The 144,179-nt window shown below is 43.4% G+C and overlaps 1 protein-coding gene across 1 annotated transcript; it reads left to right on the top strand.

Moving 5' to 3' along the window:
- The first annotated feature begins 50,710 nt into the window (after nt 1–50,710).
- On the top strand, nt 50,711–127,271 carry LOC118794847 (protein shisa-6). Its single transcript, XM_036553131.1, has 7 exons — nt 50,711–51,537; nt 58,408–58,565; nt 72,146–72,241; nt 72,996–73,064; nt 120,371–120,427; nt 122,838–122,963; nt 126,355–127,271. Exons 1-7 carry the CDS (start codon nt 50,993–50,995, stop codon nt 126,912–126,914), a joined length of 1,611 nt encoding a protein of 536 aa, XP_036409024.1. The 5' UTR covers nt 50,711–50,992; the 3' UTR covers nt 126,915–127,271.
- Nucleotides 127,272–144,179: the final 16,908 nt, after the last annotated feature.

Below are 144,179 nucleotides of genomic sequence, written 5' to 3'. Positions count from 1 at the left end.
CAATAAATAAAATGATCCTCATATACATACAGCACAGAAAACATAAATAATACAGATATGCACATTAAATTATGATAGTCAGGCAAAACCATGATTTAATGATTTCACAGAGAAAAGGCCCTGTAGGTGCTCTTGAATTAAATTAAGTTCTGTTACCAATGTCAGGTTGCTTCATATAATTTCCAGGTGAGGAGTTATTTTCTTTAATGGAAGGACACTTGTTAGCAACCAGCCTTGCAGTTCAACACTCCAATCAATCAATCAATGAAGAAATCCATCAGTAAATATGTATTTTGGTATACCTTCACAAAAGGATTATGACAGGAGATACAGTATTTCTGCATGTATAGCAAAGAAATAACTGAGAAATAAAAAGAATAACAATTTCCACGGGCAAGACCACATAAAGAAATTCTAAACAGACCAAAGGATGCCATCAGTTTGAGAAAGAAGTTCATAAGGACATAAACGAAGAATAGTACTGATGAGGTGTAATAAATATGATACCACCAAACAGAACATTCACAAGAACTACGTAACGGCTTCATGAGAAATGCTTTTATGTTGATAAACACTATTGCTGACTAACACAGGCTGTCAAAGGGTGTGACTGACACCTAAATCAGAATGTCAGGATAAGGTTACCTGTGACATGGATGGCCACACTGCACACTTGTATTTCAATTGGCACAAGTTTAACACATACTACTGTGTTATGTCCTCTTACCTTTATTGCATGGTTACCCTATGCAGTAAAACTGTGCATAAGGCAAAAAACCCCTGCAACAAAACCAATAAGCCATTGCATGGAAACTAAACAAAACCACAGAAAGACAAGAAGATTATAATGACAGTGATGGTTCTGCAGTGTGGCATTGTGGGGGATAAGAGAAACTGTACAATTGATAAATCCAGGAAGGTGGAAAAGCCCTTTGAGCATGAACTTTCATACACTGCTCCGCCGCCCTCAAATCCTTGCTTAATCAGAGCCATAAAACATTTCTCATCCCAGCACGCCCAGAGAGCTTTCAGGGACAGTTAATCTGGCTGGACACTGTAATAAACGTGCCGGTCCAGTGTGCTGATCTCTCATTCTGGTGAGCCTGGGTTGGCCCAGGAGGAGAATTCCTCAGGAACCACCATTAATCCTCATAATTTAATTACATGGGGGTTAATTTAGCGGGAGAACCACCGTGACATATATCTTGCTGGGACTCACCTGTGGACTGGCAGAACTGGGAAATTGGTCCCTCTCATCCCTGCAAGACCAGTCAGCCATTTCAGCAACAGAGCAACAACTTTGCCCACTACCAAGTCACTCAGTATTGTCCCTTTGGAACTTAAATTAACCACTTTGAACCTTTGCTTAATGATGTGCTGTATCAAAATCCAGAAGTACATGCTGATGTGCTTTGGGCACTTATATTTTGTCTGTTTGGGCAACCATAATGACAAGGTGCTTTATCAACAAAAGGAGAATGAATTATTGATTACAAAGTTCTTTGTGGCTCTGTGCTTCAAAGTAGCCCACAATGTCAAGATGTGCAGCCAGGACCCTCACATTCCATAAACATTCATTGATTTGGGGTAAAAGAGGAATGAAATAGCAGTATTAGGAAAAGGGAATAAATGAAAAATCTCTACTCCAATATGTACCACATACACTGAGCATTATTTATACATTAGAATACAAGGGGTAGTCATAAAAATTACAGCTACTCAAAATGTAAAGTCCACTGAACTGCAGTGTGGACATGTACTGAATTGCAGAGAGTGGGCATGTGTCAATATGTATAAACATGGCTCGATGCTAACAGCTGTTAATGAAGCATTGAAACTCTGAAAATGCAGATCAAGGTGACTCAGGTGCACACTCGTGTCAGTATTATTCATTTTTAAATGAAAAAAAATGTTTGTTTTACTCATTGAGAGATAGTGACAGCTTGCCAACACAGTGCCATTTCTAGCACAGATGGCAGGGTTCTTCAGACAGAATTGTTGCTAGGACATTGTGCCTGCTGTCTGAGTGCAAGTGGTGGCAGCAAACATATGTTTTGTCCATTTTGCAAGTACATTGCACTGTTTTTTTTTCATTGCCTTTATCATTGACATTGTGTCATCAGTAATGGATATTCTGAAGCTTTCAAACAAACAGCAGGAACACAACTGTGATTTTTGTTTTATCAACATGACCTATTTGTTTACATGCAAGCAACGACCCAAAATTTGTTATTTGTTCAGAAGCAATTCCACTATGAAATCCTCTCCACCAGCTCAGTAATTTAATATGCCTTAACATCTACTGATAAATAAATAAAGTGGGTTTACTCAGTGGCATGGCAGCACATTCAAACAAAAAGCACAAAACACAACAGATATTATGAGTGTAGCGCTGAACTTCAGTTGTCCTCTAATTTCTGCCTACATTTCTTCCTTTTTGGTTAAATATTAATCTTTTTCTCTTTTTTCCCCAAAAAATGTCTCAGCAGCCAATCAGAATGATGTTTTTTCCCTCACAGGAAGGTTTAATGAAAGAGTCAGAAGCACTTTAATAAAGGTTCAGTAAAGCAGTCCAACAAATCCAAATCAGAATCCTCGGGAATAGTCCAAAAAAACATAAGCCAGGGTCAAAAACAGCATGGAGAGCAAAACAGGAATCCGTACAAACAATCCAAATCATAAGACAAAGAGCAGAGTCAAAAAGACAGGCAAACATGTCCAAAAACAGGAACAGAGTAAAGTAGACACGCCAATGAAACAGTTCAGCAGCACAAGTTCAATACCTCACAAAAAGGTGCCTGAAACTGCAGTCCTTAAATCCCCCAGTGGTGATTAGGTGAATTTGCTGCAGGTGTGGTTAAAACTGAATAAGAGTGCGGGCGTGGCTAAACAGGGAGCTGGCTGGAGGCAGGTCTGACAACAGCAGCTGACAGCAGCTGTGAAGGCAAACCAACACTTTTTAAAACAGAAAACCACTTCAAGGTTATATAGCTTTTGGGAACATAGAAACTGTTTGATGCAACCATTCAGCTTGTTAATAACTTTACTTTCCTTTTTGCACTTGTGTGTTTTTCACTTCTGTGTGTTTCTTGGTGTTTGCAATTAAAGGCATTCCAAAAGTCAAAATTGAACATGTTCACATTATACATAAGCACAAGCAATTACAATCTCACAACCATCCTTTACATTACTGGCATTTATCAGACACTCAACTTACATCAGTTAAGGTATTTTACAATGCTATCCATTTAAACTGGATATTTACTAAGGCAATTGTGGAGTAAGTACCTTGCCCATGGGTACAATAGCAGTGCCCCAGTGGGGAATCAAACCAACAAACTTTCGGTTACAGGTCCTGTTCCTTAACTAGTACGCTACACTGCCACCAACATTTGTAACATTCATAATGCCTCTGTGAACACCCAGATTCACACAGAGAGAAAAGAGAATAGAAAAAGAAAAGCAAAATAAAAAACCTGAAAAGGCAACAAAGATTTGTATTCCCATAAGGGGGCCTTTGTCTGAGTTTGAGTGTGTTGTCTCTTTAGGTTGTGGTTTTGACTTAGTGAAGGGGAGCGGGAAACTACTTAATTTATCCTTTGATTGCTATTTCACTTGTCCTACAGCTACAGTAAACATGCACCTGTCTGAATACTGTGACATTCATCTTGCTGTTCTCTGCACTTGGAATCATCATGCAGTTCCATGTCACAACATACACTATATACTATATACTGTATACTATATATTATATACTCCGTGTATAAGTGTATTTAACTGTACAGCTATTTATTCAGTGTGACAAATACTTAACAATCACATTCAATCACAGTTTTCCTAATCTGTATTCAGCAATGAAATCACTGCTTATAACATACACACTGCTTATAGCATCTATGGGAAAATAAGATTAAAATTCTTGACCATCCAATATAAAATGCCATTTCCAGGAAAACACTGTTATGTAAATTGGGGACCACCTGTATACATCAAAATACACTGCCTGGATTAGAAGATATATCTGTTATTGCCCCATTTACATGGTAAATGTAACTGAATGATAAGTATGTACTAACATATGTCTTCCATATATTTTGAATTTCAAAATTTGCCATCTATACAAATGAAGAGTTACATTCTTATAAGGGAATGATAATTTCTTATGGTCCATGGTGAAGGATTAGGAAAACGAAACAGCAAAAAATAGGCCTGGCTTCCCTCGACATCCCCACTGCTTTTATTATAGAACTGGTTCACCTCCCCAGATGCAATGTCAGAGAAAAAAAAAAAAAACAATTAACCTCTGAAGTACTGGGTGGCTTTCAGTGGAAGGCTTAGCACATCAAAACATTTTCAGATCATTTATTACCAGCATGACACATGCAACTATTATTGCAGAAAGTATTTGATAACACGTAATTTAACAATTTTGCAAATTTTATATATTCCAAGTTTATGTATGAAATGGAGAACAAGTGTCCATAATGGATATATTTGAATATGCACAGTATTCCTTGAAATATATAAACTGACAATAGGGACAGTGTGGCACAGGGGTAAGGAGCAAGGCTTGTAACCAAAAGGTTGCTGGTTTAACTTCCTGCTGGAGCACTGCTGCTCTACATTTGGTCAAGGTACTTAACCCACAATTGCCACTGCAAACATACAGGTGTATAAATGGATAACATGTAAATTTATAACTGATGTATGTCTGGATAAGAGCATCTGTGAAATGACAATAATGTAATGTAATATTCCTGTACATACTTTCATATTTGATATGTTAGGCATAGATTTTTTTTTTTATTTTTATGTGAGGCACAGTTTTTTTAATGAATTAATTTCAGTCACACCAGCAAACAAATGGCGAGCAGAGAGTAGAGCAGACGACCAATTCCAAGCATGATGATAACAATGACGAAGGTGAACGTAATGTGCTTGTCCTGGTTCTGCCAGATCGGGATGGGGTGGGACACATTAATCACACTGGTCCAAACAGGCAGCAGAAGAGTCCAAAATTAACATTTCACCCAATTTAGAAACACTGGAGCTATAGACAGGAACACTACTTCTCTAGGAATACCCTGGCCCATTTTTTCTCTCTCTATTCCTCTGTCCCCCTCTCTGTCTTCCTCCTCTCTTTTGTTATCCCTCTCTCTCTATTTCCCTCCCCCTCCCTCCCAAGGAGAACCTATCCCTTGGTTATATTTGGGTTATATTTGGGTTAGCTGACCTGCACTCTCACAAAACCTAAATCATGTTCTTTCAAATGCTGTATTGCAATTTGTGCTTTTGACACATTTTAAACTTTTTGCATAAAAAGCAGGTCTGTGGCCTAAGAGGGGTGTGATAATTATTCTTCTCATTAAGATCCTTTTTGTACCAGAAGCATGAGTTTCAGCAAGAGGAGTTCAGAGACGAGAGCCAGTTGTGCAGGTTGCATGCCTTCTCTTCCTTTTTCACTTGGCAGACGCAGTTCTTTTCCTCAACATTCATCATAATAGCAGGGGTGGGAAGCCTGGCCCTTCAGGACAGAGGGGGTCAGAGGTTTTGGACAGAGAAACTGGGGGCAGCAGCCCAATGCTCCGTCAGAGTGGGGACCTACTGAGGGAACAGAGAGAGAGGTGGGGCTGGGGTGGAGGGGGCAGGCATGTCACAGTTTATCACTCTTGAAGGGGTGCTGCCTTGATATCCAGTCCCTCACAGCCATCCTGAATAAACATGCCAGCTACAGAGTACAGGAGCCCACAAGTGGAGCCAGCATTGCTGCCTCATCAGTGGAAACCCTTGACTGTCACACAGGAGGGTTTTAGTACCAGGCCTCATCAGTCTCTCTCAGTGGAAATGTGAGGTTTAAATGTCAGCACAGAGAATGACTATACCAGAGGGTCACGGGGTCGAATTCCAGGTAGGATACTGCTGTTGTCTTAACTGAGCAAAGACTGTTCTGCTAAACAGCCAGTTACATAAATAGGTTACAAGATGCGAAAGGTGTAGGGCTGTAGAGATTCCATTTTGCCATGGATAGGAGCCTCTGATCCACAAATAAACCTCATTTTTGTGTGTCTGGAATCATATTCATTTTCATATAAAAGGGAAAGACTTATGCTCTTACTACACTTAACCCTTTCCATCACATAACTTCAATGTGGCTCTAATTGCAGTTGCACCACATGTACTTCCATTTAAAAAAAACTTACATATACCTATGTTGTAATAACATGTTTAACTACAGCCTAGTTACATTGTTTTAAAGTTTAACAGTTTAACAACAGTGGAATAGCACTGATAAATGTCTGCTTTATAAAATGTGACCTATGTGAAAGCTCTGAGCGGATTTATTTAGAGGTAAATTTTCTTATGAATAAAGACAATGATCCAGCAAAAAAATATTTTCATGAATTTTCATGTTTACTATCAAACTAATGAGCTCCCCAAGAGGACCATGCTCAGAACCATTTTGGCTTCAAGAATTACTGACACTCTTTACAAGAACAATAGGCTTGTAGCCTTTCTGGCTCAGAAGCCAAATAATGTGGCTTTGTGCAAATATGGGCTGAGGCAGACTGCATTGATTTAGCATTGATCTGAGGAGCCAGGCAGAGGCGGTATCCAACTGGAGTGAAAGAGCTCTGCACTGGAGTATCTCGAGACAGGCAGATAACGCTGTTAGGAGTGGAGATAACAGCGTTAGAGAGCAATAAAGCGGGATCCTGCACCACTGTTCTGTGTCTCCTCCTCTGAAACATCTGAGCTTGCTTGGAGTCGGCAATATGAGATGTGAGATCTCAAGGGCTGACGGTGATGCTCTCGGCCTCTTTCCCAGGACTGCTGTCAGTTAGGGATAATGGGATATTGAAAATGCCCACTTACAGACGTGCTGCATTGTGGGGGGATACAGTGAGGGTACATCGGCAGGTGCATGTGCAAGTGATGTGGCCGGATGAGATCAGGGCCCAGCTGCAGTCCAGCAGGGCTGCATTTCGGCGGGATTTCCAGGACTCTTTAAACCTCTGCCCCTCTCACAACTGGAGAGGAAAGCTGAGCTAGTTCAGTCAAGACAATGATTGATTGAAATGAGTAGTTAAGTGCAGTAAACCCACCCTCCACCTCCCCTCCCCTGAAAGTGCCACAGGCTAATTGCCCTCTGGCACCCAAGTGGGCTACAAAGCCTTCAGCTTGTATCCCATTCTGCAATTAGCTGATTGCTGCATGCCTGCACCTTTATTAATACACATCCCACAAAAAAAAAATATGGATGAGGTGAGACACTCCATTTCTGTGCGTTTCAGGGGCAGATTGCCCTCTGCTATGTTCGCTGTCTCCAAGAAATTCTTAATGAGTCTCAACATTGCACTGAAGCAGACCATTTATAATTCAGTCCTGCAGACAGCCTTAATTGCAAGGTTTGCAGGCAAAGCACTTGTGAGGAGTAAATATATTGCATTTTTTAATTTAGCATGCAGGAGCTGGGGTAATCCATCTATATTTGTTTTTCAGTAAAATTATTTATCTCTCATGCTTGTCTTGTCTCCGTAAAGTAATATACAACTCCCCACCTTCTATTTGCCTTTATTGTTATAAATACATCAACAGGCCCGTTGCATCTCTCATGTTCCACTACAGGCTGCCAGCGCTGCTTCAACATTCCAGACCTGGCTTTCAGCAATGACACCAGAATAGATACAAAGCCAGCATCACGAATGACCAGTGCATATGGTTTATTTATGTGATTATATATGCATATCATATACTGACAGATACGTAGAAAATGGAAGGGCAAGTGCAATGTCAATGTGCAAGAGCTGTCGTAATTTACAATTGCAAGAGATGACCAATTAACAGCAAACCCATGTGCATGAGTCAGTCCAGTTTTGGGAAGATTCAGTAACAGCAAGTGACACTCCTGGATGGGAATCCATTGGAGTGAGGTGGGTATTTTTCACAAAGGGTTGCTATACCTCCTCATGCTCCTGATGTCAAATCAAAATATACATTTCTGATGGAGGACAAAATCTGTGCTATTCATTTAAGTTACTAAAAAAATATAATACATTATGATTTGTGATTCACAAAAAAAAAAAAAAAAACATAAATCAGCCGTATGAAAGTTAATGGTTGGATTATCATTTCATTATGTTTTGTCTTGTTGGTGTCGTTTTGATAATGTTGTTTTGTGATGTACAAGCCTGTGCCTCTAAGCAGTGTAATAAATTGGTAAAACAACTGAAGTTAGTCTCCAGTGCACTTATTACCAAAGCATGGGAATTTGTGTGAGTGAACTGAAAAGGGGTTGCTTTCACTTCTCCCGTGGCATAGAGAGCCATGAAAAAAGCATTTGTTCCAGTTACCTTGCAGATTTCCCCCCAGCGTTTCAGAGTGGTGAACAGGCTCAGGGTGGCTTTAGAATTCATTTGGAATATTCTCACAGCCTTGTTCCTCGCTGCTGACTTTTTTGTCTCCCCAGTAGTTGAACTGTCACTGTGGAACTGTAATACTGTGGTGCCGTGGCTTGTGCTTTCATAAACATATGTGAGTTGTTTGAATTATCATCTTTTTTTCGTCCAGCAATGAATGTGTCTGTGTTTGGCATTTTGCCCATCTTTTCCGAGATTATGTAAAATGGGTAGATTTTTTTTTTGGTGAAGAAATTAACTGAATGAGGATGAATAGAGTGGGAGACAGAGATGTGGAGGAGGGGAGAGAGAAAATGAAGGACTCTAAGTGAGTGAAAGAGGAAGGACAGACTGTAGCATCTCACTACCTAGCCATCCGGGATGAGAACTGGGCAGAGCGTCACACCAGACGCACATGACAGCTGATGCCTTCGGCACAAGACTTAAACACCGAGGTAAGTGTGACACTCAACCCCTGCGTGTCGGAAGGGGAAGAGGTTGAGATCAGCTTTCATTCGCTGGAGGCTGACCTCTCTTTGCCTTTGACGTATGCGTGTCTGTGCATCCCAATCACAGCGAGAGTGCCTCAGGCTGTAAAGTAGCAGTAAGTGGAATGAAAGCAGCTCCACTGGAAATGCCCTGTGTCACTGTCAACATTGCACAGTGACTGCTTCCTATCAACAAATGCCTGCTGTCACTGCTGATGCCCAAGTGGCAGCACTGGCATCCATTCCTCTTCACTCCTACTAAGGGGACTGGTCTCCTTGATTGTGGTTATCATTATATTTTTAAGCACCTTTATTTGCTCCATTTATACAGCTGGATATTTACCAGGGTATTCAAGGTATATGTCTTGCTCAAGGGTACAATTGCAGTGCACCAAGGATATGAAACAGCAGCCTCCCCGAAATGACACCCTCTCCAAAATCCCTACCCCCTAGAGTCCAATTTGTTCATTCTTATATGGTCCTCGGTGAGAACCCAAAGAAGGTCCCTTTCTTCTTTGTTCTGTTCCGAGGCTCGTAAAGGAGGCAAGATTCAGACTTGGCTGCATGTTTCAGCATACCTTTAATCAAAGATTGTTGATGACTCTGAGGGACTATACCATTGTAGCGCCTCAAGCAACCATATGGTGTGTGTGTGTCCCAATCTAAGGAGGCAAGCTTCATTTCTGTGAGCCACATCTGGTGTGGAAAAAGATGGAGGATGCCATTTTAGTTGCCCATTGGCAGATTGATGACTCATGATCAAACCTTTTGGTCTTCTGGTTTCAAAAGGAAGTGGTGAAATTGAGACCATTAACATGTCTGTTCAAAACAAATGCCTCACTCCTCCTCACCACACAGCCCACAGACAGCCCCCACCCAGATAACTGAGAGGGAGCTTTGGTGTTGCTTCTTACAGCTGTGACCAAGTTCACAGTTGTATCAGAGCGGATTCTGGATTATGGATAACAGGTGTAGCTGTCAAACCACTCCTGAGGGAAATAAGGACATAATGTTAGGCCAGTCAGGCCAGCAGCGGTAGTTTGGGTGGGTCGAAAATGTCCTGAGCAGGAACCCAGGAGCACTTCTTTGGGCCACAATTTTCCCAGTCCACCAGATACTGGAGGACCCCACGGACCCGACGTGAGTCAAAAAGGTGGCAGACCGTGTAGGCTGGTTGACCCACGATGATGTGAGGAGGCAGGGACGATGTAGCAGCTGATGACAAGGGGCAGGAGACCACAGGTTTGAGACGGGAGACATGGAATGTGGAGTGAATTCGCATAGATTCGCATAGATTATGCAGGATCTTGAAGGGGCCAATGAAGTGAGGAGCCAGCTTGTGAAGGGACATCTTGAGTGGAGAGCCAGACCCTCTGTCCTGGATGGAAGGACGGTGCAGGCCTACGTCTGCTGCCGATGGGAGGCTCACTGGAGAGCTATCCCTGCCCTTCTTCAGGCCCTCCAACAGCACCTAATTAACCCCTCTGGGGATGGTAAGCCCTCTGGACTCTTGCTCTGGTAACAATGGGGGTTGATAACCAAACTGACATTCAAATGAGGACATACCCATGGAGGAGGACCACAGAGTGTTATGGGCACATTCAGCCTAGACTAGGTGTTTACTCCAGGGTGTAGGGTTGGATGACACCAGACACCTGAGAGTGGCCTCCAGCTCCTGGTTGACCTTCTCTGTCTGACCGTTGGACTGGGGTGGAACCCGGAGGAGAGGCTGACCGAAGGACCCGTAAGCCTGAAAAAAGCCTTCCAAAACTGAGAAGTGAACTGGGGACCGCAATCAGAGACAAGAACCTATGGAATGCTGCAAACACAACAGATTGCACAGCACCAGCTTGGCCGTTTCTCGCCCCGATGGGAGCTTGAGCAATGGTAAAAAGTGGCAAACTTTATAAAACCGATCTACTACCACCAAAATGGTCATGTTGCCTTGGCACAGTGGTAGACCAGTAATGAAATCCACGAAAATATGGGACCAGGGTCAGGAAGGAATGGGTACAGAGTAAAGAAGATCCTGGGGTCGCCAGAACCGCCTCTGTATGAGGGACCCCACTGGAATACCTGTGTCTTGACAACTTGAAGGACAAAAAGGCAACCCATGATGCCATTACATGGATCTGCCTCCCTCCATTGTACTTTCTCTAACAATGGCCTCAATTCCCCACCTCAACCACCATTCAGGAGCTTGGCAGGGTGGAACTTCTTCCTCATAAAGACTGTAGAGGTCATCAGGTTTCTAGTTCTTGGATCCTGGGTGAACAAAGTTAACTCTGAACAGACTAAAGTTAAATATGGTGAAGAAAAGGGCTCATCTTGCCTTGTGGGAGCTGAGTCATTTCACCTCCTAAACATAAGACGAACTCTTATTACTATCCAAACGAGGAAAGGATGTTTGACTCCCTCCAGCTAATAGCTCCATTCCTCCAATGCCAACTTAACAGCAAACAGGTCCCTATTGCCAATGTCATAGTTACGCTCAGTGGAAGACAGACAATGGAGAAAGAAGGTGGAAGGATGAAATTTGTAATCCCTACTCGATCTCTGGGACAATACATCCAAGGCATCAAGTTTGACAAAGGGGAGCTGAGGATCAGGAAACACTAAGATGGGAGGTGAAGAAAACCGCTGCTTAAGATCATTGAATGTCTTCTCCGTCTCAGGTGTCCAGATTAACCTTGTGGATGATTCCCTGATCAACACCGTTAGAAGAGCAGCAATGGAACTGAAATTCCAAATGAACTCATGGTAAAAGTTGGCATACCCCAGGGAGCACTGAACTTGTTTGACTGATAAGGGAACTCTCCAATCCTTCGCCACCTGGACCTTGCTGGGGTCCATCTGGACCTTGACCGTCGCGATGATGAACAAGTTATTGCTGAGTAGTTTTTGCAAGACTCGCCATATGTGTTGGACATGGTCAGCAACAGACTTTGAGAAAATGAGGATATCGTCTAAGTACACAAACATAAAGTGGCTTAGCATGTCTCAAAGGATGTCGTTGATCAGGGCCTGAAAGACAGCGGGTGCACTGATGAGACTGAAGGGCATGACCAAGTACTCATAGTGGTCAGTGGTTGTATTGAAGGCTGCCTTCCACTCAAAGTACTTTTAAAACTCAAAAACGCCAAGCTTTGTACACAGGAAAATACATGAAGCAGGGCATCGCAAGACTAAGCAGGGAACCAAGGAAAAGGCAAGGTTTATATAGGGTACCAAACACATGAAGAGACTAACTACACACAGGTGAAAAAGATTAACTAGATTAGGCAAGGCACAAACAGGAAGACAGACCCTCTGGTGGAAGTTTGGGGAAGCAGCAGGCAACAAGACCAGACAGACGAGGACGCCTGCTGGTTGTTGCAGGAAGCAGTCTAGGAAACCCTGACAATGTGTAATTCAGATCAACCATGAATGCTATGTTTAAACAAATTAAGTCAATTTTCTTTTATCAATTTGCACTGCTGTTGTGGACATGTTGCTCAAACTCTTTAAGACTACCTCAAACACTCTATGTGACCAGCTCTCCAAACTTCTCGGTCAACAATCAGACAATGCATCATAACAGTTTGACACTGCTGCCAAAGATAATGCATTGAACAAGCGAGATGGCACACTCTCTGTTCCTGTCTTCGCTAATGAATGCTCCATTCCTGTCTGTGCTAATGAGGCCATCCTCCATCTCAGTGCTCATGAATATTCATGAGTAGTCAAGCCTGGAATGTATTCTGAGTCCTGAATAATTGGCAGTTACAAAGATTCTGTGCATATCAGTAGTGATTTGAGTCAAAAACAAACAAGTAACAAGTCTTGCCGCTAATGAATATTCGTAAGCACCTGCCACTGCTCTTTATGCTTCAGCAATGCAGGGACAGAACTTTCAATGTCAAGCTCAGAAGGTGCTTCATCTCACTGCTAGCAAAGAGACTTGTTTCTTCCCATATCTGTGGTAGAACTAATGTGTTCCTTAGATGCCAAACACTAGTTCATAGAATGTGCTCTGGGTGTTATTGCATTGTGATCAGAAAGTGTTCACTCATTCTCATTTTCTGAGAAGACGTAATGCTAAAATGCAGATGCTATGGGCTCCTCCAAAATACATAATCTTTCTTCTCAGGCTCATTTTTAAAATGTCACCTTTCAGCTTCCCAATATAGCTGAGGTAAAGCTGTAGAAATCTCAAATAAATCTCTGAGATATCTAGCTTTTGCTGTACATATTCTCTGCCTGACACAAGTAGGACGATTTGTTTTTAATTCTAGATGCATACTGTCACACAGCAATGTGAAACAAAAGTTATTTTTATGCAAGAAATTTATACAGAAATTTATGTGAAAATTGCCGCCAGTAATTAATGATACCAAGTAATGAGCTCACACGAAAAACAAATTGTGTAGCCGTAAGTTAAATTTTTTTTAAAATTGGTTGTGTGCAGAATTCCAATTTCCCAGTGCAAGATATAAACTACTGCACCACTTTAATGATAATGTCTGATGTCTCCTTTCAGTGTTAGCATTTGGAGTCTCTACTCCCAATAGCATGTGTAGCCTCCACCCCGATAACATCTGTAGTCTACCCTTCCTTTATAGTCTCCTCTCTGATTGGGTTTGTGGTCTTCAGCAGTGGCTGAAGGCACCACACATAACTGTGTCTGTAGTCTTTCCAGAAATCTCCTGTTGTCTAATACTCTTGTTTCCTTTGTTGCTTGAACTGATTATTTTCACTTCCAGTTTGCAGGAGTCTCATGTGATCTCATGTGATGGCCTGTGGGAGTATTCTACCAGTGCCAGGATGATTCCTGGAGTCTGTGCTGTCCTCTGTTAGACTGTCTGCAGGTCATTTTCATATGTGACAATTCATCGTTGAAGTGTGTAAAACCCCTGTACTTATATGCTGTTGTGGTCTTCAATCTGTGTAACAGCCAAATACCTCTGATGTTCATTCAGTGATTATCTTTAATATAAAAGTGTGTGTGACAGCAGTAAATCCTGAAATCAGTTACAGTGTGGGAGGTCAAATAAAGTAAAAAAGGGTAGCTACATTGTCATAAATTGTAAATCCAGACTAAAGATTTAAACAAAGTTTGGTCAAAATGCTCTTGCTCAGAGGGCTAGGAATTGCATGCTCCCTCTGAGCAATTGATCTTTTTATTGAGACAGCCTGTTCCTTTATTTGGAAATAATAGTTTTGAGAATGACATTGAAAATATGTTTCTCTAGCAGTGCCTGATAACAAGGCCTAATCCATCAGTGTCATCAGACCCAAAACATTTAGTTCAGTGAGAGCCCCCACACTTCTCAGGGCTATTATAGGGCTCTTTGCTTTCCCTGCCTACTCTCTCCTGCTCCAGTTCACGGTATTTTCCTTCATCAGTGATTCATTACATATCAGGCAGTCATAGCTGCGTCTCTCATGGAAACCAGCTTTCACCCAGAGCTGCATCCATAGATAATTTTTGCAGCTCATCTGAGCAACTTTTAACAGCTGGTAGAATTTTACCTGAGCATCTGTGATTGGCTGGCAGAGCTTGTCAGAGTGTCTGGACTGGCTGTCACATTGGGCTTGTTTTTGTTTGGTTGTTGCTCAGTGCTACACATGTTCTGAGCTGATTCACTGACTTTTAAATACACTGGATGGCTCGTCCTATTAAAGGAGCCCACTGTTTTGTTTCACCACATACACCAAAGCAGCATTTAGCCAAGAAAGAAACATGTTGTTAGGAGGTCTCCCAATGGTGCACATCTTTCATTTCCTTCTATGTCAGGACTCAGCATCCTTTGTTGCTCCCAGCAGGAGTAACAATCCACACAAGATAGTATCAAAATTACTACCTGTCATATGCTGGTCTAGTTAGGTGTACTGTGTAAAAATACAATATACAAAATGCAAGTTACTCTTTTGAACCCGGGTTCCAATCTGTGGAATTAATAAGGGGCAGTTATCACAAATTGTCTCAAATTACGTGACATGTGGGTGACATACGAAGCGTGTGTATGAAGCCCCCTGGGCCGTTCCGCCGTGCTGGTTTTCAATTTCCCTGTACCCTGAAAACACATAGACTGTCATTCACTCTCAGATCTGCAATCAATAAAGATCTCACACGCTGCACGCACATCCAGCCAGGCCTGGCAGATCTGATGTGTTTTGAGTTATTGAGGTTGGTCTGAGTTGCGGTGTAGTGCTCTGCAAAGCGCACCTTAAGGGCTCCCAGCACTGTGTAAGATTATTCCAGGACCACAGCTATGCTCCATCGTGTTCCAATCTCCTGGATCAAAGCAACATGCACCTCTCTGAAGAAAAATACAAAAACAGACAGTCCAGCTGGATTAACGAATTAGGAGCAAAGAGTCTTCACCTCCCCCCCTGTATTTTAGACTATTAAATGGCTGTGTTTGGGGGGGGGGGGCTCTTTAATCACCAATTAAAATCTATCAATAGCTGATCTACTATTCTGAACTTGAACTTCTTCAATCAGCTGCATTTCAAACAGATTAATTGTCTAATTGTTTAAGTGTTTAATTGTTTTAAGTAATTGTTTGTCTTTACCAACTATTGGTTAAATAGCCCCACCTATCAAATTATCCAGTTCATTATAGATAGGAATGTGTCTGGAAAGCTAGAGCCTCAACTTTTTTGCCTGAGTAGTTTGCTTGTTGTTGTCTTCAGGCTGGGTTGATTAGTTGTGTTATATTTTTAATATAATATTTAGGGGCCAAGCACCAAAGGTGCTAGGCACCTATTGTAATTGTTAGAATTTTTCACTATTATTATTATTATTATCAGTATGATTGCAAAAAATTTATTCCACCAAATTTTGCCGCACTTCTCCCACAGTTTTCAAGATATCGACCCCAAACCAACCGTAACCCGTCCGGCCTGACCCCGATTGGTGTGCTTGTAAACAACTAAGCTGTACCCACACTCGTTCTCTGGTTTTTGTCATTTTTTCATCCCTTTTTTCCCATAGACTCCCATTCATTTTCAAAATCACCCCCCTCACACTTCATGGCCTTCCCACTTGGTCACTTTTCACCCCATAGCCACCATACCTCACATGCTGCCTCAGGACAATCACCCAACACTCATCCATGACCGTCTTGACCTGCACTGGTTTTTTGAAAAAATTTTCATCGGTTTTTTTATTCATTTATTCATCCCTCCATCCTGCCATTGACATCAATTCATTTTTCAAAGTCCTATCACGAGGTCGTGCTTAGGCCTTCAGTAAACGTACCTCATATACTGGCTCAGGTCATGCCATCTAACACTCCATCCATACTGAAATCCATACTGACCCTCACTCGTCTTTTACTTGTTTATTCATCCCTCCATCCTGCCATTGACATCAATTCATTTTTCAAAGTCTTACCACTCGGTCACCATTTGATCAATAGCCACAGGACCTGATATGCTGTTTTGGGTCATGTGACCCAACACTCACCAAAGGTGGGTGTGTCCCTAGCAACCTCATTGTTTACCCTAGCAACCGCTTAGCAACCGCTTAGCAATGCTGTGGAAACCACCCAACAACACCCTAGCAATGCCCCAGCGACCATATTGTTTACCTAGCAACCACCTACCAACACCCTAGCAACCACCTAGCAACCACTTAGCAACACCCTGACAACCACCCAGCAATGCCCTAGCAACCACCTCATATACCTGAGTAACCATCTAGCGATGCCCTAGCAACCACCGTATACACCTTAGCAACCACCTAGCAACAGCCTAGCAACCACCTAGCAACCACCGTATCAACCACTTAGCCACATCCAAGCGATTGTCTCATATATGTTTGCATGTTTTCGCTCCTGGGTCTTAATCATTCTCTGCATTTTCTTCAGGAAATTCACTTTTCTAGTTATTATTATACTTTCCCCCATGGGAGTCTATGGAGTGTAAGAGTGGGTGTCAATGTGTCTGTTCACCCTGTGATACACTGGTGTCTTGTTCAAAGGTTGTTCTGATTAGTTGTCTACCTGGTGGCCCTGTGGTGCTTGGCCCCTTCATTGCTGCTTGCAGCTATATTTCTCCCTTGTTTTTTATGTGAGGAGCATTGGCCAGCTTCTGAACAGTTAGTAGGCAAACATATCTTCAGCTCGGCTTAGCACATTGATTCTGCATTTATTCCATTATAAAAAAAAAAGCTGTTTCCGCAATATTGGTGTCCCATAATTCTTTTCTGCAACACACTTGCCAGTAAGCTGAGATTCTTATTGTGTATTCTCTTTGGCTAGATATAGAGAGAACATCTCAAAAGCTGTCCCAGCAGGAATTATTTATAAATGAGAAAGTCCACTCACTTTATACTTTCAGGCACTTTTTCATCTGGAGAAAATGCCTCTTAAATGATGAGGTCTTCATGCCTAATTGGGTTGATTTAATGACCTCCCTGAGCCAGCAGTTTTGATTAGTTCGAGTGGCAAGGAGTGACTGCAATGATGAATTCTGACAGGAGGGTGTCAGTGGCCAATCGGATGGTGAAGAGAAGGTGATGTTGGCAAAGCTGTCAGCTGTCAGGAACCCTTCTTCTCCTGTGTCACATGAATGACAGCTCCTCTGGAAAAGATCATTATCCCTCCTGCGACATCTTTGACTCAGGGAGATTCTTGCACCTTCCTAAGCTGTGAACGCCCACAGCAGTTCATACCTGACAAAGATGGATCAGTTCATGCATCCTTACAACCTCATTCATGCTGTTTTGATGTTGCATGCTTTACTTCCAGGTGGTGCACCCCAATTTAATCCTTGAGCCAGGTAAATGGGTCTAAACAACTTCAGTAAAAACTGCTATGGATATATTTTAATGGATATATTTTCCAAAATAAGGTCATTATTTGCCTTATCTATGGTCATATTCTGAGAAAATGTGAATTACAGTCTAAAACACTGATATCTCTAAACGTCTATAAAAGTGATTCACATTCGTACATATGAATGGTTGGATGTACAATGCTGTACACCTAGCTTGCAGTTACATTTGAAAATTGAGAGAGACCCCTGTGTTAGACCAGCAGGTGCTCTTTGCTTTGCTTTTTGTGCTGCATTGTCCACATCCTGCCATCTGCAGCTCATACAGGCACCACTAGCACTGTTATTTCAGAACGCTTGAGCAGGCCCTTTTCACAAACAGTGAGCACACAACAGGGTACACTGCACTAAACATAAGCAGAGAGCTGTCTTAAAATGTCCCCATCCCAGGGCAGCCTCTCTGTAGAGTTTGGGCTTACCTCTTTCAAAAGAAATTGATTGGCTGTTGGCAAGAGGCGTGGCCTGGGTAGAGCAAAGCAAAGTGAGATGAAAAAGGGAGGATGCCAGAAAAGCCTCAGGTCTTTGCCAAGTTCAGCACAGGGACCTGAAGAGTGCCCTTGCCAGTGCACCAACTGGAAGAGCCATCCTGTGGAAGGAGTCACAGTGCCTCACTCTAACTTCTTTAGCTTATCAAACTTCAACACTATAATAGCAACCAGATCATGGTCAGTTGATAAGACCTGGGAGAAAATGACTTTGTGAACCTCATCATAGATGGAGCAACTATGCGCTATTAATCATTCACCTGGATTATCCGGTCGGGATACATTGCCCTGCACAGGAAAGCATAGTGATAGGTTCTAAATTGGTCACTGACACTGCTTGCTGGCCCCACCCACTCTGGAGTTCCCGAAGCCTCAATAATCCATCACTAAAACGTATTCTGTCATTTTGGTTGAAGACTGAAAAATGCCAGTCTCATCTGAAACATTCCACTTTATATTTCTTCCTTCATCAGAGAGAAGATGAGAGGGGGCAAAGACAAGGGAAATGAAAAGCTAAAAGCAGGAAGCTGGAGAATCACTTTAACCACCTTACACATTAAATCAGTGTATTTGCACAACTACATGGGTAGGCTAGCACCAGAGAGAATTTGGGATACCATCTCACGCTTGAGCACAAGTGTTTTAATGTAAGAGACATGTTACTTTCATACTGAATACAATGTTAACTTGAGAAGCATCCTCTGTGGGAAATACAAGGTCAATGTTTGAACTAAACCCGGATGAAATTTTTCAGGTGGACAAATAAACAAGGACAGGGGTGTTTTACTTTGTTTTGAGGAGAGTCCTTCTTGAGTGCCAGTGCAGTGTCATCTGCCAGACCATCTTTCTTTTCTAATCTTATCAAGGCCGTAAAGGATTGGCATCATGTCCTCAGTTGCTCAGCTCGCCAGCAGACAATTAGATCTATTCATCACAATGAATTTGGAAGACCTCACATGAACACCACATAAATCACCTGGAGCTAGAAATAAGTAGACATTTTCACTTAAGGATATTATCAGACGATGGACAGGAATAGGCCTGAAAATTTACCCTGGAAAGAACAAACAATTCATGCTATTTATGCTTGTAAATATGAGCATCTGACCTCTGCTGGCACACAGCCAAGACCAGCAGCTATAGGAAGAACAAACAGTCACACCTTTTAATAAACCTAATAAAATTAGCAATTAATAAGCAGTTAAATAAAACCTTCATAGAATGTGCAGTACACCTTCAGGAGCATAAGGCTACTTCTCCATAACACATTCATGAGAGAATGTTGTGCTTTGTGACAGCTGACATAGTGCCCTCGTTTCAGCCCAGCATGATGCGTTAGCCTAAACAAACATTGTCCACTCCAGCTGCCACACCTGGCAATAGCTGGCTACCGCTGCTGTTTGGCAATGTTGATAATGACAAATGAACCATGGCAACCGCCTTCGGGGTGTTCTCTGCATGACTCTGTGGTGTGAGTGTTTTTTGTGTGGCATCGGAAATAGAAATACAAAATACAAATTTTTGGTAGAGATGCAAAAAACACAGAAGACAATATTGTCCACATACACACCACACAGAACATGATTTAAAAGAAAGGACCTTGTAAAAAAAAGCAACAATATGTAACTGCATGTCCAGTTAAAGAACCTGGTGCTAATTTACAAGCCTCATTTAAAACATTATATGCAATGGTAGAAAGCTACAAGCAACTCAACTTATTTCCATCAGGAATACTGTATGAACCTGTCATTTTATCTAATTTTATTGCATGTGCATGGTTGAAAAAGGAGGGAAATTACATCTGTCAGTGGTGCTGAGGGGCATTGTTTTGTTATTTCTTTGTTTATTTTAAGGTCATAATTAAAAACAAGCACATGTTGAGAATGAGATTATTTACTCTGGCTTTTTTTTCTCACACGGAGGCCTTGAGGCAGGGCCACAAAATGGTTTGATATCTGGCTGGCGTGTACCTCCCACATAATTCAATGCATCTCCACTGAGAATCTCTATCTTACAAGCTGTACTTCCTCCACAACAAAAAACAATCATAACAGAAGGGATTTTAAAGAGTATGATTTAGGAAGATTTGGCCCTCATGTTGTCATGCCCTCACCACACCCACAGCTCATTTATTCATTTAATTGTAGCTCGAAGTGACCAAACTGAGCTCAGACATGCCCACAAAAGTGCTTGTGACATGTTTGCGACTTGAATTTTAGAGTGATATGGTGCATGTTTTCAGAACTTTGATTGCATTATCTGCTATAATGCCATCACTGCTCACCTAATTTGCTGATAATGCTTTGCAATGAGGTAACAACATACTCATAATGGTGTAATATATGGGTTATGAACACCAACAGAAGTACATGTAGTATGAAGTGTGATATTATTATTATTATTATTATTATTATTATTATTATTATTAGTGTGGGCAGTGGTGGACAGTATCTGTAAGCATCTGTATCTCATAATATAATTACTTCAGTCTCTTAAATCTCAAAAATGACTGAAGCTACAAATGTGACATTTCATTTTGGCACTGGGGTGGGGGGTGGAGGTTGTGGTTATTGTTCAAACAGACCTGAGTGAGAGGGTGATGCCCGCTGACAACCACACTTTCAGTCAAATCGGTGCTATAAATCATACCTCCCACTGTAACTGACCAGAAAATGCATGTCATAATTAACTAGCAATCTACAATGTTGTTCTCAGGCCCCTCCTGGACAAACTGATTCTATCCTCTTGGTTTCGATAGATTTTTCCAAAGTTCCTCTGTCTTACCCATTAATTATTATTACTTCCCTCTTTACCTGTGTCCGGTCACAGTGCGTGATGTCATTCTGAAGTGGTGACATTTGCATTTAAATGGATATCAATTTGGAGAGGGTCTTTAGTGTGCATGACTCTTGCAACACAGCAAGGTAACTGGAGCCATGTGTGGCTCTGAATGACAATCTAAGGTGACCTGCCGTGACCTCAAACCTGGAGCAGAAGGGCAGATACTCTCTGTTGCTAAAGAGGAGAGAGATGGCGTTTTTGTGCTCGTTTACTTTAGTATCTCTCCTGTATTCATAGTGGCCTGCGTGCATCGACTTTTGCAGAAGTCTAGCCCAACACCTGGGTGGTAAGGCTCCTATCAATCGTATGGTGGGAGTGAATTGAAAGCGACAAGTGTAGGTTCTCTCAACAAACAAAATAATGAATGGTTCAGCCATCTGATGTAACTACAGTGTAAAAGGGGCCAATTACAGAAAGCCATGTCAGGAAGTTCTCTGACAAACTAATCTGAGGCTCTGGAATTATAATGCTACCTGTAGTTCTCGTGAGATTTCTTGTAACTTTGCCTTTGCCAAGTCTGACCACTCCAGTGTCATGCTTCTAGCAACTTTGCTAAGGGCATCTATCTCTCTTCATCATTCACACACATTGGCAGCTCCTACAAGACAACTGTGTGTGTGAGCATCCATTAAAGCACTCTTTAAATTCACAGCATCAGTCCATCACAGTATACAATGGCTGGGATCGACCAGCAGGCCTTTGTATCATTGAATTTGTGTGCCACTTATGAGGAAGCACTTTCCAGCTTCCCAAATCATCTTGAAATACTGAGCCACAGTGTAAGGAATGATATAGAGCTACAGGGATTAGTAACCAGTATATTTTGAAGCTGATCTTGTTAGGCTTACATGTGTTTGTTATTTTCAACAAGGTGTAGAACAGAATTAGTTTGATCTGCCTGGGATATCTTTTGTGTGGGGGCCTTTAGTGGGAGAGTAACCTCATTGCTAGTAGCACATGTTTACTGGAGCTGATAATGAAAATGCAGGAAACTGAAGCCTCACCTCACTGATAGTTTGTCTGCCTTCGGATGCCATGGTTGTGGGAACTGTGAATGCCCAGTTCACATTTCCCCAAAATAACCACATGCCACAATCTGTGCAACAGCGCCATTCCTGCTCCAAAAAGGCATTAACACTAAGGAAACTAAACACTGTCTATGTTACTGTGTCATTCTTGTCCCCCAACAATAAAGAGTTGCTTTGGCCAAGAGAGTAGACTTAGTGCCGCCTCGGGGCATCTACTGGCACTGCTTATGAATTACATGATGATACACTACAATTATACTTATGAACTACATATGGATATATGACATGTCTTACTGATTTTCCACCACACCCCCCCCCCCCCCCTTTGTGACTTATAAGTCATACTGACAGACTATCGCTGTTGTCTGTTGTCAGACTCCGTCTAGCCAGACAGCAAAACGCTGCCAGAGGGCCTTAGCAATCATCAAGGCGATGACTGCCGCTTAGAGGGAGGTCTAACAGCAGAGCAGAGCACAGTGTGGAAAACATCCCCTCCCTGTTTGACGGGGAGTGGGTAAAAGCCACTCTGTGCTCCTGTCCGTACACAACATCATTAGCAAGCTGAATCACAGAAATCATGGTCAGTAAAACATAACACACATAACACTCGGTCAGTTAGATATAAGAACATGAAACATAGGCAGTCAGCCCCTATCGACTCGCCAATGTGCTAAACAACAGTGGACTTTCTGCCACTTACACATGCCACCAGTAAATCGATTTGCCCAGCAATCATCATCCAGGACTCCTCCTCTATATTGTGGCCAGGAGCAAGCTCCATCACAGAATGCTGCCAGGGTACAGCCCCCGTGACCGGTGTTGTACAATTGCCATGTGGCCCCCCTCCACCTGGCTATCAGCTGCAGTTATGGCGACCAGCAACCTTGTCCTGTCCGCCACCTGGATCTCAACCGCCCTCCATTTGAGGTCCCTGTAACAACATCAGCTGGGCAAACCATGGCCATCAGTTTCACGCAACAAGGCTCGATGTGGGCTGACTTTATGTAATATTAATAATTTCATCAGTCAAAATTCGCCTGCTAAGCATGGTTACATGGTAATGGGACCAGCCACAGTACAATCAGCATCATAAATCAAGTGGACAATCTAAACCTGTATCAAATCAATCAAGTGCTGTATAAGCAACTTAATCAAGTGCATATTTTATCATCCAATCACATGAGGCGAACAAGTGGAATAATGTCTTCTCGACTGTGCTTGCCTGACGAGTTCATGCGGTGTTTGTGGAGTGGTCTGTCTGCTCCTACATCCAACTGGATAAAAATAAAAATTGGGGCTATAAACCTAGCTATTACATAAGGGTAGGTCTGATCATCTGCTCCTAAAGTTGAAACTTTTGTTGCCATTAGGGGACAGTGAGGGAATTTTCCACTTTTTTTCCTCCGTCGAAGCGTTGGCCAACGAGTTAGCTTGTTAGTAAACGCAGCTAATTCGGCACATATTCTAGCCGAGGAGAAGGTTTTTTTGTGGTTTTTCGCCCTCTCAGGAGCAAATCTTTAAATCTCTAGGTAGCATACTTTAGCTAGCTAGTTGGGTATGTAACCCATCTATAATGTACAGAGCCAAAAGTGTTGTAATTCTCCATTCCCCTAGATGGCGCTGCCTCTGGAGTTTTAGCAGAGTCATTTTATCGTGGCTAGCGAGATCAGATCAGTCTCCCTTTTCAGAGTGAAAATTGTGAGAAGCTGCTGCAAGGTAAAAGTTTTACATAGACAGAGAAGACGACTGCTTTAAATTTTAAAGAGTTGATTTTGGTTATTGTTATTAGTGAGTGATAATCGCCAGAAGCCTTTTTGTTGGTACATTATATTTTCTTTTTCCTTTTTTTCCTTCCCGACAAAGTTTGAGCGATTCTCCGGTGAGTGCAACTGAAGGAAAAACGCAATATATAATATATATATATATAATGCTAGATTCAATATGCAGTTGAGAGATAAGCCATTTTAATAAGCTTGCACTATAAGTATTTTTGTTATTTTTTGTCAATTTCTGTGGTCCTTTGTAATATTAAAAACCAATCGGAAATGAATGCGAGATTGGTGTTAATCTCCCTTTGCAAGGTAGAATGCCATTTTCTTTACCTACGTGGGCAATCTCATTAGTAAAATGAAGTGGAGTCTGTTCTAGAATGTTCCAAGTTATATTTTCCAGCTACGAGGTAAATGTAACGGGCTAATGTTTTGCAGCTTAAAGCCATTATAAAGGTGCTCATAAACTTCTTTTAAGTGATATTCATGGAGTGGATTAGCACATTGGTTCGTGGCACTAATGGTTTAAACAGCTATTTAGATAAGGCGTCTATTTAGATATAAATTTGTGAAGCATGTAGTACCTCACGTTAATTATTTGTATGATTACTGACGGTGTTGTAAGTTATTTTTTGAATTGGTATTACATTGCATTTACATTTACATTTTCCAGCGTACCCCCAACCAGTGGATTGGACGTGTTCCCTTTGGATACAGATAAGATTTATGAGATCTCCAACGTCACCAATACACTACCTATTTATTTTGTTTTATTGTTTTCCACACGTGATTCCCAACTTTGTGGAGTGCTGTTAATAAACATTGTTACTGTTTTTTCTCCTACTCAACCAGTGGTCGTGACCAATTCACTTCTAGAGCCGAACCTAATGTAGATTTCCGGCCCAAACGTTAGCAACCCATGTTGCAGTGATAGTAATGTGGGAATGGGATAGTAACCTTGGTTACAGGTAGTTTAGCTAGCCAGCCAGTTCGCTTATTTACCTTGTTTTTACCGTTCTTCTGTGTTTGCTTTTAGGATATCCTGATTCTGATTGTGTTAGCATGTCTGCTTTTGCTGAACTGTAGGCGTAATTTATTGCATCTAGACTAAGTGGCACTTCTTGTGTTTAATTTCTGCCTTTGACTGTTCTGAGCCACCTTGGTGCTTTTAGCACTTTTTTTAGCTGGTAATTCAGTCTTGGCAGTAAATCTTTATTTAGGGAAAGTGTGTTCAGTTAGGGGAGATAAATGTGCCTAAAACTGTGCAAGAGTTGCCGAATGATTGGATTTCTGGAGGGAGACCTCCAGGATGAGTTCATCTGTGATTGTTGCCGACTTGTTGAGCACTTGGAGAACAAGATTCTTGATCTCGAAGCCCAACTAGCTGGACTCCACAGTAATCCTGAATTGTTAAGAGTTCCAGGAACTGATTCATACGCACTATAGGGAGATGGGGTACTCACCAAAGCCGGGTAGGGGGGAAGATACAGACCATATAGGGTGAGAGAGCTGGTTTACAGTAGGGCGTAGGCACAGAAAGGGGCGCACAATTCCAAGAGGGGCAGCATCTCCGGAGATTGTGGTGACCAACCGTTTTGTGCCACTGCAGGACGAGTTGGCCCACAATCCTGAGAGCGGGAGGACTGAAGAGCCCCAGGGCACCCAGCTGGCCTCATCCTCCAAGAAAAGGGAGTTAGTGATAGTGGGGGACTCAATAATTAGAGGGCTAGACAGCATAGTGTGTTTGCGTGACAAGGAGTCTCGCATGGTCTGTTGCCTGCCAGGTGCCCAGGTTGGAGACCTCCTGGAGCGTGCGGACAAGCTGCTGGCCAGGGTGGGGGAGGATCCAGTGGTCATGGTCCATGTTGGAGGCAATGACATTGGAAGGGGTAGGTGCAGGGTTCTGCAGGACAAATTTATTGAGCTAGTGGGGAAGATTAGGAGCAGAACTTCCATGGTAGTCTTCTCTGGAATTTTACCGGTACAACGTGCAAGCAAAAGGAAGAAAGCCTATAAATGGAGATTTAACATGTGGCTACAAGCCTGGTGTAGGAAAGAGGCATACAAGTTTATGGGGCATTGGGACTCCTTTTGGAACAGGGGTGACCTGTACAAGCGGGACACACTACACCTGAACCGGAGGGGTATAGCTGCACTGGGCCAGTGTATGCTTAGGGTAGCAGAAGGTTATTTCAACTAGGGTCTGGGGGAGCAGGGAGGTTATACAGTGAGATGGGTAGGGATAGACAGACTGCTGGGATAGACAGACTGGAATAGAACAACACCATGGCTAAGTATTTTATTAGTAGTGAGGGAACCATGATTGCAAATCAGTCAGAGCAGCACTGTAATAGAGGTGGTTTTGAGCAGCTGGGAGTGAAAAGCAAAGACAGGAAATACACATGCAGTACCCTGAAATTCCTCTGTTTAAATGCTAGAAGCATAAAAAATCTAGGAACTAGAAACTGTTATGAGTAATAGTAATTATGATGATGTTGTGATCACAGAGACATGGCTTGGTGCAGGGGATGGGGATGAGTATAACGTAGAGGGATACAAGCTGCTAAGAAAAGATAGAACCGATAGAAGAGGAGGGGGCGTAGTCCTCTATAGCCCCTTTCAGACATGCACTGGAAGCCAGAACTTATCTAGCCATTAGCCGGAGGAGCTGTATGTGAGAACGCAAACATCCGAATCAGTCAGACTGGACATGAGACAGACTTCACTCTGCCAGCTTCCTAGTACAAAGTCCATCTCATGTCGGAGTGAGTCCATGTGTGAATAGAGCAGGTAATTTGCCGGAGAGTTCACAGCGAGCGAGTGGGCATGTTAATGACGTTTCTATCATGCGACTGGTGCGAAACTGGAAGAATACAAACATCTGCTTCGTAGTACTCTTTTCTGCTTGCCTGTATATTTCTTTCCACTCATTTGTTGATATTGTGGATACGTCCAAATACATGTTATTTTGAGTCCAACGATTGTTAAAGAGATAGTTAGCTATAGCTATAGATATACTGCCAAAACTTGTCTCTTACGATGATCCCTTTGAGAGGGAGAACTCTGAGCCAACCATCAAAATGGCCATCCATCCAGGGGACTACATACTGCAACTATCTGAGCCCCAGGTCCGTAGTAACTTCAGGAGGGTGAAAGAGGGGAAGGCAGTGGGCCCAGATGGAATTCGTGTCTTCAAGACCTGCACAGACCAGCTGGCTCCTGTGTTCACAGACATCTTTAACGAATCATTGCAGCAGTCTGTCGTCCCAGTGTGCTTCAAAGAGACAACCATTGTGCCATTACCCAGGAAGACCAAGGTAACAGGCCATGACTATCATCCAGTGGCTTTAACGAATGATTTTACATTTGATTTTACATTTTTATTTCTATTTTACACAAAGAGTTATCAATACATGGAATAGATTGCCAGGTCATGTAGTTGACACAGAGTCCCTTGCTGTGTTCAAGACTTGATGCAGTTTTGGATTCCCTTTAATTGTAATGGCGAGCTTATTTGGGCCGAATAGCCAGTTCTTATTATAATATGTTCTTTCATGGTCTTGCGTTGGGGACATTGCACCAGTGGACAGAGGAGAGGTTGCTAGCACATCACTCAGCCGTTGCTGGTCATAAATCTTCTCTGGCAGTGGTGCAGGAGATAATTATGTGTGGGTATTTGACTATCTGCCATGGATTAGGGAGCATTAGGCTCCTGTAAATGTGTGTCAGCTTCTGTCTTCATGTGAATGGGTAGTCAGTGTAAGTGTGTGACTGTCTTCAAACCATGTGTTTTGCACACCGTAGAGGGTCATCACTGTGGAGAGGTTACTAGCACGTACGATGCACGGTGATGTGGGTCTCCTCCAGCAGCTTAGTAATCACTCCATGTCACGGTGTTTGCTGGTGGAAAATAACAGCCACTTGGGTCCATCCTCGCTCACCATTGTGCAACTGTCCACATTGACATCCTCTGGCATCATTGGTGGGGAACACTGAGACTAACTGGAAATTGTCAAGTCACAGAAGTTACCTTCCTCTTAATCATGGATTGAATCAATGGTATTACACAACATGAGGCAAATATCAACACCAACAGCACCACATTTACATTTGCATTTATTTATTTAGCAGACCCTTTTATCCAAAGTGACTTACAAAAGTGCATACAGTAACTATAGCGACAGTACGGGGACAGGATGTGTACAGTTCCACAATGAGACAGTTCTCAGCTGAGAGCAAGGTCTGTTTGAGGACACAGTACTATCAGATTTGTACACCAGTCCTATAATTGTCTCTATCTTAACTAAGGCTGCCTTCCACGAAGACAGATTCAACCAATCCCACCATGACCATCCATTTAATTCCCCCTGTGTGTTCCTGACATGTTCCTCTTTCAGTTCCTCCAAACTCTCTAGTCATTATATTGCCCCCTTCTCTTGTGTGCATGGGGATAACTGTGCAACATTCTTTTCCGAAATGCTCACATATCCCTTGCTCCTCAGCTAACATTGTATCAAGAATAAATCTGTTCTGCAGTGTCATGAGTGAAGTGGCGTGCAAATGTTCTTTCACCCCTTGTAGTGCCTGCATGGTGTAATTGATAAATCTCTGCTGATTGTACCACAAATAGTTTATCCAGCTCCTTATTGCTGTAAGCCAAACGAACCATCAAGCATTAGTCTGTCTGGTATGGCTTTGTGTTCATGTGGTATACCATGGGGTTCAGACCACCATGAAATCCATACTCCCTTATCCTCTCCCCATGCGTTTCTCCTTAGCCTTGTGGGCTGACCAGATGCATTCAGCCTAATTACTGTTAACCATCCTGTTAATGCAACTAACCAATTCTTCTTCAGTATGGTCTTGTGTACCTTTACCACAATGCCAATATATATCTGCCAGTGGATATGTGTCATGACTGCGGCGTCTTAGCCGGTTGTTTTCTTTTCCCTGTCCATGTGCTTTTTGTTTTTCCTTGTGTTCTAGCCCTGCCCCGCTCTCCGCCCTGTCTCCGCCCACCTGATTGTCTCCACCTGCCTGCCTGCACACCTGCTTCCCATCACCTCATCAGCCTAGCCCTATATGTCCCTGCTTGTCTCTGTCTTGTTTGCCAGTTTGTCTCAGTTTGCTGTTTTGCTACTCGCCATCTGTTCTGGTTTGCCTGTTGGTTCCTTTGCTTTGCCTGTTTGTTCTTGACTACGATTTCTGGACCTGATTTGTGGAATGTTTGCTGTGTTTTTCTGGTTTTGGACTTTGCCTGTTTTTTCTGACTTTGTTCCTCATTCTTGCCCTGGGGTTTTGGTCGCTGTGTCTGCCCGGTTTTTGACTCTGCCTGCCCTGACTTCGTTTTGTGGATTACCCGTTTGGATTATTAAACCTGTTTTTGGCATCCATCTCCTCTGTCTGTGCTTGAGTCCCTGCCTGAGTTCTGACAGATATGTACCCTTAGAAAGGTCTGGCACCGTAAAGGACGTCTGTACTAGAGATCCATTGTCTGTTGTACGGTTAGCTGTCCATTCCCAATTCCAAAGTACTTCCTGACATCTACTTGGTGCTACTCTTGTTGTGGAGCATGCCCAGTTGCCTTGACTGTCCCACTCCCTGCAGCTCAGCTGTGGATTTGAGGTTTTATTCTCAAGACCCATCTGATAATTGCCTCTTTCGACTTCTAGCTTTCTATCTCATGCAATGCAAAATGGAAACTTAATATTGTCAGTGTAAGGGCTCAGGCAAGGACTCAGTCGCAGACCAAGAGAGCTTCAGGTTCCAGGCGGGTTTATTTATGACGTCAGGCAAGTTGCAAAGTAATAGCAGGCAGGGTCGAAAACCGGAAGGCAGTCCGTGGGCAAAAGCAGGGTCGGTAACAGAAGCAGGCAGGGTCAGGAAGCGGGCAGGCAAACGATCAGGCAACGGGACAAAACGGCAGGCAGAAAACAAAGACGAAGGGCAGGCAGAGTCAAACATGGAGAAATCAAACATCCAAAAAACTGCGGGAACGAAACAGGTACGACAACGCTGAGACGAACTGGCAAACAAGACAGGAACAAGCAGGGTAGAAATAGGGCTGGGCTGATGAGGAGATGGGATGCAGGTGAGCAGGCAGGCAGGTGAAGGTAATGGGGCAATCAGGTGGGCGGGGACCAGGCGGGGAGTGGGGCGGGGCTGGAACACAAGGAAAAACAAAAAGCACATGGACAGGGAAAAACAAAAACACCACCGCTAGGAGGGCGGAGCCCTGACAGTACCCCCCCCCCCCCCTACGGACGCCCCCAGGCGTCACAGCGGGTTCGCCAGGGTGCCGGCGGTGGAAGTCCCGGATGAGGTCGGGGTCCAAGATGTCCCTGGCAGGGACCCAGCACCTCTCTTCAGGACCGTAGCCCTCCCAATCAACCAGGTACTGGAGTCCGCGCCCCCATCGCCGTACTTTAAGCAGGCGGCGCACGGTGTACGCCTCCGATCCGTCGATCAGGCGGGGTGGCGGGGGCGTCCGGGGTGCAGGACAGAGCGGGCTGCGGAAGACGGGCTCGATCCTCGAGACGTGGAAGGTGGGATGTATGCGGCGGAGCGAGAGCGGCAGCTTCAACCGGACCGCTGCAGGACTGATCACCTTAGCAATGGGGAACGGCCCGATGAAGCGGGGAGCGAGCTTGCGGGAGTCTGTTCTGAGGGGTAGGTCTCTGGTGGAGAGCCACACTCGCTGACCCTGGCGATAACGAGGGGCTTTGGAGCGGTGGCGGTCGGCGAAGCGCTTAGCCTGGGCTGAGGCTCGCAGCAGGGTGAGCCGTGCACGCCTCCAGGTGCGGCGACATCGCCGGATGAATGCAGCTGCCGAGGGGACGCCGACTTCCTCCTCCTGGGCAGGAAACAGAGGGGGCTGGTAGCCCAGGCAACAATGGAAAGGGGACAGCCCCGACGATGAAGATGGCAGGGAATTTACGGCGTACTCCACCCAGGGCAGGTGCTGGCTCCACGCCGACGGCTCCTGGGATGTCAGACATCGCAGCACCGTCTCCAGTTGTTGGTTCGCCCGCTCGGTCTGGCCGTTGGACTGGGGGTGGAACCCCGACGACAAGCTGACTGATGCGCCCAGCAATCTGCAAAATGCCCTCCAGAAGTGGGAGGTGAACTGGGGACCCCGGTCAGACACCACGTCAGAGGGCAGGCCGTGCAGCCGGAAAACGTGAAGAATAAGCAGCTGCGCTGTTTCTTTGGCGGAGGGAAGTTTAGGTAACGGAATGAAGTGGACAGACTTGGAAAAACGGTCGACGACGGTGAGAATGGTGGTGTTACCATCTGACGAGGGCAAGCCAGTGACGAAGTCCAATGCGATGTGGGACCAGGGTCGTCGGGGAACTGGCAGGGGTTGCAGCAGACCGGCAGGTGGCTGGTTGGACGTCTTATTCCGGGCGCAGACCGAGCAGGCGGAAACGAAGCGGGGGAATGTCCTCCCTCATGGTGGGCCACCAGAACCGCTGACCGATGAATGCCGCAGTACGTCGGGCGCCAGGGTGGCAGGCAAGTCTAGACGAGTGCCCCCATTACAGGACCTGGGATCGGACAGACTGAGGGACAAAGAGGCGGTTAAGGGGGCAGGAGCTAGGACCCGGCTCGGTCCGGAGGGCGGCGCGGACGGTGGTCTCGATGTCCCACTGCGCTGCCGCAACCACGCACCGGGTAGGCAGGATGGTGCTGAGTTCTGGGGTCTCGCCTGCTGACGCGAACTGGCGAGAGAGAGCGTCAGGTTTCCCGTTCTTGGTACCCGGTCGGTAGGACAGGGCGAAGTCGAACCGGGAAAAGAACAGGGACCAGCGGGCCTGTCGGGGGTTCAGACGTTTCGCCGACCTGATATATGACCTGATATATTCCAGATTTTTATGGTCGGTCCACACCAGGAACGGCGTCTTTACCCCCTCCAGCCAATGCCTCCACTCCTCCAGTGCAAGCTTCACCGCCAGCAGCTCCCGGTCGCCAATGTCGTAATTGCGCTCGGTGGGCGTGAGGCGGTGGGAGAAGAACGCACAGGGATGGAGTTTGTTGTCTGCAGCCAAACGCTGAGACAGGACGGTCCCCACTCCTATGTCCGAAGCGTCCACTTCCACAATGAACTGACGGGCAGGATCAGGCTGTGTCAGGATGGGCGCAGAGGTGAAGCGGCCTTTCAGGTTGCGAAATGCTGCTTCGGCTGCCGGGGTCCAGGAGAATGCCCTGCTGGTAAATGTCAGAGCCGTGAGGGGAGCTGCTACAGTGCTGTAGTCACGGATGAAGCGGCGGTAAAAATTGGCAAAACCAAGGAAGCGCTGCAGCTCCCGACGAGAGGTGGGGCGGGGCCACTCCTCCACTGCACGGACCTTCCGCCGGTCCATTTGTATGCTGCCCGCTGAGATAATAAAACCCAGGAAGGAGATGGTGTCACGGTGGAACTCGCTCTTCTCAGCCTTGACATAGAGGTGGTTCTCCAGCAGGCGCTGGAGAACGCAACGGACAAGCTGGACATGTTCGGGCAGGGAGCGAGAAAAAATGAGGATGTCTAGGTAGACGAAAACAAACCGGTTCAGCATATCCCGTAGGACATCGTTCACCAGTGACTGAAACACAGCAGGAGCATTAGTTAATCCGAATGGCATAACCAAATATTCGTAGTGACCGGTGGAGGTGTTGAAGGCTGTCTTCCACTCATCCCCCTCCCGGATACGGACCAGGTGGTAGGCGTTGCGGAGGTCGAGTTTTGTGAAGATGGTGGCCCCCTGCAGCAACTCAAAAGCAGAGGACAGGAGCGGGAGGGGGTAGCGGTTCTTCACGGTAATGGCATTGAGACCCCGGTAATCAATACACGGACGAAGAGAGCCGTCCTTCTTTCCAACGAAGAACAAGCCGGCCCCGGCAGGTGAGGAGGATGGGCGAATAATTCCAGCTGCTAGGGACTCCTGGATGTAGCGATTCATGGCCTCAGTCTCCGGCAGGGATAGGGAGTACAGACGCCCCCTAGGTGGTGAGGAGCCGGGCAGGAGGTCGATCGCACAGTCATACGGACGATGCGGGGGAAGCGAGGCTGCACGGGACTTGCTGAACACGGGCTTCATGTCCAGATACTCCGGCGGCACTGCCGAAAGGTCCGGAAACTCCTCTGGTGCGTGAACGACAGGTGACACAGGAGCTAGGGCCTCATGCAGGCAGTGGGAGTGGCAGAACGGACTCCAGCCCAGGATCTTGTTGCCCTGCCAGTTGATGGGGGGGTTATGCCGCGCTAGCCAGGGATGACCCAGGACTATGGAAGCTTTCGGGGTATCAATGACGTGCAGTACTATCTCCTCGCGATGGTTGCCGGAGATGAGGAAGCTCACGGGGGGAGTGGCGTGGGTGATGCGGACCAGCGGGGCCCCGGTGATGGCATGGGCCTCCAGAGGCGAGTGCAGCGGGACCCGGGGCAGTTGCAGCTGGGCCGCCAGGTTGGCATCGATGAAGCTCCCATCGGCCCCTGAGTCAATCAGGACGGAAACCGGGTGAGGCTGATCCTCGACGAGCAACGTGGCAGGAAACAGAGGACGGACCTCAGAGGACTGGCTTAAGGGGGTGATGCTCACCTGTAGTCCCCTTGCTACAGGTGAGCGCTGGCTTTTAGCTGGGCAGGTTGCCACGAAATGCCCAGGTTGACCACAGTACAGGCACGCCCCGGCGCTGATCCTCCTCTGACGCTCAGCCGGGGACAGGCGAGCCAGGCGAGTGCGGTCGACCTGCATCAGCTCCGGGAAAACAGGCGACGGTGTAGCAGGGCTGTGCGTTGCTTGTGTGGGTAGGGGCTCACAGGAGGGGCTCCGCGGTTCACTGGCTCCTCTCTCCCGGTGCCGCTGTGACAGGCGCTGGTCAACACGGATAGCCAGATCCACCAAGGCGGCAAAACTGACCGGCAACTCCCGAGTGGTCAGCTCGTCCTTGATGGCCTCCGAAAGGCCGTGGAGAAAGGTGTCATACTGCGCCTCCTTGTTCCACCCACTGGAGGCAGCGAGGGTGCGGAAATCGATCGCGTAGTCAGACACCGACTGGCGCCCCTGGCGGATCAGGAGCATCTCCCTTGCGGCTTCACGACCGTGTTTGGAGCGGTCGAAGACCTTCCTCATCTCCTCGGCGAAGGTGGCGAAGGAGTGGCAGAAAGGGGCGTCGGCATCCCAGACCGCAGTGCCCCACTCCCTGGCACGTCCCGTCAACAGGGTAATAACGTAGGTGATCCTCGCCCGGTCCGTGGGAAACGTGGAGGGTTGGAGTTCGAAAACCAGGGAGCACTGGGAGAGGAACGACCGACAGGTTCCGGGATTCCCCGCGTAACATTCGGGAGGTGGCAATTGGGGTTCCCGGCTCGGGAGAGCTGGCGGGGCAGATGGGGGAGCTGCCGCGAGCGGTGCGGGGCGGTTCTCCTGGCTCAGCTGCTGCAGTTGCAGCAGCTGGGACGTGATGCCAGCAAGGTTGGTGGCGAAACTCTCCAAGGACTGGCCTATGGCTTCCAGTTGGCTTTGATGGTCCCCCAGTAATGCGCCTTGCAGCTCCAACGCAGTCTTCAGCTGGGGTAGGTCTGCTGAGTCCATCGTGGCCAGTTCGTACTGTAAGGGCTCAGGCAAGGACTCAGTCGCAGACCAAGAGAGCTTCAGGTTCCAGGCGGGTTTATTTATGACGTCAGGCAAGTTGCAAAGTAATAGCAGGCAGGGTCGAAAACCGGAAGGCAGTCCGTGGGCAAAAGCAGGGTCGGTAACAGAAGCAGGCAGGGTCAGGAAGCGGGCAGGCAAACGATCAGGCAACGGGACAAAACGGCAGGCAGAAAACAAAGACGAGGGGCAGGCAGAGTCAAACACGGAGAAATCAAACATCCAAAAAACTGCGGGAACGAAACAGGTACGACAACGCTGAGATGAACTGGCAAACAAGACAGGAACAAGCAGGGTAGAAATAGGGCTGGGCTGATGAGGAGATGGGATGCAGGTGAGCAGGCAGGCAGGTGAAGGTAATGGGGCAATCAGGTGGGCGGGGACCAGGCGGGGAGCGGGGCGGGGCTGGAACACAAGGAAAAACAAAAAGCACATGGACAGGGAAAAACAAAAACACCACCGCTAGGAGGGCGGAGCCCTGACAGTCAGGCACTTTAACCACTGGTGGCACTCCGACGTCCTCCCCATCCACTTGGATGAGCACCTCTTGAAACGTATCCCCACAATCACTCATCTTACTCCACTGTGCACCAAGCTCAGGCCAGAGGTTTGTATTCTTCACACGTAAAGCGGGATCCCGTCCCTCACCTCTAGTCATGTAATACAGTATACATTGTAGTCCGCATATCTTGTTCATTGCACATCCCTTCTGCGTGAAAGGTAGTGGTCTCACTTGGGGACTTTTTGCATCCATATTGTAACACGTTATGCATGTTTCCTGTGACACTTGCCTCGCCGAGTAGTTCAGCCACTGGTAAAACATATTTGTCTGCCATTGTGATGTAAATTGTCTGCTCAATGTCTCCAATTGGTAAGCTTGCACATCATTTAACATTTTCCCTGTTTCCACTTGGCTGGTGTCCGGGGTGATGGGCAAGGCAGGCACAGCAGGACATATTTCCACTAGCAGCATCAGTGTTCCCATCATCAGTCCCCACAGTGACTCCTTCCTCTCTTCAAGCCTGCCTTGCTTCCTCATCTCCCCCCTCCTCAGGAGGCACATTTTCCTCATCCTGGCTTTCTGCTACTCTCTGCAGGTCGCGTCCCACCTCATTCAGCATACGTCCTGGTTCTGCAGCCCTGCAACAGCAATTACAGTGAAACCACACAGTTTTGCATTCAACCTTAAGTACAGTAGGTGTTGCCAGAACCACAGTACCTCACACCTAGGTTCATTCCACTTTCTCTTTAAGTATTTGATGTACAACCAGTCTCCTGGACGTATTTCATGAAAGTCTTCTGAGATGTCACTTGCTCTTCCTTCAGTGGCACCTTTTACCTGTTTGAAGATAGCTTTGTGTATTGCAGTTAGATGTTGCTCATAATTCAACAACTCTCTTTCAAGCTGCTCAAGTGAGGGTCCATTATATGGACCTCTGAGATACGGCACCGGCATGGGCCTACCAGTTAGCATTTAATGCGGGGTTAGGTGTGTACTTCTGTTGGTTTGCATTCTCATACTCATCAATGCCAATGGCAATGCTTCCACCCAATTAATCTTCCTATCTACACATATCTTGGCTATTTTTGCTTTCAGACTACCATTTGCCCTTTCCTCCATTCCCTGTGACTGTGGCTGATACATACATACAAATCTTCGCCTAACTCCCAACATTTTAGTTACAGTTCTCATCAGTTCTGCTGCAAAATGTGGCCCATTATCTGAACTGATCTTGTCTGGAATCCCAAACCTAGGAAACACTTCTTTGCACAGAAACTTTGCCACTGATTTGGCATCTGGGCTACTTGTAGGCACTGCTTCTACCCACTGACTAAACCTATCCACAACCACCAGCATGTATCTTTTATTCTGGACCTGTTCAGTCATGTCCATATAATCTATCATAAGATATCTAAATGGTCCATCAGGTGGTGGAATGTGTCCGATTGGTGCTGAAAAGGCTTTCCTTATGTTATTCGTTGCACATACCTCATACTCATGTAATGCACAATCCACCATACTTGTCAAATATGGTGACCACCAGGCATTTTGAATGCGCTTAATAACTTCCCCCTTGCACAATGGTCCTGACCGTGTGCATCCTGGATCAGGGTGCGAACCACTGATGTGGGCGCTACATAATGGCCTGCCAGCCCTCTCCACAACCCTTTGTGGGGACCATCCTGTGTTTTCACCACCCCCCTTTTTAGCCAAAGACTAATCTCATACACACTTGCTTTTTCTTGGGCCTGAATAAGAGATGATAAATCCCCTATGGGTTCTTCTGCTACTACTGCTTCTATCAGGTTCGGGCCTACCGCTGCTTGGCGTGCTAACTCATCTGCAAAATTATTACCCTTGGCTACTAGGGTGTTTGTCTTCTGATGTGCTGGGCATTTAATAATGGCTATTGCTGTAGGTAACTTCATTGCCTCTAACAAACCTGAGATTGCTTCCCCATGTGCAATAGGTATGCTGTCTGCCCTGTGAAACCCTCTTTGCTTCCAAATATTGCCATAAACATGACAAACACTGTATGCATAAGCAGAATCCGTATATATGTTGACACTCTTGCCAACCGCCGGTTGACACTCTGCTGTCAGGGCTTTAATTTCTGCTAACTGAGCGGAACACGGCTGTGTGATCTTTGTTGCCTGCACTTTGGAAAAGGAAGCGCCATCAGCTTCCTGAAACAACGTCTGTCAACATGCAATGCAAAATCCTACATGATTTCCTTTCTCATCCCTATAGCACGAACCATCCACAAACAGTGTGAGGTCTGCTACAATGGGTCAGTTATGTAAATCTTCACGGGCTTTCAGAAAGGTATCTGTTCTTTGGACACATTCATGAGGAGTACCGTCTATGTGCAAAACCATCCTGGTTGCCGGGTTAACAGTAGTACATTGCTGAATGTTAATTTCTGGTGCAGACAGAATCATTTCATATCTCGTTTTCCTAGCCTGAGTTAGGACAATGCAAGCACTAGTTAGCAACACATGTAATTGGTGAGATGTATACAGTGTTACCAGATGCCCCATTGTCAAGGTAGAGGCCTTTTGATAGGCAAATACTGCTGCTGCCAGTTCCTGGTAGCATGGTGGCAGGCCTTGTTCCACAGCGTCCAATTTTGTGCTATAGTAGGCCTATGGCTGTTTACTGGTGGGTGTGTCCTGCATCAGAACTGCACTAGCAAAGCCTGAGTACTCTCCAACATACAGATGGAATGGATTGCTATAGTCTGGATTTTCCAGTGCAGGGGCTGTTTGCATTTGACTTGTTAGAGTTAGAAAAGCTTCTTCTGCCTCATCAGTCCATCGCAATTGGGCCGCACTATTGCCCTGTCCTGCTGCTCTAATTAGTGCCCATAAAGGCGATGTAATGACCGCATAGTCACAAATCCACAGTCTACCCTGTCATTACCAGGAAGGAAAGTGTCTGTCCTACTGTTTGCAGTTTACATGCTTTGGTGATAGCTTCAACTTGTGAGAGTGCAATACATCTTTCATCACCACTCAGTTGTCTGCCTAGGTAGTCAACTGTCTGTTGACAGAACTGCAACTTATCTCTACTAACTTTATGGCCTCCCTTTGCTAGAGCCGCAAGCACAGCAATTGAATCTGACTCACACTGTTCTTTTGTGGGGCTACAAATCAACAAATCATCAAATCATCAACGTACTGAATCAGGGTGCTGGATATGTCTAAATGCTGCAAATCTTGGGCTAACACCCTATTAAACACAGATGGACTCTTGCAGTATCCTTGTGGCAGTCTAGTGTATGTGTATTGCGAGGTATTGTGATTCAGGGTGTAATGGTACACTGAAAAAAGCAGAGCATATGTTAATCACTGTGTACATGCGTGTGTTGGGTGGAATATTGGAAAGCAACGTGTGTGGGTCTGGAACAAGGGGCAGTTCTGCCTCAACAATAGAGTTGATTGCTCTCAAATCATGCACTAAATGGTAATCATTTGAGTGTGGCTTTTTGATCGGAAAAATTGAAGTATTGCAGACTTTTAATTTTTACTATCACACCAGCCTGCAACAGGCCATCAATTGTGGGCTTAATACAGTCTATTGCCTGCTGTCTGAGGGGATACTGCTTGTGGTAAGGCAAATTGGTTCCTTATTTTAATGTAATACGCACTGGCTGAGCAGATTTAACACATCCAATGTCTGCTTTGTGTTTTGACCACACACTCTCTGGCACCTGCTGCAGTAGGCTTTCATGTTCTGGCATGACGGGCATCTGTGTTGGTATCCTTTCATTTAACAGAACCGTTTCTGCCAGTCCCTCATCGTATGCCTTCACTGAAACCCTGATGAACCGTTTAAATGGAGAGATGTGAATGTAGTTGTTTGTTGTTGGCGTCCACTCTAGCACCTGCAGAGTTGCCCTAACCATTGGTTCCAGTTCATGTGATTTGTGGCCTTCTGCTATTAGCAACATCACATGTGGGGTGGGCCTCTGGACCTGAAACCATTGTTGCCGTTGCAGAGGCGGCCACATCCTTACTGCGGCTGCTGCTCCTTGTGGTCCAATATAGATGTCTTGACGTATGATGTGATATAGGCATGCTTCCCAGCATGCTTCATAGTCTTCATGTGTTTGATACTCATCAAACATGAGGGTGCAGTGTAATGGCAGTTGAGGCTCTGTACCTTTACCTAGCGGAGCTCGTAACCATGGCTCCCATCTTTTCCATTGTTGTTACAACATCGATTCCTGAGGGGTCAAGCGTACCCAATATACCATGGGTTGCACTAAACCACTTTGCTGAGACAGCATGGGCATAATTTTGTCTTGTGGATCTTCTGGAATATCTACATAAATGACATCTTGTGTACAGATAATGTTGGCTTTCAGTGGGCACAATATGTCCCTACCTAGTAGGTTAACTGGGGTCTGGACTGAATAAAGGTGCAACTATGGTTCTACCAGCAATTCACATTCACGGAATTATCTGTGGTTTACCAAAGAAGCTAATGGTCTTGACAGATGAACTGGAGAGGGGGAGGCCAGAGCCTGTTTTCCCAATGCATGAGTAAGTTGTACCTGTGTCTACCATAAATTGATGCTCTTGTTGATCGATGATTACAGGTATGATGGGCTCATCCTGCGGTTGTCTTGAAACAATTGTGACATTAATTCCCCCTCTGGCTTCTCTGGGCACCCCTAATGTTGCCAGTCTGCGGCTGGTCCTGTCCATGGGTTGGGGGCTGGTGGTTCTGGCCATGGGTTGGAAGGAGCTGATCCTGCCCATGGATTGGTTGGACAGTCTCTCCTGCCATGCCCAGTTTGGTTGCATCCCCAACACACTTCTTCTCTGGGTTATCCTTCCGATGGTTGTGGTCCTTGGTTGGGGCAACCTAGTGGCCGACTTGTTGGTCCTACCCCGCCTCCTCGCTGAGGCGTTCCATCCCTTTGTCCAAATCTTCCTCTTCCCCTTCCTCTTCCTACTGGGGGTCAATAACCTCCTCCTGACTGTCTAACATATACGTGTATGGGTGGAATTTGCGAGGCTGTTGCAGTTGTTGGAGTCACAAGAACTGACTCGGCTGGGATTGGAGTGTGACTGAGATGTTGATTAGGGCTGATTAGGGCTGGGTATTGGCACAGATGCCCCAATTCGATTTGATTCCGATTCACAAGCTAACGATTCGATACAATCCGATTAGATTTGATTCCAATTCTGATTCGATATCGATTTGATAAGAATGAGATATGAAATACTATATAGCAGCTTTCCATATTTGGAGAGGTGTTTAAAAAGCTCTAAAGGGAACACAAATTTACAAATGCAGAGTCACTGGAAATTGTGAAAATCACTAAAGAAAAGGCCAAAGGCTTTTACAGTCATGCGCCGCTTAACTTCCATTCGGACAACATCCGTTCGCATATACATCTGAAGTTCCATAAGGTTATAATATAGTTTAAAAATCCTGATCGCAGAACAGGACATAGGAGACGTAATTGTATGTAGTGAAGGCAATGCTTCCCGCACGCAACACGTCTATCTCATGTGTCATGGAAATAAAGCGATAGCGCTGCCAGGCGTATAATGGTATAGTACATAGTATACCGTATAATACATATACTATATGGACAAAAGTATTCGGACACCTGACCGTTACATTGTAATGACATTGTATTCAAATACGTATACTTTAATATGGAGTTGGTCCCCCTTTTGCAGCTATAACAACTTCCACTCTTCTTGGAAGGCTTTCCCCAAGATTTTGCAGTGTTTCTGTGGGAATTTTGTGCCCATTCATTCTGTAGAGCATTTATGAGGTCAGGCACTGATGTTGGACGAGAAGGCCTGGCTCGCAATCTCCGTTCCAGTTCATCCCAAAGGTGATTGATGGGGTTGAGGTCAGGGCTCTGTGCGGGCCAGTCAAGTTCCTCCACACTGAACTCATCAAACCATGTCTTTATAGTCCTTGCTTTGTGCACTGGGGCAAAGTCATGTTGGAATAGAAAAGGGCCTTCCCCAAACTGTTGCCACAAAGTTGGAAGCATAGCATTGTCCAAAATGTCTTGGTATGCTGAAGCATTAAGATTGCCCTTCACTGGAAAAAAGGGGCCTAGCCCAAACCCTGAAAAACAGATAGTGTATCTAATGGCAGCCTCCACCTCCTCAGTAGCAGGCAAAATCAAAGGTGCCTTCTTTCGGCTACTTCTGGTTACCTGTAGTTCTTTTATTCCATTTCTCCGTACACTTTTGAATCTGCTTCTTGTGGTCTGGGTGACGCATCGTTATCAATTCCATGGGAGCAGTTACTCCTACTTCTCCAACACTCCTACTCCTTTTCATTTTTCCCGTTTTTGCCTCCATGTATCCTTGTCTGGCACTACTGGCTAATGACCTAGGAATTTCTGGCTCCTTGTCTGACAAACAAACAAACATCCCACCCTGAGCCCCCCTGTAGCGAAGGGCAAGAACAGTCACCCCCCCCGGCCTCAAACCTAGGTCTATGGGGTGCTAAACCTGCAGCTTAACCGCAACGCCAAAGAGCCAGGTCAGAGTCAGAGTGCATACTCAACCATAGTGACAGCACTCTGTCACTCTGCCCTCGCCTTCGGGAAGTGCACCCATGCACTTCACACACAGAAGCATACCTCACGCATTCCCCCGCCATACTTCTTTCATCCCAGGGTGCCCCACTCACCAGTGCTTCACCCATCTCTGGGGTCCCTCACACTGGGGTTAATCCTACCTGGGAGTCTCTCGTACGGCTCACACACTGGGCATGCCTCCGATGGCCTCACGGCAAGTTATCCCACTTCTAATACCATATGTAGCGAAGGGCAGTCACCCCACCCGGCCTTTGGCAGGTGCCAAACCTGCAGGTTGACCACAGTGCCTGGCTCTTTGGTGTTGTGGTCAAGCTGCAGAATTGGTACCCTGTAGACCCAGGTTCGAGCCCTTTGCTACACCCCCCAAGGACAATCGCGCAAACCACTGAAGTAAATGAACACCCCTGGGTGGACGGACAAATCGCTGAATGAACTGGGCCTCAGCCAACCAACAAGTACACAAACGAATGGCCTGAACACCCACCCCAGATGCCCATAAATCCCTATTGTTACTGAATAACCACCTGCCCATTCAGACCTCCTCTTGATACAGTTCCTCTATACAGGAAGAGCGGTATCCACAGGGGCTATGCCCTTTATTGCCTGTCAATACAGACAGCAATACAGAGAGCAAGCCTAAGGCAACAGTGGCAAGGAAAAACTCCCTATCAGGAAGAAACCTTGAGCAGAACCCGGCTCAGAGGGGGGGGCCCATCTGCTTCTGGCCGGCACTGGGCAGATAGAGTTAAAGACAAGTTATACAATGTACTTTAAGACATTTACGATTGAAAGACAATAGTAGTTAACAGCAGAGTGATTATAAGAATGTCTCCTAGGATGTCCGGTTCTTGGAACGCAGCTGGCTTTGATGGGCAGGGTGGCGAGGTAGCAGGACTAGAAAACGGGATGAGATGCTTGGGCTACAGCTCCGGACAGGAGCCCGGAGCAGGGATAGGAAGCAAACAGAAAACAGTGGTTAGCAGATGATAAGAATGGCAGGGATGTAGAACAGAGAGGCAGGAGAGGAGGGGCAGTGAAAAAAGGTACCAGTGTGCAACAAGGAAAAACCCCGGCAGGCTAACATTATGGCAGCATACCTAGGGGACGGGAGGCAAGGGAGCGGAATAGTCATGAGGGCGACCCTAAGACAGTCAACACCAGATCACGGCACAGAGTCCATGAAAGCAATGACCACTTAGTCCACCAGAGACTCTACGATCCACGCCAGCACCAGGCCATGTCCCTCAGCTGAAGGATTTACTATATAGATATGTTTTGAGCCTAGACTTAAAGGTGGAGAGAGAGTCTGTTCCCCGAATCTCGGTGGGTAAGCTGTTCCACAGGAGAGGGGCTTGATAGGAAAAGGCTCTACCGCCTACAGTAGTTTTGCCCTCTCTTGGAATGATGAGAAGCCCGGCATTTTGGGAGCGAAGGGCTCTCTGCGGAAGATATGGACGAAGAAGGTCCTTAAGATAGTGGGGGGCAAGCCCATTTAAAGCCTTAAATGTGAGTAAGAGTATTTTAAAAACGATCCAGTATTTAATAGGTAGTCAATGAAGAGAAGCCAGAACTGGGGTAATGTGCTCAAAGCATTTAGTTTTAGTTAAGATTCGAGCAGCTGCATTTTGCACCAGCTGAAGGGGTTTTAGTGAGACGTTTGCACATCCTGACAAGAGGGCATTACAGTAGTCTAATCTGGATGTTACAAAGGCGTGGATTAATTTTTCAGCGTCGTTAATTGATACGATTTTCCTGATTTTAGCTATATTTCTCAGATGGAAGAAGGCAGTCCTAGAGGTGTTAGTTATGTGAGTTTCAAAAGAGAGCTTAGGATCAATAACAACACCAAGGTCTTTGATGGCTGCACCTGGGGCAAGGGAGACACCATCAAGGTCCAGTGTAAAATGAGTGAATTTGCTCCTGATTTGGCCTATGACTAATATCTGGTTTTGTCCGGGTCAAGGAGGAGAAAGTTTCGGGCCATCCAATTCTTTACATCTGTTAGGCAGGCCTCCATGTTTGAAATTCAGAGGGACATCGGGTTTGACTGATATGTATAACTGAGTGTCATCCGCGTAACAGTGGAAATTAATGTCATGTTTACGGATGATATCGCCAAGAGGCAACATGTATAATGAGAAGAGCAGAGGCCCAAGCACAGATCCTTGAGGTATACCATATCTTACTCTGGAACGAGTGGAGGATTTGTTGTTAATGGAGACAAACTGATATCATTCTGATAGATAAGACCTAAACCAAGATAGGGCCTGTCCGCTTATGCCAACCAGGTTTTCGAGGCGGTCGAGGAGGATACGATGATCATTGGTATCAAAGGCTGCACTTAGGTCTAGCAGCACAAGAAGAGAGATACAGCCATTGTCACAAGAGAGTAGAAGGTCGTTGAGCACTTTCAGGAGAGCGGTTTCCGTACTGTGGTGAGGCCTAAATCCGGACTGAAAAACTTCCAAAATGTTGTTAAGAGTGTAAAAAGGCACAGGGTTGCTTTGTTACTGCTTTTTCCAGTTTTTTTGAGAGGAATGGAAGGTTCGAGATGGGCCTATAGTTTGACAGGTCATTGGGATCAAGATTAGGCTTTTTCAGAATAGGCTTGATAACTGCTACTTTGAAGGCCTGAGGTACGTGTCCAGACATAAGGGAGGTGTTGATAAGATTTAATAGCGGTGTGCCAATTGCAGGCAGTAGCTGTTTTAGGAAGCCAGTTGGTATGGGGTCAAGTTGGCTGGTAGAGTTATTAGATGAATTGATAAAAGAAGAAAAGTCTCTAAATTCAATGGGTATAAAAGAGTCAAAGCATGAGGCAGGCCTAATAGACATACCTACATAGTCTCGAACTGGACTGGCCAGGCAGGAGGCAGAAGTTGATGAGAGTTTTTGTATTGTGTCTTTTATCTTTAAGATTTTACTATCAAAGAAGTCCATGAAATCATTGCTACTATAAATTGCTGGCATGGTAGGGTTAACTGATGCAGGACTCTTGGTTAATCTGGCGATAGTGCTAAACAGGTACCTAGGATTGTCCTAGTTTCTCTCAATAAGGGTAGAGAAATATTTGGATCTGGTAGCTGTGAGGGCATGCTTGTAGGTTAGGAGACTTCCATTGGGTTCGGTGATGGACAAAAATGCTGTTCTGAACAGGTCATGTTCATTATCCATATGCACATTAAAGTCGCCTACTATCACAACTTTTTCTGTATTGACAACCAGGTCAGATAAAAAGTTGGCAAATTCCGATAAGAAAACACTGTAAGGGCCAGGTGGCCTGTAAACTATTAGAAGACTCAGAATAGACTTTATTGTCATTTCACGGCGGGGGTACAACGAAATTTAATTTAATATACAATAAAATACAATAAATACAATAAAATACAAATTTAAAAAGAAGACACATTGTAAATATAAAGAAATATAAAGAAAAACTTGTGCAATAATATAGCCTTTTAAAAACTACTTAAAGTGCACAGTGGAATTGCACAGTTGTATTGAGGTAGAGGGTTGGGGGGGGGGGTGTCAGTGTTTGTTAGCAGTCCGTATGGCCCAGGGGAAGAAGCTATTGGTTAGTCTGGTGGTGTGGGACTTGATTGACCTGATGTGCTGTCCAGAGGGCAACAGGTCAAACAGGTGATAGGCGGGATGTGAGGGGTCTCCTGTGATGGCCTTAATTTTACTGAGGCAGCGGGATCTGGATATGTCCTCCAGGGAGGGCAGAGGGCAGCTGATAATTTTTTGGGCGGTGTTAATAACCCTCCGCACAGCCTTCCTGTCCTCAGCTGTGGAGCCTGCATACCACACCCCCAGAAATGTTAATACGCTCTCCACAGAGGAGTGATAGAAGGCCAGCAGCAGCTTCTTGTCCAGGTTGTTCTTCCTGAGGACATGCAGGAAGTGCAGCCGCTGCTGAGCCTTCTTCATTAGGGCCTTGGTGTTGGATGTCCAGGAGAGATGTGGTGTGCAGAGATGTGGGTGCCCAGAAACCTGAAGGTGGTGACAGTTTCCACACGTTCTCCGTTGATGAGGAGAGGGGCATGGTCTTGTCTATGTTTCCTGAAGTCCATGATAAGTTCTTTTGTTTTAAGGACGTTCAGTGACAGGTTATTTTCTGAGCACCACACAGACAGTTTCTCTATCTCAGCCCTGTATGCCATCTCATCCCCATCGGAGATGAGCCCAACCACGGTGGTGTCGTCCGCAAACTTAATGATGGCGTTGGTTGGGTGGGACGGAGTGCAGTCATAAGTGTACAGGGTGTACAGTAGGGGGCTCAGCACGCAGCCCTGAGGAGAACCAGTGCTGAGTGTGAGCATGGAGGAGAGGTGGGGGCTAAGTCTGACAGATTGTGGGCGGTTTGTGAGAAAATGTTGAAATGCAGTCTTGTCAGGATGTGCAAAGCTAAGTACTAACAGTTGACATGAATGGAAGTTATAGCCAGGTTTAAGGGTGGCACAGAGTTTGGAGCTGTGTACAGCAGCCACGCCGCCACACCGCCGGGGGCTTGCACTTGCATATATTTTCCCGAACCGTAACCCACTCGCCTTGCTGCGAAGGCTCTGCTTGAACTAGGGGAAAGGCTAATTGACGCATCCGGTACTGAAAAAGACAGGTAACACAGGTAAAGTTGGTAGTAATGGCGGAGAAGGAATAACTAAACATGTTGCACACAGAGCAGGGGAGACAGCGAGAGGGAGGAGAGCTAAGGATGGGAGAGACAGAGCTGCGAGAAGGCATCGTACGTAACTCCACAGGATTTCTATCTTTCTGTCCCTTGTCTCACTGCTTGTAAGTCATCAACCCCAAATAAAGCAAATATCCAGCAAACACAATACAGACAACAAGCCAACACACTATCATCACTTTAAGCATCCACTCAGTCAGTTCTCTCACATTTTCATTCAATTAAATTCAGTCATGCACACAACATTAGATCAGACTCTTCTCCTAATACAAATTTAGATTCTTGTGAGGAGAGGCTTCGTACTGCCTTGGCCTGGGCGGACGCACACTGCTCTGGGATACAACTAACAGTTGCAGACTTTGGAAAAAGGCTCTACCGACCTTGTTCTTGTGGCCACTGTTGAACCAAGAAGCAGCAGTTCTGTCCAGGCGTTTGGCTCCCTCGAGCCTCTCCTGGCTGGCTCGCCAATTGAATGTGACAGAAAACCAGTCTCAACCAGGGCCAGAAGGGCTGAGGGCTCCCTCCACAGCTTCTACAGTAATTCACCAAAGGATAAGTTACGTAATTTGTATATACCTTTTTTGTAATAATTACAGAAAGTGAATTCCTGTGCCCAACAAAGGACAAGTATAATTCTCAGAGTCTGATGTAATTGGTTTATGGCATATGTTGCAAATCACATACAGTAAACCGGGCTGGCCCGCGGAGCAGCCCCCCCCCCCCCCCCCCCGCACCTTCTGAATGCATTCTCTTTTATACCTTTCCCCTAGCTCCTCCTGTTGAGCTATAAGAGTATAAGCTTATACTCTAACTCCTCCTTCAAGGTCACACCACATTCCCCTGTTATCTCTTATCCCAGCATTGTTCCAACTCCCTAGCATGCCTTTGTGGTACACCATTATCTCCACATTCCACACATTTCTGATTTTTAAAAAACATATCCCACCTTGGGTTTACACCATTATATCCATAGGTCACCCACCTTTAATAAAAAACATAACTGAATACCTGCTTCAACCTAACTGACATCTACTGGCAGTGCTTATGAATTACACATGAACTACATATGGATATATGACTTGTCTTACTGATTTTCCACCACAACGTCTCACTGCAATTCATCAGCATCACCACTTTTACAACCCGCCCCAATGGCCCGCAAGGCCAGAGCATCTTTAATGCAGTGGTGAATCACCCCGCTATCGTTTCCTTCAAAACACACCATAAAATGTGAAATAACAGTTTTCATTAATCAGAATGAATTCTGAAATTCTCGAAATCTCTGCATCTGATAATTGCATAAACATCATATAAATTGGAACCGTGGTGTAGGATTCTGCGATTTCCCAACATATGGGACCCGTGACAAAAGCATTGAGTGAAACTTTATGAGACCATAAAGAAAGATCAAGTAAAAAAGTAGACCCTAAACATTGAAAAGCATTCCCTCATTACACCCAGAAGAGGACCACATAAAAGGTATCACTGATAAGCTACCTAAATGATTACATTTGTATCGTTTTTGGTTCTGGGGAAAAACTGAAAAATGATCCAGAATGAAAACCACAATCCTTTCCCTCCCTTTTTACTGTTAATAATATAATTTTGCAGGGCCTACAGTGAAGTCTGATAATAACGATGATGTCTAAGATAAAGTGCTTTCCTGTATTGATCTATCATGACACCTTCCCTAAAGGGAATGTCACAGAAAAAATTGTCAAAACTGCATGTTTTGACATGAGATTTCAGATCTTTACAACAATTGGTATTTGTATTTCTACATTCTGTTGTTTCTCCTACTCAACCGTTTTTAAATTGATCAACATCTTGAGAGAAAAGGCAGTGCAAATCCACTCATTTTCATATTACCTGGATGGCTCCTCCTCATGTTCTGTGCCCCTCTCAGACCATGCAGGTTATATCTGGACCTGTGGGTATGTGCAGTATCCCTTGAAAAGTTTGGTTTTGTGAGCTATGGAGGTAGATGGTATCACATTCCTCTTTTAATGTTTATATTTTGCATTTGTGAAATAATAACTACAAATACATCACTAATGCGAAGTGAACTGAAGTCATTCAGGACAACATACGAGTTGAACCCTAATTGAAAAAAAATCCTATATAATTAATGGTTGTATTCCCTCTGGGGACATATGGTTTCATTATTTCTGAGCATTATTTTTCGCTGCTGTCGTCGCTCGTCAGTGATTTTCGCTGAGTCTGGCTCTCCTCTTTCAGCAGTGGAACACTGATGGACAACACCTTTTCTCTTCGTTCTACATGGCGTCAGATTTATGTCAATTAAATGTCCTGTCGTTCAGTTAACGGAAGCTGTCAATTAAAGTTCAAGGAGGTCGTGTGGGTGTGATTGCGTTGAAAGTGACCAATCATAAGAGGGCCAGTAACTCCCTTGGTTTCCGCCCCAAAATTGTCAAAACTGAGGTCGATACGCATGAGCAGAACTCAATTTGGAGAGCAGAATTAACCCGCGCGAGCGCGTATGTCCTCTAGCGCTCACCAAGCAGAAAATCTCTCGCGCGTGGTGGCTGCTTTGTGCGCGAGAATGTTTTCTGCGCTGGCAAGAATGTTTTATGCGCTCGCGACTTTTGACATAAATCTGACGCCATAGTTCTAGACCATCTCGCAGGGTTTTCCCACTGGCAGAGAGCAGAGGGCTTATTCACACAAGATTCAAGTGTGGGGGATAATCATCAAAGAGCCCGGCACCATTCGCTCTTGTGCAGCTGCTCTTCGCTTTTCAGTCAGGGGTACCTCGGCTCTGCGTTTTCAGAAGTTGTTCTTCCTCTGATTCAACAACGCGTGGCGCGGTGTGCGCTGTTGCACCCTTGCGTTACGACTTTAGGGGACACACTTTCCTCATTATTTTTTAACCATGATCCACAGAGTACTGTGTGTGCGTGCGTGCACCTAGATTATATCAGTTTTCTCTTCCTCTGTTCTGAATATTGGAGTGCATGTTGGCCATGGCAACCCGTTCACCTGACCACTTGTCATTGTATCGTCTTAATTATAACAATGAGTCAGGGCCACGCTGCATAGTCTGGATAACAAGGAAGTTTACAGTGATGTATTTGATATAATCAACATTCTGATTTGAAGTGCATGAAGCTCACAAAGTTAGTGCCATTACATTAGACGCAATTAAGTTCAGAGGAGTCAGATGGCCAATCCTTACATAAACCGACTTCTACTACATGCAAAATCATAAGCATTATTTATTTGCTAATTTATTCAGGCGGTTGAAGTTTCTCTCACAAGGTTTGGTCCTGGCAGAAAAAAATGCGCGGAGTTCGCACCCAGTCGAGTTCTATAGCCTACATCTGCACACTGTTTAATCTGACGCACGAGAACCACAAAATTAGGTATCCTGGGGCGGGAAGAAAAGACCGCGTGCGACCGGGAGTGAAAGGGGACAAGCTAATGCAGTTCCAGAACGGTCCTGTTACTGAGTGCAGCCTGCGGGCAGAAGCGGCCATTCTCTGTTGTTGGAGAGTGATTTGTAATTATATGTGGTACCTGGTGTATTGGTGACGTGGACAAAAGGAAGCAAAGGGGGCGGACCCTCGCAGGGTCTCCGGCGAGGTACAGGGGGTTCTCTGTTTCAATGCCAGTACATCGAAACGCCTCACAGCTGGAGACAACGTCGCTGGGTAAGTATTCCACTGTTGCAGGAGAGGATATTTACCATTGCTCGATCCCTTCTGTCTTTTTTAAGTCACATGCCTTGGGTTTTATTCTGATGTTTTGATCCCGAAACGTCGATGTTTCAGCTGGGTTACATCTGTTGAGCGGTCAAGAGAACCAACCATTTATTTCACAAATATTACAGATGTATGACTATTTTTTCCTTCGAAATTCGACATCTATCGTCTTTCTCAAAGTTTCCAAAGCGCGTTTGAACTGAGGTAGGCTATGTGTGCACTTCGAGAAAATCCTCTTCGGATGCACCCGCTGTCCGTAATGCTGAAACAATTCGTCTGCAAGTAGCGGAATGTTGAGTGCCGCATATACAATACATTGCTGCTTTCTTTAAGTGTCTCTCTGGTCTCGTCGTCCTATAGAATCGTTTATGATATGTAGTGCTATAGAAAGGTTGGAAATGCATTGAACTGAACTGGTGGTGTTTTACTGAGCATGAGCAATTGAATTGGGTAATTTGCCTTTCCTGTTTTGTCAAAACACTGTTCAGTTCGTCAGGTGTACGATCAATAATTTATCTTTGTGTGCATTTCCACTGTGTGCAGGACAACTTTCAACTGGACAAGATTTAGCGCCCAATTATTCAAGGTATTTCTTCTGAGCGGCAATCTCGAAAATCTTCAGTGGAAATTTAAGTTCCAAAAAAAGACAGAAAACACTGATGCCCCCCCCCCCCCCCCCCCCCCACAACACACACACGCGCGCGCGCGCGCGCGCACACACACACACAAGAAAACCTCAGTGACTACAGAACATGACTCCAGTCACCGGGAAAAGCTTGATGATTGACATCTCTCTCCTGCCGAATTTGACGGATGAAAGAGGCATACCTCCGTCAGTCAGAGCATGGCTCTTTCAATAGCGGACAGCGCGAGAAAAGCATCGGGAATGCATCCCCGCGGGAAAGCGCAAGACTCGGTTGTCAGTTTTGAGACAACCGGAGCGGATAAGCTGTAGTCTTTTCTTGTGAAAAAGACAGGGATACTAAGGAGGGAAAATATCGAAACAGCTGGCGAAAAAAAAACCTCACGTCATGGGGATACAACACCTTCTGTTACTTTTAATATATCTGGACCCACTGAATGTATTATGCGCTGCTACAGGCAAGAAAAATAAGAATATCCCGAAGCGGACTCAGAAGGCTAAGGACCTGAACAGCACCGCTGTCCCCACGGCGGCTACGCGGAGGATCACGCAGGTCCAGCCGCCTGCAACCGGCGATCACGAGACGTGTCTGGGTTACTACGATGTCAGCGGACAGTTCGACAAAGAGTTTGAATGCAACAACACCGACCACCGGTACTGCTGTGGTAGCTGCTTTCTACGCTTCTGCTGTCAGTTTAAAGGAAACCGTTTAGATCAGAAGACCTGTACAAACTATAACACACCTGACTGGGTGAAAACTCAGCCTCCTTCACCTGTACCTACAGGTGAGACTTATGATCCCAACCTGGATCAAACGAACACAACGGTCTACATCACCTGTGGGGTCATAGCTTTTATCATCACCCTCGGGATTTCTGCAAAAGTGGCCTACGACAAAGCTACCAGACCTCCACAGGAAATGAATGTTCACAGGTAAGCAATGGCATTTCACAACAACCACAAATCTGAATCCCTTTTACAAAACTCACTGTCCACAATAAAAGTTAAAACTACCTCTACACCATTTTTGCATGGAAGGTACTACTAACGCTTTACATGTCTCACATCAATATTGTCTGAATGGTGAGCAGTCATGTCATTTTAATCTGTATGCAGTTGTAGAAATGGTAAACCAGAGCAGGCCAGAGGTGAGGCTGTTTTACGAGATAATTTATCACAATCTTCAGCAATACGTAAATTCACAAAATGACATTTCCGACTGGCTCTCTTTTAGAAGAGAGAGAAAAAAAATGAGAAATTAAGAATTATACACCCGAGACAACGCTAGATACAAGTAGTCTTCATAATAATACTCAAATTCCAATCTATTCAGCAATTTATCTACAATACAACAACTTATATTGGATTGCTTCTGCATTATAAAGACATGCCAGTGATGAGGCACACATTGTTTAATGTTTCGTCTAATGTTATCGACTGTGTCCCTTCTTTAAGGGGACACTGTCAATAATGAAATTCTGTCATGCTAATGGGTGGATTTACACAAGCCTCTGAAAATTAACCTTTGGAAAAGGGGAGGAAGGGTTACATTTCAGGCTGCTGATCCCCCCTGCAAGGAACGGCAGAGGAACGCATTGTGCAGGGTCCCTCCCCGGGTTAGCGTTCATCTTATGTGTGTGATGCACTCCTCTGAGTTAAATTGGTAGGGTGGCATGTTCAGCTAGTACCTGTGAGAGTCTAACACATTTTACTTGATACTGCTGAGCCACTGCAGGCAGCAGAGCAGGCGTGGTGGGAAATCACACACAAGTGTTGATGCCTAAAATTCTGCGCAGGCATAGCATTACCTTATCTGTAGCTGTTACAGGCTCTGTTTTATTGTAAACTGTAACTGCAAAGAACAGGGGGTGGTAGGGAGGTGCAGGGACACCTCACCCTGACAGTAGTTTACAAAAAGCCTTTGATTTTTTTCTTGCCTTACGGTGTCAGTTGGCTACATGCCACCCCCTTCTTTGCATGATGTAAGCACGGGACAGATATGGAGGTTTATTGGAATGCAACTTATATCCCCTAGGATTCTTCTTCTTTTTTAATCAATCACATTTTGTGCACCCCAGGTGGCGTCTGCTGTAACCTCAGCTGCTTTGAGCTTGCTGCAGAGAGGGGGTATGGAGTGTGTGGTGATACGGACTACACTGCAGAAGAGTTTGCTGTTCACCCCAGTTAGACAATTGGAAACATTCATTTACAAAAGCAGGCGTGTGTCTCCCCTGATAACCGGGCAGTGCAAATGAGAGACGGGGAACCTAATTCATGATACAGTAATGACCATAAGGGGAGGTATTATGCCGGAATACCCCTCTCTGCAGCACTGGGGAGGGATACACTGTACTTCAGTGGGTTTAAGCTCCGTTAGAGGGAGAGAAATGGCAGTTATTGGACCGGCAGTGATGGGGACCAGGATCAAGATCAAGATTCACTTTATTGTCCCACACTGTGGGAAATTTGGCTCGGGCTTCCACCCATGCTGCAATCCACATACATAAAGACAGGGTAAGACAGCTACAGGGAACAAGAAACATATCTAAGAACATTATAATCAAAAACATACACTGATGTTAAATAGATAAATATATAAATAGATAAAACCTATAATGCCAAAAAGTACAGAGAGGTGCTACAATTCACTGGAAATTGGCCATTGATTGATTGATTGATCCATCCCTATTACGACCCCCCTTCAGTCACACACTAAGTGAGTCCACTTCCAGGGAAAAGTGGAACTGTCTAACTATAAGGGAGGAGTCCTTTATAAAACCTCCACAACATGAATTAGAAGTAGGCAAAAGAGAAGAAAAATCCACAAGCATAAGCCATAAGCCACACTTATTTTGCATCTCAGTTTGCAGTGACTCAGATGCAGATATGAAATCACACAATTTGTAGGCAATTTGGGGTGGAGATAGTGTATCACATCCTGGCATATGGCTGCACATGCTTTGTGCATGAATCTGGCTACCTCTATGCAGTCTGTGATAGGAGCTTGATTAATCCCCCCAGAGGCTGATGTTGTCCCTTCTCATGAGTCATGTTGCTATGAGGCTGTGAAGTCTTGCCCGCCCTATCCTGCATAACCAAATGGCTCCAAAGAGCTACATGAGGCAAATTCCTACACCAATACCCCACTAAGCCCTTCCCCTGAAATGGCCCAGTACACAACCCATGCCAGAACAGAGGCTGATGGGAATATTTAACCCATTGGCATTAGTGACAATACCAATAAGGTGGAAAGGGAACCAGTTGGCTCCCCCGTAAACTGGAGGCTTGGATCATTCAGCACAGTGGGCTGCATGTCCTCTCATGAATGTGGTTAAGAATCACAAGTTAGTAGTTTGTGATCTCTTCTGGTCAGATACCAGAGAGCACACCAGCAACAATAAGCTCCTGGGTTCAGGAAAAGAATGCTATGGTTGTTTGCTGGGTGTGTTTTCAACTTCTGATCAAGTTGACAGACCAGTGACTTCTATCAACCACCTGTGATGCAGCCAACATACTGTGTACCAGGAGGTAAATGGCAGCACTGAAAAGAGGGAAAAAAGATTTTTTTAGATCAGAAGACCTGTACAAACTATAACACACCTGACTGGGTGAAAACTCAGCCTCCTTCACCTGTACCTACAGGTGAGACTTATGATCCCAACCTGGATCAAACAAACACAACGGTCTACATCACCTGTGGGGTCATAGCTTTTATCATCACCCTCGGGATTTCTGAAAAAAGATTTTTTTTACAATAAAATCCAACATCAATAATGTTCTTTTGGGTGTTTGTGGTGCTTGTCAAAAAGTGGATGTGGCAGCACAGTGCATCTTGAGGAAAGCTTTCATAAGAGTGGAAGGACGGCGTGGTTTTGGATGCTCTCGGCTGTCTGTGTTTGTCTCTGGCTGCTCGGGTTTTCTGTGCTGCGTGGTGACTCACCAGCTCTCGCTCTTATATATAGAGATAAAACTGCTGGTTTTAGCACATGAAGGTACACACTTGTGCGCCACACACACAATGCACACAGCAAAAACAATGTCAAAACATTTTCTCTATTAAGATAGTTTTTATAAAAAGTAAAATTAAATGCACTGTTAACTAAACCTACAGGGCAAACCATTTTTCAAACAATAAGACAAAAAAGTAACTAGAATATGTTGAAACACAGACCAGACTTGGTGTTTCATTGAATTGTCCTTATTACTTAATTGAGATGAAAGACAGAAAAACTATTATTTCTTCCTGTCCCTTCTTGCACGAGACTGTTTACTTTGCATGGTTAAGACTGCCGAATCTATGCAGCTGCAGAGAACTAGTATTTTCAAGTATTTTTCATCCCATATTTTATCTCTCACCCAGATTCACGCCCGAGACATTCTTCATGAATCGGTTATACTCAGCCTTGAACACAACAACCAAGGCTTATACACATCCAGCTGTGATGAGATACTGGCGATTTTGTCATCGTTTTGTTTGCCCCCACAGGGAAACTGGTGATCACTGTTGTTTTTAAACAGGCAAAGCACGTCGGAAAAAAAAATTAATGCGGCACAAACGTTCAGTATAGCCTGTGTCTGAATTCCAGCAGCGACACGAATCTCATGTAGAAACACTCACACTCTCACTGACCTAACAACTTCACAATTCCAGGATCTCTGAAAAGACATCGTTGGCGTTGCTTTCAGAAGCCAGTGGAAGAGGACATATTTTGTACTTTCTCGTGTCCTGGCATTGAGTGGCGCGGTAGGTTACCTTCCATTTGATAAACTGCTCAACTAAATGCGCAGAGTGCATTTTCTAATTACATGAACGGTGCACGTTAAAATGAGTTAAGTGGTCTCCCGATGCGACTGAGCCCAGCGCTGCGCTAATCAGAACAGAGCTGTGACAGCCTGTTGATTGGCTGGAAGACCTCTGTTGCTCTGTGACATTCATTGAGGCACCATAAATCTGCGTTCGAACCCCCCGATAGTGACTGCCGTTGTTGTCAAGTTAAAGATTTTGTCAGCAGGATAAGTGATATTCAGACCAAAGTGATATATACTGTATGTACAGAAGTTGCAGGGTATTCTGCCAATCTGTCCTTAACTGGCTGTCAAAAATCTAAAATGCACTTAATGTAATCATAGTAGCGTAGTGCCCACGACGGCAAACTTGCAACCGCGACCAGTCTTCCCATTTAATTTAAAGCGTGCCATAGGAAAAAAAATGTAACGTGAAGGGGCCATTTTCATCATTCACATGTAAGATGCAAACAGACAGTTCAAGTTAATATGGATGTGTTGCAAAAGCACGGTAATAGGGAGGGGAATGAACTATACCCAGCCAATAACCCCAGCTGAACATGTAGGCACACCTGTGAACCTAAACTGCCTGAAATATTTGCAATATGCTGAACAAATATTTAAGTTGGGACAATTTTAATGATAATGAAGAGAACTGTTTGTTTCAAAAGACATTAAGTAGTAACAATCACAATTGAAAGCGAAAGGCGTATCAGTAATTGTATGTTCCGTTCTCGGCAAAGTTTAGGAAAAGAAATTTTCAATGTGAGCAGCCCGAGAAGAATACGTTTTTTGTCTGTAGATTTTTTATATTCAAATAGATTCCTCAGAGAACGTTACAAATATAAAAGTGGAGGAATATAATGTGAAATGATGTGTTTGAGCATATGGTTATAATTTTCGCGGAATTTATTTATACAATATTGCCGATTCATTGTAAAATTAAGTATATGAGTCTACATACAGTTGCATGGGAGAAAGTGGAAGAAAGATGTGCGACTGGGGTCGGTTTTCTCCAAGTGTGTGCAATATAAATGTCACGTTCCGGGAATGTAGTACATTTCCAGTTTGCCTGGTCTGTGCATCGTGGTTTGTTTCAAAATCCTGTTAATGAGATGAGATGACAATTAGGGAGTTAGTCTTCAATTTCGCAGGCATGTGGAGGACTAGGCTATTTCCATATGAAATGAGGGGACACTTATCTGTCCGGGCACATTAGCGTTGTTTTCAAAGTTTTGACATCTGTGTCACAAAATCCAGCAACATTTCTTGATTTGAGGGGAAAATATTTGCATAAAACATTTGCTAACGTTTACACGTCCTGTTTAATTAACAGGTAGGGTAGTAGGGTGGTTCAGGTAGGGTGAAGCAGTGATGGAAAGCACTATGATGGATCTTACATAACTATTAACTGCCATTGCATCATTGCATGTTCATTGGGTAAAACCATTTAAAATTAAGCTCAATCCATACATTTATTCTGACGTGCGGGATGCACCTAAATCCCAGATGTCAAAAATGAATGTAACCTTTTAGCACAGAGTCAGCTAGAACACAATGCAAATAAGTCTAAAAAAATCTAAAACTCTGATTAGATCTATTTGATAACTGCACACATCAACGAGGCGAGTAACGCTACGTCGTAAATTATTTGTCTCTCGTATAAAACGGGCATGTTTTTCCGGTCAAGGTTTCACTGAAGGGCCCGACTATGTGTCTGCGCCGAGACAAGATGCAGGACATGCTGCTTTTAGAGAAGCATGATTTCATTTTTATATGTAAAGGGAATTAAAGCCATAGACCCAAACTCTTAATTTCACATAAATAGGTTCTCAATAGTGTGGTGCTTACTGTTTGGAAAGCCCTGAGATCAAGAAACGGATGAAACTGGATGAGGATTTCAAGTGCTTCGTAACCAACAACAAAAGTGATCATTTTATTCTTTTACACTAGCATTCAAGATTTATTGTCCGAGAATCCAGAGTCATCCTGGAGAGGGGATGAGAGGTGCTCGATTAGGAAAAGAATATTTTAATATCACGTTATTTGAAACTCACATCCCAGCTGCTTGCTCATGCGCGCACTGTGGAAGGCACCGCAGTCCGCCGGGGCGTCGGAAATCAGGTCGCTTCTGTCTGTGGATAAGATGCGATAAAAAAGAGAAAGAAATATGTATCCACCCTGGACGAGGGAGGCTATTAATACACGATCCCAATGTCACGCGCAGTGACATGAAGACAGGGAGAGGTGTGCTGCTGGGCTGCTGCTGTAACAGGTCGTCATTGACACAGTTTAGCGGCGAGCCCGGCTCTGTTCCGAAAAGCAAGTCGCCCGCCCTTGTTGCAGTGCGGTGTTGCGTGACAATTAACAAGCAAAATATTACAGGTAGCGCTTCTGAACTCTGATACCACTTAGTTCCAGCGCGATTGTGATAAGTTACTTCACATATCAGATATCGTTTAAATTCAGCGTTATTGTTGTTGCTTTCTGTGTAATGATCGACACACGTTGTGGGGGTGTAACTTGTAATAGCGCGCTACTACCACATTTTATCGTGTGATTATGCCTTTAACATGAGCTGTGAAGCAAAGTGCAACCGCACTGGGGATTGCAGAAGAGAAACAGGACAAAGAGCGCAAAGCGAGTTGTTTTCGTATAAAAGCTGCAGCACAAAAGGAATGCGATTTCCATTTGAAAACCTCTGGTGGGATGAATGCATAATTGCACATTCAGGAGAAGGCCCAATGCACTGCTTTTGTGATTCCCTGGTCCCCCAAGATTAAGTCCACTTGTACCCGGTGCGGCTTGGCAAAAGAACAATATTGAAGAGTGGCTCATTTACCGCCACTGGTGTGATTCCCACCATCCGATTCAGGACCTCTCCCCAGCTCCCTAGATAGCCAATCTGTGACTCAAAACTCAGTCACACGGCGGGCAATAGGAAACAGGTAGAAACTTTAGTTATGGAATTGCCAGAACATCTCTATTCACTGCATATGTTTTTTTGTCCTCCTACAGAGCCCTGGCAGACATTTTAAGACAACAAGGACCCATTCCGATATCTCAGTATGAGCATGAGAACATTGCAGCAATGGATGGCTCACCTAAAGAGAACACGCCTGTGCGGACCTCCAAGAACCACTACACCCCGGTTCATGCATCAAAGCCAAACCACGGTAGGCATCTTTGGCTATGGGCTGCTCACAGTGTAAACCAGCATTGTGAGTGCAGGACCCTGAATTTGTGGTACACACAGTTGAATGAATATGAATCTGAATCATACAATTCACATGCTTAGCCATGTTCCTACCCTGCGTGACCTGCTGTACATCACTCCGAATGTCACCTGTTATCCATCTGTACAGATGAATATTCACTGCAGCAGCTCATATATTACGCTGGGGATACACACACCCAACTGTCCATCCAAAAATGCTGGTGGCTGATCATCACCTGCAGTAGTCACTGTGAAATGTCCCACTTGTAGTCTGTAGTCGCCCACTGTTGATGGCCATCGTTCCTGATTCATTCCTGATCATTCTGATTCATGATTCCGAACGTACTGTTTACATGAAAGCGATCGGATAGTTTGTGCGCTTTTACATGTCACAAGCGTACAACTGGAATAGATACTCTAGCTAGCCAACTAACGTTAGTTCTAGAGTGGACAGGCGGCTACACTATACCTACTACTTCTGGTTGCTTTATAGGATATTGAATAGAAACAGCAACCTCCGACTTTAACCTGAAAAGTAGCTGGCAAATTGAACACAAAAATCTAGCCAACAACCGTAATCCAAATGTACGAGTATTGTGTGTGAGGTGGGAGGGAGAGGTGACTTAGGCTACCAGAGATGTTTTCCTTTGAGACAGAACTCTCCGGTGTCTTAGGCGAGCTGAGCCCAACATCAACATCGTGTTGGACTGCGGTAGCCAGCGGCCGTTGTCCCATAATTTCCTCCATAATGCCAAAAAATGGAAAGTTGTTAGGGGCTGCACCACTTTTGTTTTGGTCAGATTTTGCCTTATAATACCCACTCTTCAGCCCCTTCCAGCGGTTCTTAATTTGGTCAATAGACCCGTTTACCCCCGCTTCATTAAGATTCTCCCAAACTTGCTTAAATATCTCGTTGTTGCAGGATTTGCACCCATCTAGTCGTTCGACTTTTCTTAATTCTTTGAGAATGTTTAACATGTTTTTTTTTTTAACTCTGTCATGCATAGTAAAACGTCAATACGTCATTAGTTCGCGTAATGAACATCCACAGAATGTTCCAAGTGCAGAAGGCAATCCGATTGAGCGTCTACATGGCTAATATTTTCCTATCGAACGGATTATCAGAAATCTGCACCACTTTAAATCCAATTGAATTCTCGATCAGATTGGGGTATTTCATTCCGATCAAAGTGTTTACACGAGGCATTTTCATTCCGACTGAGCGTGAATCCGATTATTAAGTGAATATTAGGCCTGCGTGTAAACGCACCTACTGTGTTTTAAAATTTTTAACAGTTTTTTTTAAAGAATGCATATTTGACTAAGGTTCTGAAAGGTTATCTTTAGAATTTAGCATTGTTGTGGCAAACATTTTGGCACCTCCATGTTAAGTCTATGGGCATTCCATCGCAGTTTCTTCAGAATTGTAAATGTTAATTCAAAAACTGTACATTACACGAAAACATGAGTTAGAAAAGGCACAAGCCACCCTAAATAGGCTACATTGTGAGTGAGAAAGGAGCATCTTAACAATTTAACGTATTATATATAATACATATACGCAATACGCATATATGCGTAGTGTATAATTGTTGGAGTAATTGCAGTTCTGAACATGTGAAATTTCACTTGTTTTGTCACTGTATCTACTCGTTAGCTAGTTAGCTTTAATAGTACACCTACTAGCGTACTAGCTAGCTGAATAGCTAATCCAGTGCAGCCAAACTATGTAAAATAGCTAGCTAGCTATCAATATTAGCTTAAATAATGAAAAAGAGAACTTACTTCAAGATGCTTCTTCAAGTTAGAGATTGACTCTTTTGAAGCGGATAGCAGTTTGGTTGCTGCCAAACAGCTTGCGTTGTACTGTTATGTTGCGACCTTATTTGAAATTTGAAAGTAAAATGGTCCCGGTATTTCCATGACATAAACGCATTACGCTGGTTGCTTTCTGTCTCACTCTCCATTCTACTGTCTTGTGAGTCAGACAGGCTGCATTCTTTTTTTTTTTTTTTTCGTGAGGGGCATATGGGAGCTACACCCCGGAGTTGCCTACCTATCATTGGATAGATTTTCCAACTGAATAAACATTAAATGAAAAAATAAATGAAATTAAATGAAAAAAAAAATCCAATGTAATCCCTTTAGTAATCTTAATATTTTTAAAAAGTAACTGTAATTTGATTACCATCAATTTAAATGGTAGCTGTAACGGAATACTCATATTTTGTATTTTAAATACGTAATGCCGTTACAAGTATTCCGTTACTCCCCAACCCTGTATATATATGTATGGTCACAAGTAGCAGTCATCTTCTGGTCCCTAAGCAATACTGCTGCCGTGTGGGTATAAATGGTCACCAGGCTCATCAGTGCTGATTTAACATGACCTGACCCGATAAAAGCTCTAAACAGGGACCCACTTTCCTGAATCCATGCACAATGGGAGCTAATCCACGAACTGTGCCGAATACTACAACCAAGTGATTAAAAATGTCTTGACTATTAACATTTCAGTGTGTATTTCAAAAATAGCATTGGTTAATTACAGCGATACAAGCACGTAGAAACCATTTTTACACTGTGGAGGCGTTTGGCAAAACAAAACAGTGCAACATTCTTTGAATTTGTGTGGATGCTGTTTAAACCAAGTAATTAATTGGTGAGCTACAATTGGTGTCATTCGCCTCCTCCCCAAAAAGCAACATAAAATAATCAATGTCTTTTACTTCTCCAAAGCTTTGCCAAAATGAAGTTCAGCCAAAAGAAACTGATGTATGTGAAGGCGATACATTTAATAAATGTTTCTAGTTGTGAAGTACCCAAAAAAACAAACAAAAACAAACAAACAAAAAAAAAAAACAAATGAAAAGCAAATGTTTAGATATGTGCGAACTATCAGTAATTTTTTTTTTTGGTGAATGTATTGAAAACATTCATGTAAAGTTTCAACATCAAAATCTGTCATTTATTGTCACATACACAGGATATCCACATTCTATCAGTGATATAGAATAATGCTGTTATTTCTAATGAGTTCACTTATTCACGTTGCATAATAATGGTTTCATGAAAGGTGGACAGAAGCATTTACAAATCCAGGCCTGTCACCTTAATCTATTGTAAATTGTGCTTGACAGGGAATCAAAAGGATTCTGAAATGCTGTTTCAGAATCTCTCAGGCTGTATTAACTGAATGTATTTTTTTTTTTTTTTGCTTTCATATCACATATAAGGAATTATTTTCAAAACAGTCAGGTACAGATTGACTGAGTCTGTGTATGCAATACTGAGGTCTGAAATCAAAGGAAAAAAGATCTGGTTGTGGATTCCAAATGCTGTCCATGCGTAAACCATACATTATTATGATCCTCAGCATAACTTGCATTCATACATTTTTCTTTAATCTTTATGAAGCAGCTGTAGAATGGTGTCCATGCATAAGCATTTAATTTACTTCTTGTTTTTATTATTCAGTTTCTTTTAATTGGTTCACATTTGTTTCACAGTGCACAAGTAATTAGCATGTGAAGTAGCAGGATTAAACCACATTTTAAGAGCGTCCAAAGCAGAAAATTATGAACAGATTGAAAAAGTACTACATAAGAAAAATGACGTGTTTTATGTAAAAAATTAAATTTACAAAATTACATTAAAAACCATACAAATTATTTTTGTCCTATCCGATTTTACATATCAATCGTAAGCAGTTAGCATAAAGATAAGCAGTAATCCCATTATTTCATCCCATGCTGAGCTCAGACAGATTAGCTCAGTCCAGAAATGGTTTCCATGTCCTTGTAAGCACTTAAACGGGTATTACGTGATATGTATTCTGCTAGTAAGCCTCCCCAGGGAGGCAGCATAGTTTCCTGCCAGTTTGAGAGTAATGGAGCCTCCAATATCCAATATACACTGTTCTTAATACTGTTCTCCTGGCTCTGTACAGTAATAGCCCAAATAGTTTTCTCTAAAATCCCCAGTAAATCCTTTGAAGCTTTCAGACATGAGTTAAATGTATACTATCTGTATTAAGTTACATGAATGTGTCAGTATTGCACAGATGTCTTTAGTGATCGTACCTCCAAATCCTTATGGTAGCTGGAGAGGTCTAAAGTACATGAATATACAGTGTTGGTAGTTTTGCAAGTTACCAATTACTTCACACTGGAAGAAGTTGAACTACAGCAAAGCTACCCTAGGGAGAAATCTAGTTTGGTTAACTAAATCTACCTAGAAAAAGTAGTTCAAACTACATTGTGAAAAAATGATCAAATTGACATCACATGTACATGTGATGCTAAATTATAACAAAATATAATACAAAAAAGTCACATGCCAGCAAGAAATGCCACTCGAACCCGAACCGTGTCACTAGCCGACAGTGACCGGGAGTCACAGGCGGAACACATTGGCTTCGTTCTGCAGGGATAGGGGTGGGTACGTCAACAGGGGCTTCGGTCCAATTAGCAAGAGCGACCCTTGCTGGTCAATCAGGTGCCTGTGGTCCACGTGCCAAAGCTGCATATGAAATGTCTTCCTCTGACTCATCTCTGTTCTAGCTTAGCTTGTGGACCTTGTGGAAAGAAGCAGCGGCTGACATCACGTGTCTCGGAGGAGGGCACAGTCTTGTCCATGCTCTCCTGGATTGACAGTGGGGGTTGTACAATGGGACCAAATGATAACAAATTGGCCATTCCGAATTGGGGAGAAAATGAAAAAAGGAAAAAAATGCCTCTCAAATGAGTTTATTGCAAAAAGTGCCAACTTGTTCACAGGTCATATATAAACCAAAAAAATAAAATACCCCAGTATTCATGGGAAAGTGCAAGGAATGTCAGCTTTTTATGGCCCAAAATTGTTTCTAGTTTCAGTAGTTAACTACACAAAAAATGGCAAAAAAGTAATTTAACTACTTGAATCACTATGCAGATATGAATGTAGTTGAACTACCAGCAAGCTACTGCAAAATGTACTTAAACTACTAGTTTTTCTACTACTACTTTTTCTAAAAAGAAGATTACCTGGCTTTAGTATTCGTAACTGTGTGTTTAATTTCATCACCACTGTAGCATCAACCACTGAACCCACATAGGAATGCAGGGTGAGGTGCAATCCTACAATACACAAGCACACCTACCAAGACTATTCTCCACACTACAAGTCCCACAGTGTACCAGAATGCACACACCATCAGAGGCTCATCCCCTTGACATTACCTGAGGTCTTTCCTTTTATTAATAAACATGACACATTTACTAGGACTGATTCATCCACATCCCTTTCCCACAAAAAGCTAAATATTCACTGAGTGCTGTGTCATTCATGTTAGACTATAAACACATGAGATCACTTTCTCCTGAACTTTGCTTCTGAATATTGTATTGAGGGTCAGGTTTATTGATTTTTATATCAGCACATATCTAAGAAGTGGCCCTTTTAAATGTAAAATTTCATTTTTATAGAGTTAAAAGTAAGCCTTATGTGTTTTTATGTTCAAGTGCTCCTTCTCTCATGGAGCAGTTTGAATGCTGTCTTGGAATGAAAATCTGTTCTTTGTGTTGTGGGAGCCCTTAATCTTACAAAAATCTTAATAGAATTTTAAGCCAAGTCTGTAATATACCTGAAACACTATTGTGATTCTTTTGACCAAATGTTTTTTTGTCAGAACCAAAAGGAAAAAAAAAACCAAAAAAACAAATTGGAACCCCAATGGCCCACATTCACGTGACTGTATGTCAGTGTTTCCAGGGTCTTCTATAATTCACATTGCATTGTGCTGCTGAGGAATACAATCTAATATTTAGCACTACCAGACTGCCCATATTTGTAGATAACTGCAGTTTATTTAGTCTTATTCTTTGCTTGCTCCCCTGGCATAGACGGTTTGTCCCATTGTGAAGGGTACTGCATTGGTTAACATTAAATTAACCAGGGTAACACATGAAGTGGGCACAGTAATCTAGGCATAAATAGTAATTATACTTATTTATAAAAGTCATATGTGAGAGCTACACCATCTCTCCAGGCCACTCATAATCTTGTCCAGTCTCATCCAATTTCAGTTTAACTAATTTTGTATGTCATGTGAGGATCCTGATACCAAAATAAATCTTTTCCTTCTTGTACTAGTTGAATAGGAGGGGAATGGATAGGAAGATGGATATCATTCATTGTGTTGGTTTTTGACACATTTATTTTACAGTATATATACTGTTTGGACTGCTACCCTGACTGTGACTCCGCTACCGTGACTGCTACCATGACCACTACCTTGAATGCTATCCTGACTGCTGACTGTGCCCTACCTTCCTTGCCTGAATGGCACTGAAATGCATGCAGTAACTGCTTTATAGTACAGTGTTTATATTCTAAATAAAACCAGCTTGGCCTGACTTTATTAATTATTAATCTTGACAGAGACTGGTCCAGATAACCTTTTACCTTTAGTTAAAGTTATTGCCTACATAATCTCCTTCTCTGTTGTGCCCCACCAAGAAACTGTTGTTTGGATTTAGAAAGCCCACGAAAACATCATAGACAAGACACCTTTTCATGTGTCCTGTGAACAGGTGTTATCAGGCTAACACACAACAATGTCTTACAGTATGTTGCAAAAACTGAATTATTCATTTGTTATCAAAGTATCTATGACTATGACTTCTTTGTCAGTGTCAGTTATGGTTGAGGTTCAAGGTGAAGTTTGATTAATCTTGCTACACGTTTGCTTCATATTCACACTACCTTAGCCCCTGATAAAACAGCTTTTGGGACCTTATCTAAAATAAGTGCCTTTCTCACAGCTTTTAGTCCTCATATCTGTTGTCAATGAGCATTGGGGTGATTGGCCTTTTGTTGTTTCTCTTAATCATGTGGTTTGTGTTCCAATTCTTGTTGTTCCAATATAGTTTTTTCCCCTGTGTGTGAAAGAGATATAAAAGCTGTAGTTCTTTCCTGTAAAGTTCCTAGATTTGTTTCTGCATCATCTAACTGTTTTGTTTCTGACTACATTTTTTTCTGGGTTGAACAACAGATAATTAAACCTCCAGCCACAATTAGATATTAATGTGTGATGCATGTTTTATGCATGCATTGAATCGATTTTGCAACTTTGTATCATTACAGTCACTTATGGAGCAATAAATAGCCCAATGGATGGGTGAAATATGAATGCATATGTTAACAAAAAACTAAAATCTCTGGCCCCAGAGATTCCAAGCCTTCCACCATACTAGTCTCCTTTAACATTTCTGCCATTGCAATTGCATCACACATTTTTTGTTGTGCTGTAGGTGATGATTTGTTGAAAAATCCACCTAATCCATTGCAAAATCACAGTTGGAATGAAACTGGCATGTAAATTTTCAAGTATGATCATTATCCAGATCTGCATTTAGTATTTGAAATTGTACAGTGTGGTGAAGTGTTAAAAAGTAGGGCATGTAGCCCAAAGGACGATGGACTGGGCAAGGCAATTAACCCAAAATTGCCTCAGAAAACATCCAGCTTTAGAAGTGGATAACATGTAAAAACTGTGAACTGTAAACTGTAAACTTCTTTAAGCAAACTTAAGATAAACCATTTGGATCTTCTCTCTGCACAGATTATCATGTATAAATACATAGTTGTTTTTTTAATGATGTGGAAGGGTGGCCAGGTGTATCTAAACTGCCATTCCCCTGTGGAGGGAAAGTACATTAGTACGTTACATTACATTGCATGCTTTTATCAGACGTTCTTATCCAGAGTGACTTCCAGCACAATAGAACATAAGTGTATCCATTCAAGTTAAATGAGCAACATGTCAGACCAAGCTAACAAACCATGAGTCGGAACATAACACCATACAAGCCCTACCACAAGTTAACTTGTGCAAGCTGACTAGGCAACGGAAGCCAAGTGCAATCGAAAATACATCACAATACTACACGTAAAATAAACATCAGTCCTAGAGGTAGCAGGTGTTAGGGGGTTGAGGATGAGGTAGAACTTAGATGCGGTCTGAAGAGGTGGGTCTTCAGTATGTGTCGGAAGATGGCCAGGGATTCTGCTGTCCTGACCTGTGTGAGGAATTCATTCCACCACTTAATTAAACCAGTGCTACCACTCCTGCAAGCTCCATGTGTTTGTCACTGCACAGCAGTTGATAACCTGATAGACAGCCCACCCAAAAGCCCCTCTTTGTGCATTAGAGGTGTAGCTTTTTAAAACAGACAGACAGGTCCCGCTGGCAACTGATCTCAGAGCAATTTGTATATGATTTCACAGCTTGTGGGGTGGGCATAGAAAAACTGTGCTTTTCATCTCAGTAACAGAAGAATACTCATTTCAGGAGATGTCTGAAATAGAAAGACTGTTTTTGTTTGATTGGCTCTTCGTGTGGAGTTATAGTTTTTTCCCCTGTGTGTGAAAGAGATATAAAAGCTGTAGTTCTGTGTGAGGAATTCATTCCACCACTGAGGGACCAGTACAGATAGGAATTATGTCTGAGAGGAACAACTCCATCAGGATGGGACAGTCAGTTGCCCCGTAGATGCAGAGCATAACAACCTTGATGAAACATAGGGTTTGAAGACCGTTCATAGGTATGAGGGGGCTGTCCCATTAACTGTCCTGTATGCCAGCACCAAGGTTTTAACCTTGATGTAAGTGCTAACAGGAAGCCAGTGAAGTGAGGTGAGGAGGGGAGTAACTTGACTACTTTTAGGGAGATTGTAAGTCATGCGGCTGCATTCTGGATTAGTTGTAAGGGTTTGATTGCACAGGCAGGATTGCACAGGCAGTACAAATAATTCAGCTGTCCAACCCAGTTGACCAAACCCTTTCATTCTGTATTCTCCTTGTAAGTTACATGTGTTGTTTCCTGTTGTAGTGAATATCTTAAAAAAGAAAACATCTTTCTCTGTTGGTTCATGAAATTCTCTCTTTTTACATCCGATGTGCAAATCTTTACGGGGAATGTAACGGGGGTGAATAAGTCAGACGTAGATCATTATCTGTGTGCTTTAACATTTTTCAACTTTTACAGTAAATTCCTACCCAAACACTATGAATTCTTCCTTGTATTACTTCACATTATCCGGACTGACAAAGCTCAGCAGCTAACAGTCACTCCAGTGTAATTAGGCTTTTAATGACATCAGCACCCACAACCCAGCAACCATAACACATGCTGTTATTATTGTCATTTCGACAGAACAGATAATAGGGGGGGGCAAAGCGGTTGGCAGCAATGTCATAACGATATGAAGTGCAACAGTATGTTATAAATTTAGTAGTTTAAAGGCTATAATGGTATGTACCTTACACACAGTCTGGCCGATGGTCTAACACTAACATATCATGCAAGTCAGTATGACCTTGCTGTGGAGGGTCAAATTGCCCTTTTTTGCCATGGAAAAGTAAACTCTGCTCTCTAACTCTTATAACAAAACTTCCATGACTGAAACATCCAAGCAGGTTACACATCTCAGACCCAGTGCCAAAAGTTCTGCAGGGATTACGTACTTTGTAGCAAACACAGTCTTAGAAACTACTGTTTAGATCTTGGTGTCTGATCTGGGATAGCTGGGTAAATCAGTGCATGTTCTATCCCACTCTCTGTCTTTAGGGGCTGGTTGTGGATTCTGTCACCACTGATGTTGACAGTGTGTTCTTTCTTAGCGTGTTTTGCTTCATGCCCTCTTGATCACCATACTGTAGTCACAGAGCTGAATATACACTTCTCTCAGTGCAGTGGCTCATCCCCTGTGTCCTCCATTAGTTTTCTCTCCACTGTTTTTCTCTTCCATGCTAGTTACTTGGCAGCCACTTATTCAGGAAAGAAGTGCTTCTGGCCTGGCACTTTCAGGTGCTTCTGGAAGATGGATCACTTTTGTGTTGCAGTGCCTTGACCTGTCCACCTGCACCTCCAGCCTCCTCAGCGCCCCTTCATGCAGTTTTCTGCTGCTCAGAGTTGAGCCCAGATTTCATCTGTCAGATCCTTCACATCCAAGATTCTTTATCCTCGTTTCAAATGGTTTTCAGCTACCATGACTCATTCCAACAGACTGAACTGACCACAGATAATGCAGTGGGATCTGTCATCAAGAGAAGTACCCAAGCTTGCAATTACTCCTTCACAAAGCAAGTGGCTCTATGTCTGGGCCAGCTGCCGTTTGTTGACATGTTCATTTGTCCTCTCTTTCTGCTCCTGTCTCTTCCTTCTTGGGCTTTGGTCTCAAATTTCATTTCTCTGCAGTGAGAGAGGCCAAAGACCTGCAAGGGAAATTCCCCATTGTCTATTTTAACCCCAACAGTGATACAATACAGTACCCCCACCCCACACACACAAACAACTGTGCAGCATTACTGTGCCTTCAGACCCCATAATGCTAGTCAGTGTATGAATTTGCTGAGGAAGGGGGGTTGTGTTCAGACAGAGGGAGACAGAAAAACTATTTTAACTAGAATAAGCATTGTTAAAAAAAAAAGACAGCCGTTTCTCACTTAAATCAGTTTGTGTTTTTTGCTCAGATTTTGTAAGAAGTATATCAATGGAGATAAGAGCTGCTGTGCAACATTTGCCTTAAGGGTGTCAATTCTATCAGTTCTGGGCTCCGCAGACACTCCAGTTTGGATTGTTAAGTAGCTCAAAGGTACACAGCTCTGGTCCCAGAGGACAGCATTCCTGGGGTTCTTTTCCACCTCAACACTCAAGCACTTGATGTAGCTATTGAGCTATTAATTAGCTTAATTAAACCAGTGCTACCACTCCTGCAAGCTCCATGTGTTTGTCACTGCACAGCAGTTGATAACCTGATAGACAGCCCACCCAAAAGCCCCTCTTTGTGCATTAGAGGTGTAGCTTTTTAAAACAGACAGACAGGTCCCGCTGGCAACTGATCTCAGAGCAATTTGTATATGATTTCACAGCTTGTGGGGTGGGCATAGAAAAACTGTGCTTTTCATCTCAGTAACAGAAGAATACTCATTTCAGGAGATGTCTGAAATAGAAAGACTGTTTTTGTTTGATTGGCTCTTCGTGTGGAGTTGTTGGAAATAATGTATGAGTGACACATTCGAGCTTACACGCTTCCCAGGAGGAGTGATAGCCCTCAATATGCTTGTTCTGGTTGCAGCACCCGCCTTGCAGCTCCTGTAACAGCTGTAGTATCCTTGTCATGGGATCAGAGGGAGAGGAGAGGACTGTGGGGAGACCAGGAGGAGAGAGGGGGAGGCCCTGAATTAACACCAAGACTTGGGGGTCATGTGTGGGTCAGCTCCTGGCCAAATGATGATGTTAACTCCCAACTCTTACAACAATTTTTCAGCTGACAAATATAAATATCAACCCAACAAAAAAAGAGGTTGCTCTGTGATTTTGTATTTGGTGAGATTTGCAAAATGATGTGGGTAGTCTGCTATGGGACTGTATCAGATGTGCTTATATGACCCACCCAGCTTACTGGGGTGGGTGACTGGGCATGGGTACTATCATTGTTACTAGTGGTACATTGTGTCCCAGCAGGAAGGATAGCTCCTTTGTCCTCGTCATGGATCGATTACACAGTCTCTAAATAGGCAACTTTTAACAAGAAGATGTAATTGTTTGCCCCTCTAAACTCTGCAAGTAAGGGGGTGGTGGAGAAAGAGAAAGACTAATGCCATATAAAGTTTGGACCGAATCCCCTACCTGATGTGGATCCCTGCCACCCCGGAAAGTTCTAGCTAAAAATCAAGATTGGACAAGTGAATGTCTTTTGAGGAAGATGTCTGCTGTTCTTGTCCAGAGATAAGTCATCTTTTTTTCTGTGCTTGGTTGTGTCGTTCCTCCTACTTTCTGCCAGTCTCCAGATCCCTGCTCCCCAGTCTCACCTCGCCTGCTCGGTGCCCTACTAAGGTGTCCTAGATTCTCTGTGCAGAGATTCACGGCTGTCAAGCCAGACAGAGTACTTCTGTTGCAGGAGCTCACTGCCCTCCAGCAATAACCTTCACCCCACTCCACCGTCGTCCCCGACTCCTTGCAGTTCTGAATCGCACTGGGGGCTCGAGACTCCCTTGGATGATGAAAAGACCTTGCAGCTCTTTGGGGTGAGAGCAGGGGTGTTAACCCCATGGATCCTGGCCAAGGTCCAAATCCTCAGTTCTCAGTATGGTTGCCTTCTACATTGAACTGCCCATTATGTGTTGCATTGGCATAAAAATGGAAGGGGATTGCGTTTGACCTTGCTGGTTATGTAAAGGTTAAAAAACGTGGCACTCATATGGAGTGAATTTTCGTGCCAAAGGTCTGTAGCATAGATTGAGAAAAAAAGGCTTACAGCTCAAAAGTGTAAAAATCATATGCTTGCATAGAAAAAATTGAAATCCCTGTTAAACAACCATAAATTCAGCTAATAAATGAAAACTCCCCATTTGGAAGTACTAAATATCTAAATTAATAGCAATCATTCTACCACAGGCAAAGGGCTCCTTTAAGTTCAGTATTTCATTTTTTTTGGCTGTGTGTTCTTACCTCACACAAACATGTCAAAACATGCAGCTCAGATTTGTAACTGTTTAGACACAACAACACTCAGTATAACATCCAGCAAGTCAAAGGAGAGCATCAATACTGCATGAATCAGGGTTGACATTCCAAATAGCAGCTATGGAGACATCCAGACAGCTATATTCATTTCATAGCTGTTGTTAAATTAATTCATCCGTTCATCCAATGCTAACTGCCAAGTTTTGATTGATCTGGGAAGTTCTGGGTTAAATGAAGGAGCTTGGTAGCTCAGTTTGAATTCTTTTAACTGATTTAGGTAGTTGGTTGACAATCCAGCAGTATTGTGCAAGTTCACACTTCACAAGAGCTAGTTCAAAGTTCAGTTCACACAAATTAAAATGAACAAGTTCACGTACATAGTTCACAATTTTGAATTTTGAACAAGTTCACAGTCCCAGTTCATTTCTTCCATTTTTTTTAAATGAGCTGCTCTGAGCTTATCTTTTTCAGTAGAACCTCCTCCTACCCATCCATCCACAGCCCCCAATCATTGCCATTTCCCACTGGTTGTGTATACTTGTACATTCATAAGTTATGTATTTTACAAGTGGAAGTGCAAAAGCAAGAATAATCATTATGTAACCCTACAGTTATCGCTTTGTATTAAGTCATTAACTTCTCCATGGCTGAATTAGCAGTGATTGGTTGATTAACCCAGATATGTTACCTGGACTATGTTCTCTCATGGTGCATTCTCTGTGCTGTTAAACATCTCAGGAAAAAATGCTACCCCATTCGTCATAGACAAAGATATCAAATTCCCTGTCTGTGCGTGTGTGTGAATATGCTTGTGTAAGTGTATACATATCCACTTGTTCATGAGTCTGTGTATGTGTGTGGGTGTAGTGTAAACAGAATCTTTGAAGTCAATAAAAATGAACAACCCAAACTTTGTATAAAATGCAGTATTGCATTCAGAAAACACAGAACCAGTAATGATGGCAGAGTAATAACACTACATCGTCTTCTACCCTGGCCGTGTCTAATTCCTGTCTCTTTTTCCTCAGGACACTACAGTAAAGAAAATTACCGCAGCGGGGGGCTGGACCCTCACAACTTCATCTCGTCGGGGTTTGTCACGCTTGGACGAGGACATCTCAAAGGTAGCTTTCTTTTGCTATGGCAGTTACCTTAAGATCACCGCTTTTTTTTTCCTTTTTCTTTCTTTTTTTTTTGAAAAGTTGGCTGCCGGCTCAATCCACAGACCTGTTTGTACATTTCAGTTGAATTTTCATTGGTCTGTCCGCAGTGTCCTCTCCTGCTTCCTGGGCTGGTGAGAGACCATGGCACTCATTTCCAGACCTAGTTTTAGAATAAAGTGGGTTCCCCAGTGCGCTGCTGCCGAGTAGGGAGTCATGGCATTTGTCATGCTGGGACACAGTGATGGCATGCAGGACTCCCACCACCACGCCTCAATGGGGGATGGAAATAATGTAATAATGCATTTACAACAATACAGAAGTGATAGTTATCATATTCATAATATTACATGTCAACGAATAGTAATACTACAAAAAATAGCAATAAAAATCTTTAATTTAATTTTTATATTAAAAATTCTTGTAATTTTCAGTTTCACACCAAGATAAAAAACATTTTTTTTCACACCAGCCTTGCTTTTTACTATATTATAAATGATAATTAATAGTTAATAAAATACAATAATAAATTAATTAAGCTTGTGTGTGTATGTGAGTGTGTGTGCGCACATGTATGTGTACACACAGTTGAAAATACTAGTAATTTAGTAGCTTTATATGAGTTAGTAGATAGATTTAAGTAATTTGTGCAGGCAATGATGTAAGTAGGGCTGAAATATCAGAACTCAGCAGGTGTGTCTCTCTTCTGTTTCCACAGCACAGCATTCAGTGGACATAATGGGACAGATGCCCTGGCAGGATGAGCTGGACATGCCCACTTCCTACAGTATGTACAATCATTTGACAGGAACTTCCTGTTGGCAGTTCTTCCTGTGTACGGCACATAGCTGTGTATCTGCTTCCTTTCTCACCTGCACTATACAAATACAAATTAACCTTTTCCAGAAAACATCAAATGATTTCCAACCCCCACACAGTACACAGACATACAGTGTTCAGTGGCAGCTGTACAGTAATCTACCTGGACCAGCACTCAGGGTCTGTTGGGTGTCTTATTGTACATTTGCCCCTTAAAATGGACTACATTGATGTGCACTTCAAGGACAATCTGAGCTCACGGCCAGGGTACAATCTGAAGCATGTCAGCTTATTTAAAACTGCAACTAATTAACAGTTAAACTGAGTCATTCCACATGTATCTAAAGGAATAGCATGCAGCCAAAACAAAGCCCCCGCCGACTTCATCATTTGACTCTTAATGCATGTATTTTATCAAATGAGGATTGTTGGTAGACCCCCCGGATGGCCAAGTATCCATCTGCTGGGACGGAAGCGTTCCCTTTAAACCTGTTCAGTGTGTTTGGACAGCGTTACACTGGCACAGCACACAGCAGCAGCTGTTAGGCCTGGGCAGGACAGGAGATGGTTGAAGTTGTGAATTATAGCTGCTGTACAACTGAAAACTGAGAGGTGGCTCAGGGCCTCTGGACCACCTCCGACTCCCCATCCTCATCTCACCCCCAAACCACACACACACACACACACACACACACACACTCTCTCTCTCTTTCTTCTCTCTCTCTCTCTCTCTCTCTCTCTCTCTCTCTCTCATACACACACCCTTTCTTTCCTTGCCTCCCTCTGTGATGGATAGTCCAAGTGGGGGAGAAAGATTGACCGACTGGCCCAGGAACAGATTTATCTGATGAAAGGACTGAGCAGCAGCAATAAATACACATTGGGGGGGGGATTCTTTTTCATTTCTCCTCATGGCAAACACTGATGCCATTTATCAATCCCTCACAGCTCCAAAGATTTATCTGCTGGCCATATTTACCTCGCCTGTCAATCATTCTCAGATCGGAGCTCCGCCATGCACGTCAGTGTGCGGAGATGGAGACAGGGCAGATTTTTTTCCAGTCCTTGCTGGGACATGGGCGTGGCCCAGTCAGATACAGTCCGAAGAATTTAGGAGATGAAAAACAATTTTATGTGAGTTTTGTGCACTGTTCCAGTGTCTACATGTGCTATGGTGCTAAATCCTGACAGGCGGGAGTGTGAGGCAGTGGTTAATGAAGGGAAATTGGTTGGTTGTCCGTCAAAACACTCAGTCACATTTATAGACAAATAATGCATCAAAGGTAAGCTGTAGTATGCTGATACATAAAATGTCCACTAAGCAAATTTATAATGATACAAGGACGAAAAGGGGTAATGATATTGCTCTTGTGCTGTCATGTGTTTGCTTCTGGCTGTGAACCAGGAATCCAAGCAGTCTAATGCTTCAACGCACTGGCATGTAAACTGTCTGTTCTCACTTCTGCTGAAGGATTTTGTAAATACAGGCTGAACTCAGTAAGTTCTACAGCACAGTCAGTGGTTTAACAGAATCTTACGGTGACAGTCAGGAATTCTCATTTTCTTGAGCCCACATAAATGCATAAACCTTCCCTCCAGTGTTCATTTCAATGCTCCCTTCTTCCCATTGCTCCTTAAGGATGTTTTTTTCCCTCCCCCCAAACCCCCCTCTCACCGATGGCAATTGTTGATGTGTGTCCAGTTTAATTACCTTTTTTATCTCCTGGCCTGGTCGTGTTCACCCTGAGGGGCTTGATGTCTTGGCTTTCCGCATTGGTGTTTTGTGGGACTGACCTTGCCTTTGTTCAGACAGCAGAGCACCAGTACCGCTCACAGCACTCTTCTCTTTCAAGCTTGGTATCTCGAGCCTTTTGAGGGGGTTGCAGACGGTCACACACACTGGCAAGCTAGAGATCCAAATCAGTATGTGCCAGGATAAACATACATATAGCAACAGCAGTTTGATATGAGGGGGATAAAGATTTACATATGCACTATGAAATCAATTTGATGTTCTGAGTTGTCTATACAAGCTGGTTTAGAGATATACAAACATTCACATGAAAGTGCATAGGTATTGCTGTGGTGTGTTGGTCATTTGAGCATGGTAATTGCATCTCAGCAGATAGGAGGTTTACATACATAAAGTCATAAAATACCTCTAATTCATACTATATGTTTAGAGAGTAGTGGCAAAATTATGAATGGTTTTGTAGATTTTAAGATGATTCAGGGGAGTCTTACAGCTCTGATTTTGATTACCAGTGCAGCCAACACTTCAAAGATAAATCTCTTTTCATGGCTTTCTCTGGATTGTTCATAACTTCCTCTAATTAGCAAGGTACCAGCCCTGGGGAGAAAACAATATTACTTGCTCCAGCTTAGATATTAGCTGCCCAGCCTGGACATTCAGAGTAGGAAAAATACCAAATGATATGCAATGCCACATTCCTGGCCCAGAGCCCAGAACAATCATGCAGACTTGTTCATCAGAACTTACATGTTGATATTGTTAAATTCAAAACTGCAATGCTCCCATAAAAAACGTAAAGATCAAATTTGTGCATATGTGCATATTGTGAGTGATTCCCTGGGTCTCAAAGTTGCCCCCTTCTTGCCATATTTCACAATGGTTCATCCAAATACCTCCACCATGTCATTTACATCACTTCCTCTGTGATGCCCAGGCTTTTTTGATCTTAAGCTATATCTGATATGAAAGTGATATGAACACCACTGACTTTATGTTCGCATATAATCATGTTATAATACAGCGCATACCAGTGTGGTGCCCCATTCAGATGAACACTATTCCCAGTCTAAGACATTTCACTTGTTTCAGAACAACACGTGTTTCTCAGCAGAACACCAGAGTGCTAATGGCACCAGTGTAGTTTTGTTGCAAATATGAAGTGTGCATCACGCAGGCGATGGTTGCGAGTGGAGAGGCTTTGATTTACTTTGCTCACGTTCCCTTCACAAAGCAGATACCAGGACCGTACAAGCGGCATCACCCGTCTCTGACCAACATCGCTTTGGAGATAACGAGGGTGGCTCTCTCGGAAGCATTGCAAAACACATAACAGCCATCTGTGAGATTGTCTTGTTGGAGCAAGCATGCCAATGGGGGTGATTAGTGACCCAACATGAGTCTGGGCTTGCACAGTTCCTCCTGTCCTCTGAGCAAACACAGCTGCTGGACAGGATTCCTCCTGGTTGACATGTAATAGACAGATAACCATCCTGGTACCTGGCAAATCCATGCATTTTCCCTCTTGCGTTAGTCATGGTTATTATATTTTAGTCAGCATTCACACTATCTACATAATGACTCCCTGCATATACATTCGAGGATGCATAGGGTCTGCCACTTCAGAACAGAATAGCTTTCTTTGAAGTAGGATATGCTTTGGAGATTGGGATGAATATATGAAGCCATGAAAGAAATGTTTAAATGGGAGATTTTTCATTATGCCTATACATGCCTGCCCACAGACATCTTTTCCTATGGAACTGACAATTTTCCACTTTTAAGACCCAGATGATGTAAGACTATTAGCTATATGCTTTGTTAGTAATCAAAAGCTCTCTAAAATTTACAAAATTAATTTACATTTATTTACTCAGCAGATCTTATCCGGAGCAAAGCACATGGCTGTGGCATGATACATTAATGCATTAACACAATAGGCCACAGCTCAGCTATAAAAGATACAGTGACATCTCATTTTTTCCTACACATGGTGAACTCCCCAGAAATCTTCACTGCAAGCATATTGTGCCAGCATATGGTGCTGACTGTCAATTGTGATGACAACAAAATTAGTGCCGCTCGAAGGCTGCAATTACTCCTCTGTGATTTTTGCCCACCAGTGGTGAAGTTTGTTATCGCAGGTGCCCCTCACTGAGTGAGACTTGGGAAATTAGCCAGTCGTTGAGGGTAACTGTTTCAATTGCTGCTTCCTCTAGCTGAAGTCAAAGAAAAAGAAAATAAGATAAATATTTGCACCTGAGAAAGACAGATCAATCTACGCTATATGGACAAAAGTATTTGGCCACACCTGTTTTCCAGGGTTTGGGCTAGGCGCCTTATCTCCAGTGAAGGGCAATCTCAGTGCTTCAGCATACCAAGACATTTTGGAAAATGCTATGCTTCCAACTTTGTGGCAACAGTTTGGGGAAGGCCCTTTTCTATTCCAACATGACTGTGCCGCAGTGCACAAAGCAAGGACTTTAAAGACATGGTTTGATGAGTTCGGTGTGGAGGAACTTGACTGGCCTGCACAGAGCCCTAACCTCAACCCCATCGAGCACCTTTGGGATGAACTGGAACGGAGATTGCGGGCCAGGCCTTCTCGTCCAACATCAGTGTCTGACCTCATAAATGCTCTACAGAATGAATGGGCACAAATTCCCACAGAAACACTCCAAAATCTTGTGGAAAGCCTTCCAAGAAGAGTGGAAGATGTTATAGCTGCAAAAGGGGGACCAACTCCATATTAATGTATATTTACTGTATTTAAATACAATGTCATTACAGTCCCTGTTGGTGTAATGGTCAGGCGTCCGAATACTTTTGTCCATATAGTGTATGTTGAGATTTACATGCTCAGGTCATTTCTTCTCCCCTTTTTTAGGGGGCATTTTCTTCTTTCTCAATATACAGCCAATATACATGAGAAAATCTGGAGGTCAACAGCAATTGTGTCTGACTCGTTGGCAATGAATCCAAAATTCTGTCACATTTCCCTCCAGATGATGGAGGCTGAGGTTCAACTCCCAAACCGCTCTGGCCCCACTGGCATCTGCCAGCCTCTCAGCTCCCTGCCACCTGCAAATGTTCAGAGAACAACTCCTCCTGAAGCCTGACAGACAGGTGGAGACAGAGAGATTAGCCTGTAAAAAGCACAATACCAGCACCAGCAGCACCAAGCAGACGTCATTTGAAAGTCAAAACTGTCAGTCGTACCTGGTATTTACTGATAAGTTTCCTGTTCTCAGAAAGTAATTACAATTTAGTGTAGTAGGCTGGCTGACGCTACTCTTGGTACGAGTGAACAGTTAAACCAAGAAGTCCTCATTCTTCCAGCTGAAAGAAAATAAAGAAATATTTCTAATGGCAGATCTGCCACACACAGTTTCTCTTTCCAGATGAAACCCAATGAAAAGAAAACTAATTTGATAGCTTTCCTTTTAAAGATGAGATTAGTGCACTAGAAGAAAAATATCACCAAGTCATTGTCACTCCAAACTGGAGTTGAGTTGACAGTATCCTTCTTCTTGGCCTGGACGGAACACTTCCCCAGGCCTTGATAGTTTTGTGTTTGAACAGCTGTGTTCACCTCAGCATGCAGGCAGAGAGGTAATCTTTGCCGCATTGTGTGCGAGCAAACGTTCTCCCTCTCTCTTCCACGCCTCCACAGAAGAGACGCTCTTCTGTGAAACAGATGGCATTAATTAACCACACAGAAATATGTTCAAATAAAAGGCAAAGTGAACTTCTTTGGCTCAGAACATGTCTGGAATGGGTTTTTTTACACAACTTTTGCCCTCTATGTCTAATTCATGTTTTGAAGAGGGGGGAGCTTGGCAGAAACGTCCACGGTGAATACCCTCCTACACCCCCACCACCACCTGCCCACCCCTCCTGCAGAGCAGAAGAGTGGATGTTGCTTGTGTTTGATCACACCTGTGGGGTGTTATCGCAGTGCGACTCTCTGACAGGCTTTTTAAATTCACCCCAGGCCTGCCGTGCCATATCCATTATCACTGCTCGTGCACCCTCACTCTGGAGAAGTTGTCACCTTCTCTGCAAGCCATCCATTTAAACATTATTCTTTATCATGCGGGGGCGGGGAGGACTATTGGGGGGACCCCACGGTATTACTAATGCAAGACCGGGAAATTGGGAAGGTCCCCCTACAGAGGAAGTATGATTTCAGTCTCGTTCAGCTACTTCAAAAGAGCCAACCTACTCATTCAGAGCCTAATAATCTCAGCGGATCGGACCAATGCCAGAGCAAAGGAATGCCTTTTGATTTTTTGTGTGGTTTCACTCGAGCCAGCACCATGAAATTGATGCGCAGTGAGGATGACACATCTTTGATACTATTTTACTTTCCTGCCTCTCCTTTTTCTTTTCTTCCTCTCAGGAAAACCAACACAGTCAAAATCAAAATTAAGATTTTCAGATCGGACTTGCGGATACATTTTTCAATGAGGACTGTCTTCAGAGATTTCCCTTCCATGTGGAGAAGCTTGAACACCTGTGTGACTTTCTAGAAGTAAGAGCTGTAAAAAAGCCTTCTCATAATGTTTCATTAACAAGGTGATTTCATAACGCATGGTGGGCTAGAGGCTGAGTCTGTCCTTCCCAGTTTGTCAAAATGGTTCAGTGAGAACTAAACGCTGACAGCTGCCCATTTATCCCTGATACTCTGGTTCCTGGTGCCTAGGGAATGAGACACTGTGTGAGACCCGTTAAGCCAGCATCTGAAAAACTGAACGTTTCAAGATAGCTTTCGGCTTAAGATTCAAGATGGCAGCAGTAATCATAGTAAATGATACCATATATACCAGCATAATGGTAGATACAGCATCACTACATTCAAGTCTGAGGGCTGGTGTCATTTCAGGGCCCTTTGTGTGACCTGAATAAGGCTTTATAGAGAGGCCATGATGCGTTCAAGAGGTTGTGGACTTCAACAAGAGGATCTTGCACTCTTGTAGAATGTGTTAATATGCCAAAAACTGCAATGGCACACTGCACATATGATCCACACCAGGCTACATAAGGAGAAGTAGCCTTTTGAGGAGAAGTGGCCTTTTGAGCCAGATAATATCCAGATAATATCCAGGCAGTATGACCTGGTGTGATTGTCTCCATCAGCTTATTCATTTATCACCCCCAGGAAATCTGTCTATTTCATTGCAGGTTTATAAATATAACTTAAAGCAGAACAAGCCTCTGCTTAACCAACCGTGATACTGTGCTGGTCTAGGGCAGCATTTTCTGCACTCATGGTGTCAGTATGCTTCAAGGGGAGGAGCCTTGTTGAGATGCCCAATGGTAATGCCTTTGTCAGCGGTATAACACCAAGGCCACAGCATTGACTGCGGACACAGCATGCAGCATGCTAACCAGAAACGCACACTGAGCAATGCAAAGCATACTTAGAATGCAAAGCAGGATGACGGAGGGCATGAGGTACATCGTGAGGCATTTCACAATGTGGAAATTCAAGCAACATTTGGCCCCTGATATTCAAGAGTTTTTCCAGATTCAGACATGTATGAGAATACAGACTTGAATATTGAGATTATGGGGAACAGACTGTGGTGTGTTTTTGAACAAAATGTGCATGTTTATTGATGTTCTCTGTCACTTACTCTGCCCCAGGGTTAGACTTCACTGAAATGGACAGGAAAAAATCCAGTCTTAGAGGAAGATTTTGTGATATGCAATGAGAAAGAGAAAAGGCTCTCACCCACACACAGACACACACGCACACACACGCTTGCACATTCACACAAAAGGGAGGAAACAGAAAAACACGGCAGGTACACATTCTGTCTGGTTGCGCACAGATATATGTTGCTTCCCACACCCAACTGCTCATCTCCTCTGCCTGACTCATTGCATTGATGCTGGTAGGAGACCCATCCCAAAAAAAAAAAACATTCTCCTTGATGGGCTCCCCTCTCTCGTGCAAATGAGCCCTAATTGCAGAGTGGCGATACAGTGGCGGAAGTACTAATTAGGGCTAATCTGCCTATGACACATCCTTGAGACCTCCTTGTCTCCAGCAGACTGCAAGTTGGCACAGTACAGACGCAACGCGACAAGCGGGAGACATCTCCTACCATCTCCTCCACAAACACACCCGTTCAGCAACGGAGCTCTCCGCCTCTATCAGTCTACCAGGCAACCGGCCACTGAATGCTGGGTAAAAAGATAAACTTGCAAAATTTGCAGGAAAACAGCAGTGTGGAGGTGGGGATGGGAACCTGCAGTCCTCAGGTTGCCAGCCCAACTGCTGAAAAAGGCCATATCACACCTGCTGTGGAAGGAGATGAACCCAATTCTGCACGTGTTCTGTGCATCCAGAGAACTTTGCCCATTCATGCTTCAAAACATGGTGGACCTGTAGACAGTTTTAAACTAATCATGTACAAGCACTAAACAGAGTTTGCCATCAGACATACATCCTCTTGGCTCGTTGGCAACGTCTTATGAAATATACAGGAATTGTTGAAAACAGAACTGCAGCCATTACTTTCTGTCGAAACAACAGAAAAAGAAAAGACATGGAATGAAGGGTGTCCCACTTGGCGGGTGTGTTGAAGGAGTCCAAGGTACGAAGTCAGAGAGCAGGCAGATGAGCTGGGCCTGTTAAAATAAAATAAACATTAAATAATTAATAAAAATAAGAGAGAGGGGGGAGGGAGCCAGGAGCAGGATTTGGTGGGTCTGTATATGCGAACGCCCAACCCCATAAAGAGAAGCCCTCGATCACGTCCCTTTCCACATTTGCCATGAACACTTTCACCCTGGCTCATTAGGCACAAACGGCTGAGCTGCTTCAAGGAACCCCTTTTCATTAGCAAAGGAGGACAGCAGCCTCTTAGCACCTTAAATGAATGAAACAGCTGCTTTTTCCCTCCCCCCTCCTCCTCTCTAGAAGAGCATATGGCTGATTCACGTGGACTGATCTCCTCATGGTGTTCAGTGGCAATAGGCAACAGGTCAACATGACCCAAGGTTTCAGCACCTCAAGGGGGTTTTAATGTGCTCCTTTAGAAAAGAGGGCAGTACAGTATGTTCAAATACAACACCCCAAAAATCTAAGGTACATTCAAATACATCAAGTTATTAGTATGTCTGCAATTTTCAGAATTTTCATACATGTTATTTAAGGCATATACTGTGCTATTACACATGCAAAAAAATACTCTCTCATAGTTTGTGAGGGAAAAGCTTGCAGAAACACGTGTGAAAATGATTTATGTGTCTTGTCAAAAAAGGCGATTTATTTTGCCTCATATTCCCCGCACCTCGCACGCTCGGCACCTGTGCACAGAAATATGTGAAATATTACATTTCCAAATTGAATTTGTAATGGAGAGACATTGTATGCCTCCACATGATTACTTTCATTTGCAGCTTTTGGGGTACTGGTGGCAGAAGTCTTGAGGGTAATTGTCCCCCGATTACAGTGCCTGAGAAACGACATGAAATGAGATTACGGGGGGCTTTGGCTGACACTGATTCACAGGTTCTGAAGGATGATGGGGACCAAACCAAACTGTCCAAAAGTGGAAAACCACAAACATAGCCATATTACATTCAGTATGTTACATTACATTCAGTAATAAATTGACTCAGTGTTCTTTCCTGGTGAACTCTTATGTTTGTATGCATGTACATTTAGCACTGAATATTTTGCTTTGTAAGTTTTTCCATTTGCTCGGCTTTTTCAAGCCATCTAGATATTTGATTTGTACATGCCTGTCAGACAAACTTTTGAAAATCATCAACACAGCAAACTTCCTGTAACTACATAACAGAGAACTCCATACTCCACAGTTTTCAGCCTGTCCTGTTTTAATCCCACTACTTAGTCCTGTTATATGCATACTCTGTGCATAACATCACAAAAGGATCAGGAGTCAACTTTAATGATTGCATTGCTGTACTCCGTGGTAATTTTTTTTTGGATGAATTTGTAGTTTCTAGTCGCCGTGTCCTTGAAAGTGGAGATATGATGAACTGTGGTACGCCAACTCAGTCTGCTGAAATCTCACCCTGGACAAGGGAGGCCTCATGGGGAATAGGCTGCAGTTTTGGGCTCATATTTAACTGTCTCTGTCAAAGTCTGAGAGAAAGAGTCCAGACAGCATGGCTCAGGATGCCACCAACTGCGAGAGGAATTGAACTGGGGACTGATACCTCGCCTGCTGTCTGGTGCTCCTCTCAGCGGATGAAAGTAGGACAGGTGAGGCGTGCGTGCGGCATGGCATGGCATGCTCGGTTTAAGATGGAATCTTTGGTGGTCCACGTGCCAAAGCTGCATACGAAATGTCTTCTTCCGACTCATCTCTGTTCTAGCTTAGCTTGTGGACCGCAGTGCGAAAAGAAGCAGCGGCTGTCATCACATGTCTTGGAGGAGGGCACATGCTTGTCCATGCTGTCCCGGATTGACAGTGAGGGTTGTGCAATGGGACCGAACATCGATGATGACAGATTGGATGTTCCAGAATTCAAGGAATTGGCCATTCCAAATTGGGGAGAAAATGGGAAAAAAAGATGGAATCTTTGGAATCACCCACCTTTTTTGGTGCAAGAAGAGCACCTATCATCTTAAAGAGAACTATTGTGCTCTGACAGGAGAACAGTTTGTTCAAACTGTATGCCTTCAAAGATATATGCTGGCAAAGGCTCTTTGTAGGGCTGAAACATTAACCTGAATGCGCAGCTCAAATAAATGAGGTTTCTTTTTCAGCACGGCAATAAGATTGCTAAATGGATTACATTAGCTGATATCTTGTTACCTCAGGCTCTGAAGCCCTGGAGTACATACGCTGTCTGCCTTCTTGCTCTATAAATCTTTTATTGTTATTATTCATATGATGGTTTTTACATGCTGTGATATTAAACTGCTGGAATATGAGCATCCCGCCACATAGTTCAGAGAGCACACATTCTGTACGAACCACGAGCACGTTCGACCCGGTGCAAGTGTCACAGTTTCACAGCTCTGCTGCGGCACCTCCCGTGTTCCTCTAAGGTTTTCCACCGCTCCCATCTCCTGCACCGCAGAGCCACACCAATCAGTTCTGCCCCACATACAAAAAGCTGCCAGAGACTAAAAAGGTGCCATGTGGCACCAGAAGCACTAAGCGTCTCTAATGAAATTTAACAGCCCTTTCAACAGAGTAGCGGTACAATTCTGATTTAAATTCCAATTAACTTAAAGGTAAATTAATTTTGTAAGAACTGAAAGTCTCTTTTGCCCCCCCCCCCCCCCATTTTTCTTTCCCTCACTACTTCTTTGTGCCTCTCTCCCTTTCTAATTCTCTCACTCCCTCTCTCTTTCATTCTTAGTCACCCTCCCTCCCTCGTTATGTGGAGGAAGTTAATGGAATCAGTCATTTCATTAGACTACAGAGTGCAGTGGTTTTGATTCAGGTCTTCTGACTTGCCTTTTAAATGCATTAAATCAAAGGACATAAGACTGAAACTGAAACAGTTCATTGTCAAGAGTTAGAAATTGTGCTTCCAAAGAAATTATCTTTAGAAAGCAGAAGCCTGTTACTCAGTAACAGTGCCACGCTTTGAATGGTCTGGAAGTAACAGCCTACTGGTTCTGTCAACCCACTCATTTTTTAATGCCATAGCATTAGAGTTACATCATTAAAGAAGTAACACTTTATAGAATGGTAAATAAATGGTAAATGGCTGCGCCTAAGACTGCATTTGAAAACGTTATACAATATTTTCCCTTGATGATCTGCATGTCATTAGTGGCTGATGAGCCACAAATGGCGAGGGTGTAGGGCTAACTTTTAAAATGGTAATGTTCCTAAACCTGCCATGATGAACAAGCTGGACAACATCAGGTAGAATCCCCCACCATCAGCTGCTTCCTCTGCATTTGAATGCAACAAATAAAATGCCAGTGCCTTTATGCACTTCAGATCAAATTTCATTATAGCAAATAGATCTAGCTACATGAAATAAATTTGCTTCTAACAAAGACACTAGAGATTGCTTTTTTGTAATGACTTTATGAGATTGAGATTGAAATGAGATTATTTAGTGCAAATAGCACTAAAGTAGGGCTGCCACATTAAGAGCATGCAAGTATGAAGGAAGCAGCTTGTGATCCTTATTTGAATTGGCATGCTAGTTAATCCTGCAATAATACAATAAAACAATACAGGTTCAGGATTACTGACAAATGAAACTAAGCCCTCTGCTGTCTCTGTCTGTAGCCAGCTGGCCACCACAAGGATTTATGCCTTCTTCCTCCATGTTGCCATTCACCATGACAAAAAGCTACCTCAAGATGTATTCATTTAACCTGCTGTCTTTCTCATCTGATCTCATGGGTGGAAAATCAGCTTTCCCTGAGATTCGGCATGATGTGCATTCACTCGCCGTTGTTTATTGTCGCTGTGGCGCAGGGCAATATTTAGTTAGAATTCCTGCAAAAGCGTGTCTCTGAATATCGTGACCTTTGCAGACACGGCCAGCTGTGCCACGAAAGGATAAGGCAGCTGGTGTCCTTAATCAATTAAAAAGGTGTGAACTTTTAAGCCATGTTTCTTTGAGTGTCTGACTCATTTGCATGATAATGCCCTCATTACAGAGAGACGGCACACTCTCTGTACGCACTGTGGCGAGAAGCTGAGAACCAAATGCTGCTGTATCATCTGTAGCCTGCTACTCCAATGACAGAGGCACTAATCGAGAATCAATTACCAGAGGCAAACTGTGACGAAGTATGATAATGCACAATAAGCCTGTCTGTTAGAATAGGCTGCTTGGTTGGAAGTTAAACTAGACTGTAGTCATTTTTAGTGTACGTGCAACAAGCAAATCCAAGTGATATACTAACACATGAACACTGCGGCATGCCCTGTTTCCATACAGAAGTTACACTACAGCACAGGTAATACCCAGAGCTTGGGTAATGGCAAGAAAAGCTCCCACATTGGGCATGACTGAGTAAAGAGGAACTTAGCTACTTAACGCTGTTTAATGGTTCCTCTCACGCTTCTTAATCACACAATATAATGAAACACAGGTTCAGGGGATTTAGCAGTCTGTAAGGTAGTTTTTTAGCTTCTCCTCTTTTAAATCAGAAGCTTCTGTTAGTCTGGGACAAACATCCTGTCAGAACTCGGGCAGGGACTCAGGCGCAGACAGCGGAATGGGGTGCACAAAGCGAAGTATAATTAAGCCAATACGGGGAATCCAGAAAACGTAGTCAAAACAGGCGAAGTCGGAAAACCAGAAGAGCACGGCTAACAGTACCAAACAGATCCAAAAACACGGTCGAGGGAAACAGGCAAGATCGGTGAAACAGGCTGGCAGGCAGAACAGGAAAAACAGCTTGTAGCGAAACAGATAACTGAGACGAACTAGCGACGATACAAGAACCAAGCAGGGAAGATATAGGGCAAGGCTGATGAGGAGATGGGATGCAGGTGTGCAGGCAGGCAGGTAGAGACAATCAGGTGGGCGGAGACAGGGCGGAGAGCGGGACAGGGCTAGAACACAAGGAAAAACAAAAGCACATGGACAGGGAAAAGAAAACAACCTGCGAAGACGCCGCAGTCATGACAGCACCCCCCCCCCCCTACGGACGCCACCGGGAGTCCCAGCAGGCAGTCCAGGATACCGCCGGCGAAAGTCCGCGATGAGGGAAGGGTCGAGTATGTCACGGGCTGGGACCCAGCATCGTTCCTCCGGGCCGTAACCCTCCAAGTCCACCAGGTATTGGAGTCCGCGGCCCCGGCGCCGGACTCCCAGCAAACGGCGCACGGTGTATGCTTCGGATCCGTCGATCAGGCGGGGGGGCAGAGGGGCCCGCGGAGCTGGACAGAGTGGGCTGCGGACGACGGGCTTGACCATGGAGACATGAAAAGTCGGGTGGATGCGGCGGAGGGAGGACGGGAGCTTGAGCCGGACTGCGGTGGAACTGATCACTCGGGCGATGGGGAAGGGACCGATGAAGCGTGGGGCCAGTTTGCGGGATTCCACCCTGAGGGGAAGATCGCGTGTGGACAGCCACACTCGCTGCCCCCGGACGTAGCGGGGAGCTTTGGAATGGAGCCGGTCAGCGGCCCGCTTGATCCGGGCAGATGCACGTAGAAGTGCAGTCCGGGTGCGCTTCCAGGTACGCCGGCAGCGACGGACGAATGCCACAGCCGAGGGGACCCCAACCTCCTCCTCCTGAGCTGGGAACAGTGGGGGCTGGCAGCCGAGGCAGCACTGGAACGGGGACAGGCCGGTGGAAGAGGATGGCAGGGAGTTGATGGAATACTCCACCCAGGGCAGCAGCCGACTCCAGGAGCTGGGATCTTGCGAAGCGAGACATCGCAGTACCGTCTCCAGCTGCTGATTAGCCCGCTCGGTCTGGCCGTTGGTCTGCGGGTGGAAACCTGAGGACAGACTCACAGATGCCCCCAACAACTTGCAGAAAGCCCTCCAAAAGCGTGATGTGAACTGGGCCCCCCTATCTGATACCACGTCAACAGGCAATCCATGCAGTCTGAACACATGATTGATCATCAACTCAGCCGTTTCTTTAGCCGTGGGCAGCTTTGCCAGCGTGACGAAGTGCACAGACTTGGAGAAGCGATCAACCACGGTTAGGATAACCGTATTACCTTCAGACGCGGGCAAACCGGTGACAAAGTCCAAGGCGATGTGGGACCAGGGTCGCTTGGGGATAGGCAGAGAGCGCAGCAGTCCAGCAGGGGGGTGATTGGAGGGCTTGTTCTGCGCACAGACTGAGCAGGCGGAGACAAAGCTGCGGACATCCTCTTCCATGGCGGGCCACCAGAAACGCTGCTCGATGAGGGCCTTGGTGCGTCTAACCCCTGGGTGGCAGGCCAGCTTGGAGGAGTGTCCCCACTGCAGGACCTGGGAACGAACAGACTCTGGAACGAACAGACAATTAACCGGACAAGAACTGGGGCAGGCGTCACCCTGTTGAGAAGAGCGTACTAAGGACTCGATGCCCCATAATGCCGCAGCCAGCAAGCACCGAGCGGGCAATATGGTGCTGGACTCAGGCGCCTCCTCAGGTGGGGAAGACTGGCGAGAAAGGGCATCGGGCTTGCCGTTCTTGGAACCTGGGCGGTAGGAGAGAACAAAGTCGAACCTGGCAAAGAACAGGGACCAGCGAGCCTGGCGAGGATTAAGGCGTTTCACCGTACGCAGATATTCCAGGTTCTTGTGATCGGTCCACACCAGAAATGGGATACTCGCCCCCTCCAGCCAGTGCCTCCACTCCTCCAAAGCCAGCTTAACAGCCAGCAGCTCCCGGTCCCCGATGTCGTAGTTGCGCTCCGAGGTGGAAAGTCGCGCGAGAAAAAGGCACAAGGATGGAGTTTGTTATCTTGTGCGGACACCTGAGAGAGCACAGCCCCCACTCCCACTTCCGAGGCGTCCACTTCGACGACAAACTGCCGGGCAGGATCAGGCTGGGCGAGCACAGGCGCAGTGGTGAAGCGCCTCTTGAGCGCCTGGAATGCCTCTGCAGCGACCGGAGGCCAGGAAAAATGTCTGGAGGGGGCAGTCAGAGAGGTGAGAGGAGAGGCAACCGAGCTGTAATCAGGAATGAACTGACGATAAAAGTTTGCAAAACCCAGGAATCGTTGGAGCTCACAACAAGAAGTTGGCGTTGGCCACTCCTCGACCGCCTGGACCTTGCGACGATCCATCCGGACCCCTCCGGCTGTGACAACACACCCCAGGAAAGAAATCGAGTCCCGATGAAACTCACTCTTCTCCGCTTTAACGAACAGGTGGTTTTCCAGCAGCCTCTGCAGCACTTGGTGGACATGAAGGCAATGTTCAGCAGGCGAGCGAGAGAAGATGAGGATGTCATCCAGGTACACGTACACAAACTTGCCGAGCATGTCACGGAGAACATCGTTTACCAGGGCTTGGAAAACGGAAGGAGCATTGGTAAGACCGAAGGGCATGACCAAGTACTCATAGTGACCCGTCGGGGTGTTAAACGCGGTCTTCCACTCAACCCCCTCTCTGATGCGGACCAGGTGGTAGGCGTTGTGCAGATCAAGTTTACTAAAGATCTTTGCTCCCTGCAGGGACTCGGACGCCACAGACATCAGCGGGAGAGGGTATCGATTTTTCACCGTGATGGCGTTTAACCCCCGGTAATCGATGCAGGGGCGGAGTCTGCCGTCCTTCTTGCCCACGAAGAAAAAACCCGCTCTGGCAGGAGAAGACGAGGGGCGAATTATGCCGGCTGCCAGCGACTCCCGGATGTACTTATTCATAGCCTCCGTCTCAGGTGGCGACAGGGAATACAGGCGGCCCCGGGGTGGAGTGGTGCCAGGCAGGAGGTCAATGGCACAATCATAGGGACGATGAGGCGGCAAGGAGGCGGCGCGAGACTTGCTAAAAACTCCCTTCAGGTCCAGGTACTCAGGGGGCACTCCAGACAGGTCAGGAAACTCATCAGCGATGGTGGAAGCTGCAGAGACGGGGACTAGAGCGTCTTTGAGACATTGAGATGCACAGAACGGACTCCACTCCGATATTCTGTTCTCCACCCAATTGATCCAGGGGTTGTGCTTGCAGAGCCAGGGGAGTCCCAGTACTAACGGTGCTTGGGGTGTGTCCATGATGTGCAGCACGATGTCCTCCCGGTGGTTGCCAGACAGCAGAAGACTCACCAGCGGAGTAACATGCGTGATTTTGATGAGTGGCCTCCCAGTGATGGCAACCGCCTCTAGGGGGGTCTGGAGCGGGACCTGTGGCAACCCAAGCTGCAGGACCAGGCTAGCATCGATGAAGTTCCCGTCCGCTCCGGAGTCAATAAGAACAGCAACCACATGTGGCTGGCCATGAACAAAGAGGGACGCTGACAGCAGTGGGCGAGTGATTGGGGAGTTTGGAAGAGGCATTGCACTCACCTGCATCTCCCCGGTTACGGGTGAGCGCTGACTTTTTACTGGGCACTTAGAGACGAAGTGCCCTGGGTTGCCGCAATACAGGCAGGACCGGGTCTGGATCCGCCTTTGACGTTCCGCCGGAGGAATCGGTCGATCTGCATGGGTTCCGGAACAGAGGGCATCGCTGCAGCAGACATGGAAGGCTTCCGAAACTCCCCCGCTGATCCCCGAGACTCTGCTCTCTCTCTCCGACGAGCAGACAGGCGGTGGTCGATGCGGATGGCGAGGTCGACCAGGGTGTCGAACCCAGCCGGCAGATCCCGGGTGACGAGCTCGTCTTTGATCTCCTCAGAAAGCCCATGGAGGAACGCATCGTACAGGGCCTCTTGATTCCAGCCACTGGTCGCAGCAAGGGTCCGAAAGTCAATGGCATAGTCGGAGACTGAGCTCCCTTGCTGACGGATCTGCAGCATCTCCCGAGCAGCCTCATGACCGGTTGTGGACCGGTCGAACACTCGCTTCATCTCCTCACAGAAGGTGGTGTAGGAGGAGCACACAGGCGAGCGGGCATCCCACACTGCCGTTCCCCACTCTCTGGCACGCCCGGTGAGCAAGGTGATGACATACGCAATTCGTGCTCGGTCTGTGGGAAAGGTGGATGGCTGGAGCTCGAAAACCAGAGAGCATTGCGACAAAAAGGAGCGGCAGGTTCCAGGCTCACCAGCGTACGGTTCCGGAGGTGGCAGACGGGGCTCCCTTCCTGGCTGAGCGGCAAGAGGTTGCGGAGCAGGTGCAGGGAGGTCTTGTGCAAGCTGGAGGTGCTGCAGGTGAGTTGAGAGATTGTCCATGCACGCCGCGAAGCACTCCAGGGTCTTGCTAACCGATTCCAGCTGGTTATGATGTCGGTTGAGCAGAGCTCCCTGTCGGTCTAACACTGACCGCAGCTGGCTACTGTCTGCTGAGTCCATAGTTGGCTAGTTCGTACTGTCAGAACTCGGGCAGGGACTCAGGCGCAGACAGCGGAATGGGGTGCACAAAGCGAAGTATAATTAAGCCAATACGGGGAATCCAGAAAACGTAGTCAAAACAGGCGAAGTCGGAAAACCAGAAGAGCACGGCTAACAGTACCAAACAGATCCAAAAACACGGTCGAGGGAAACAGGCAAGATCGGTGAAACAGGCTGGCAGGCAGAACAGGAAAAACAGCTTGTAGCGAAACAGATAACTGAGACGAACTAGCGACGATACAAGAACCAAGCAGGGAAGATATAGGGCAAGGCTGATGAGGAGATGGGATGCAGGTGTGCAGGCAGGCAGGTAGAGACAATCAGGTGGGCGGAGACAGGGCGGAGAGCGGGACAGGGCTAGAACACAAGGAAAAACAAAAGCACATGGACAGGGAAAAGAAAACAACCGGCTAAGACGCCGCAGTCATGACACATCCATGTGATATTAAGGGTTCCATGTCCCAGGCTGAAAGTGTAGAATAAAAAACAAACCAAAATGCACTGTGATGGTCATTCTTTACAACAGCACATGCAAAAATGGCAATCGCCTTTCCAGACATGGAAGGGAAAACATTTAAACCTGGACTCGTGATCACTGAGGGGTGCTCCAGGGGGAGGCTGTTTCACTTCCTCAAAAAAGTTCCCACTTTCACACCATGCTGCTGATGGTTAAAACCCGGTGTTCAACACACTGCTCGCAGGGAAGCCCCCAGCCATCCAGCGTGTTGTTCGGAATTAAAGCGTGCACACTCCGAGGCAGGTCAGACGCCGCTACCTCGCAGCACGCCAATGTCGCGCAGCCCTGCTTTTGGCTGTGGGCCCAGTGGATAATATCAATGCTTCTCTAAATCATCTGTGCTAAATGGTGGAGCGCAACCAATTACCAGGTAGATGGGAGTCAGCAGACAGCAATAATCTCAAGCCTCTTTCTGAAGCCATTAATAATATGGAGCCGCTTGGGCTAATGGCTGAGCATGTGATACACGCCAGGACGCTACATTCAGAGCTGGTCAGGTAAGAAAAGAAAAAAAATCACTGAGTTACTGCTACAGTGTCAGTTACACTTTACAGTAATTGTACTACAACAGTGTTGTTACACCATAACACAACAACAATTAAGATGTAGTTATAGTGTAATGGCATGTAGTTACTCACTTGGTACATAATTATTTGAAGAATGTAAGTTGTTAAACCTTATAAATAGTCATTGCAGTGCAGTTAATCTATAATTGACACCAGTTAAGGTCTTGTTACCAACTTGGAGTCGTCCCTTCTGGTTTTAAACGTGCAATCGTGCAACCCCTACTAAAGAAACCTAGCCTTGACCCCAGTGACCATAAAAACTACAGGCCCATCTCCAAATTACCATTTATTTCTAAGATTTGTCTTCTAAAAGTTGTCTTCTCCCAGGTCTCCTCCTACTTGAACACATTCAATATCTTTGACAAATTCCAATCTGGTTTTAGAGCTCTGCATAGTACAGAGTCGGCTCTGCTGAAGGTATATAACGACATCCCTTTCTCTGTCGATTCTGGTTCATGTGCCTTTTGAGTCTTGCTTGATCTCAGAGCAGCATTTGATACAATCGACCATGACATTCTTTTAAAACGCCTGGAGGGCGAAGTTGGTCTGCAGGGCCCAGTGTTAAAATGGTTTACCTCCTACCTTAGAGAAAGAACCTTTTCAGTCAGAATAGGAAACTGTTCTTCATCCCCTGCTCCTATTAAATGTAGTATCCCCCAAGGTTCAATTTTAGGGCCTCCTTTATTCTCACTATACATGCTTCCCCTTGGCTCTATCTTTGAAAAATACAATATTCTGTATCACTGTTATGCAGGTGATACACAGTTTTACCTACCAGTTACACCTGACAGCGCTTGCTCACTGAAGAACCTCTTTAACTGTCTTGAAGATATCAAATGCTGGATGGCGAGGAACTTCCTTCAACTAAATGAAAACAAAACTGAAGTATTATAATATATTATATTTTGCCCTCCTAGCTCTGTCACTAGCCTAAGCAATGTGCTTGGTCCCCTGTCTGCAAATTTGCACAACGTAGTTAGAAATCTTGGTGTCTTTTTCGACAAGTCTTTGAATTTTAACAAACAAGTCAGTAGTGTTGTGACGGGCAGCTTTTATCAGCTTAGAACCATAGCCAAACTAAAGCCATTTTTATCTCATAAGGACCTGGAAACAGTCATCCATGGTTTTATCACCTCTCGGCTGGATTACTGTAATTCCCTGTATATGGGGTTGACCCATTCCACCCTTTCTCGACTACAGCTGGTTCAAAATGCAGTTGCTAGACTTTTAACTGGAACAAAGAAAAGACAACACATCACTCCTGTTCTGGCTCACTTGCATTGGTTACCAGTGAAATACAGAATCGATTTTAAAATTTTACTATTTGTTTTTAAAGCCCTCAATGGATTAGCTCCACAATACATCACTGATCTGCTGATTCCATATTCTGCCCTCAGGTCATTTAGGTCATCCTCACAACAACTTCTCTCAGTCCCCCACTCACGCCTGAAAACCAAAGGTGACCGGGGCCTTTTCGATTGCTGCCCCCAGGCTTTGGAATAGTCTCCCATCTCATATTAAGTCCTGTTCCACTATTGACAGTTTTAAATCAAATGTAGAAGACTCACCTTTTTTTCTCTTGCTTTTAGTTCAGTCTGAGGTTGCCCCATGGTTTTTGTCATGTAGAAGTTTTTATTTTTTATCAAGTTTTTGTTCTCTGTTTTTTTCTTGTGTTTTATTATTATTTACTTATTTATTTACTTATGTGTTTCTCTTAATCCTGCTTTTACTTGTACTCTCTTGTATTTCTTTTATTTATTTATACTTTTATTGATTTTCATCTGTCTCGACTGGAAAGCACTTTGGGTCAACTTCTGTTGTTTTTAAATGTGCTATATAAATAAAAGTGACTTGATTTGACTCGACAACTTAGTTACTGTGTAATTACACTTGTATACTTACAACACAGGTGTTAACATCAGGAACATTATCCCTGATCTTGTACTGTCTGAGATGTTGCTGGTTATTGTTCCTCCCAAGCTCTTATTTACATCATTGGATCACTTATCAGGCTGCATGAATGTGCTGGAGGCGTTCAGTGGTATGCCATCCAGGCTCCCAGCTACCTGGCCCCTGCACTATATAACAGCCTCATCTCCTCTGTGCTTCTTGGGATTCTGTGTGAAAGGGTGGCATTTTGGCATCCTCTGGGATACTGCTACACAGGAGAGCCGTATTGGTCTGTCTCTCTTTTTTTCATCCAGCCGTCAGCAAGGTCACGGTGCCCTCATTCTAAACAGGCATGCATGTGGTTGTATAGGCAGCGCCCATCCATGATACCGGAGATTATAGGACTTTTTGTTTTTAAATTTCTCCAATATTTGCTATAGTAAAGAAAGAACCTTGATGATGATGGAGTGAACTATGGAAGATGGGCATTCAGACCTTGTAGGGCGACAGTGTAGCATAGTGCTTAAGGAGCAGGACTCATGACCGAAAGGTTGCTGGTTCGATTCCCCAATGGGGCACTGCTGCTGTGCCCTTGGGCAAGGTACTTAACCCACAATTGCCTCAGTAAAAATATTCAGCTGTATAAATGGATAACACTGTAAGTCGCTCTGGATAAGAGCGTCTGTTAAATGCCAATAACATAATATAATGTAATCAGCCCAGATAGGTGGGAAAACCGAAACACATATGCTCTTACGCCTCTAATGTAGTGCTCATAATTAAGGCCATTATGACACTGCACAAAGACTGTGCCACTTGGTAATTGTTCCTCAAACGTCAGAAATCTGGGACGGGGCAGTGTAGCATATTGGTAAGGAGGAGGGCTCATAACCAAAAGGTTACTGGCTTGATTTCCTGCTAGGGTACTGCTGTTGTACCCTTGGGTGCTCGATCCACAATTGCCTCAGTAAAAATCCAGATGTATAAATGGATAAAATATAAAAACTGTCACTTATGTAATTCTGGATAAAAGTGTCTGCAACATTAAAATGTAATGTAAACCCAAGACTAAAAAAGTGGACTGGCTTGTGTTCTCTTCTGTGACGGCTGCAGGTGAAATGATGGCATGGCATTTGCCGGCTGCTGTCAGCGCCACGCTGCGCTCATTGAACAGTATAAGGACGCGAATGGTTAAAGCATAGCAGCGGTTTTGATCTGAGCGGAGCAGGAACAGTGTGACTCCGTGCGTGCTGTGTGTGAGACCAGGTGTTTGGCCTACTTGATACCTGTGGTCACGCCTTTAGTCACCATGCTTTACTCTCTGGAGGCACAGCAGCTGTGTCTAGGTAATAGTAACAGTTTATGTGGAAAAATACTGGTCTGAAATTGGAGTTGTACCTTTTGATAATGGGAACTGATTTTATGGATGAAAGCTAATGATGATGAGGGACCTTATTTAGAAGCTGTTAACACCTTATCGCCAACATTTACAGATGCTTGCTGGTAGTTAATTAATAGACTGAACACTTCCCTTACAAATGTTCAGGGAAGTGTTCAACATTTGCCACTCACTGGTACTTATTGAGAAATGATATCAAATATCTAATGATAGCTGAATGCCATTTCTGTTTAAAATTGTATTCCCTATATGCATACATCCCCTAAAATGTGATTCTTTGGCTATCAATATGACTAGCTGATTACAGGATAGTAAAGTAATGTTGTATTATAAATTATTATTAGCATGCATGTTGGTATGATGTAGGCATGCTGCCCTCAAGAATAATTGTTAGGAACTACTGAAGATGCTATTAGAACAACTGCTGCTGTGTGCCACTGTTATAATGTATTCCTGTTTTTCATCTTTTTCATCAATTTAGTGTGTTGCCGTCTTGTACCTGTGTGTCTGTTGGAAGTGGAGACCCTCAAAGTGTCTAGATGCAGTCCTAGATACTCTCTAGACCATGGGCAAAATGACAAACCTAGCTAAATGGCCTATTCCCCTCATCAAACTTCTGATGTTCTTATTGGTCCTGTGAGATATGTTTTAATTTATGTCTCCATGACAGCTTTGTAAGTTGTAAATAGGACAAGAGCATTTGCCAAAAGTACATAAAACGGAAAATCATACAGACACAGTGCTGGCACCAACACTGCGTTATCCATCACGCGCAAGTGGCGCGTGATGGATAACCTTGCCTGTCAAGCTTTGAAGTTCTGTGCTTAATGATCTTTCTGCAAGCACATTTTAATTATTGTGTCTATTTCACACTCATTGCGTGGAGCTGCAGATTTTTTGTTCACCCATTTGAATTTGATTGTCACCCAGAACAAAACAGAAGGGCATAATAATAATCTTTCTGACTGAAAATTAAATCCAGACAGATGGGCTTTAACCAATGCTGGTCTGATGTTACCAAGTTCTAGCAATGCAGGTAGCACCTCTAATAGAAGTCTTGCGATTTATTTTTGCATACAGGGTTTAATATTAAATCTAATCTGTTCTGCGGGTCTCACTTGGTGAACTGTGTTACCTTGCTAACTTGTTCGTTGTTGGTTTGGCAGCCCAGCCACAGAGCGCCACAGAGCGCACTAAATCTGCCCTGTATCATTCCAATCTGATCTAATATTAATCCACAGCTGCAAAGTGAAGGACAGTGTGAGGTTTAAAATATCATAGTCATATTATGTACCGCAACCATTTCACACATCAGAATCATAGGCAGCTTATGCACCATTGTCATCCTGAGTTTTCTTGTTAGTTAATATGTCACGGCAATGCTATTTGCTAACAATAGGCATCTTTTACATCATGTTCAGTTCATATACCATAGTTATCTAATATACCATAGCTCTCACCCAGTATGTTGCGAAAGTGTACCTCATATAACAAAAATCTATGGAAGAGAATTAGGGACACAGTATGGTGTTAGAGCGGGATGAAGGTCCACTGAACTGGTAAAATGTGAAAGCTTTTTACTGTCAGTCAGACTGAAGACTGAAGAACAAAACGTCTTTCTGTTATTGCTTACCTGCTATCATTCACCTCCAAACTATATGCACATGCACATCATTAAAAAGCACTGATGATGCTGTAGTAAAGGTTATCTCATTGTGAGATACGATATTTATGCTGAAGGTCCTGTTGTCTGAGATTATGGGAGATCAGCTGTAGACGAACAATTTTACAGGAATAAATGGTATTTATGGCTATAATTTTGCATTCCAGATGGTGGGTGTAATATTGCTTTTCTCTGTCCTTTGCCTTTAGCACTCGTAGCTTCTTGTTTTTTCTGAAAAAAATGTTGATGTTAAAAATGTTTCTGTTTTTATTACAAATAGTTCACACAATCATTTTACATTAAAGAAAAAAAATAATTAGATGGAAAGCAGAGACCATGTTTTAACAGAATTCATAGTGTTACAAGAGGGCATAATATGGTTAGATGTAAATGGAAGTTTTTAAAAAAATGAAAAAAAAAAAATAATAAAATCTGGAATAAAAAGTAGAATTTTTGGTTGTAGTTTAGCACCAAAGATATGCCTTTCAAGAAATTGAGCCAACGCCAGCAGTAGTTTCCTCCAGCACTGTGAAGTTTCCATAGAAAGTTGTGGTAATTAGTTTAGGTGGTCATGTAAAAGGCATTGATTAAGTGCTTATCAAGAGCTAATCAGCAGATGATTAATTGCATATTAGAACTTGAAAATAGGGCATTGGTGCTTAATTATTTCCAATATCCAATTAACTAAACCCTTATACTCACAACAGACTAGGTCTGATGTTCTGACTCAAGCACTGACTCCAGATCAGTTGAATATACATTTTATCAATCATTCAAGGTAGGATTTGGGTTGGATCAGCTGTTGGGGGAAGAAAATTCCTGAAGTAAAATCTTTATTGCAGATTTCTGATTTGAGTCACCTAGCTCTCATGCTTTAAGAGTAGAGACTGACTCTGTCTGAGTGCTCATTGTTTTTTTATTAGGCCATGTTGTGTACAAGGAGAGTGACTGCGTTTATTTCCTATTAAACTTAGACTTCCTGAGGTAATGTCAAACTAGCATGTAATTGATATTTAGTGCTTCTTTACTGCTGTTGAATTCAGATATCTCTTCATTTACATATCTTATTGGCCCTCTTCTGCCACAGCATCCACAGTTACAGGTTACTTTCTCCAAAGCAGAGACAGATAAATCTGTTTCTCTTGGTCTCAGACAATCTCTCAATAAAAGCCCAGGGTGATCAGTAAGGTTTCTGCCAAGTGAGACTGTATTCATTATCATATCAAAAGTGGGGATCATTAAAAAATGCCTCAATATTTCTAAGCCATTTTTCATAACATTTGAGGTTCACCTCAACACTTTTAATAGGGCATGACTAATGTATTCCTTTTAAATTGATTTGGCTGTGTAATTTGATAAGAGCTGTATGACCTCTTCCTGACAGAAATGACTGCAGGGATTCTCAGCTGCCTCTGTTCCAGGATAGCCTGTATTTCTCAGCCGAATATTATTTTATTCCAATATATTTTTATATTAAACAGCACCTCTGTTCCAGTTCCTCTGTTTTGTTCCTTGGGTGGATTGGATGGATTATTTACTGAATTCTGTTTTTTTTGAGAGCAAAAACAGTTCTATTCAGTGTGATGGTTTTACAGGAGCATACCCCCAGAAGGTAGGTCCTATTTCCACCCCTCACGATGCCCGAGACATTAGTATCAGTTGTCCCTGTCAGAGACACCTCTCAGATCTGGTTACCATAGCAACATGCCCTCCTCCTAAAGTTTTCTTTCTTTCTCGCTCTCCAGAATGACTTCTTGGTTTTTCGATTAGTCACGTACAGTGGGACATCAACTGTGGATGTTCCATCTGTGTCCGCAGCAACGGCCTCTCTCTGATCTGCTGCACAGAGCCGTGGCATCTCTGCTTGGCTCCTATGTGCTCAGTGACCCTCTCCTCTCCTATGGGTCGCACCGCACAGAGGCTGTCAACATGTGCTGTAGGAGAGAGAGCATGCCTAAAAGGGGACAGGCAGAGCAGTCTGCCTCTTTGCTGCCAGAGAGTGAGAGACAGATGCCACTGGGTCATTGGCCTGCAGTTGTTGCCCTCTCCAGTAACTGTTGTCAGTAAACAGGTGTAACATAACCACAAGTGAGTCATCTTTACCAGCTTTCCGGGAGGGAAACTGTCATGCATATGCTATGACCATCTAACCTTTCATGGATGGTTTATATCTGTATCTATATCTGTGTTATATATACTACTGAAATGCATTATGACATAATCTCCAAGGTTTATTATATCTCTCTGAGCAAGTCATACACGGACAGTAAAGTTAATATTGGTGGTGCTAGAGCTTGAGAAGTGGGAAAATCCCTAATTTCTGCACTTAATATAGCCTCTACCAACATTGCTAAACAATCATGGATTGTGGATGCTGGCCAATGAAATGTGGGTGTTTTGGGGTTTTTAAAACCGGGTTTAATTCTCTGTTAAATCCTCCATCTGGAGACAATGTAGCCAGGACAAGTTGTGGCCACCGCAGTCCTCTTTTTGCAAAGCCTAATTCATTGAATCTTCACTGCGCTATTGAGGAAAGTGAGCAGTTCAATACTGGTGGAACAACTCGTTTTGTACTTGCTGACAAAAGGAGGCAAGACACTGGGACTGAGTGCCTAGTGCAGGTTTAGATAGTGAGGAGACAAAGAGCTCTCCTTTCTATTCGCAAATCTAAATGAGTCATTTGAACATCACTTAATACAGGCATTGTCTGGAGGATAAAAGAGAATTATGACCACGGAGCTCACAATTTTCTACATTGGATTTTTTTATTTTTATTCAGAATTATCTCAACAAAAGCCCTCTGAGTAGAGGGCTGAAGTGTTGCAGGGTGACTTATGTGCTGAAGTTAATTACGAAATCGAATTATCAGCCACATATCACACCATCCTGTCCATAAAGTCTAGATGCTCACCTCTCTCTCAGATGCTTTGGGCCTAAACCAGATAAAGAATGAACATGTGTCTGTCAGATTTGTATTGACTGGTGCAGGAAACAAATATCAGAATACACAGCAGATTGAGACATCATCCCACTATGTTTCCTATTGCCCCAGACACCCGCTTGTGACTCAAACTGATCAGAGGCTTGAGAGGCAAAACTGGCCAAACTTCTCATCACTCTAACTGCAGAATGAACCTGATGGGTGGGGCAAGGCAAGAGGTGAGGTAGGGCAGGGGGTTATTCACAAGAAGCAGGGTTTGATTAGGTCTAACTGGCTGCCATAGCCAGTACAATGAAATTTGACATCCATCCATGGAATTTCCCCAGAGATTAATCCTTTGAACAAAGTGCCATCAGTGTATGTCATAATGGGATGGGGGGGTCAATAGTGCACCTCAGGGCACTAAATTGAACAGCTGTGGGGGTGCACCACTAAATAAATGATTCACTGCATTCATTTCTAGACTGTCAAATTGCACTTAGAGTAGTTATTGCACTCAAATTTAGCAGAGGTATCAACCGTAGTATTAACCTATATGATGACATAATTATGTATGAGATTAAGTTACATGTCAAGTTATACAGGAAGCTATATAACAGTTTCAATCTACAGGTCACTCTGACAAGGGTGTTCACCCCCCACCCCCCCTGAAGAAAGAGTTGTAAGAAGATGTAAGAATTTCCTAATGTAAGAAATATATAAAATACAATTAAAATCAAATCAAAGAATAACATCCTTTTTAGCTCTGTATTGTCTAACAAGAAATCATTAACCATAAAGACAGTTATGGATTAAAATACAAAGCTGAATGGTGCTGGACTCTTGTGGAAAAAACAATAAAAAAGGTTCCTGATGGATGGGTTGCATGCATTATGGTGTTAGTAAATCTAAAGTTGCATTGTGATTTGCTCATCGTCCACACCTCATTTTTACCCGTTCAGACAAGCAAGGCAGATCAGCTGGCACTTTTGTTTGATCATCTGAAATCTCTTTAATTGTGTGTTCAAAGCACATTATAACCCGCAGCCTCAGTGTCCACTGGGAATTTAGCATTTTGTTAATTTTGTAAAAATGGATTGATTCAATCCATCCATCTGTCACAATCGCAAAGATTGATTATGTATAATAATATGTGTGTGTGTGTGTGTGTATGTGTGTATGTATGTGTATGTATTATATTGTAATGTGCTGTATATATATATATATATATATATATATATATATATATATATATATATAATAAGTATACAAATAACCAAAACCAATTCACACTCTCAGAGTGTAAAAACAAGTCTATAAAAGAGAAAGGTCAGCTTGTCCTTGATGGAAAATAGATGCTATCTCGTCCTTGATGAAAAATGAAGGAATACTCTTAAAGTGAAAAAACCATAAAACGCAAAGGTCAGCTTGTCCTTGATTTCAAAAATAAATAAATATAACTCCTGCACAAGATCTTAATGTAGCTCTAAACATCAAAGGAAGCCATATGCTAGATTTTGTGGTGAATGTTTTATGACTGTTATTTAAATAAAATGAACACTGAAATGAATGACAGGGTACATTGACAAAAAACATGATCATCCATCTCCCTTAACTGGCCAGGGCTTTTGGGCGTCTGGTTGTGTTGGGGTTATCAGCTATATCAAAAACAGTAAGGAAACTGTTACAGTTTGCTGTCTCTCTCACCCCTTCTCCTTCAAAATTTGCTCCGTTTGGTCCTCAGACACCTCCCGTTATGTAAGCGAAGTGCCGTGTCTGTGGCGATGCTGGTAGCGTTAACCCTCGCAGGTCTCTCCTCGCTGTCCTAGTTAAGTGGGTATTTTAAGGCCTCCCAGATTATTTCTTTGTCCTCTAGCTGTCGACGGTCTCTTTCTCAAGTGCACAGGACGTTCTTTACCCCCTCCAAGCGTTCCTCTTGTAAGACTTCTGGAAGACGAAAGCCCTCAGCCTTTTATTTTAGCTGGTCTTACATCTACGTGCTTCTCCGTCAAGCGGGATTAATGAAAGACAGAGGATGTTTATTTCCACCATGTTAATTTTACACAGGAGTGTTCACACAATATTGCACACTAATGAAGAGCTGCACACTCATGAAGTTTTTCTCATGGGGCTCTGCATTCATCAGAGGAGTACTCCAAAAGCTAAATATGACCGGTATAACTTTTAACATCCTGCATCTTCAATGAGAACACATTGAGGGCATGCAGATTTTTTAGAATGTTGGTTGTAATACACAGGTTGGGAAAGGGATAACAGCATCTTTTCGGTGTCAAAACCTTTGCTTAAAAAGCACAAAGGAGTTTTTTTCATAATCAGAGAAAGTGGGGCTGGATTTTCATCATAGATGTGTCACATTAGCCAAGTACTATTGTTAGTGCATCTGTATCTCGGGTAGGGTCATGTGATTGCTGCGTCTCAGCTGACTGGAATGAGGGGTCGTCACAGAGATTGCAGAGAGTGTGGAGGGAGATGAGACAGCCAATCATGGCTTATTACAAAATGATACAATCAGGATGTTTGTTTTTGTTTTGTCCCTAGTTTTCATGTAGTAAACAGTTGTCCTTTTATAGGGATGTCACTTCAGAGGACACTGGTCCACATGCTCATGGTATTAGTGTAGGTGTGTCATGCTGTTACTGCGAATGACATTACTTGCACAGTATAATCCTCATGTAAGAGCAGCACATTACCTTTTATTGGCGTTGCCTATGTGTACAGCTGGGCATTTACACAATCAAGTGACATTAAGTAGCATACACTAAGGTACAACATAAATATTCTGTCTGGGATCTGAACCTGCAATATTCTGGTTACAAGCCCACTTGTTAAACTACCAGCCCATGCAAGAGATGATCCACTGACACAGGACACTGTCATCCTGAAAAAAGCCAGAATGCTGCGGCACTGAATCGACCACAACCATTAGAGTATATTTGAGAAAATCTCTAGACAATGGTATGACCCAGCAATTAATGTAAGGACTGCAGGCCTTTTGATGTGATTCCAATAATACTGCAAAGCTTTACAAAGCTGGTTTTAATATCTTTCGCTACACTGTTGGAGGTTCTGGGGGGGGGGGGGGGGGGGGGGGGATAATTAGTGTATATGCTCCTGCGCTGTTGTTTTAACAGATTTTAATTTCATACATCATTTTCTTCAGATGGCACTGGGAAAAGTCAGAGCTCACTGAACTTGGATCCATGCATCATTTGCGTGTGAAGATGAAGGCCATCTTCCTGGAGGCGGTTATTTGACGCATGTCAGGTGGTATGTGACTTGGACAATCCCATAATATTAAAGACAAATGCCTCCTTCTGAAAAGGAGGGGGGCGGCCTGAGTTTATAACAATACCCATTATTTTAACACTTCTGAAACCTCTGAGGAGACCTGTGAACAAATTAAAGGGGTCAGGAGGAAGAGGATGCATTACCATTAGCTGGATTGCTGTAAATAAGATGTCAGGCTGAGCTGTGGGAGGCTGATCTGTTGACAGTTACATTTTGGTTGTTAGGTTGTCAACAGCTCGGGGTGAGATTAATTTTCTTGCTTGGCTCCTTTAATAGTGCACCCCATTCCCCCCCCAAAAAATGAAAAGCAGACTAAAGTGTGCTGTACTGAAGGCATACGCCGTAGTTCATTGCAACATAATGCTGTACCAATGAGCGGCTAGCAACACAGGGAAGGCAGCAATGAATTGCTGAGCACTGCAGATCCCCTATTAATCACAATTAGTATCTGCTGACTACCTGTGTCAATAAGCACCTATCAGTTAATATAGTACATGTATGTAGTTTATACACATATTCCTTTGCTCAGTTTTAATGGCTCGGAAGTTGGTTGGGACAGCTCAGAACTGATATGATGAGTGTAAATGGTAGCAGGGCTTAATTAAAGTGAAGAGGAAGAACAGGGTGTTAAATCAGCATGTTTGATTTGCACAAGAATACCACCTGCAGGTAGTGCAGTGCACTCACAGACAATGCTGGGGCATTTGATTGCATGTGATTTGAACGTGGATGCCTTATCTCCACGGACTGATGTTACATCTGCCTCACCATCTTCCCCAGCACATAATTACTTATGTCTCTCCATGTGTTTGAGAGTGTGTGTGTTCTTAGACTCAGCAGTTGGTAACAGCGACAAAAACAGATATTTTTATTTTAAAAATTTAGACTAAGAAAGGTCGTTATGACTACTTTTTGAGTTTTCCTTGTAAGACAGGAAAATTGTTTGAGAAAAATTGGCACCACATTATTTTCTTTGCAATTGTTAAACAATCAGGTAGATGAACATTTTACTCCCTGAGAATCGATGACAGGCAAACCTTTTTTATATGCTTTCTCCTCATTTGCATCCTGGAATCTTTGGAAATGCAATTGGTACACATTAAGTTTCCTTTACTGCAACATCATTTGCACAAAAAATGCAATACATTTACATGTAGCCATCATATGTTTACCACACTACATTTCAGATGCACCTATCCTCCACTTGCTGTTTGCCCTCCTGTGATGCATTGTAGGAAATGTAGCAGTGGCAGCTGGTGAGCTGGAAACAGGGGAGGCTGAAACATTACCTTTAAACCTATCATTACTTTCAACCTGTTCCCCTTTATCCTCCTTGATTAACAATAAAACAAATAATTCACAGAATAATTGACACCAATGCGTAAATGGAGTAAATGAGTATGCTCGCAAAACAGTGCGGATTGTCTGTAGTTTGTGTGCTTGCGAAAGCTACAGCGTGAGATTGTTTAATTAACAAGGATGGCATTTATCGATTTAAATTACATTAAATGTTCATGACACATCACAGCTTTTGTGAGGTCTGTGTTCTAAACATTATTGTTCATTGCACTCAAACTAACCTAAGAGTTTATTCTCAGTAATTTAAATCGATCTAACTAAATTTAGCTCCGTTTTGTAGTTTGAATTTTGTAGCACAAGAAAGCTATAATATGAAACATCTACGAGAAAGCTTTGGGATTACTTGCCACTTAATTGTTCAAATTGTTAATTAAACAACCTCATGCTGTAGCTTTCGCAATAGCGCACAAACTATGGACAATCTGCACTGTTTCGCGAGCATAATCATTTACTCTATTTACGCATTGGTGTCAATTATTCTGTGAATTATTTGTTTTATTGTTGATCAAGCAGGATAAAGGGGAACAGGATGAAAGTAATGATAGATTTAAAGGTAATGTTTCAGCCTCCCCTGTTTCCAGCTCACCAGCTGCCACTGCTACATTTCCTACAATGCATCACAGGAGGGCAAACAGCAAGTGGAGGATAGGTGCATCCCCCCATAAACACCATGTGAGAAACTTCACAGGTACCTCATGAACCACTAGAGGGGCCTGTTGTGTGGTGCAGTTAGGGGACCCCCAATGAGATTTTTCCAGCCCCTGGAGCTAGTTATATTCCACAATTATTTTCTACTATAGACGTATCCACCCATCTTTCCAGGTCGCAAGTTCTGGTCTTTTTCGGCTAATGGCACAGCCCAGACTTGACCTTGCTAAGTCTTGGACTGTATGGCTCAGACTTTTGTGGTTTGCCAATTTGCCAAACCACAAGAGCAGCCAAGAGCAGCTGATTTTCCTTCAGTCTAGATTATTTGTCCTTTCTGTGTTCTTCTTCTGAGGTTAAGCTGATGACTCTTCTGTCAGGCTTCTCCCGCTTACATCTGATCTCTCATTTGCTCATCTGAAAATTTTGTTTGCTTTCCAGCTGCCACTTGTTAGGGTTAAAAGCCTTTAATCACTCAAACCTTCAAATCTGTGGTCTTTTCCATGCTGAAGTCATAAAACTAATATATTGTTACTATAGATCAACTGCTCAGCAGGGGGGAAAAACATGTGAAACATCTTATAGCCGCTGCCCCCACCCCACCCCCCAATGCGCCACAGGCTAATAAGTGCAACAGATCTGAGCCCTGCGGCCTGTATTGTTAAATTTATTCTATGACAGTTATCATCTGCACTTATGCATGATTAGGCATATGGGAGTGAAAAAATGAGTACAGAGACATGGCAACAGTATGGTCATTTTGGGATGTAAAACGGATGGTGAGTGTACGTGCATGTATGTCTCTATGTCCTGTGTGTGTGTTTATGTATGCACGTGGGGAAATATGTATGTACACACTGCTGCCCTGTGCTGATGCCTGTCTCAGTGTGCAAGTGTTAATGTATCTGTTAAACAGCAACAGTCAGGGAAAAGAATAAATCACATTCCTGGGCACCCACGAAATTTACTGTGGTACAGTGCAGTATGTGTTGTAAATATTGCTTGGCTAATGATCCCAGGGTATGTGAGATGACATCATGGAGCAAAGTGCAAAAGAAAATCCCCAAAAAACAAGGGAGGTGGTGGCGTGACTCGTGGGCTGCGCAGTGGTGGACCCATTTATATTTGATCACATTGATTTAGATGATGAAGAGGAGGAAACTGGAGAATGAGGTTCTGGCGGACCACCACTTTAAGACCCTCCGAAATGGTGATTTAAGAGGGTTATGGTCATGAGGAGGGAGGGGGAGATAAATGGACGAGGTGGCAGCCAAGTCATCTTTCATCTTCTGAAACGCTTGTAAAATAGAATGACCCCTGAAGGAGCTGGGGGGGGGGGGGGGGGCGGGGGGGATTTGAGAGAGGCAGTGAGTTATTAGCAGAGAGCTCCATCCTGACTCTTTGTCCTCATGAAATGGCGGAGTGGGCAGGTTAATTTTTTAACACACGGTAAAGGTTTGCTTCTTGTTGCTCTGACCAGCACCTTCTTAAAGACCTGAACGTAATAACAAAGAACGGTAAGGTGTATACACATGGTATTGTGAGTGAAAGCTGGCCAAAAGATTGAAATGCTGTTTTTTTCCAATTAAAATGGAAGACCATACTAATTACAGCACAAGGTTAACATTTAAAGTACGGATGGGATGGGATGTGGCAGTACCCGTTGCTTTTATCAAAGTCATGGCTGCAGTGTCACATTATAACATGTCAGTGACTGGCACTTTTGTTTCCTGACATACTGCTGCGGTGTAGGTTCAAAGTGGTGTAAGTTTGTGAGTGTGGAGGTTTGCTGAGCCAGATATGCAAAGCCTTAATGTGTAAATACTAAACATAATGAAATGAAATGAAAATTGTAAATGAGTACTCCTGTTTGTCATTCTGTCTGATTTAATACACAACAAGATCTTTAGTTGCTGTGGGGCAACTAACAAATGAATTGCTTCATGGGAAATATGCAAATGAGGCACCAGGTGTTGGTACTACCTTGATTAGCATGTTGTGTTATTGTGTATAGTGGTCTCCATACACTAGAGCTGTGCACATGCTGGCTGCACAGACATACACATGCGCACGCACACGCGCACACACACACACACACACACACACACTTATTATGGATTTATGATTTTTCTGATGTTATAGGGGTTTATTCGTTCTCAATTAAATAGGAGAACAAAGAGGGCGCACCTCATTTAAATTTAATGGTTTCCTGTGCTGTGTTTCAATGTCACTGTGAATTATTGAATATGAAATTTCATATCTCTCTGACTGTGAATGGGTGTTTTACCCAAAACAGATGGTAGATCATAATTCTAAGATTCTTTGGTCCCTTCCATAACTGTTTTCCACATATGGACCGGAAGGCATTGACATGGTGTTTGAAAAGTGAAAAATAATCTTGCTCTTCCAGTTGGCTGCCAGTTCTCTCAGTCATAAGGTTTCTTTTTCCTTTTCAACATTTTCAAAAACACAGAATAAAAGTGCTAAAATTAAGCCTAAAACAAGACATTATTAAGGATTAAACCATTTAAATACAAAATTATGGCTTTAATAGCAGTGTTGCTAATTAAAATTTACATTTAAATGGTAAATGAGGTTTAAGCTGCACATTTTTGAAGGGCACCTTTAGAACATGCACACACTCCACAGATGGAGGTTAATAAACTCTATTGCCCTTAACTCATTTCTTGTGTGCTTTCACAACCTGGGCACCTGGCTGGCTGTGTGAGAATATAAAGACCCAGGAACCTCTGCACATAACAGGCATTTATAAATCTTCCGAGTCCCAGTTACTTGGCGTGTGCCGTGTTTGCCCAGCTAATACTTGTTCCAGTCTCATTTTTATAAAGTACCTGAATACTACCTATTTTTTCCAAAAAAAACATAGCCCCAGCCCAATACTTATGCTAAATGGTAGCTGTAACGTAAACCACTGGTTATCGTACAGGGAACAGACTTGTACAACACTGTTTTGACTGATGATCAGTAGCGGAAGAGTGAGGCTTGACAAACTCCAAAATGGGAGAAGTCATCATGTCATATCAGTGACTGACTTGAGTGAATATAAGCATTTTGCTGTGGAGATTTAAGAGAGGTTGGTTCATACAAGTTGGTGACGAACAGCACATCATGACACCACCCATTATGAGCTTCATTGAAGCCTCACTCTTTAAAGTGGAATATTCAGTCCTTCGTACGTGAAGGTGTTTCCTATGCCAAAGTCTGCAAGATGTTTGATTAGCTGTGAATGCATAGTGTTTACCATTAATTTTGCTGTAGGAGAGACTGCATTCCCCTTGACTGCAATTATTCAATCCTTAAATCACTGTTAAATCACTCCTTCTGGGCTTTTCATAAGTCACTGAGTTTTCACACTTAGAAAAACATCCAAATGACTAATACCCCGTACGAACAGGAAACCTGAAATGAGTTCCATTGGACTTTTAGCTCCAGCGTCCCAGGCAGGCAAGCAGCTAAATGTCGGCAAGCGTTCAAGCTCGCCTTGTAATTGTAAACTCATTACTGCATGCCGTTGTAATTTTCCAGTTTGAAGCATCTCCTCAAAGGCTGACATTTCTTCTCCATTAAACTGTTTGATAGTATCTCCCATTAACAATCCCCCCCACGCAGAAATGCAAACACAATCAAGGAAACAACTCAAATGTAATTATTTAAACAAGGATGGCAGAAACTTTTTGTATTTTTGGTTTTTGTTCCTTTTCTTGGGTTTTTTTGAGGCCATTGTGTGCCTCTACAAAGGCTCGACACAAAGCACTCGCCAAGTCATTGTCTCCTTGCAGGAAGATAACGCCGGTCTCTGCGACAGTGTCATGCTGACTTCACAAACAGCTTGAAAAACTTGGGCGGAGTAATTTTCTGTGTTCTCTGGTGATAGATGGACAATACACTGAATGACTCATTTCTTTTTCTCAGACTCTAACGACCACTATTGAAGCTTCCTTTGTGAAGCTTGCTGGCAGGACTCTCCACACTGTATGATCCTATAGTGAATTATGCAGACCCTGGGCTAAACTGTCCAGCTCTGTGAGGGCTCTATTACATTCCATTAGTACCTTAATGCCATCTGCTGTAATGCTGGGTCATTGAGACCCGGAATGGTCAATGCAATAGAGCAGTCAGCAATGAGTGTCACTCACCAGGCAGTCAGTCTGGGATTTGATAGGCTTGTGGGCTACCACTGATGTGCATTTTGTGGAGTGGAGTGGAGGTGGTGTCATTTGATCTTTAATGCTGGGAAGATATTCGTTTGACAAAGTGTGACAACATATGCAAATATATACAACAATATGCAAATATTTGGGCAGATGATGAAGAGGAAGATAGAAGTACGTCTCTGCATCAATTACTAATATGTCTTTTTCTCTTCTGTTCAAAAATGACTCCTGCTTTTCCGGAGTGCTGTGCCCTTTGTTCTCCTGCAGACTCAGTGGGAGGGCCCACTGGGACAGTGTGGGCAGAGACAAATATGTCCCTCCTTAATGGTGCAAGGTGGATATGGGAGAGATGAAGATGGGATGCTTTTCCTTGGGGGCGGCAGTGGGGGTGGGGGGTCAAGGTGAGAGTGTGAGAGGGATGAGAAAGACTTTTGAGAAATCTGACTGCAGGAAATTGGACCTTGGCCTCGGTGGCAGGTGGGGGTGGTGGTCGTGGGGAACTGTGTGCCTAGTGGACATGTGTTGTCATTCTACCTGACCTATTTTACAAAGGCTCTCAGAGACACCATTCCAAATACATGAAAGGATCCTACATGGAGGGATGGAAGATTATTAAGAAATGACACTACATTCATTACTTAAAGGGCTGTTGGCATAGTTCATTCCATCTGTGTTTGATTTTTATGATTAGGGTCACTGGCTGACTGCTGTTTCTAAGTATGTAGCTTTGAGCAGTGATTGTACAGAGTCATATGCATATTCCTTTTTGTTGAATGGGTCCTGTCCGTGTTTGTGGTGTATGTTTCAATGAATAATGATTGAAACAAACAAGAAACTTTATGGGATTTGTCACATGGACACCGTTGGATCAATCAGGATCAATATCAGCACAGTGATAGGGCCAGTTATGGACATGTGCTAAGCGCGGGTACATAGCAGCCAATGGGAATGTGGGATTTTCTTCAGGATCCAAGCTCCACCCCCCATGTTGAGGCATGGGGGTGGCACCGCCAAGGCCTCGCCAGTGAAGAAGACTCCTGCCGAGGCAAGGATAAGGACAGCTTTGAATGATGTTACTTCTTGTTAATTAGAGAAGACATCAGATAAATCTGTGCTTATCCTTGCTGGCAACTCGATGGACCAGCTCTTCACAACCTGAATGAGATTGCCATGTTCACATGCACCCAAGGAATGTCTGCTAACAGCTAGGTGTTTGCTTTTTTTCTTTTTGGTGGCATGAGCTAAAACAAACTAATGAAGTAAAGGCTACCTGCTGTTTTGTTTCCCATTGTCAAAATGTCATGTTCCCTCATTTGTGTGTATCCATGACACCAGACTGAAGGACTGCACTGTACATATGCGATGACTTCAGTGGTGCAAAGGAAAGTAGTCTGTCTCAAACAGACACTGAGAAAATGAATGTGTTATTTGCTTCCTCATCCTTGCATATGTCCCATTTCACACCCATAATGATTTACACAGTGCACAGCTGAATATTCACTGAGGCACTTAAAGTTAAGTAACCATTTGCCACTGTATTAAGCCAATTACCTGAAGATGCCATTTTCAGTTTGTCTTATAGGGCAGTGTCTTTTCTGGTGTCATTTTTTTGTGAACTTTGTTATTTCTTTCAAGTACTTGTATTCAGCCCTTGGCAGATCTAAGACATAGCCTAAGAAATAAGTCACTCACATAGGTTATTTTTAATAATGAAATGACTTTTAACCAAAAGTGAAAGTAATAACATTACTTACATTACAAAAGTAACAAATCATTGGTTGCTCTATGTGTCTTACCCCCCCCCCTTTTTTTCAAGAGTTTTTAGTTGAAGAGACAGGTGTGCTTAAAAACAAAGACAAGGTCCACTTCATCCTCATATAAATGTCCATATAAAATAGTTTAGCAAAAGAGGGTCATTTGGAAAGTATCATGGCCTTGCTTGGGAAAACATCAGGCCACTGTGTCTGCAGTATTACAGACCACACAAGATTGAAATTATGAATATGACTTCATTTTGACTCTATCTCTCTGTATGAATAGATTTGCCATGGTCCCCTTGTCTGGTGTCAGCAGCGGTGCAGTGTGCAGATGTGCAAACTGCAGATAGTACTCAGCCTGCACAGGAGGCACAGAGACACAGAGCTGCCAATTCAGGCCTCAAAGGATGGGAAGCAGATTTTTTGAGAGTATCCCCCCCAAATCCCCAACTCCACCCCCCTCTCCACCCCCGAGCCCCCACAAACACATTTGCTCATTACACAGCAGAGGTGAAAGGCTTGGGAGCGGCCATTAGAGGGATGCTGTGTGCGGAAACGTAGGGTGTTGTGCCCCAGATTGCGGAGGGAGTCATATAAATAACCATTCACGGAATGGCAAGTGCCTTAATTAGGTCAGGCAGGATCTATTTTGGGACAGCTCAGGGTCCGCGTGTACATGTACGGAGAACACTCTGCAGAAATCCATTCTGGCCCGAAAACAGAAAGCCGAACCCACTAAGTCACAAAGCCGTCCGCAGTGAAACTTTAGTCTGAAATGAAATGCCAACATCCCCCAGACCCCCCCCCCCCCCATTATTAAGACTCTCTTAACAAAAAACACTATACTTTTAAGCGAGCAAGCGGTACAGCGTCCAGCAACTGTGGGTGTGTGGAACCATTCAGATGTGGTCTGGTTGCCATGAAGCAGAGGAAGTTTTGAGATGAACTGAATGGAACTTACATGGACTAGCCCATAGATACAAGGCTGAACTGGATTTTGAGTTGGCCTCCATTGAAATGCAAAGAATGCACAGCCATTTTTCCTGAATTTTGAAAACCGAAATATAGGGAATTACATCTGTCAAAATATACAGCACGTATCCAAATATTTCAACTTCTGCCTCTTTTGTTATGTAGGCATTGTAATGTGTATGTAATGACAGCTACTTCTCTACAAAAGCAGTGATAACTGATATTTTTCTGGTGGTACGCATTGTATTTAAAATATTTTCCTTGAATTTTTTGACTCTGTAGCTTTACTTATGGTCCAGTACAAGGTTTGTGTGGACTGAACCTAGCCTTAAATATGTTGTGTGTGTGTGTTTGTATGTGTGTGAGTGTGTGTAATTTAGTCTAAACTGGTCGTGAGGACCATCAAAATGGGTCAGGGATAAATTTACTGTGGTAATTACTGCCCAAGTTGTTTGCTTCAGTATGGCAAAAAAGATCAGCAACTTGACCTCAGACTCCTACTTAAAATCGGAATTTTTAATAAATGATCCATTGCAGAATAAGGTGAATAAATCACATTTTGCTTCTGCACTTAGCCCTCTACATATACTGCATATTGACAGTTTTTATCTCAGTAAGTAACAAATATGACCAACCAGCAATGAGGCCAGACTATTAATGCATTATTAATCATTTATTTATATGCCTAACAGATGCCCCTATCCAGTGAAGATTTTTGACATATTTTGTGACCCATTTGCAAAATGTGGCTGGATTTTAATGTGCAAAGCATCCAACTTGAGGGTGGAACAGCAGCACCCATAACCATCTGGTTAAAAGTTCTGTGCTCAAATGTCTCCCCTATCCATGTTTGCAAGTGTGGAAAACTGGCTGTGTGACAGAAGGTTGCTAGTTCAAAAAGGGGGGGGGGGCACTTCAGTTGAAGTGGTTGTGTGAATATCTAGCTGTACAAGTGAATAATGTACAGTGAATAATGTAAAAAATTTAAGATGTGCACATGTCCATAGATAAAAAAAATGGCCAGGTATCCGTTTCAACTAATCTGTTCTGCAGGCTGCAGGTGCATCCTTATGCCTCTTAGAGTCTGTATCTCTTTTTCACCCAGGGCACCAGGCCACAAGGAGTGAGAAAGCATCTGGGGGTGCCACCGGTTTTTGTCAGTTGGTGGAGCTGTGGCACATAGATTTATCATGGCTCAGTGCGATGCTTAGAAGCATGACCTTTTAAAGCCTTAACATTCACCTGCTCTTACAGACTCTGTGGCGTTTCTGGTGCAGTGGATGCATGCGTCATTGGAGGATATGAGGGCTGTTCAGGGTGGCTGCTTTCCACACTGAGGCAGTTACAGCCAATTGGTCCCCCATTACGTTCTATCATTTTTGATCATATTTCTGAATTTCCAGTGATACTTTATGGTGATAGATACAACATTGAAGATGATTCGTTTTTCTGATAGTGGTACTGAAGTTTCCTTCAGGCATACAAGAGCTAAGTCTTAAGAGTATGGAAAAAAGTGTGACCAGCTTAATGTATCCAGTAGTAGTTCACCTTTCATTTCAGAGAGTATCCATCTCATGAATGCTCACCACAGGTGAGGTGAGAGAGCCAACGTGCTGAGTGCAACACTTTTATTTACATTTACATATGTACAGTTACTGCAGCAGACATGCAGCTAATGACACAGAAAAGCAAAGGGGACACATTAAAAGAGCTCTTGTGCATAGCATGCTACATTATAGTACAGTACAATACATTACAGTACAGCACACTACAATGCAGAACAGTACAGTACTCTACACTACAGTACTTTGAAGGGACTGTGCATTTCTAAGATTGGATATTAACAAGTAAGACAGAGTGGAAACATCTTCTCTGACAGGGTTCTGAATGTAGCACAGTCTCACAGAGTGTGCCACTACAATTTGATGTTTAAAGCTGCTCTCCCAGGTTTTGTGGAGACTCAGTGACACTAAGATACTGGAATCTTATAAACACATCACAATAGAATCTCTTCCCCTTAAGCCTTTATTGTAAGGGCTCAGGCAAGGACTCAGTCGCAGACCAAGAGAGCTTCAGGTTCCAGGTGGGTTTATTTATGACGGCAGGCAAGTTGCGAAACAAAAGCAGGCAGGGTCGAAAACCGGAAGGCAGTCCGTGGACAAAAGCAGGGTTGGTAACAGAAGCAGGCAGGGTCAGGAACCGGGCAGGCAAACGATCAGGTAACGGGACAAAACGGCAGGCAGAAAACGAAGACGAAGAGCAGGCAGAGTCAAACACGGAGAAATCAGACATCCAAAAAACTGCGGGAACGAAACAGGTACAGAAACGCTGAGACGAACTGGCAAACAAGACAGGAACAAGCAGGGTAGAAATAGGGCTGGGCTAATGAGGAGATGGGATGCAGGTGAGCAGGCAGGCAGGTGAAGGTAATGGGGCAATCAGGTGGGCGGGGACCAGGCGGGGAGCGGGGCGGGGCTGGAACACAAGGAAAAAACAAAAAGCACATGGACAGGGAAAAACAAAAACACCACAGCTAGGGGGGCGGAGCCCTGACACTTTATGTACATTTATTATTATTATTATTATTATTAATAATAATAATAATAATAATAATAATATTCAAATTCACTTTGAAAATATTCTTGGCATTCACGAAAAAAAAAAAAGGGGCACCACAGCAAACATTTGGCAAAGACTGTTTTCCCTTGAGCCAGCTCAACCCCTCCTTGTGTAGCAGTTTTCTTTTTTTTAACCTTGCAAAGCAGAGAGACTACTTCGCAAGCATTTTGAGAGAATGTTGTCGCACCATCATTAGTAGATGCCCCCCATCCCATACCCCCCTCTGTACCCCCTGCTTCCATGCCTGCCTTTGAAGGAGTGCAATTTGTGGTGTCTCGCCTGGCAAACAGGTGGATGACAGAGTGTTTGTATTTGTGGCTGGCTGTTCCCAGATCAGCATCTAATGGCCTCGTTTACCCCCCCCCCCCCCCCCCCCCCCCCCACACACACACACATAATTGGTCACTGTGTCAAAGCTGGATAATTGGGCCCCATGATGCTCCTGTGAATATACCCCTCCCGTCACAGAGACCATCCACTGCTGTCCAGGTTTTGCTGAATGGTAAAAAGTCCAGGAAAAAAGCCCTCTTATAAGTGAACTGTACGCCATTTTCTCTGTACTGAGAGTACACGGTTTAGCCTGTCAGTGTACTTTATTACATTATTGTACTATTACAACACTTTAAGTCTTCAGCAGTGATTTAAAATTTGAAGAGTGGAAAGCACCAATTTTTTGAAAAACCTACAATATCAAGCAACCTTTAATTGCAGGAGGAAGGTATTAATAGCACTGCTCAGGATTGTTAGGGCTGGATAAAAGCTTTGCTTTGATACCTGACTTAACACAGTTAAACACATTTTGCTTGATAACAGTGACCAAAAGTTTCAGATCACCCTCTTAGTTGATATTGAAACCATCTTACCCTAAAGGGTGCGATATAGTATACGTTTTCAGAAATATAGGATTTACAGGCTGTCATCAAGGAAACCTAATACGGCATTTGAGGAAAAAAAGATCCTTTTATGGCTGTATTACCTTGCTCAATGTTAGGGGAGTCACTTGGGTGGAAGGATAAAGTGGATTAACATCAAATTTGTTGCAGGGGCCAGCCTGCTTACCCAAACAGTGTAACATAACTCACACCATTGCAACACTTCTCTGTGCTTGTCTCAGTTTACAGGGGAAGGCACCAAGAGAGAAGGGGCATCACAGAATACTTCTGTTAGTCTATTATAGCTGTATCCTTTAAGCTACATGAAGCTAAATGAAGTATTTCATTTTAGCCCGCTGCGCTATTAATGACGAATTTGTGGTTCAATTTCAGGGTGGTTAATTTCTGTGATAGGTTGGCCTTTGGGAGCCATGATCCTATCACAACAAACTGTCACCATTTTCAGATTTTTATTTTTCTTCAGGCTTGTCCCCGGTGTGTGCAGTATGACTGACAGGACCAATAACCAATCAGATGCCCTCTGTGAAATATGAGCACAGCATGCACGGAAGGCCAAACATTAACAACATGAGCCCAGATGTGTCTTGACCTACAACATCAGCAGGGCAGGCTACTGTAAAACCATTTACTAGAAATAAACTACTTGAATATAAGCTGTTTATATAGCCAACATACACAGTCCCCCAACGTACATGGACAAAAGTATTTGCCCACACCTGTTTTTGAGGGTTTGGGCTAGGCCCCTTATCTCCAGTGAAGGGCAGTCTTAATGCTTCAGCATACCAAGACATTTTGGACAATGCTATGCTTCCAACTTTGTGGCAACAGTTTGGGGAAGGCCCTTTTCTATTCCAACATGACTGTGCCCCAGTGCACAAAGCAAGGATTATAAAGACATGGTTTGATGAGTTCAGTGTGGAAGAACTTGACTGGCCCGCACAGAGCCCTGACTTCAACCCCATCAGGCACCTTTGAGATGAACAGGAACGGAGATTGCGAGTCAGGCCTTCTCGTCCAACATCAGTGCCTGACCTCATAAATGCTCTACAGAATGAATGGGCACAAATTCCCACAGAAACACTCCAAAATCTCCAAAGCCTTCCAAGAAGAGTGGAAGCTGTTATAGCTGCAAAAGGGGGACCAACTCCAATACAATGTCATTACAATGTAATGGTCAGCCGTCCGAATACTTTTGTCAATATAGTGTATATGCACATATACACTCAGTGACCACTTTATTAGGTACACCTGTACACCTGCTCATTGATGCAAATATCTAATCAGCCGATCATCTGGCAGTAACTCAATGCATAAAATCATGAAGACATAGTCAAGAGGTTCAGTTGCTGTTCAGACCAAACATCACAATGGGTAGGAAATCTTATTTAAGTGACTTTGACTGTGGGATGATTGTTGGTGCCAGACGGGGTGGTTTGAGTATCTCAGAAACTGCTGATCTCCTGGGATTTTCACGCACGACAGTCTCTAGAGTGTAGAGAATGGTGTGAAAAACAAAAAAACATCCAGTGAGCGGCAGTTCTGTGGGTGAAAACATCTTGTTAATGACAGAGGTCAGAGGAGAATGGTCAGACTAGTCCAAGCTGACAGGAAGGCAACAGTAACCCAAAAAACCACATGTTACAACAGTGCTATGTAGAAAAGCATTTCTGAACATACAACACGTCGAACATTGAGATGGATGGGCTACAGCAGCAGAAGACCCCTCCGCATATCACTCCTGTCAGCTAAGAACGGGAAACTGAGGCTACAGTGGGCACAGGCTCACCAAAACTGGACAGTAGACGACTGGAAAAAACATGGCCAGGTCTGATGAAACCTGATTTCTGCTGCGACATGCAGATGGTAGGGTCAGAATTTGGCGTAAACACCATGAATCCATGGATCCATCCTGCCTTGTGTCAACACTTCAGGCTGAAGGTGGTGGTGTAATGGTGTGGGGAACATTTTCTTGGCATATATTAGGCACCTTAATAGGAATTGAGCATCATTTAAATGCCACAGCCTACCTGAGTATTGTTGCTGACTCTGTGCATCCCTTTATGACCATGGTCTACCCATCTTCTAATGGCTACTTTCAGCAGGATAATGTCACAAAGCACACGTCATCTCAGACTGGTTCCAGGAACATGACAGAGTACTCCAATGGCCTCCACAGTCACCAGATCTCAATCCAATACAGCACCTTTGACAATCGCAGCATGTGCAGCTGACAAATCTGCATGATGCTATCATGTCAGCATGGAGCAGAATCTCTGAGGAATCTTTCCAGCATCTATACAGTGGCGGCTGGTGAGCTGGAAACAGGGGAAGCTGAAACATTACCTTTAAATCTATCATTACTTTCAACCTGTTCCCCTTTATCTTCCTTGATTAACAATAAAACAAACAATTCACAGAATAATTGACACCAATCGCGTAAATGGAGTAAATGAGTATGCTCGCGAAATAGCGCAGATTGTCTGTAGTTTGTGTGCTTGCGAAAGCTACAACGTGAGATTAATTAACAAGGATGGCATTTATCGATTTAAATTACGTTAAATGCTCATGACACATCACAGCTTTTGTGAGGTCTGTGTTCTAAACGTTATTGTTCATTGCACTCAACCTAACCTAAGAGTTTATTCTCAGTAATTTAAATCGATCTAACTAAATTTAGCTCCGTTTTGTAATTTGAATTTTGTAACACAAGAAAGCTATAATGTGAAACATTTAAGAGAAAGCTTTGGGATTACTTGCCACTTAATTGTTCAAATTGCCATCCTTGTTAATTAAAAAACCTCATGCTGTAGCTTTCGCAATAGCGCACAAACTACACACAATCTGCGCTGTTTCGCGAGCATAATCATTTACTCTATTTACGCATTGGTGTCAATTATTGTGTGAATTATTTGTCAATTATTGTGTGAATCATTTATTTGAAAGTAATGATAGATTTAATGGTAAAGTTTCAGCTTCCCTGTTTCCAGCTCACCAGCCGCCACTGTATATATATGTATATATATACATATACATACACAAATACATACATATATACATATATATACACTAGGGTCCAAAATTATTGGGACACCTGGGCATTTTGTGGTTAAGTGTAGCTATTAGTTTTATCACTCAAACCTAATTTATGGTGTGGCGAAAACAGTTACATGTTATGGCAACTATTAACATTTTCAAAACATCTCTTTATGTGGTTGGCACACGATTGCCTGATGACTACCCTTATTTCCAACATTTTAATAATATGTATGACATTAATTCTGTCAAACAAACTGACAATTCCATGACATTAACTTAATTTTAAAAGGTACCTTACATACTTATTGAGTGCAGACAAGTGAATAAAAATGACCATCACTTCAATTAGGCCTGATTGAACGTTGCCCTGCCCCCTAATTGAACACTCATACTTAAGCCTATATAAACCAAACAAGGTTGAAACATGGTCACAGAAGATGAAGCTGAACTTGACATTGACATAAATATGACTTTCCCAATGTCTGATGTAATATGCAGCAAAAATATTGTGGGTTTTCAGAAAAAAGTGAGTGTCCCAATAATTTTGGACCCCAGTGTATGAATATATATATATATATATATATTCATTGCACCGCTTTCACTTTGACTGAAGTGCAAAACTGTCAGACTGTGGTCTCATCCAATGTCCCCCCGATCTCTCTCCTTATGTCCAGAGGAGGAATACAAAGCCCCCTCTTTCTGTCTTGAAATCTGAATGGCTGGCTGCTTGGAAAGGAGGCAACAGTTTACACAGACATTATTTGAACAATGAATAGATTGCCTTACAGTTATCATTTAAAGGGTGTGGGATTCAAATGGCGCGGGATCCAAATGGTATTTGTAGTTTAAGACAAAGGCCAGCGCAAGCCGGTTTCAAGTATTTTGATTTCATGAACTATCGATCGCGCGTGTTTCCTTCCGCATTGTTTTCCTGCAAAACAGCCGCAGACTGTGTGCCTTTTAAACCGGTGCATCCATCCAACGCGTTTCTAAAGCACTATGACAGCGGGTCCCAAATTAAAGCGTAGGCTGCGAGATCCCTTCGTGCATCACCCTCACAAACAGAATGGACTTAATAAAGGCCCCCGACGAACGGATATCAAATCCGACTGTTGCCTTCCCGCGGGGTTTTTTTTTGCCGTTTGGCTCCACTGTCTTGGAGCAGTTCTAACAATTTACTGAAGCGCCGTGTCTGTCGTCCGTGGTTTGTCTTGACGGCAGAGTGAGCTTTTTCGGGCTAAAGAAACAAACCATACGATGAACGCACAAGCAACTCTCACTTCGTTTCATGGATAACAGAACACTTCCACTGTGTACAGAATCGCTCTCGCAGATATTGTACTGACCCCATGTTCAGCTCCGCGGGCTTCTCCGTGCTCCGGTTGGTGACGGGAGGTTCCACTGCTGTCAGCGTTCCTGTGCCATTATGGATGTTCTGACTTCAGTTCCTCGCCAAATGTACACTGATGTCCTCATCAAAAAACATGAACAAATAACAAGGACAAGCCTGAGGCAGAAAGGCATTGTACACACTTAACAATGCCTATTACTCTGCCAGCAAGACTAATGACTTTTTTTATTTAGGTTTATAAAACTGTGGAATTGTTTGTCAGTACACTTTGGGTGATGATGTAATGATGATGTAATGCCATTCTCCTGTTTCCCTGTTAGCTACTGTACTCTCTCTCCTTTTCTGTAGGAGATTCTACATTCAACCGATAGTACCGTGATCACTGTTTAACATGTCAATGCACAAAGCTCTCATCCCAAAACCCACAGGACTGAAAGCAACAGCCAGATGAACTGTGTCGTATCCACAGATGCATAATTTCCTTTGTTTGATCTCAGTATCTGATTCCTAATAATGACAGCTTTCTTTCTTCTCTTACAGGCAATCACCAACACAACTACAACCCGCTGGAGCTTACCACCCATACACCCAAAATTGGTAAGGACATTCTAATAATTCCACAAGACATTGTACATTTTGTACAATGGATGTGTGCACTAAAATTTATAAGGACATTCCGATGTACCATGGGGATGGAGAGGGTATACAAACACTGCCTCGTTTTGTTAGAACCTGTTTTATCTAAGTAATTTTAGAAAATGATATCATTTCACATTGTAGTCCTAGTTGGGAATACTTTCTCAAAATATAGTTGTTTTTGTCTAGCACTAGCTATGGGGAAGGGTAATGGTCTTAAAGTAGAATAGTCTCAGCTGGCCTTTGCTCTAACATCATTGCCAGCAAACTCACACTCACAATACACACACATTATTTTTGTGTAGTTGCCTACAGTGAAATCAGGTCTCCCCTACCTTAGATAGGCTTTTTTCATTGCTGGACCTGAATTGCTGGTTCAAAGCAATAAGAACAAATTTAACATTCATAGGATTTAATTTGTCAATTGGGTAGTTATGGTCAATTACACATTACACAAATGTTTGTGTATCCACTACAGTTTGCAAGCTGGTGGTGATTTGATTCTGTGTACATAACGTTTAGGTAGAGGCTGTTGGGTACAAAAGCTATTTACCATATTGCTGAAAAAATATAATATATATGTCTCCATCATACACCTCAAGGACACAGCACAGACCTTGGGGAGCTGCTTAGCTGTGAATGATACCATTTATGTCCTGTAAGACTTTTAGCTGGCTAACTGCCTTGCTAGATGAATAGAATGTTCTTGTGTGATCCACAGGCTCACATGGTAGCAAAGACTGGGAACTACAAACAGTGAGAGTTTTTAAGCCACTAATTATTTCTGTCAGACACCCGTTAATGTTGGGCACTGGGAAAGGTGTGAAATATAAGGCTAAATATGAGGAGTCAACCTTTCTGTCACATTTCTTTTTCAATGTATGTTTTGGCAGTAATGTTCTCTGACACCGTATGTGACCTTTTTCAAAATTAGAATAAAAATGGCAAAGATACTTGCTCCAAGTTTTTTTTATTAATCAGATATGTGAAGGTCAGTATAGATCCATATCTTTTTTTCCCCCAGAGGTACACATTATAAGATGACACATATAAATGACTTATGACAGGACCAAACTATTTTCATGAGAGGAAATTAAAAGCTGAGATTGTAAATGGCAGGCGCTTTGAAGAAAATGAAAAACAAAAAATAAATAAGTGTGCCATAATCATATCTGCTCAGCACACTCCAGTTATTGAAAAACCTCAATTACTTTTATCGCCTCTCAGTTTATTTTCAAAATATGACTTCTTATTAAAAGTCACAGTTTTGGGGGTATGTTTTTAATGCTTTTTCCCCTTTATGGAACCCTGTTTTAGAAGCAGCAGTTGTAGATTCAGATTGTCTCACAGCAACAACCTCTGCACCTCTGCAGAACCACTGAGGGGAGATGCCATCCTCTGATGCACTCACATGCAGCCAGTAGCTCATTGTCATGCTACATGCACTACAGTGGAGCGGTCGCTCATTGGAAGATAGGCACCACTCTACTGACATCATCTGAGTGACTTGCAGGCGTATATGAAGAAGCTCTGACTTACCTTCCCACCCCTATGCCCAGTGGAATGAAGCCACAGTGTTCCACCACTATGAGATCATAGGGCTCACCTTGCACTCAACATGAACACCTCACCAACTGCGCCACTTGGGACCCACCTGTGTAGAATTAGAGTGGTCATACCAACGTGACTGATGTGATTTTTATGAGTGGGGCATTCTTATAAAGTAATTTAAAAAACAGCACATTGTATAGTAGTAGTTACAGTAAGTAGTAATGTTGAACATACCTGATATTTACTATTTATTTATTTCTTCCCAATTTTCAAGGAGAACTTTTAGGAGACAAGTGGGAAAAAACAGGGCGGTCTTGCCTTGCCCTTGTCCATCTTCATTTGACTAATGAGGCATAATTTAACCCGAAACTGAGTAAATGTCAGTCTGTTTGTGTCGATCCGTTCTGCATTTTTCATGCTCAGATAGGAGGGCCAGGCACTGTAAGTTTAGGTTTTCCGCACTGTCATTCTGAGCCGAAATGAAGCTTGGACCCAGAAGCCTTGGCTTTGCTGTGGTGTCTCTTTCCAGCGAGTTTGAAAATTAACTCTGAAAGCCATGAGTTGATGTTTTTGTCAGTACCATCAGCTTCAACTAACTGTAGCTGTAATTATCAATAAACACACACCCCTATCCAAGGTAAAACACATCAATATACAATTCATTTATACAAGCAGATGTTTAATAATGTGACTGTGGTACCTCCAGGGTGTCAAAGCAGTCCCTTGTTTTAGAGTCAAACTTGCAACCTCCAGTTTAAAAGTTCAGCTCCTTGCTGCTGTGCCACTCCTGGCTGAGCTAACAGGTGCTTCTCCCCCACAGAGAAAAAGCGAATGAACAACATCCTGACCTCCCAGACGGAGGCATATGACCTCTCCTTCTCACGCTCCTACCAGAACCTCACCCACCTGGCGCCCTCCTATGAGGTGCCACTCAAGCCTGACCTGTGTAAGTACTCTAATCTCAAAAGCCTGAGTCTATTCTCCTATCACAAGGGTGTAACCATGGTATAGACATTGGGGGGGTCCAAATGAGAGCCCTCCCCCAGAATTTTTTTTAAGTGCATTTCCCACAATTCTATGATATTTATATATCATAGTTTTGAGGACTACATTGACCATTTGAATTCACATTTAAAGGAATAGTCAGTGATTTCTCCGAAATAGTGGCTGCCCCTCCACTTCGTTTTGTTTTGGTCAGTTGCTTACTGCTTACTGTTTACTGTTTACTGACTTTAAACACACCTACCAATTAGAATTATGCCTTTTCCAGTAGTAGCGAATAGGATAGCTTCCAATGGGGAAAAATTACATACCCAAAGCATGTTTATATAAATATTGTAATTAGAACAACAACTAATGCTGTACTTGAACAAATGACAGATTATCCCTTGTGTGCTATAACTTAATTTGTATTTTGTTGATTTGTCTCAAAATAAAAGTTTGTGCATTTACACTGAAAAGATTAATGTGAATGAAATCATAGACTTGTACAAAGAATGAAACGTAAAACCTTGATTTTAAATACAACTACAGAAGTAAAAGCAAAGTCTGTCCATTTACATTAAAAAATCTTGTTGTGAATGAAATCATTGACTTGAACAGATTGAATTAAACATACCTGAGGTCCTCTGACATCTGTTATCAACCCAATAGACACAAAACAATAATATATAATATAGCTGCAAGCAAGCAGCAATTAACAGGGGCCAAGCAAAATGGCAACAATTTGAAGAGAGGCACATGTGTGCAAACTTCCATGACTGTAGATCAATCGGGGCATAAGATATGGCTATTCAAAGTTTGCATTTTCAATTGATCGGTGTAGCGCCCCTTGTTGACCGATCTGTGTATTTTTTTATTATTGTCTGCTCTGACAAAAGTACTACCATACTGCAGTTTTGTAAAGATCGACTGGGCAGTTTTGGCAATTTTGCCAGATTTGCAAAAGTATTACTAGTTTTATTTACTTTAATGTTATCGTGCTGTTTAGCTAGCTATATAGTAAGTGTATAAACAACAGTGTACAATGTACAGTAGTAACAGTTACCAGAAACGTTAGCTATTGCCTTATATACGTTACCTATTTAGGTATTTAGTTACTTACTGTCTGAAAAAAAACTTGTATGTCTGGCTGCCGATCCTGCTTTGTCCGCTTTTTAGCTGTTACTTCCTCCATTTATTCACCTCCACTGGCTGACCAAATTAAAAAAACCCGTCAGATTACCATCACAGCACAGAACGACGTGCTAAACCAGACAACCGAGTTGTGTGTGCTAGCTAACCATGGGTGCAACCAAGTGTACAATTGGGGGTGGGGGTTACACACTTATGTTTTCCTTAACAAACAGAAATAAATTGAAAATAAATAGGAAATAACAAGAGACAGATTCGTTGACAGGGTTCATAAAAGGATGGCATAGTTAACATATTTTCTACTGCATATTGGGGGGGGACAGATTGGAATTGTCTCAGTATTGGGGGACACACGACCCGACCCCCCCCCCCCCCCAAAGAATGCGTGGTTACGCCCATGTCCTATCATGTCCTGAGTAAGTACTCTTATTTCAAGATCTTGAGTCAGTAATCCTGATAATGGATAACACCTACTGTCAGGAAGGACAAACAGAAGGTAGGCATGACTGAGATGAACTTTTACGGCCTTATTAGCCATGGATAGAGTTCCAGTGCTGGCTGCCTGCACCCAAGCATTCCAAGCATGTACAGTAACAGCATTCAGGGTTTTTTATTCAGTGATCAGTCACACAATTTTATGATTTCTGAAGCACCGTGTGTAAAAACAACACATTTAAGAGACTGTGTGAAATCCCAGACTGATGGTGTACTCCACCTTTTCCATCCATCCATCTTTTCAAATTACACTCTCCACAGACTTCAGACTGGAGTTAATTTTGGCAACACCCCGGACAAGGCCAATAATACAGACTCGGAGTCAGGGCTTTGATGTAAAGCCTGTCATGGCCTACAAACCAAAAAACAAGGCAGGTGTTGAAATGTGTAGTGTAATATGACAGTATTAATTTATTGTATTTATTGTATACACTTACCCCCTACCAAATTTTAATGCTGGCTCAGTTCTGCTCCCAGATTTTAGGGAGATTTATTGTGGCCTGCCAATGTTAAATCCAGAGGGGAGTGTGGTGCCCCCTGGAGGTCAGTATGTGAATGCAAAAGCTGTTCAAGCTGTCCAAGCTGACCTCAGGACTCACCCCCTCCTGTGGGCAGTCATGCAACCACTCAAAGAGAGAGGAGCATAATTCTGGCACTGAAACGTACCATTATCTCCTCGGCCGTGTCCGGGTTTGTAAAACAAACAATTTGTTGTTGCACATAAGCAAGGGCCAAGGCTTCCGGGCGAACCCCATGACAGACTTCTTTGCCCATCTCATTTTGAGACAACTGTTGGACTGTGTCATTTAAGAAAGCATGTTATTTGCTCAGGGCCTTAATAAACCATCTGGACAGGGCCCAAGAGATGGAGACTCAAATCTGTGGCCTACAGGTGGCAAATTAATTAACACCAGCTAAAGTCATTGTTCTAGTGCAGATACTGCACAAATTTGATATTTCTGCCATCCGCTCTGTCCTTCAGACATGGCTGAGCGTCTGTTGTGGAGACCCCTGCCCAGAAATAACCCTCACGAACAGAAGGACTCTCATTGTACACTGCACACTGTAATTTCAGTCTTCTTTAAATCTCTGTAAAGAAAGCCTTTAGAATATATTTCTCATCAAACAACTACAAGTGTGCTAATCCTCTTTCTGAGAGCAGCCAAATGGTGTTATCGTTCCACCTCTGTGTATGTGTGAGCGTACACGCTTGAATGAGCTTCCTCTAAATCCCCTTTTAAACACTCATTTTACACCTGACGCCTCACCAGTGGAGCTGGGTGTGATTACTACTCTCCCTGGCACTCGTTTCTGTGCGAGATCAATAGCTGACAAAGATGGATAGGCACTGTATTGGATTTAATCAGAGTGGGTGGAAGCCTTTAGTTAATTATGCACAAGTACCAGGCCTGTGTTTCTGTAGATTTCCCCTACAACCCTTCATATTTTTTAAATCTTTTGAATATTAGAGTACCGTCCCTCTTTTTAATGTTCAGCACCTGCTTTGATTCGTTTACTCGAGGCAAAGGACTAAGCGTATTGAGGCTACACTGAATCTGGGTCTCATCTCATAATTCAGGAGACAGGGTGACTATTGACTAAGGGGAGGGAAGTGGTGGATTGGGGGTGGAGCATGAATTGACCATTGTTACATCACTGACACACTCCTCCTGTTGTCCCCTCATCCCCACCCCCCTCCTTCCCTGCAGCGGACAAAGACATGGATGATTACTATGCACGGAAGCGGCGCCTTCAGCACGCCATGACTATCAACCCAGAGCAGGACCAGCCACCCCGGCACCGGCAGCGGCCGCGCCGCGTACAGAGGGCCCTGTCCCAGGACCACGTCCTCTCCCCCGAGCACACGCCCACCCACGGCTACGGCCTGTCCTCCTACGGTGGCCGCATCCTCTCTGAGGAGCAGCTGCTCTCCGCCGAGCGCCTGCACTCCCAGGACCCCCTGCTGTCACCTGATGGGATGCTTTCACTCAAGCGCTCCAACTTCCGTGAGAAGGCCATGGCACGGGCGCTGTCACACACGGACATGTTCGTGCCCACCACGCCCGTCATGGACCGCTACAAGATGACGAAGATGCACTCCCACCCCAGCGCGTCCAACGACTCGTACAACACCCTGACCGTCAACCAGACCGCCTCCAAGCGGCAGGCATTCGCTTCGCGACGGACCCACACCGTGGACCACCTCCAGTATATCCCGGGCCACGCCCACCACTACCGCACGGCCAGCAAGACTGAAGTAACTGTTTGACAAGCAGGGGGCGCAAAGGATTACAGTGTCAATGTACGGCAAAAAAGTAAACAAACAATATGAAACAAAAGCATCCATCATAATCAAAATGCCTCCAGCAATCCAGAGTGACCCGAGCGGGCCTCTTGTCATTTCTGGGGTGAAGCGTAATTTTTTGTTGTCGTTGTTGATTTTTAGTTTGTTTTTTAAGAAAAGACAAAAAAACTAGCTATCGAAAATTGTATTTGCTTTCAGCACCAGCTTCAGCTCACCTAGTTTTGGGGTCATAAATATGTAAGATTCAGGCGTTTCTTTTCCACACTTCTGGTAACATTAAAGGGCTTTGCTCATTGACACAGAGAGAAGGACCCATGTTGGTGGCGGACAATTTTTAAGGGCGTGGAGCTGGAGTGAAACTGTATTCAATTTATAAATATATAAATACATTGACTATTTGTACTTCCAGTCCTTGTTATAGCTTTAGAGATTCTTCTAGAAATAATAAATGGTGTTAGCTCTTCTGCAGGTGCCTCAGCAAATGATCCGCTTCAAAAATGAAGTGGCTTTGTGGGTTAAAAAGCACAATCAATCGATCAGAAGTTCTTTTTCTTTTTTTTTATTCTCCTCAGTTTCTTAAGCGCCGTTTCTCTTTGCTAATGGCCAGCACTTATCAGCTTATTCTCAAGAAAAAAAAATTAAATCGCAATTTCCTTTTGCGTAGACTTTTGTAAATAGGCTACAGTAGCAGCAGTCAGTGGGGGGAATGACGCAGAGGGGTAGCAGGTGGTCATTTTGTACCCTGTTCCTGTGGTAGAGTCAGACACCAGCCACAATTTCACATGAGGCAACCCACTGAACAAATTATTTCAAAGGACATTTCAAAGGATTACTATACCATATCTGTGTGTATTTGTGTTTTCTAATGTTTGTAGAACAGAAAGTAAATCAAACCAGTCGGGTCAGAAAAAGAACTGTGTGCCATTTTTGACAGCTTATTACACTGATTCACAAGTGAACGGAGCTTATTGCTTACTATCGTTATCTTTAAAAAAAAATTTTCATTATTTTCTCACCCTACTTATTTTTTGCCAGGAAAATGTTGTTTTAATTTTCACGTATCCGTAATTCTTTTGTTGTATATAAATGATTGCATACTGTATGTCAAAATGGAATGGTAAGTGTTGCTGTGTAATAGTTAAATTGTTAAAGCTGTCTTGACGTTAACTGAAACAATCAGCAAAGAGACTGTTGTTCTGATTGGTACTAGTTAAGAGGGGAATAAAACTGAATTGTTTAAAATGTTCTGAGTAAAGCAATGCCTTATATCATGGAACCACATACATTGTATGCAAATTTAGTCATCTTTCTCAAGTCTTACGTCATGATTCGTGTCCATTGCAGTCGGCAGGAAATCGGCTGTGTGATTTCAATTTCCCTCACAATTTTGACAAGGACGAGCAGTGTATTGTACCAGCAAGACTGCAGAAGTGATATATACCTCAGATTTTGGTGAAAATTTGAATTTCAAAATTTCTCAGAACATTAATGTCATTAAAAAGGTGAATGTAAATGTGAAAAGCTCCAACCTTTCTGCTATATTTCTATAGAGTCCATTTTCAGTGGGAATATTCCTGTTCCATTCCAAGAACAGGAGAAAACATCATACTATCTTTTAACACTTGAGTCCTGTTTTAATTTTCAGGTTTTTGATATTAATGAATTATGAACATATGCACTGTGCTCAGAAGGCCCAATGATAACATAATCTTTTTGAGAGACAGTTATGGGTAAAAAAACAAAGAAAAATGTTACCATGGTAACAGTCAAAGTTTTGGGGTTTGATGTGAAGGTCTTTCCTTAACTCTTGACTCGAAGTGAATTGTTATGAAGTGCTATGTAGTATCCACAATGCCTGTGCAACACTTCATGCTTTATGACCATTCAAGTAAACATTCATGAATACTCACAGCAGCTCAAGATGACATGAAAGAAGTCATCTCTCAAAATGTGCTGTGATTATCCAGAGCAGTTTAGATTTTTTCAGAATCTTCATGTTATGTGTTTTATATGTTATCCTTGCATTTATACAGCTGGATATTTACTGAGACAATTCTGGATTAAGTACCTTGCCCAAGAGTACAGCACCAGTGTCCTAGCAGGGAATCAAACCAGCAACCTTTTGGTTACAAGCCCTGCTCCTTAGCACTGTTCTATACTTCTTCCCATAACAGCTCATAAATGGTTAAGAGTTTTTATGAATGCTTGTATCAAACACTATAAAGGGTGAAACCGGTTCATTCCATATATTAGGCTGTTATAGAGCTTCATACCCATTCACTTCAGACAGAGCAGTGCCAGTCCTTTATTTCCATGGGTTTATGCCTATCTGGCAACACCCTCACAGCTGTCAAGTCTGAGAAATGGAGAACTCTGGGCTGCAGTGATCGAGAGTGATGTGGAGTGGTTGCTGTGGACGAGAGAAATTCTCCACTGTTACAATGGATGGTGGTCACACACTCTCTGGAGTCCCCCCCATAAATTATGTATCAGGGAGACTGGAGGAACTCAAGCTCTATGACAACTCTGCCAGCAATCATTTATGACATGCATATCACCTACCCAAAAAATAAATAAAAAAGATTAATAAAAATTAAGAAAGTAAAACAAAGGTACAAAAAACCACAATAATTCCTGCATAATATTAGTAATAATTATAATCCATATTTATTTCAAACCAATCTTTTTTATCTGTTACTGGGATCATGAATGTTGTCTGCTGGTCATGCTTTGTAACCTGCCAAGTGAACATTTTCATTGAATTTGCTTTGAAATATCTTACTACCTTCAATTATTTGAAATGTTGTTGTAAGTACTCACTGGCATAAAGACTGTAGCATTATATTTTGGAGGGGAGGGAGGGGGTGTTATCCTGTAAAGGGGTGAGTTGGTGATTTTATGTTTAGGTTTCATGGCTGGATTCAGTGTTTATGATATATCTGATGAAAATGTACCTTTGTATGTGTGACTTTGCACAAACCGTGGGTTACTCACAGAGCACGCTTCCCAAATGAGCAGCATAAGACTGTTGTTTTTGCAATGTCCTTGTTCTGATTTAGAGAAGCACATTCTGTATGGACTGTATAAAACTATAATACATTTAGGAAACTTCTCAATTAGCATAAAGACTTTTTCCCCCAAACTTTTCTCATTTATAATTATTTATGGATTACTAATAAAGCAAGTGAATCTACTCCTACAGTGGATTGTGTTCTGCTGCCAGCTGGCAGATGAAGTGTTGTGACTTCCAAGGAAAGCAATATTTCCTAAATGTTTAATCATGTAAATACAGCATGCTGACACCTGAGCACATCTTTGACTCTGCCAACTGCCAAACTTGACAGGGGGAACATGTTTTGATCAAAATGGGTAAGTGGAGTTCCATGATGTGCACCCTTGGAAAACTGAAATGTATCTGCATTTTCCAGCATTGCAGACTAAAAAGAGAAAAAATCCTGTCTAAATCTGCTCCTTTCTCCCCCAGTCTCTCTGTCTCTCTCTTACTCTCTCACACACTCACATTCCAGCATACTAATATTTCTTTTGCAGAAGTACTACATGTTAAGGATGAAATATATATTTCATTCTTGCATTCAACACACACACACCCTTTGAAAGTCGACCGGATGTCAGTTTTGACTTTCTGCACCACACAGTCTTTGCTGATCTCATTTTCCTCAGTTCAGCCAATCACACAAGATCACACACCTGTTCAGTGGAGTGCTGGAGGTCTTCAGGTTCCCCTGAAAGCATTTAGCATTCAGCATGTCATCACATGAGCTGAGCATGTCAGTGATGTCCATTAGTCTGTTGTGCTGCAGTACAATTCGGAGACTTATATCCTAGCAGCATCATTTTCTCTCATCCTTTGAGGCAGAGGAATATGCTGATTTGTATTCTTAAATTCAATGCCTGTGTCCTCCTTTGTTAGCGACAGAAAAACACAGCAGTGAAACTGGCCATTTCTTGGCTGACACCTGCTGCTTTGTTCACAGGTGACACAATTTAAAACCCTCTTTACATTTCATGGGAGAGCAAGGATGCAAATTACATTTCTCACACAACAAGAAAACAAAGGCTGGCGATTACCGCCCCCTGTTCAGTGAATGTAGCAAAATGGCTACGCTCCCAAGCTACCCAGATGTCCTTGTCATTTACATTTAGATGGGAATGCAACATGAGATATGAGGAAGAGCGGGTCACGGCCTTTGCATTGTGACATAATTTCCGAGGCCCATGTCAATGCACGCTCTGAACCCATTCCCCCTCAACCCCCCACCCGAAAAGCACTGGGGTGTTTCCAAAAGACAGAATGCTTAGCAGGTCATTGACAATCGTCCTCACCTTTGGCAGCAGACTCCAGTGTTTCCTGGATACAGTGTTGGATTCACCCTGGCACAATGGCTTACAAAAATAATACGCTATTCCATGCATCCTCTCCAACATGTTATTTGGTGGCAGTGTGGATTTGACCGCTCAGTGAAGTCAGCCAGCCTTTTGCCAAATAACAAGGCCACAGTGTGCTTTACAAGACAAAGAATCGGATGAGCTCTGTCCTTGTTCTGTGCCTGACACATAAAAAAGGAAGTTGTGCTAGCTGGTCCCAAGAAAGCTTTGCAGTACAATGAACAGGGTTGGGGAGTGATGGAATACATATAACGGCATTACGTATTTAAAATACAAAATATGAGTAACTGTATTCCGTTACAGTTACCATTTAAATTGATGGTAATCAAATTACAGTTACTTTTTAAAAATATTTAGATTACTGAAGGGATTACATCGGGTTTTTTTTCATTTAATTTCATTTATTTTTTCATTTAATATTTATTCAGCTGGAAAATCTATCCAATGATAGGCAACTCCGGGGTGTAGCTCCCACATGCCCCTCACCAAAAAAAAAGAAAAAAGAATGCAGCCTGTTTGACTCACAAGACAGTAGAATGGAGAGTAAGACAGAAAGAAACTAGCGCAACGTGTTTATGTCATGGAAATACCGGGACCATTTTACTTTTCATTTTACATTTCAAATAATGTCATAACATAACAGTATAATGCAAGCTGTGTTTGCCAGCAGCCAAACAGCTATCCGCTTCAAAAGAGTCGACCTCTAACCTGAAGAAGCATCTTGAAGTGAGTTTTCTTACTTAGTATTTCATTATTTAAGCTAATATTGATCGTTAGCTAGCTATCTTACATAGTTTGGCTGCACTGGATTAGCTATTCAGCTAGCTAGTACGCTAGTAGGTATAGTATTAAAAGCTAACTAGCTAACAAGTAGATACAATGACAAAACAAGTGAAATTTCAAAAACTGTGATTACTCCAACTTACTCCAATTATACACTACGCATAAATTGTTAAGATACTCCTTTCTCACTCACAATGTATCTAGGGTGGCTTGTGCCTTTTCTAACTCATGTTTTTGTGTAATGTGCAGTTTTTGAATTAATATTTACAATTCTGAAGAAACTGCAATGAAATACCCATAGACTTAACATGGGGGTGCTAAAATGTTAGCCACAACAATGCTAAGTGAACATTCTAAAAAAACCTTTCAGAACCTTAGTCAGATGAACATTCTTTAAAAAACCGTTAAAAATTAAAAGCACAGGTGCGTTTACATGGAGCCTAATATTCAGTTAATAATCGGATTCAAGCTCAATCAGAATGAAAATGCCTCGTGTAAACACCTTGATCGGAATGAAATACCCCAATCTGATCAAGAATTCAATCGGATTTAAAGAGGTGGTGTAGATTTCTGATAATTCGTTCGATAGGAAAATATTAGCTATGTAGACGCTCAATTGTCGTATTGACGTTTTACTATGCATGACAGAGTTAAAATAATAATAAAAAAACACATTAAACATTAAAAATCCCGCAACAACGAGCTGTTTAAGCAAGTTTGGGAGAATCTTAATGAAGCGGGGGTAAACGGGTCTATTGACCACAATAAGAACCGCTGGAAGGGGCTGAAAAGTGGGTATTATAAGGCAAAATCTCAAAAAAACAAAAGTGGTGCAGCCCCTAACAACTTTCCATTTTTTGGTAAAATGGAAGAAATGGGACAATGGCCGCTGGCTACCGCAGCCCAACACGGTGTTGATGTTGGGCTCAGCTTGCCTAAGACACCGGAGAGTTCTGTTTCAAAGGAAAACATCTCTGGTAGCCTAAGTCACCTCTCCCACCCACCTCACACACAATACTCATACATTTGGATTACGGTTGTAGGCTAGATTTTTGTGTTCAATTTGCCAGCTACTTTTCAGGTTAAAGTCAGAGGTTGCTGTTTCTATTCAATATCCTATAAAGCAACCAGAAGTAGTAGGTATAGTGTAGCCACCTGTCCACTCTAGAACTAACGTTAGTTGGCTAGCTAGAGTATCTATTCCAGTTGTACGCTTGTGACATGTAAAAGCACAAAAACTATCCGATCACTTTCATGTAAACAGTATGTTCGGAATCATGAATCAGAGAGATTTCACTCCGAATTTAAAAAAATGTGTGCATGTAAACGTAGCTAGTGTTGATAAAGCATTCCAAAGTATTTACATTACGTTACTTACCTTGAGTAATCTAACAGAATATGTTACAAATTACATTTTAGGACAAGTATTCTGTAATCTGTAGTGTAATACATATTAAAAGTAACCCTCCCAACCCTGACAATGACAATGCCTGCATGTTATTCAGAGGCCTGTTGAATGATCTTCCCTTAGAAGCATACAGTCAAAACATTTCCAGAGTGCCCTTTCTATCATAAGTTAGTTAAGTTATCAAAGTTAGGAATGTACTGTCTCCAAAAGATCTGCAGGGTCACCTAGAGACTAGTTTTGCAGGCCAGATTTGCTCTGCAGAGATTATGACTGAGGAAATCTCACCCTTCCTCTGATCTTATTAAACTGGTGATGTGGTTGTGTATTGTGAGACAGTTATCATGTTACATTAAAAACTGCAATACACAGTTCTGCATTCCCCGTCATCATTCCAGGCTCAGCACCAGGAGAAAATACAGAGGGCTGCAATTGTAATCCACGGGGGTGCACAAAAAGTCATAAATGCTATCTAGATATTGGGACATAAGTAGGGATGGGAATCGAGAACTGGTTCCAAATTGTCCAATCCATCGGAATCGTATGCCTCCAAGGTTATCAATTCCTTTTATCTTTGCTGGCATGTTTTTCTGACAGTTGCGCAAAGGTTCTTTGCATATGGCGTCACAAACCAGCGCACTTTCCAGATGGAGGGCTGGCAACTGGAGGCAGGTTCTGAGGCAAGTTGGCAACGACCACCAACACTGCAGCAATGCCTATGGTTTGCGCTGTTTACGGGTATTCCAACCGATCAAATCGGGGAAAAAACAAGGGCTACTTTTGAGTCCCGAAAATAGTGGTACACAAAGAGGAGAAGTTTAAAAAACTCAGAGAAACAGCTGCAGACATGGATCAAAAACCTCCATCTTAAGTCTGATGGAGCGGAGTCCAACAATGCTTGTGTATGCAGTGACCACTTTGTGAAAGGTAAGGCTAAAGTCATTTTGCTACCTACTGTTAGTCAACTCCCAGAGGATCGAAATAAGTTTTATTCCGACAAAGTTCCACCCTTGAGGTGCCAGACTGCGTCAATGGTCTGATGGAGCAGAGTCCAACAATGCTTGTGTATGCAGTGACCACTTTGTGAAAGGTAAGGCTAAAGTCGTTTTGCTACCTACTGTTAGTCAACTCCCAGAGGATCGAAATAAGCTTTATTCCAGCAAAGTTCCACCCTTGGGGTGCCAGACTACATCAACGGTGGAGATCTTCTGAAGCAGATGTCAGGTGTGTTCAGCACAGGTGTTTGATGTCAGCAGCAGCAGCAGATGTCAGTCAGGTGTCAGATTCAGTGCAGTTGTCTTCAGGCCAGTGGTGGATCCAGACTTGAATACCTGCGACTCGAAGGGCAGGCTCAGAGGTTAATAGCATTTGGTATGGTCCTTGCCATCAGGGTTGGAAGGACTTCAGATGATGGGCTATTATCATAACCCATTGTCCGGATTCATACTCCTGCTCATGTCATGTCACAGGTACAGCCATTCTGTAATTTGACAATGTCCAATTCAGTTGAGCCCAACACTTTAGAAGCCACTATTTGGTAAATAGGTAGTGAGTCATTTATGAGATTTTGAACCATCCCCCTATTTTTTATCAGGGTGCCTGATGAGGACAGGAAACCCTGAGAAGACCAGTTAAGCAAGAAATCATGAACAACACCAAAAGCATACCTGGAATCAGTGTATAGAGTGGGGCGTTTCCCAGAACCTAACTCACAAGCACAAGTCAGGGCAACAAGTTCAGCGACTTGTACTGAAATTGAGCTTGGTAGGCAGCCAGATGCCATGATTTGACCAGAAATGTCAACAACTGCACAGCCTGTGACAGGGTGAGCTCTGTTGTAGTAACGGGATCCATCGACGAAAAGTGACAAGTCAGTGCCAGGGAGGGGTGTTTCAGACATCTCTGCATGGGTAAGAGAGTTGGGTGATAGGAGGCACTGGTGTGGCTCACCATTACCCTCAACAGGTAAGAGATTGGCCGGACTCACAGCAGGGGAACAAATGAGTGTGACATGTGGGACCAACAAGATGGTCTCCCATCGATTCCACCCAGCTGCTGAGATGGGAAAAAAATGGCCATGGGCCAGGACATTGTGAATAGCATGTGACAGACCAACAGAAAGTGGTGCCCCCGAGACCAGCAGGGACTGCCATTGCCGCGGGAGCAGCCCACACCCCCCACAGGCAAGGAGAAAGAAAAGAGACCACAGGGCCCAGCCGAGAAGAACCACATGCAACAGGGCATTGCACAACTCCATGGGGCCAGGCAAGAATGGCTGCAGCGTGGCCCTGTCCAGCAACCGACCACAGAATGAATGGCAGGTCAGAGCAAGGCATCCCCAAAGCAGGGGCAGAGCCAGACCAGTAAACGCAACTCCACATCCAGGCAACCAGTCAACTTCCCCCAGGGGGCAACACGTGCCCCCAAAGAGTGCGCCAACTGGCACAGCAACAACAAAAAAGTCAGGAACATGGCTCCTGCAGAAATTGAAAAGACCCAGAATCCCCCAGACACCACGCACAGCATGCGGGCGCAGAGTAGTGGCAACAGCAGCTCCCCTGCCAACAGGGAGCCACCCCGACCCTTCAGAAACAGCAAAGCCCAAGGACCGAACAGTCTCCCAAGCCATTTGAGCTTTCTTTAGATTTGCTTTCATACCATACCTTTTCAATGCTTCCAATAAGGCTTGCAGAGCCTGAAAGTGTGAGTCAGAGTCAGAAGAAGCCACCATAATGTCGTCAACATATTGGAGGCACTGTGTCCCTCCATACTGAGACCATGAAACTGTTGCTAGAATTTCAGCCATTGCACGATGAAAGAGTGTGGGACTACTGTGATTGTTTTAAATTTTCCAACATGGCGATAAGCTGTTCTCTGTTCAGGTGTGAATAACTATCATTGGAAGGCTGCACCTTTGGTATAGGGGCGAGACATTTAGCTGCCCAGTGTCCCTGACCCCCACAGCACTGACATACACCCCGATCCCTTTGCTGGCGGTCAGAATCTTGCTTACCCCTCCCACGGTTCCTTTCCCATCTGCCATTGTAACAATCATGAGCATAGTGTCCTGTATTCCCACATGAACCGCAAACTGCTTTAGATTTGGGAGTGTTGAAAGACATCGCGGCAACAGGATGTGAAGCAGAGGTGTTTTTATGTTTCTGTTCTTCTATGCAAGACGCCCATGCTACAATATCGTTAAAAGAACTACCAGGGTTAATGCCGATCGCTAACACCTTTTGAATATGCGGAGCCACGTCTGCTAACAGTTGTTGAGTAAAAACAGCAACATCACTATTGGGGTTAAAGAAACCACTATGCGTTTCGAATGCTTCATATTTCCTGTCAGCATATTCTGCAAATGGCAAGTTGCCCTGTACCACTGCCGTGAATAAGTGCCATTTCGGCGTGCCTTTGCCCAATGCAGTTTTTACAGCCGTGCAGAAATTAGCAATGGAAGTTTGAAGCTCAGTGTGGGTTGCCCAGGGACCAGCTGCTCACATTTCCTGCCTAAGATTTTCTGGTTCAATTGCATTCCAGTTTGAAGTGGGGTACTTAGCTCGCACGATTGAAAACATATCTAAAAGATGCAACAACATACTTTGTTGCAATTCATTTAACTGTCGCCAAAACTGTAAATTATCGTCATGCACATTAAGGTTTAGTAAATCTTTTAACAATGGTCTCATGTCAGTTACACTCAGGGGTATATGGTCAACATGAAGTAGCTGTTCATTCCCCCTACTACGAATTTTAGTAACCATTGGGACCATGGGAACTATACTATTTGTTTCTTTATTCACAAAATGTAGTGGATCAGTTGCCACTGGGCATTCGTTAGTCAAGTCAGGGTATAAACTTTTCACACCTTGCAGGGATACACGCAAGCATGGTGCTCTGTTCAGAGCCTTTACATTTTTGTTCTAAATCACATATCTTTTTCTTTAATTCTGACAACTGTTTACCTTGGATTTGTAAACGGCTTTGCATTTTATCACACTTTCCTATTAGCTTTCTGTGTTCTGTTAACAGGATAATAGTACCATATGCCGTCTTATTCTTTTTCTTACCCGCCCACCATTCTAAGGATGCTGAAGTGGACCCATTTGGATCCCAACCATTTTTCAACATCTCATTTTCTTGTTTCACATATTTTTCCTGCAAATAATACGGGCATATTGGGGGTGTTTGACTTTTCCTTTTCGGTTGGCATGTTATTATTATTATTATTATTATTATTCTACTGTGGATTATATTTATAAGTAGCCTACTAAATGGTGTTTATTATAATCTATGAATATATATTAGGCTACAGTTATGGGTTCCCGTTATTGGCCAACACTCAACAAATTTACAGAATACAAGACAACATAAATGACAGTGATATGCTTGTAGGTAGTTAGCGCTACAGTCCGATTAACTCACCCCGTTCCCACCAGGAAAAACACAAATACCTTGGAATTCCTCCCACAAGGTATTTAACCCAGGTAGGCAACCTGAATCCACGTCAGACAAAAAGCGTGCTTTCCTGGGGACTTGTACACTGTAGTTTACCCAGTCCCACCTAAGTACCCCATCGGCAAAAAAAAACACAAAACACCAATCACAAAATATACCTTGGAATCTCTCCCACAAGGTATTTAACCCAGGTAGGCAACAACCTCACACTCTGGGCCTCCAATGGGGTCGAAACGATAGACAACGTATAATCACAATGGACAATTTAAACTAACGACGGACCAAACTATTCAAATGGGCAGATGTAAACAACATGAATCATACTGACAAATTTAAACTGACCAGACTTTAGACAAGTTTACACAGCTCTACAACTACAACACTAATGAACTTCAAACAAGCGACATACTTTGACTAACCTCGACAAACACAGTACAGTAGACACTTTTAAGTAGACATTTAAAATAAATACCACTTTAGACAAGTTAAAAAGATAACACAGTCTTTAACTACAAACAGGGGATCCCCTCTGCATAAGTCAGTGTACTTAATGCAAGATTCGTACCGCTGGGTGGAGTGCTTCAGATTTCTGCAGCTTTATCCTCTCATGGCCTAACTGGTGGTAACCAAATATACTCATCCCTCTGCACGAGACAGGAAACCTGAAGGAAGTCCGAAGGCGAACTCTCACTCTGCTCGCAGCGCCAAATTGTTAGTCAACTCCCGGAGGATCCAAATAAGTTTTATTCTGACAAAGAAGCAGATCCGATGTTCGTAGTGAAAGACAGGGAGATTTATTTGCACATCCAGGTGTGGGAAGATCAGCATGGATCAGAAGTTCGACAGGTATAGGATTTTGTTCTTTGTTTATACAGTAGGTACATTTACATATGAGTTACAATGACCAGAGGGGGTGCTGTTTCAAAGAACCTTTGAAAACCAGATTGTTAGGAATTGAATGTTACCTTCCCACAGACACAATGCAATCAGTACTGTAGGTTATGTAATAAGTATTAGGAGTTCCGCAGATTTAGAAAAGTTTTAGAAAAGGAGCATTGTAATTTATTTTAACATGTTCAAATGTTATTAGGCAGACATTCTACACTGTGTTCAGACTCAGAGATAATAAAACAGCTGCGTTGATGCTGAAAACCTGCGTAGGCCTACTTTTTTCCACACAGAAAATTGATCAGGAATCAGTAAGGGAATCGATAAAGAATCGGACCAATAAGCAGAATCGATAATGGCATTGGTATCAATAAAATGTTATCAATTTCCATCCCTAGACACAAGTAGACAACCTGGGGTGCACTGAGATCTGTCTGGGGGTACAAAGCCCCCCCATAGCGCCAGGCCTGCATCATTCCGTTTACACTGTAATTTATTAAACAAGTTGGGGTTTCTTGATGCCACTTACAGAAACTTTATTTAGCTCAGCATGTATGTCTGTCCTGGGCCCTGATTTTCATAATTTAATAGGGAAATTTTGCAGTAAATAAAGTTGATTTACTGAGCACAGGGGAGATTTAATCAATGTTTTCTTGGTTCTCCCAGCCAAATATAATTACGGGTTTAATTTCAAATTCTTACTGACTTTCTCTTAAACATGTAGATGATTGTATGTTCTGTAGAAGTACATAGTTTAATTAGTGATTTGTTTTTCAGAGGAAATGCTGTGAGGGAGGAAGCTGTGCACTGGTTGTGCCTTGTACAGCTCTCATGTTGTGTGTCCTTGCTGCTCAGTAGTCTGGGCACATGTCTGCATGCACGCTCATGGTCACCCCCTCGTGTGACACGAGTGTTACAGCCTTCTTAAAGTGTGTCAACCTTTGAAACAGAAGGCTAACAGTGGGCGCCCGTCACTTCTCTCTGTGTTTTGCCCATCTTTGTGCTCAGTGCTGTAATGGCTGCACTCCTCTCTGCCCAGAGGGAACATCAGTGGCAAGGAGGCCATAAACTTGCCTTTTCCGCAGTTAATACGCAGGGAAATGAGTCCTTCTTCATCTTAAGGTTTAGAGAGTATCCAAATGATGTACTCAACACACACAAGTGAAAACATTTCACATGCAGAGATCACTCCATTTTGTTTCTCAGTGTTTGTTCACTCTGACATCTGGACATTACTGACAGTGACTTATTGCTATGATTACTACTTAGTTACCAATAAATGAAAAGATACACTATATGGTCAAAAGTATTTGGCCACACCTGTTTTTCAGGGTTTGGGCTAGGCCCCTTATCTCCAGTGAAGGGCAGTCTTAATGCTTCAGCATACCAAGACATTTTGGACAATGCTATGCTTCCAACTTTGTGGCAACAGTTTGGGGAAGGCCCTTTTCTATTCCAACATGACTGTGCCCCAGTGCACAAAGCAAGGACTATAAAGACATGGTTTGATGAGTTCAGTATGGAAGAACTTGACTGGCCCGCACAGAGCCCTGACCTCAACCCCATCGAGCACCTTTGGGATGAACAGGAACGGAGATTGCGAGCCAGGCCTTCTCGTCCAACATCAGTGCATGACCTCATAAATGCTCTACAGAATGAATGGGCACAAATTCCCACAGAAACACTCCAAAATCTTGTGGAAAGCCTTCCAAGAAGAGTGGAAGTTGTTATAGCTGCAAAAGGGGGACCAACTCCAATACAATGTCATTACAATGTAATGGTCAGGCGTCCAAATACTTTTGTCCATATAGTGTTCTCTTACCTCAGCTGTGTGTCTTAAAGAGACTCTTACCATTGTATGAGACTTAGACTACTACGGAGTTGATCAGAAACCATGAAATAATTCCAAATGATCTTGTTCAGTTTATTCACTAGAAAAAGACCCTTCATTGTGGATTACCACTGATGAAGATGAGAAACAATTTACATATTTATCACACTGCAGCTGAATCTCTGAAAGTGATAGCAGCCTTGCCCTTGTTTCCCATCCTTAATGATGTTGCCAGTTTTGTAAGGGATGCACCATCAGCAGCTGATTTCTCTTTTAGCTACAAATAATCTAATAAATTTCATGATTTATATAATGTTAAAATGACTACAACTGCTGCAGTATTTGGGGCTGTACTCTAGTACAATGAATTAAAGGTAATGTTATTCCAAAATGAAATTAACCTCCAAAGGAAATCTAAGACTAGCAAACATAACAATGAATACCTATACCTTTATAAATGAATAGTCACTTTTTGTGGCTGTATGAGCTCAGCTTTGTTTGCTTGAAGTGCTGTTTGTCAGTTCTAGATGTTACAGTGTGGATAAAGCACCAACACCAACATGCCAGTTGCTCCCTGTGTAACATCACTTTGGTGATGTGAGTTTCCTTTCCCTTTTCAATCAAACATGAAAGTTAGGGCTGTACAAGTTAATTCCACGGAGATTACTGAACACCATGCTAAACGTTTCATGCTCATCTGCTCTAGTCTGTAAATATCATCTCAGTCACCAAATGACAGGAGTTAATCCCAGTTCATGTTTACATCCAGATGCATTTGAAAACCAATCCTAGTTGGCCTTGTGCAGAGATGTTTTAGGCAGGAGGAGAATGTGTTCTCCTGATGTTCACTTTTAATAGTGCTGTCCCATATGCAGTTTAACCCACTGTTCTATGCAAAAAATGCTAAGAAGAATATAAAAATGCCTATATTATAAAGATAGCTCTTCCATACCTGTAGGGCCTATACAGTACAGAGATATATGTGTAACATAAGGCAACGTGTGCATGAACATATCACACATGTTCCTTAAAGATATGATATGAAAATGTGATGATGCTTCAAAGTCCTCTCCCAGCAGGGCATTTTGGCTCCTGCTTTATTGCAGCTTCTATCCCAGAGTGCATTGTTAGGCGCCAATGATTTTCACCTAGTGGGTGAAATGGACTTTGAAAAGGCAATTTATTCTGTATGCGTTTCACAAATGAACAGGGCCCGGGCACAATGTGATCCACACAGCCGAGCACTGAACACTTCCCGCTCTCACTGAGGGGGGACATTGTTCTCTCCAGCAGAGAGTATCTAATGGGAGCTAAATGGGAAATGGAATGGAGTCTGATCTCCTGGCCTGCCTTTCACAGGCCAAACACACACATATCCACGACCACACTCACACACACACACACCAACACACACATATACACATACCCATAACTACATATTCACACATACACACTCACATGAACACACACATACATGCATGCAAACACATACATTTATAAACACACACATTCAAATGGACACATACATATCTACACACACATGCACACATACACAAACATATCTGCCCACATACACAAATATACATGCACACACATTTGCATACCTACATATGTACCCACACACAATGCACACACAGATATGCATACACACACACAGGGAGCTGGAATAATTTATAGGCAGGAATAATTTATAAAGTGAATGCACAGGAGGTGAAATGTTAGCTAAGTAAAAAATGATCCCTGTAACAGGGCTTCATTCTTTCCCTCTGATTCCACATTCAGAATGGCACAAAGCCCAGCTCTACAGAGAGGAGCAGAATGCTGGTCATACATTCACTCACACATAACTTCACTCTTCCAGTCCAGCCAGCTTAAACCAAACCCAACTCATGTGACAGAACCAGTGACACACCAGCATCAAATGCACCTAACCTCCAAGAACGAGAAACCCAAGAAATGCTACCGGGAATCCTCCACCGATACCGAGGACTTGAACCCCCCAATACCAGAGGTTAGTGTGCTTCATTCTATTGATGCAAGACTCTCCATTTTAGAATCACTGAGTGTTGAACTAAAAGAAATGCAAGCGAGTCTTGAATTTAATCACAAATAAATTGAGGACATAAAAAGAGATAACGAGGGCTTGAAAATCATTGTTGAAACCTTAACTAAGGAAATGGATAATATTGTTAAAGAAAATAAGACCATGAAAGAAACCATGTAGGACATACAAATGCGCAGCATGTGTGATAATTAAATTTTTTCTGGGATCCCTGAAAATAAATCCGAAAACCCGATAAACACGATTAAAGATTTCATGCAAACCGAACTAAAGCTTCCCCTATTAGATACTGTTGACAATATAACTTTTCTCATTGCCTTGGAGTTACAGCAAAGAGGGGGCCTCGGCCCATCATTGCAAAGTTTGAACATTACCAACAAAAGGAGCTGGTGAAAAGCAGGGGCAGAGAATTAAAAGGAACTCGCTATGGCCTAATGATCAATTCCCTCGCAAAATAAACAAATGTCGCAAGAGGCACTATCCCATTCTTAACCAGCATCAAGCAGAAGGGAAAAGAGCTTCAATTACCGTGGATAAATTGTACATTGACGGCCAACTATTCCGTGATCTCAAGATTACTCCGTGGCTTTTCTAATGGAAAAAACACCCGAAATGCGAGCTACCTGTACAAACCTGTGTTTTTTTTCTTTAACTTATACTTTTCTCACTTACCCCCTTTTTTAGTCTATTTGTTTGACTCTCTGCACTATCTCTTGTCTTATCTTTCTTTTTTCCATGACTCCTACCATTTTCCCCTTTTCTCACTCCATTTTTTTCCCCTGCTCTCTTTCTTATGCTCTGTTACATCTTATCCTGACTTGTGTCTCTGTAATACCCTTTTGCACTGTATGTTTCTGTTGTCTATGCTTAAATGTTTTCTGCCTGATTCTCTGTGTATATAAACTGAATGTCTGTTTTCTTTATTATATGTTAACATCACACATATTTGGAGTCCATGCTCAAGTTCACCTCTCATTATTTCTTACTCCTACAGAAAAGCTCATGGATGCACTGTGCACTGTAGTATAGTGTTTCCATTGACATTTCTGCAATTAATGATGGATAATGATGCTTATAAAATTATCATTGATGTTAATGGTGATAGTGATTGTGAGTATGATGGAAATGACAATAATAGCAACATTTCACATATATTAGTTCTAAACATGGTAATGTTTATTATTCAATTTATTTCTTTATTTTTTGTATTTATTGATTCTACTACCAATGATACAAAGTAAACCTATGTAATGTCAACAAAGTTTATAAGTTGGAATGTCAGGGGTGTTAACTTGTTGGTGAAGAGAGTCAAAACACTCACTCAAAACCTTCAAAACCTTAAAGGAGACATCTTTCTATTGCAAGAAACACACCTCATTAATTCAGACCATGAAA

The sequence above is a fragment of the Megalops cyprinoides genome, chromosome 19 (genome assembly GCF_013368585.1).
Source record: "Megalops cyprinoides isolate fMegCyp1 chromosome 19, fMegCyp1.pri, whole genome shotgun sequence".
Classification (NCBI taxonomy): domain Eukaryota; kingdom Metazoa; phylum Chordata; class Actinopteri; order Elopiformes; family Megalopidae; genus Megalops; species Megalops cyprinoides.
The sequence above is the reverse complement of the archived record's forward strand: the minus strand, read 5'-3'. Positions and strand labels throughout refer to the sequence as shown.

What these genes read in the sequence shown, in the direction of transcription:
- LOC118794847 (XM_036553131.1), top strand. Translation starts at nt 50,993, where the DNA reads ATGGGGATACAACACCTTCTGTTACTTTTAATATATCTGGACCCACTG. An exon ending in GGACATGCCCACTTCCTACA is followed by an intron (nt 73,065 to 120,370) that starts GTATGTACAATC and finishes CTTCTCTTACAG; the next exon opens with GCAATCACCAACACAACTAC. An exon ending in GCCACTCAAGCCTGACCTGT is followed by an intron (nt 122,964 to 126,354) that starts GTAAGTACTCTA and finishes CCTTCCCTGCAG; the next exon opens with CGGACAAAGACATGGATGAT.